Source organism: Manis pentadactyla, chromosome 4, assembly GCF_030020395.1.
Source record: "Manis pentadactyla isolate mManPen7 chromosome 4, mManPen7.hap1, whole genome shotgun sequence".
In the NCBI taxonomy this organism is placed as follows: domain Eukaryota; kingdom Metazoa; phylum Chordata; class Mammalia; order Pholidota; family Manidae; genus Manis; species Manis pentadactyla.
Window position 1 is genome coordinate 30,902,169 of NC_080022.1, and position 144,179 is coordinate 31,046,347.

Sequence of the window (144,179 nt, forward strand, 5' to 3'; positions counted from 1 at the left end):
AGGGAACTGGGAGTGTCTGTAGAACTGGAATATGACTAAATAAAGTTGCAAACAGATTAACTGTACGTAACTTCTGGGAAAAAAGAGTACAACACTCAGGGACTTCTTTTATTCATAACATATCTCAGCCCCTAGGACAGTACCTGAAACATAGTAGACTATCAATGTATACTTGTTAAACAAATGATGAATGTCAACACTGTCCTACAGTTCTCCTGCACGTATCTAGTAAGTATTCTTCCCAACCTCACTGTGAAACAACTCTAACAAAGTTTTTGCTCTGTCCTCCAATGGCCACCATTGCTTCTCCTCCCCCACCACACTGTCAGCTGATGACTTTATCTCATACTTCTTGGAGAAAAAGCACTCAGGCAGAGACCTAGGAATCTCCCACTCCAAATTTACACACCTACCCAAATGTGTACTCACATTCTCTAGCTTCCCTCCTATTAAAATAACAATGTATCTCTAATTTCTATCCTACACCAAACCTTTTCTTGTATTCTGAATGCTGTCTTCTCCTGCTGTCTCAAGGACTTGTGTCTTTCGGTGTTCCTCTCTCTCTTTTTTCTGCATCTTAATTTTTTCCCATTTTCCTGTATAATTTCTGCATGTATATAGTGTATGGTAGAATGTCCTTATTTTTAAGAATTTCTGCCACAATCACAACTTCACATCCCCTTATAGCACTCCCTATTTTTATGTTCCTCTTTCACAAAAAACTCAAATTCCTCCCTCTCTTTTTTTTAACTTTCTCATCTCAAGTTAGTTCTTTAACCTTCTGCAATTAGGCTTCCGTACAAGAGATGGAAGAAACTTCTCTAGTCAAGGTTATCAACAGTACCCATGATGTCACATTAGATGATCACCTTTCTGTCTTCATTATACCCAAATTCTTGTTAGCAGCTCACACAGCTGACTCTTCTCTTCCTGCCTCTTCTTTCTTTTGTCTTCAGAAATATCCCATTCTCCCAGTGAAAGAAGAATCTGATTCCAACAAGTGGAGGAATATCCCCTCCACCTCTTTAGTTGCTCCTTCTCAACATTCTTTGCTGGCTAGATCCTGCTTTTACATGTCAGTGTTGGAATGATCATGGATCCTCCTCCTTTTTTCTGTTTGAAGTCACAAACTGTTGGCTCATCATCCAAACCAAGCTCACAGGTGGGTATTATATGGCCTGCAGGGGAATTGTTCAAAAACCTGGATTTCTAATTTCTTTTGGAGAATTAGAAGATCCAACAAAATGGGATCTGTGTTCTCACACAGCAACAGTTTGCTGGAGCTGGGTACCTACTGCCTGGGTCATTTCTTAATCAGTTCACTATTTTCAAATATTTGATATCCAGCTTGCTTTGCTCATTTAGGGTACCTACTTAAGGTGTGTAGGACTATGAATTTGTGACCCTTCACTTCAGTCACACTTTTCTCAAGTGATTTCATCCAGTCCCATTTAAATGCCTTCAGCTTTTAAAGTTTCCCTTTTTATTTTTTTTAACAAATATTGAGTGCCCATAGTATACCAGGAACTACTACCCCAGATACTAGGGATACAGGATTGAATAAAACATGTCACCCTACTTTCAAAGAACTTACCTTCTGTTATATATCAATTATATCTCAAAAAACAAAACGAAACAAAAAACTTCCCTTCTTGCAAGGGAGACACAAAATAGTCATAATGTAAAGCCAATTAATATGAAAAAAATGAAAGGAGAACAAGGGAGTAGAGAAGGCTATTTTAGATAAGGTCATCAGAGAATACCTTTCTGAGGTGATCCTTGAACTTGAATGAAATGCCAAAAAGGAAGGTTTCTTCAGAGAGAGGGAACAGTAGGTGGGACAGTCATGGTCATGTTTGTCTTGTTCAAGAATGGCAATGCCAATGTGGCTAGAGCCAAGTGAGTGAGATGAAGTGGTGGGGAAGTGAGTTTGGAGAGGTAGCAGAGGAGAATACAGGTAGGACTCTGTGGACTCTGATAAGGATGATGGGAAGCCAGTGGAATGTTTTGAGCAGGTGAGTGATGCCTTCTAAATTATGTTTTGAAAGTGACAGTGTGGCTATTATGTGGAGAACTGACTGCAGAAGGCTAAGACTAGAAATAGCTAGTCCACTGAAAAGGTTATTAAGTTGAAATCGGACATGTTAGGGGAAGGGTTTGTGTAGGTAGAGCCAGAGGAGATAAGAAAAGGTTAGATTTGACAATATATTTCAATCTAGAGGTTGGATTACACATGGAATTGAAAGAAAGAATGGAGTTAAACATAACTCCAAAGTCTTTGGCTTGAGCAACTGAATGAATAAAGTATCATTTACTGGGAGAGGAGCAATTTTGGACTTGTTTTGTGTGAGATGCCTGCTAGATAGCTAAAGGAGACAGGAGGCAGAGTCTAGATTTCAGGGCAGTGGTGATAGTTAGCAGATTCACTCTTATTATTTGTAGGATTGAGAGCAAGAACACAAATGGAGGTCTATATACCACATGTCTGAGTATTCAGAAGTTATAACCAAGCTAACAACACACTGCTAGATAAAACATGTTCTATCCTTGTACCTTGTTAAATACACCTTTGCAATAATATTTAAAAAGACATTATAAAGCTGTGATTTTTGTGACTGAATATTGGCAAAACATCAAAGACAACTGAATTTAATTATTATTGTACATGTCTAGCTGTTGTATGGATGGGCCGGGGATGTTTCAATAAATTGTAAAATACATACATAATTAATAAATAATTGCATATTTATTTCATACAATCGATTTTTCTTGCCTTAGCAAAATTACTAATTATATTGTTATAATAAAATTTTCAGATAGTTTGTGTCCATGGTAATAATGAGCTAAAAAGGATTAAAAATAAAATGTAATTGTATTCAAAGTATACAAAATTTAAATATATTTTGATAAAAAGTTAAAATGTAAACTGTCAAAAATTGTTTCCCAGAGCCAAGAACAGAGAGTCAAAATAAAAAATGAGGAGATAGGAATATGCTTGAACATGACAGAACTTCCAAAAAGATCTAATGAAGCAGTTAAACAATTTACTGGATAAAGAGTTCAAATTAATGAATACAGAAATGTTCACCAGACTTGAAAGAAGAGTGTATGAACTCAGTGAGAAGCTCTACAGAGAGAAAATTTGAAACAGAACTAGAGATGAAGAATACAATAAATTAAATGAAGAATACACTAAAGAGAATCAATAGCATATCAGAGGATGCAGAACAGATAGTCAATTTGGAAGACAGAATAATGGAAAACAAGCTGAACAGCAGAAAGGAAAAAGAATAAAAAGAAATGAGGATACATTAAGGGTGCTCTGGGACAATATCAAACGTCCAATACTTGAATTATAGGAGTCCCAGAAGGAGAAGAGAGAGAAAAAGGAGTAGAAAACTTATTTGAATAAGTAATAGCTGAAAACTTCCCTAACCTAGGGAAGGAAACAGAAACCCAGATCCAGGAAGCAGAGATAGCCCCAAACAAGACAAACCCAAGGAGGTTCACAGCAACAGACATCATAATTAAAATGTCAAAAGGTCATAGACAAAAAGAGAATCTTAAAAGCAGTGAGAGAAAACAATGAGTTGCCTACAAGGTACCTACCCCATAAAGCTATCAGCTGATTTTTCAGCAGTAACTCTTCAGACCAGAAGGGAGTAGCATGATATATTCAAAATGCTGAAAGAGAAAAAAACCTCCAAGCAAGAATACTCTACCCAGTAAGGTTATCATTCAGAATGGAAGGGGAGATACTTCATGGATAAACATAAGTTAAAAAAGTTCACCACCACCAAACTGTCCTTACAAGAAATGTTAAAGGATTTTTAAGAGGGTAAGAAAAGGTCCTAACTAGAGGCAAGAAAAATATGAAAGTGAAAATTTCACTGGTAAAAGCAAACATATGCCAGAGGTGGTAGATCACTCATGTAAAAGCTAGTATAAAGATCAAAAAGGCAAAAGTAGTTTACTCAATTACATCTAAAAATTGGTAAAGGGAATCACTGAAAAGTATAATAGAAGGCAGCATATACATAAAATGTGGAGGAGGGGGAGTAAAAAATGTAGTGTTAGAATGCATTTAGATTTAAGTGACAATCAACTTACCATAGATTGCTGTATTTGTAGGATGTCATATAAGAATCCCATGGAAAACACAAGCCAAAAACATACAGTGGATACACAAAAAATAAAGGGAAGGGAATCCAAACATAACACTAAAGAAAGTCATTATGCATGATTGGAGAGCAAGAGAGGAAGAAAGGATCAGAGAAGAACAAAAACAACCAGGAAACATTTAACAAAATGTCAATAACTATATACCTATCAATAATTACTTTAAATGTAAATGGACTAAATCAAAAGACAAGGGGTAACTGAATGGATTAGCAAAACAAGACCCATCTATTTGCTGCTTAGAACAGACATACAGACTTAAACTGAAAGGTTGAAAAAAGACATTCCATGCAAATAGTACTGAAAAAATGCTGGAGCAGCAATACTTACATCAGACAAAATAGACTTTAAAGCAAAGACTGCAACAAGAGACAAAGACATTATATAATGTCTTTATATATATATTTATATGTAAATATATAAAGAAAATATTAGTAGACAAAGGGAGAGATTTACAGAAGTACAATAGTAGTAGGGAACTTTAACACCCCCACTTACAGCAATGGATAGATCACCCAGACAGAACATCAATAAGGAAATGGCAGATTTGAATGACATATTCGGTCAAATGGAATTAATAGATATCTACAGAATGTTACATCTAAAACAGTAAAATACTCATTCTTTTCAAGTGCACATGGAACATTCTCTAGAGTAAATCACATGATAGGCCACAAAGCAAGTCTCAACAAATATAAGAAGACTGAAATCATATCAGGCATCTTTTCTGAACACAACAGTATGAAACTGGAAATCAAGTACAAGGAAAAAAAGGAAAAAGCACTAACGTGTGGAGGATATGTCTCCCCAGGCAAGGTAAAGAAAGGTAAAAACAAGTGGGACTATATCAAACCCAAGAGCTTCTGCACAGCAAAGGAAACCATCAACAAAATGAAAAAGCAACCTACTGTATGGAAGAATATATTTGTGAATAATAGATCCAGTAAGGTGCTAATACCCAAAATATATAAATAACTCACACAACTCAACATAAAAAAATGAATAATATGATTAAAAAATGGGCAGAGGACCTGAATAGACATTTTTCCAAAGAAGACATACAGCTGGCCAACAGGCACATGAAAAGATGCTCAACGTCACTGATCATCAGGGAAATGCAAATCAAAACTACAATGAGATATCACCTCACAACAGTCAAATGGCTACTACCTAAAAGATACAGGAGATAACAAGTATTGGCAAGGAAGTGAGAAAAAGGGGCCTTGTACACTACTGGTGGGATTGCAAATTGGTGCAGCCACTGTGGAAAGCAGTATGGAGGTTTCTCAAAAAAATGAAGGTAGAAATACCATATGACTCAGCAATTCCATCTCTGGAATCTACACAAAGAAAACAAAATAATTAATTCTAAAAGATGTATGCACCCCTATGTTTATTGCAGCATTACTTACGATAGCCAAGTATGGGAGCAACTGAAGTGTGTCTATAAATAGATGAATGGATAAAGAAGATTGGTACATATATACAATGGAATATTATTCACCCATGAAAAAATTGGTACATATATACAATGGAATATTATTCACCAATTTGCAACAACATAGATGGACCCAGAGGGTATTATGCTAAGTGAAATTAGTCAGAGAAAGAGGGATACCATATGGTTTCACTTATATGTGGAATCTGAAAAACAAAACAAACAAAACAGAAACAGACGCATGCACACAGGGAACAATGTTTAGTTTCTATGGGGTGGGAACAGGTGAAATAGGTGAAAGGGATAAAGAGGTACAAACTAAATATTATAAAATAATTGAGTCACAGGGATGAAAATACAGCATAGGAAATATAGCCCATAACATTGTAGTATCTTTGTATGGTGACAGGTGGTAACTACAGTTTTCATGGTAAGCATTTAGTAATGTATGTAATTGATGAATCACCAAGTGCAACTGAAACCAATATAATATTGTGTATAAGATATAATTCAATTAAAACTTTTAAAAATACTGGAAAAAATTTCCCATGATTAAAAAGAAAGTTATTTTTGTCTTAAAACTTTCAAATTGTCTATTAAAATGCAAAATAACAAAATACAAAAATATCAGAAATTTAAAACAAGTTGTATAAGTAATGCTGGAAATATAATTTTAATAGTTAAAAACAAAACTGTCTTATTAAATATTTTTATAAAAATGAAATTATTCCCAATGCATTTCAATTCATTTTTTATTGACACTGTAAGGGATCAGTCTCTCTTTTCACTCATGCTACATCTCGGCAGATACACATATGTATATGAAATTTAAGGGTTAAAAGAATCATTTAATATTGCAAAATTTTCTGCAGTCACCATGGGATTTTGTGCTAATTCATCAGTTATTTCTGAACCATGAAGTGGAACATGAGAAGAGACAATTTTTAAAAAGGAACATTCACTACTATTAGGAAACAAGGCTTGGTTATGCAAGAATAAATTGCTTTTGTGCTATGTGAGAGAGGATAAGACTAATTTGTGTTTTTCTCATACCTAAGTGCTTCTGCTGTTCTAATACTGTCAACACTTCAAAGCAGTCCTGTTAAGTGCCATCAACGAAAACCTTAAAGGCATTAGTATGCAGTTGCCTTTCAGCTTTTTTTATATTTGTAAAATACGCACAATGTAAACTTTACCATTTTAGTCATGTTTAAGTATATAGTGCGGGGTATTAAGTATATTTATATTGTGCAACCATCACCACCATCCATTTCCAGACCTTTTTTATCTTCCCAAATTGAAATTTTCTACCGATTAAACACTAACTCCCCATTCCTCCCACCCCTTACCCCTTGCAACTTGCAATTACTGCTCTAGTTTCTGTCTCTGATTCTAAGTACTCTAGGTACCTTGCATAGGCGGAATCATTTTGTCTCTGCAATTTACATAATTCACTTAGCATAATGTCTTCAAGGTTCATTTATAGTATAGCATATGTCAGAATTTCCTTCCTTTTTAAGGCTAAATAATATTCCATTGTATGTATATACCATGTTTGGTTTATTCATCCCTCAATGAACACTTGGGTTGTTTCCACCTTTTGGCAATTATGAATACTACTACTGTGAACATGAGTGTAAAAATACCTGTTCAAGTGCCTGCTCTCCATTCATTTGGTGCCTTTCAGTTTTGAGGACACAGAGCTAAAGATGTGGAGGAGCTGTTCCCTGAAGCCTGAGTAGTAGGTCGTACTTTGTGATGAGTGTTGGATCTCAAATGATAGAGGAACCCAAGTGTTCTTTAATATAGTAATATTGTGTGTGTGTGTGAGAGAGAGATAAAGAGAAAGAGGGAGGAGAGAAATTGAGAAAGAGAGATTTTTGCCATGGCAGGTCCCCTCTTAACCTGGGCTAAGGGTGGTTTTAATGGTCATAATATATAAACAGTATTAGACTGAGTATAGCAATGAGTGTAGATAGAAATTAAGTTAAAGGACTCTTCCCAGTGCATTTAGAAGTTAGAAAGAAAAGGGAGAAGAGTATGAGAAACCAAGGAGGAACACTAGGAGGGAGAACGTGGAGACTTGGAAACCAAGTGAAATCCGGTGTTGGGGAATGATCAGTAATGCCAAATATTGCCAAGAAACTGGATAGAGGACTGAGAATTCACCATCTGATACAACAAATTTGTGACATTAAAAAGAATACTTTCAATGAGGAGTGGAGATGAAAGCCTGACTGAAAAGGGTTCAAAAGAGAATGAGAAGAGAGTGGAAACGGGGTTTGGCCAGCTCTTTAGAGGACTTTTTTCTATAAAAGAGAGCAATGAAGTGGGATGGAAATGAGAGGAGGATGTAGTGGAGTCAAGGATGATTTCTTTTTTTTTTTTTGCTTAATAATAGGGCACAGAGAACTGTTGGCTCTGCATCTCCAGCCCTGCCCCCTCCAAAACTCCATGATCGTATATCCAAGTGCATATGTGGTATCTCCATTTGGATGTCTCATAGAAAATCAAACTTAACCTGTCCCAAACAGAACTCTTGGTTTCTCTCTTCCTCTATCCCCTATCTGTTCTTTCCTAAGCCTCTATTTTTCTCAGTGAGCATCATTGCAAACCATTTAAATCCAAAGCCATGTAGTCATTCCACATTCCTCCTTTTCCCTCACTCCTCTTAACCAATACATCAGCTTATTGATTCAACTTCCAAAATGTAGAATTAATCTATTCACTTTTACTATCTGGACTGCTGCAATAGCTTCTCTGCTTTCATTCTTGCCTCTCACCAGCTATTCTTCGTATGACAGCAAGAGTGTAAATCAGATGTTATCACACCACTATTTAATGCTTTTCATTGGTTACCTGTCCCATTTAAATTCCCAGTGCTCACCTTGAGCTGAAAGGTCCTATATGATCTGGCCCCTTTCTCCTTCTCCAACCTCATACCTACCATTTTCCTCTCTTGCACCATACTCCAGACACATTGACCTTCCCTCCCCTCCCTTTTTAAATCTAATTATTTGTATCGCAAAGATACAAAAAGTACAAAAAATTTTACAGGCAATCATGTGCCCACTACCCAGATCTTATAAATTAATATTTAGCTATACTTGTCCATTAAAATCTCTCTTGAATCTCTATTACCTATGTGCCTAGCATGTAACAGGTGCTCAGTGTACTTGGTATGCTTGATTGAAGGAGTATTTGCTTCACATTTTAAAAAGACAAAATATTACAGGTGCAACGAATGCGTCTTACACCTCCCTCCCTCTTTCCCCAGGGAACTGCCATTCTAAAGGTGATACATGCCATTTCTATACAGTCCCTTATTTTAGTATTTTTCCCACTTGAGCATTGGTTTTATGTTTTAAATAATTATAGTATGGAATAATATTTATCCTTTGCAATTTTCCTTTTGTCATGCTTTATGTTTCCTGTATTTACTATGTTGATATATGTAGTTTTAATTCACTCATTTACTGGCTGCATAATATTTCAGTGTGTGGATATATAATTTATCCACTCCTCTGCTGGTAGACATTTAATTGTTTCCAATATTTTATCATAATAAATAGTGCTGCAGTGACTATCAGCATCCTAGTGGTTAGGGGGTCAGATTCTGGAACAGATACCTGAGACTGAATTCTGAGCACCATTCTGTACTAGTTCTGTCACTTTGGGCAAGTTACTTAAGTTCTTTGTGCCTTTACTGAATTTGTAAAATGAGTTAAACCATAGTAACTTTTCATGGTATTGTTAGTAGGATTAAATTAGTTAATATATATAAAGAACTTAAAAAGGTGCCTGGCACATATTAAATCTTGATGAACAGTGACTATTATCATCATCATCATTATTATTAGGAATTGCTGAGTCACAGGACATGTGCATCCTCAATTTTATTACACATTTTTCGTCTAAGTGATATATTAATTTATATTTCTACCAGCAATATACAAGTTCCATTTTCCTAAATCTCAAAACATGGTACTAGTTTAAAATTTTTGCCAACCTAATGTGTATGAAATTATATCTTGCTTTAACTTTACTTTGATAGTTATAGTGAAGTTAAATACCCTTTCATGGGCTTATTGGCCATTCAGATTTCTTTTTTTTTTTGGTGAACTACCTCTTATATCTTTCATCTTTTTTATTGGATTGTTTTCCTTTTAATTTTGGTAACTTTTTGGATATTAATTTTTTGTTAGCTATATATATGGTAAATATCATCTAGTCCGGCTTGTCTTTGTGTCATCTTTTTAAACTTACGTTACTCCAGAATTAACAAATTTTAATGCCGTCAAATCTAATGATATTTCCTTATCCAAAGGTTTGTGCTTTTTGGATCTTAAGAAATTCTTCCCTATATTGATGTAACCAAGATATTTCATGTCTTCTGAAAAACACTTTGAGGTCTTTAATCCATCTGGGGTACATTTTTGGATATGGTTTGAGGTGGAAATCTAATTTTATTTTTTCCCTTTCTGGAAAAAATGTCTCAGCTCCATTATTGAAGAGTTCATCCTTTCCCTACGGACTTGTAATGCTCTCTCTGTTATAACCACGTTCCCATGGAGCTAGTCCTCATTTCGGCCTCACACCCTTTGCTGCTTATTTTCCTTCTACTGAGGATGCTTTCCTCTAGGCTCTTCTCAGGGCTACTTATCTTCTGTTCTTCAGATCACAGCTGAAACACCATCCCCCTCATATCTAGACTATGCCTACAGTTATGTCCGGCTTGGTGACCCCATGACTGCAGAGTCTTTCATGGCTGAGGTGAGCCTCTGGCCAGTTGCCAGGCTGTTGCCAGGGCGGCTGCTGGGGAGGCCTCCAACTGGAGTTCCACCCAGACTTTCAGTGACGGAATCTGTTGGGCGCCGGCGTCGCTAGGGAGCACGTCACCACGTGCGGCGGACCGGGGGCGGGGCTGGGATTGAGTCACGTGGCTTGGTTGCCTACGCGCTGCTGGGCCGTGGGAAGATGGCGGACGGAAAGGGAGACGCCGCCGCCGCCACCGGGGCCGGGGCTGAGGCTCCGGTGGGAGCCGGAGCCGGAGAGGGAACCGAGACTGAGTCCATGGCTCAGTGTCATCGCCCCGCATCTCCGGCGCCGGGAGCCCCGGGACTGCGACCGTGTCTGTGGCAGCTGGAGACAGAGCTGAGGGAGCAGGAGGTGTCGGAGGTCTCATCTTTGAACTACTGCCGGAGCTTTTGCCAGGTGAGGGGCTACTGGCTGGCTTAGGGCGGCGGGGCGGGGAGGCCGGGGAAGAGGCCTTGGATCCGTTGCCGCAGCCCGGGCTGGACTGAAAGGCGTCACCTCCGTGTCTCACCGACCCTCCGGGCCGGGAAGGCCCAGCTCGGAAGCTCCACCGCTGGCCCTCCTCCGTTAGTGCCCGACTTTGGCCACCGCCAGAGCGGGTTGCGATGGGCCAGACTGAGCCCGGAGGGCGTCAGCGGCTCCCGGGAAGGGCCGTGCCCTGTCGCTGTTGCTTGGCCCCTGGCCGTGTGGTTGGGAGCGCCATTGCCTCCTGAGGGATTGATTGCTCGTTCCTGCCAGGAGAACCTTTTTTTGAGTAGAGTGCAGATCTCCAAATTGGAAAGCCTGGGTTTTCCTGACTAATGCGGACATATGTGTTAGGGCCAGAGACTTCTCTTTGGAGTCAACGTCATCTGGACTCCTAAAAGGTATGACAGTTGGCTTTGAAAGGCGTCTAGGGTTTTCCGATTAGGGACTGCAGTGCCAGTTGGTTGATTAAAATTTCTTTTCCTCCTTTCTTTTCCTTTTTTTTAAATTAACGTTTAAACTGTTCTTACGCTTCTTCTGTATTCCTTTGAGGATTGCGCTACCAAGAATGAGGCTGGTGAACCGTTATGGGGTCTTTGAGTAGAAGAGATTGAGAAAGATGTAGAGTGTGGTCGCTCTTGGCAGTTGTATGACCATTTCGACCATACAGCATACAGTGGGTCCTAACCTATGATTACACATTTATTGGCATGTTTAGTTTAGTCTCCATGATCACTCCAATGTTTTTCTTTGTAAAAAAGACAGGTCATTATTATTTTTACCTCTGCTGTTTGTGGTATCGAGTTTCAGAGCCACCCCTCTGCTCTTTACCTGGTGTGTCTTAAGACAATGCAAAATAATTGTAGTATGTTGGTACTTGGACTCTTAATGAGCAGTTGAATGTGCTGAATAAATTGCGGTGCTCCAAAGTTATAATTTTGGGGGACAATTTGCTCTTTTGGCTCGGAAGAAAATAAAAAATTGACTTGCTGGATTGCTTTTCTCCCTCCTCTCTCCTCTGAGTCAGAAGTACCTCATATCTTTGAATGGAATTTTGTCCTTCGTAAATATTTTCCATACATTGTATCACTCAGTATTTATGTTTACTGCCTCCAGCATTTGCCTGCATTATTAAAGGTGTATTTGTTCTTTGCTTGTTCACTGGTAATTTGTACCTATTACACACATTTATGCTATAAACTTTTACTGACTTTTACACAGGATGGTGCCGGGCACTTTACCAAGTGTTGAGGAAACATGAATTAGACAGCACTTACCCTTGATGAGCTTACATTTGGGAGGGGGTGGTAGAAATAACAGTATTTCCAATATAGTTTTGGTAATGATGGAGAAGGAGGTGTTATAGAGACAGTGGTAAGGGGAGAGTTCTCATGGGACATCCTAATGGGAATGACAATTAACTTGTAAAAATAAATTAAAAGATTAACTATAGATTGTAATACATACTTAAGAAGAAGTAACTGGGAGAGGCCACTTTGGATTGGGTAGTTAGGGAAGGCCTTATGGCTAGAAAGGTGAAAGTGAGTCCTATGAATGTTGGGGGGCATTTCAGCGCCAAAGGTAGAGATGAAAAGGAAAACAATGCTTCCTGGAAGAGAAAACTAATTGGGCAAGGAGTAGTGAGGAGGAGGGCAGTAGAACTGGGTTTTGAGTAAGCCTTCTAAACTTGAGGGTTGTCTAACCAGAAAGATAACGAGTGGATGCAATCACTCAAATTGAAGCTTGTTTGAGGAGACCAAATATATATTCTGGTTTAGACCTAGTGCATGCATTGTCCTGAATCTTGGTGACACCGTGAGATGTGAGGGCACAGAAGAATTTTAAAAAGAAAGTATTTTTGTAATTTGTCTTTTCTATGAAGTTTGTCCCCATCTCCGGCCCTCCCCCACCAAATCTTGCCCCAAACATTTTTGTTCTAATAAATGAAACAAGAAAAGCTGTTTCTGTGATGGTATATTATAATAGAAAGCACATTGGATTGGGAGTTAGTTGGGTGCTAATTGTGACTCTGCCTCTTAGTAGCTACCTTGGGCAGACTGTGTGAAATTATATTTTGTATTCTGACCATAGCTCCTTATACTGCTTTATAAAAACAGTAGAATAGAAAGTTTATATACAACTCTTCATAATAGTCACATTTTGTCACATTTTTTTTTCTAGTAGCCCAGATAGAATCAACTTAGGGGTGCTCACCAGATACAGAAAAAAAATTTTTAAGTTTACAATGAGGCAGGAACAATTTCACCATCCCAATTTGTTTGAATAACACCATCCCAATTTGGTTTCACATTTGCAAGGCAGAATAAGATTTATTCATCCATTGAGTGTGGGCACGCACCTGACATTGCACTGCATGCTAGAGATAGGAACCTGCCCTCTAGGAGCACATGATGTGTACAGATAGGTAGTGGCATCATAAAGGCCTGAACTGTGTTTTCTGGGATGCTTGACTGCCACAGAAGTGTTTTCATCAGGTATTTAGTTTAAAAATGTCCTAGAGGCTTAGGTTGTACCAAGTAGTTCCCTTCTGCAACAGGTGGGACCATATTCTCTCCATGTCTTACAGTACTTAAAAGAAATTGCTTGATCCTTGGAATTTCACCAAATCAAGAAACAAACATATGAAAGGAAAGAGAAGCTTGTCTCATTCTGGGCATATTTTCAGTTTTCAGAAGTTTATGAAGATGATAAAAATGAAACTTCAGAAGTAATAGTTACTAAGGAAATGATACTTAGAACAGGTTGTATTCAGTATTAAGTGAAAATTTGTACTCTGTGATTATGGGATGTGTTTTTTTTTTAAAACTTTCCCTCAGTTCCTTTTCTGAAAACATTGTCTGCCAGACAGTGTGGATAAGATTAACTCCAGAAAACAGTCTTTCTTTTGCTGAAAAAATTGATGATAAACTATTAATTTTTTGCTAAATTTTGGGAACCATGATTTGTAAAGTTTTACAACTGTTAGTTCTGTTTGTAACACACATTTTGAAGACTTTTTAAGTAGACTTCATTAACAAACTTGAAATTACTAGGTGAATGATTATACTTTGAGACTACCAGGCAAAGTAATTTTATGGGTAAACCTCATTTATAGGAGACACTTTTAGGTTCTACACTAACAGTGACATTGTAGACTTTAAAGTATTAAAATGAGTAAGTACTGTATATATTTCAGTTTTTACTGGTTTAATGATTGAGTCCAAATGGTCTAAGTCAGATAGGCATACTGCCTTTAGCATTTAACCCAGCTGTGTGACCTTGGGCATGTTATTTCTTAAGCCTTAGTTTTCTCATTTGCAAATGTAATAATCGTAGTTACTGCTCTCTTTGTAAATACATCGTTGTGGACTAAATAGACAATTTCTGAAAAAAACAGTGCCCCCAAAATTGTCTGTTATCCTCATTTCTTAGCCTTGCAATAAAAAATTTCATAGCCTTGCCTCAGCTTACTTTTCAGCTCTTACCCCTGCCAGTCCCATCACCCCAATCCTACACTTCCTTATTCAGGGATTCTTTACTTGGAGTCTATGGGCCAAAGTGTGATCTGTTACTCCTATGATTAAAATTTTACCTGTGAATTTCCAAGTGCATTTCTTGTGAAAGGTGATCTTAATTTTCATTTGATTTTTCAAGATACAAGACACATATTAGGCTGTAAGTAAATATTTACCAACTAGTTTCCAAAAAGATAGAATCACTACTTGAACAAGATCTCAAGTCAAGCATTCTTAAGTCTTTCCCTTTCACGGTGCTATTCTATTCTCCTCTCTCATTTTCTGTGTAGCAAATTTTCCTTCTTTAGGGCCCAGTGCAAATGTCACCTCCTTTGTGAATCTTTCTCTGATTTCACTAGATAGATGTCCTCTTAGTTAAATTGTGTTCTTTTGACACTTTGTAAATACCTGCGGTTTTAACTCCTGTTTTTCTTGCTGTCACTGTTTGAGTTCAGGCTTCCCTACTGTCCTTTCGCAGTAACCTTTTCCCTAATCTCCTTTGCCTTCTGGCTTGCTTTATCTAGGGTCCATTTTGTGTTCTTCCTAAATTATAAATACATCCTGTCAGTTACTTTATTCCCTAAAATTCTTCAGTGGTTTCTTGCCCCAAAGGCAAGATAAAATTGACTTAATAGCCAGGCATACAAAGCCTTTTATAATCTGATGCCTCTAGCACCCCAGGCCTCACTTATCCAGTTTCTCTCTTTTTTTTTTTGGTCCACCTTCACTACAGTCCATCTCTTAGTCTGCCTGATTAACCCCAAGGTCCTCCCTTCCCTATTTGTCTATTCATCCTTTGACCTGGTTAAAAATATTAAGTCTTTCAGAAGTGCTTTCTAATTTCAGCAGACAGAATGAGGTGATTCTTTCACTTGGTATACTCCAGTTGCATCTTGTACTGGATGGTGCCTGGATATTTGTTTCCATGTTTGTTTCTTGTATTGACTTGTATGCCAATGAGAAGGGGTCTTGTTTAGCCTCTTTTGTATACTTGGTACCTAGTGATTAATACAGTGAATGGGACACAAAACTAATTTGTTGAATGAATTACATTGTAGGGGCTTCATGATATATATACTCAAGAGATGAATATTTCAAAAGGAACACTTTTGTAAATGTAAAATCTAGTATGTTAAAAAGCAATTTACCATAAGAAATTACAAAGGAACAGGTTTGGAGATTTTGGTCATTTCTTGGAAACATCAACTTAGCTTACATTCGTATAATAGTGTACACATTTATGTGCGTGGAATGAGGGGTAGTGTTGATGAAGGGAGAAAATGGGAGGTAGTATAGTATTGAGGAAGAGTTAGCAGTTTGAAGATGTTGCAGTGGGGAGGATCAGTTGGAGGCTGTGAAGACTCTTGAGTTTTACCTCTTTCATTTATTTTAACTAATTTTTAATGCATTAGCTTTTCTTGTGCTGCCTTCTCTTGGGAGATGTCTAAATAGAAACTGGATGACAGGGAGTTATAATAGCAAAAGCTAGTTTTCCAGTGCATGTGGTCAAAACATATTATAAATATAGCTGTGAGGCATTGGGAACTTTGGGTGCTGTCATTTACTCTTGTACAACTTAATCTTGTGTGTATTGTGGCTTCTAGTGATTTCTGTGTCTACCTGTGGATCATGCTTTTCTTGCCAATGTTAATAAAAAATATAAATAGAATGTACCACTTATTTCAAGACTGCAGAGGCATCGATAAACTAAAATGTGCTTTGTTTTCATTCAGTTTAGATACCTTTCTCCTCTCCCAGAGGCCTTCCTTAACTATCTTACCTAAAACAGCAGTTTCCCATCTTCTTCCAATTCCTTACTACTGCTTAATATTTCTTTAAATCACTGACTACTATTTGATATGTCCATTTGTCTTCTCCCCACCTGGAGTGTAAGCGGCATGAGGGTGTTGACTCTTGTTTACCAAGTGCCTAGAGCAGTCCCTGGCACATAATGAGTACTCAATCAATATTTGATCTTTTATCCCCACCTTTCCTTAAATCCCTGACTAGGCATCTTAAGGGTAACAAGGAACTCTTACCTGTCTGTATCAAGAAATAGAGACCTTTTTTGTCAACCAGTTTATACTGCTTCCCAGCAGAGATCAGGTCTTATAGTTCTTTGTGTCTTGATTACCTAAGAGTAGAACCTCTTTTTAATTATACATTTTCGAAGAATTTTCCATGGTTACTTATATTCTGCAAATATTTAATGACTTTCAACAAGGTTTGCTTAGCATTGAAGCATTTATTTTGGATATGATTGACACCATATTGGAAAACCCAAACGTAGATTAAGGGATTGAGCAAGAAGGTATTAAATATAGATCCCTAAAACTTTCATTGCTGACATAAAGCCTACATAAAAACTATTAAGTGAAAATTAAGAGACTCTTTAATTTACTAAGCATCTTTTGTGCCAAACTCTTGGGTAGGTGGTGGTGCTTTTATTTTACAGATAGAAAGTTGAGACTCAGGGAAATGAAGTAACTTTCCCAGGGTCACACAGTTAGCAAACTGTGGCAAAGTCTTAGACTCCAGAGCCCATGCTCTTTTTTCTATATTAGAATTTCCTGAACTGTTTGTGCACAAGATATATATATATAGTACTCGTGTGAGAACTATAGTGCTTACTATAAAAGTACTTCTTATACTTTACTTACTATAGTAAGTACTTTTTGAAATAAGGATCCTTTGTTCATATAAGTTGGGATAAATGTTTTCAGTGTGTCATTTATATGTTAAGATACATTGTGAATCTCCTAGACAGACAGTTAAGTGTTGTGCAGCATTTCCATACTTAGCAGGTCCAAAGCATAACGTTTTGCCATGTTCTAAAGCAGATATTAGACCCCACATCATATGCTTTTCTTTCATTGTAATAAAACAAAACACTACAGTGAAGAGTTCTTGTTTATGTTTGCTTAGCATTGGAGCATTTATTTTGGCTATGAATGACACCATACTGGAAAACCCAAAAGTAGATTAAGGGATTGAGTAAGATGGTATTAAATATAGATCCTTAAAACTTTCATTGCTGACATAAAGCTAACATAAAAACCATTAGGTGAAAATTAAGAGACTATTTAATTTATTAAGCATCTTTTATGTATTAAGCACTGATTTTTGACTCTCTAGTTTCAGCCTAAAACATGACTGTGAGCTTTTTAGCAAAAAAATCTCTCCAAAGTTTTTGAAGGTTTTAAATTATACTTACTGTCCTATACGAAAAATACTTCAATGTATTGTAATTTTTTGGAAGTTGAAAATGAATTATATTTCAGACATATCTTGAGTTCAAGCTTATTTACCTAGGTTTACCTAGATCTTCAACATAGCTGGCCTGGGGACTACTAATGTATTGTGTACTCCTCCTCACTTTTGTTTTGTGTCTGAGTTCTCTAATGTGGTTTTTGAGTGTGTTTCTTGTCCTTTTTTTGGGGAGTGTAATTGCAGTTAACAGTCTTGATTTCATAGTTTTTTTATTCCCAAGGAAGTAACCTGAGTGTGTTACATTAGCTAGCACAGTAATGACTTATAAATATGGGCATTTAATATGAATTATTACCAGATGTGATAGAATGAATCGAACTATATGATGCATGGTTGTATAAAACAGGAATATTTTTATGTGTGATTTCATTTTCTTTAATTCGCTTTCTTCATATACATATATGTGTTTTACATATATAAGTATCTTAAGGCAGTGAAACTAAGTGTATATATTTTTTTGTTTGTTTTGACTCCAAACTAATACATGTTCACTCTGAAAGTTTAAGATTAAATGCATAAAGCAGAAAGTGAAAGTACCATGTAATCTCACTGTTAATAACTTGGTATATTATTCTGAGTTTTGGGAAAAAAATGTGTGTGTATATATAAATATTAAAATGCTTAATTGTCCAAGCAATTCATGAATACACTGTAATTATAAAAAATTAGAATAATGTAAAAGAAGAGCGAGCAAAGATGAAAAATGTTACACACCCCCTTATCCACAATACTGTTTTTTTCTAGGTTAATAGTTTGGGAATATAGGCTGTAGAATTTTTCTTTATGATATGTACATATACATGTATTATTTTTAGAAAAATAGTGTCAAGCTTATATACTAAAATTTGCTTATTTCACTTAATATATCATAAACATCTTTTCATGTGGAATACATGCATTTACTACATTAAAAAGTAACTGCATAGTATTCTGTTAAAAACTGCATTGATTTAAAATTATGCAGGTAGCAAAACCTTGAACACTCTTAACTAAAAAAAAATTTCCAACTATAAAAAGCAATGCTGAAGGCAAAATATATAATGCTACAGAAAGCTTTAAGGGAAAAGTGAAAGTCCCCTTCTACCCTCAGTCCCTCCAGTCACTCCGCAGAGAAGTTACACAGTCTCTTGTGTATTCTTTAAAACTCAAATACACACTCTTCTGCAGTTTACATTTTAATTTAATATATTGAGGACAATTTCTATATCACTGCATGTTGAACATATACCATAATTAAAACATTTGTGTTCTTTTTTTGTTATCATAAATAATGTTTCAATGAACATCCTTAAACATTAAGCATTGGTTATTTGTGTCTATAGCATACATTCCTGAAATTGAAATTACTGGATTTAAAGAGGATGTTTATTTAAAATTTTGATGGCTACTGGCCTATAAAAAGTTGCATATGTATTTCTACCAACAGTGTTTTTGAGTTCCTTTCACCATATCCTTGCCAACTCTGCTGTTATTAAACTTTTTAATATTTGCCATTCTGATAGAGACAAATTACTATCATACCATTATGTTAAATTGCATTTTAACAAAATGTGCATATTTTTTCATGTGTCTTAGATATTTTCATTATTCTCCTGTAAAGTTGTCTTTACCTTCTTTTTACAAACCACCTGTATTTTAAAATGTTATTAGTTGAAAGTCATTAAAATTTGATCTTGTGTAATCATCAAGGATGACCATGTCATCTTAAGATTCCATGCTTCTTGAGGTTCTAAGTAACCATAGTTAGTTGCAGTCTAATCTGTAGACACTGGAATGTATGATACATTTAGTGATTGTTGCTGAGAGAGACTTGTCAGTGTGTTAATTTCCAACAAACTTTTACTGATCTTTTATGTATCAATGCTGTAAGACTCTGGGAATACTAAGTCATAGCTGCATAACTGCAAAGATCCCATTGCTTTCTATTAGCTAACTTTTTCTTACATTGTTATCTTTATATGTTTCAAATAAAGTGCCGCTGATGGGTATACAACCTTGGGCCAAATCAGTTTATTTGGGGCCACAAATTGATGCTTAAGTGAGATGTTTTTTAAGGTTTGCTTCTCCTCCAAAATTGTATAATTCTATTGAAAAACGCCTGCTAAGGACTATTATCTAAGTCGTCTGCAAACATTTGTCTTGTGCATTTTAATTGGAATAAACATTGAATGTTTTATTTATGCAGTACTGATATGTAAATTATAAGCAAACAAAAATATAAACAGAAAGAGATTTTTGAAAACCCTTTAAAGTAAAAGTATTAATATTATTTTTCTGCCCCATAATGGGTTATCATTTACCTCTCTAGGGTAAATCCCCATCCCAGTGGAAACCATTCTACTAATTTGAACTGAAATTATTTGTTTACATTAATTATTATGCTTACTATCCTTACCTGGCTTTTTCCTTCATAGTGAAATCTTGATTTCAGTGTTTAAAGCACTTGGTAAATGAAAATGTTAAATCTAGAGCAAATGATTTCATAAAGTTCTAACAGTAAATGTGGATAAAATACCACATTTGGCAAGTCTTATGTTTTATTGCCTTATGAAATGGACAATACAAAGTAGATTTGAAGTTAGATTTCACTTTAAATCCTCATTCTGACATTTTTGTGACCTTAAACCTTGCCTTGGATCTATATTTTTGTCTATTAAATTGAGGGCAACAAAAAGCTATCCCATAGGTGGTTGTGACAATCAGATGAGACAGTGTAACACTGCTTTTAACACAGCTTTTGTAGCCAACCCAGTGTGTCGATTTCTTTATTTCCTTTCTATCCTGAACACTGTTTTAAAGAAGTATTTCGTGTAGCAGCTCTCCTCCATTTTCCTGCTAATGTACAGCACATTGAAAGAAAAAAGGTTTCCTAGATGTTTATAGACATTTGCTAGCATAGTTTCAGATTTAGAGAGGCTCTGATGAGCTTTAAAGACCGAAGTATAAATTTACAGTGAATTTTATTACACTGAAGCAGTATGGATACCCTTTGGGGTTTATAGTGGATATAATGGATTTGACCTGTTGCAACCAATAGATCATTCTATATAACATTTTTTTATTCATTTGGCTATTGGCTTTAACTTGGTTTATTGTTTGGCATTTAAATTATGAATTGCATTTTATTGAAATATGCATCTATCAGAAGCAGTTTGAATTTGTAACATATTGGAGTTGAGTCCCTTAGTAAGAGGTGGCCCTATTTTCATAAAATTGCAGAATCTTTTGTTTGGGGGAAGAACTTCAGAGGTTATCTAGGCCATTCTCCTTCCAGTGTAAACTTTTAAGGGGGAGACTCCTTCTCAGTCTAGGATATTAGTTGAGGAGCAGATAGGCAATAACATTAATAAAGTTCTGAGCTTTAACATTTCTATTTACCACCAATGAAATTCATGACTAGTGTATCATTGTAATCTGATGTGAGCACCCTTCTAAAAAATATGATCTCAGCATTTCCTTTCAAAAATTCCCTCAAGTGCAGTGTGTGCAGCCTGCTGTTTTCCTCTGCAGGGTTGAAAAAAGCAATGAGGATTTGGAATCAAATCTGCTTTTTAGTTGAACTTGTTTTAGTATGTTTCACTCTAATAGAAGATACATATCTGAAAAACTTTCTTAATCAAACTTCAAAAATAAGCTAGCAGATCTTTTAATAATAGTTCAAAGCATCAAAAGCAAGTAACTACAGAGTGGCTGCTGTATGCCACTCAGTATGCTAGGTTCTGGTCTACAGTGATGAAGAAAAACATATGTGGTTCTTGCCTTCTGTGAGTTTGTTGTCTAGTGAAGAACATAAACAGGTTTTCCTATTACATTTGCTTATTGATACAGTAGAGCAGTAGTCAGGGTTTGATGATCATGTGTGTTTATTCACCTTCCAACTAGTTTGACCTTAGATAAGAGGAGCATAAGTAAAACAATTTCTGTTTTTTAACTACTGCATAATAGTTTTGAGGTCTCATGTAAATGGTTTTGAATTTTTCCATTGGCATAGATTATAAAGAAATGATTTCCCATGTCACTTTTCTATAATCAATTTCATTGGTGTTTATTGCCAAACAAAAATTTGAAGCAAGTGTGTGATTAGGAAGGGAAGAACCTACTAATTTAAGGGAGTCCAGGGATGCCAGGAATCATCTTAGACTGGTTGCAGGCTTTTATAAGACATTAGGTTTGGAAATGCCATGTTCTACAGCCATAAAACATTTGAGCATAGGAGATTATTACAAAAAATCAGAAATTTTTGTTTATGTATGTAAGGCATATATACCAAACTGTTCCTAGGGGTTGTTTGGGGGTCAGGTGTTGGAGTGGAATTAAATGGAATACAGGTGTGATCTTTCACTTCTTTATTGCATACAAATTATAAAGTAGTGGGATGATGTGTGAATATTACTAATGTATTTGAGTATTTTTTCAAATGAAATTTTAACAAGCAGAAAGGTAGTGCTATATGTACTGCTTTGAAAGGATATCTAAAATCTGTTGTTAAAAAAACTGTTAACCTATTCTATAAAGCATGAGGTATAGAAAAAGTTTGAAAGACTTGTTATTAAAGTTATTGTATGTTGCCTTTCAGTGAAAAATTGGTGGGACATTTGCCTTATGTTGCTTGTGTTTTTATACAGTTTGTTACTTACATGTTACCCTTGTAAATTAATTTTCATTTCATCAGCTCTTGCTTCAGTACCTCCTTTGTTTCTGCCCTGTTAGATCCTCTGATTCCTGGCCGTAGTGTCTTTTTCTTGTTTTACTCCCTTGTTTTGGGTGTGGGGGATACTCTTCTCAGAGGTCCTGCCTCTCTATTTTTTTTTTTTAATGCCTATCTTGTTATCTTTGTCCAGAGAGGATTCACATTTTCTTTCTCTTTTTTTCTTTTGTTATCATTAATATACAATCACATGAGCAACACTGGTTACTAGATTCCCCCCATTCTCAAGCCCCCACTACAAACCCCATTACAGTCACTGTCCATCAGCATAATAAGATGCTATTGAGTCACTATTTGTCTTCTCTGTGCTATACTGCCTTCCCCGTGCTCTCTCACCTACGTTATGTGTGCTAATCGTAATGCCCCTTATTCCCCTTATCCCTCCCTTCCCACCCATCCTCCCCAGTCCCTTTCCCTTTGACAACTGTTAGTCCCTTCTTGGGTTCTGTGAGTCTGCTGCTGTTTTGTTCCTTCAGTTTTTGCTTTGTTCTTCTGCTCCACAGATGAGTGAAATCATTTGGTACTTGTCTTTCTCTGCCTGGCTTATTTCACTGAGCATAATACCCTCTAGCTCCATCCATGTTGTTGCAAATGGTAGGATTTATTTTCTTCTTATGGCTGAATAATATTCCGTTGTGTATATGTACCACATCTTCTTTATCCATTCATCTACTGATGGACACTTAGGTTTCTTCCATTTCTTGGCTATTGTAAATAGTGCTGCGATAAACATAGGGGTGCATATGTCTTTTTGAAACTGGAATCCTGCATTCTTAGGGTAAATTCCTAAGAGTGTAATTCCTGGGTCAAATAGTATTTCTATTTTGAGTTTTTTGAGGAACCTCCATACTGCTTTCCACAATGGTTGAACTAGTTTACATTCCCACCAGCAGTGTAGGAGGGTTCCCCTTTCTCCACATCCTCGCCAGCATTTGTTGTAGGAACTCTTTTCTATGTTGGCCATCCTAACTCGTGTGAGGTGATATCTCATTGTGGTTTTAATATGCATTTCCCTGATAATTAGTGATATGGAGCATCTTTTCACGTGCCTGTTGGCCATCTGAACTTCTTCTTTCTGTTTAGCTCCTCTGCCCATTTTTTAATTGGGTTATTTGCTTTTTGGGTGTTGAGGTGTGTGAGTTCTTTATATATTTTGGATGCTAACCCCTTGTTGGATATGTCATTTACAAATATATTCTCCCATACTGTAGGATGCCTTTTTGTTCTGCTGATGATGTCCTTTGCTGTACAGAAGCTCTTTAGCATGATGTAGTCCCATTTGTTCATTTTTTATTTTGTTCCCCTTGCCCGAGGAGATGCATTCAGAAAAAAGTTCTTCATGTTTATATTCAAGAGATTTTTGTCTTTGTTTTCTTCTATGAGTTTTATGGTTTTTTGACTCACATTCAGGTCTTTGATCCATTTTAAGTTTACTTTTGTGTATGGGGTTAGACAATAATCCAGTTTCATTCTCTTACATGTAGCTGTCCAATTTTGCCAACACCAGCTGTTGAAGAGGCTGTCATTTCCCCATTGTATATCCATGGCTCCTTTATCATATATTAATTGATCATACATGGTTAGGTTTATATCTGGGCTCTCTCTAGTCTGTTCCATTGGTCTATGGATCTGTTCTTGTGCCAGTACCAAATTGTCCTAATTATTGTGGCTTTGTAGTAGAGCTTGAAGTTGGGGAGCATAATCCCCACTGCTTTATTCTTCCTTCTCAGGATTGCTTTGGCTATTTGAGGACTTTTGTGGTTCCATATGAATTTTAGAACTACTTTCTCTAGTTTGTTGAAGAATGCTGTTGGTATTTTGATAGGGATTGTATTGAATCTGTAGATTGCTTTAGGCAGGATGGCCACTTGGCAATATTAATTCTTCCTATCCATGAGCATGGGATGTGTTTCCATTTATTGGTATCTTCTTTCATTTCTCTCATGAGTGTCTTGTAGTTTTCACAGTATAGGTCTTTCACTTCCTTGGTTAAGTTTATTCCTAGGTATTTTATTCTTTTTGATGCAGTTGTGAATTGAATTGTTTTCCTGATTTCACTTTCTGCTAGTTCATCGTTAGTGTATAGGAATGCAACAGATTTCTGTGTTTTAATTTTGTATCCTGCAACTTTGCTGAGTTCAGGTATTAGTTCTAGTAGTTTTGTAGTGGATTCTTAAGGGTTTTTTTTATGTACAATATCATGTTATCTGCAAACAGGGACAGTTTAACTTCTTCCTTGCCAATCTGGATGCCTTTTATTTCTTTGTGTTGTCTGATTGCCGTGCCTAGAACCTCCAGTACTCTGTTGAATAAAAGTGGGGAGAGTGGGCATTCTTGTCTTGTTCCTGATCTTAAAGGAAAAGTTTTCAGCTTCTTGCTGTTAAGTATAATGTTGGCCGTTTTATCATATATGGCCTTTATTATGTTGAGGTACTTGCCCTTTATACCCGTTTTGTTGAGAGTTTTTATCATGAATGGCTGTTGAATTTTGTCGAATGCTTTTTCAGCATCTATTGGAGACGATAATGTGGTTTTTGTTCTTTTTGTTGATGTGGTGGATGATGTTGATGGATTTTCGAATGTTGTACCATCCTTGCATCCCTGGAATAAATCCTAGTTGATAATGATGGATGATCTTTTTGATGTATTTTTGAATTCGATTTGCTGATATTTTGTTGAGATTCTTGCATCTATGTTCATCAGGGATATTGGTCTGTAATTTTCTTTTTTTGTAGTGTCTTTGCCTGGTTTTGGTATTAGAGTGATGCTGGTCTCCTAGAATGAGTTTGGGAGTGAGTATTTCCTCCTCTTCTGCTTTTTAGAAAACTTTTTGGAGGATGGGTATTAGGTCTTCACTAAATGTTTGATAAAATTCATCAGTGAAACCATCTGGTCTAGGTGTTTTATTCTTAGGTAGTTTTTTGATTACCAATTCAATTTCCTTGCTGATAATGGGTCTATTCAGATTTTCTGTTTCTTCCTGGGGGTCTCACCTCTCTTTTGATTGTGTCAGGCAGGGTATGGGAATCTAGGTTGAAAATGAGTTTTGCCCAGAACTTTGAGGGGCATGTTAATTAAAAAAAAAAAGTATCTCTAATGTTCAAAGTAGTAAAAAGCATTGTAAAATGAACACAACCTATGAAATAAAGTTTGAAGCTACCTGAGTACCCTTTCACAGATACCATCTACCTCTCACCACTGCCCTGATTTTAGTATTTAATCATTCCCCTGCATCTCTTTACTTTGTGCATTTTAATACAGTGTGTAGTATTATTTTTTATGTTTTTCAGTTACCTAAATGGTGTACTGTATGTATCCTTCTGAAGGTCTTAAAATTCAGCTTGTTTCTAAGCTTCATATAGGCATGTATAGCTTTGGTATGTTTGTTCTGCGCTGGTGTGTAGTATTTTATTATTAAGAATGTCACAGTTCATTTATCCATTCTTTTATTGATGTAGAGGCATTTACATTAACTGCTGGGGTGGACATTTTTCAAGTATAACAATATATGGGTGCAAGAATTTCTTTAGGGTATGTGCTTACAGTGGAGTTGCTAGGTTCTTACATAGGCTTATCTTCAACTATAATAGACACTATTGAGTTATTCTCCAAAGTATTTGCAGCAGTTTATGCCAGTTATCAGTGTATGAAAGTTAACATTGCCCCACATTTATGCCAATACTCAGTGTACTCATTCTGGTGGGTAGACTATGTTATCTCATTGTGCATTTAATTTTTTTTTCATGTTTACTTGTGAGGAGTTGTTTATCTTTGTAGTTATATTGCTATTCATATTTCTTCTGTGAATTGCCTTTTCTTATTTTTTGCTCATTTTTCAGTTAGACATGAATGCTGTGTTGGTCAAATATTTTGAAATTATCTTTTGTCCAGTTTATCTTTTCACTTTTCATATTACCTTTAATGCACAGAAGTTGTACATTTTATTGCACTTAAAATTATAAATCTGACAATTGAAACTTAAAATTTATTTAAATTCAGTGTATGATTTTGTGCATTCTGTGGCCCATTTGTCTCTAAAAACATTTGTTGGAGGTATTAATTGACATACAATATACTGCTCATATTTAAATGTACAATTTGATAAGCTTTGACATATCTGTATACCCATGAAATTATCACCATAATCAATGAAATATGTCCACCATTCAAGAGACTTCTGAACCCATTGTATTTCTTCTTTTTTATCTTCTTCCCCTTCACATTCTTCAATCCTCATTCAACTTTTGATCTGCTTTCTGTCTCTATAGATAAGATGGCATTTTAAAGAATTTTATATATATAAAATTATATAGTCTCTGACTTTTTTCACTCAGTGTAATTATTGAGAAATTTATCCATGTTGTGTGTATTAATAGTTAATTCCTTTTATTGCTGAGTATTCATTGTTTGCTAGATCATGATTTGTTCATTCACCTATTGATAGACATTGGCTTGTTTCTAGTTTTTGGCTATTACAAGTAAAACTGCTATAACATTTGTGTATGAGTCTCTCTGAACAAATGCTTTCTCTTTCTCCTGGATAAATACTTAGGCTGGGTCACATGACAGATTTTTCAGTAGTTGTATCATTTTACATACCACCCACTGTGCTCTTAAAAATGGTTAAGATGGTAAATTTTGTCTGAGAGTTCTACTTTTCCATCCCCTCATCAGCACTTGGTGTGACCAGTCTTTTAATTTTAACCATTCTAAAATTAGTGGTAGCTCTTTGTGGTTCTAATTTGCATTTCCCTTATGACTTATGGTGAGTATCTTTCTGTGTGGTTATTTGCCATCCTTGTATCTTTTTTGGTGAAGCATCTTTCCAAATCTTTCACCCTTTTAAAAACACTGAATTGTCTTCTATTTGTTGAGCTTTGAGAAGGGTATGTGTGTTTATGGATCCTTCCTTTATCAACTGTATTCTTAATGTTGAGGCTTAGGTGACAAAGTATGGACAGAATGGGAGTGGTGATTTTTATAACTTCTCAGTTACACACATTCTGCCTCTGGTTCACTTGGGATTCTCTAGAGGGAACACCCTTGGCCATGACACATATTCCATTGTGATGATGTGAGCATGGGGAAAGCCTGAAGTGTTCTCTACCAACTTATGGGGAACAGGTTACAAGGATGAACCAAGGCAGAACACAGTAGGTGCCACACATTCTGGACAGAACTGTGGGTGAACTCATGTAAGATACCATCAAGAACTTGCAGGCAAAACTGGGTAAGTCATTGACAGGAAAGAAAAGTCATCCATTACTGGTGGGTACAAGAGAAATCAAGCCATGGTTAATTTCTAAAAAGTTGCTCCTTTCTGTAGCCACAGAGTTGATGAGATCAGGGGAAATAGAAACAAATATATTCTTTGAAAGATAGTCTCTTAGGCTGTGACTTGTCTTTTTATTCTCTTAACAGTGTCTTTTGAAGAACACAAGTTCTTAATTTGGGTAAAGTTCATTTTATCAACTTTTCTTTAATGGATTATGTTTTTCATGTTATGTCTAAGAAATCTGCCTAACTCAAGACCACAGAGTTTTTCCTGTGTTCTTCTATAAAAATTTTGCTGTATTCGGCTTTACATTTACATCTGTGATCCATTTTGAGTTAATTTTTACATATTATGTGAGGAATAGTTGAAAATTCTTTTAAAAAATACTAATATCTATTTCTGCATCACCTGATGAAAAGCCTTTTCTCTTTTAATTGAGAAATTGTCTTTGTACCTTGTTGAAAGTCAATTAGCCATATGTATGTGGGTCTTTTTCTGGATCTGTTCTGTTCCCTTGATTTATTTGTCTATGCTGAAGCCATTGCAATACTCTTGAGCTAATTTTTCAAACAAAATATAAAATCATGAAAGCTATATTGTAAATAGAGAGAGGATGTAGAATGGTGGTTGCCAGAGGCTGGAGAGGGGGATAAATGCGGAGTAACTCTTTAATGGGTTCAGTTTCACTTTTGCAAGATGAAAAGAGTTCTGTGGGTGGATGTTGGTGATGGTAGCAAACAATGTAAATATACTTACTGTCACAAAACTGTACTCTTTTTTAAGAAAATGTTTAAGATAATAAGTTTTCTTTTGTTTTTTTATCACAGTTTTTTTTAAAGCTATACTGCACAATGTCTAATGCAAAATGAGTATTCAGTCAGTTTCAGCTGATCGATTTAAAAAAATCAAGACCCAGAGAAGTTAGCTGGCAAATGATGGAGTAGAGGTTTGAATCCATAGCCAAAAGGCATGTTATTTCACTCTATTACACAGCTGCCTCACTCAGCACTGTAATTCTTCTCCCCAGTGTGTTAAAGCTTGGATCTTAAAATCTCCAGTCCTAAGAAGTATTCTGGATCAATAGTAATAATTACTTTTAGTAATAGTGGCTCACTAAAGCAGAAATGGGAGATATTTGAATTTATCCTCATCTCATTCCCTGGTCTTTCTGTTGCACGCTCTCCCACTTCTGTTTCTTAAAAATTGCTAATCTAAAGTCTCTAGGCATAATGTTAACTTTTTTTCTTGTGGGAAAGTATGCATAATATAAAATTTACCATTTTAACAATTTTTAAGTATACGGTTCAGGGGCACTGCATATATTCCATTGTTATGCAGCCATCACTACCGTTCATGTCCAGAGTGTTTTTCATCTTCCTAAACTGAAATATTTCCCATTCCTTCTTCTCCCCATTCTCTGGCAACCACTATTCTACTTTCTGTCTCTGTGAACATAACTGTGGTAACTTATATGAGGTTCCACATATGAGTGGGAATATACAGTATTTGTCTCTTTGTGATTTGCTTATTTCACTTAGTGTAATGGCTCTACAGTTCATTCAAGTTGTCATGTGTGTCAAATTTCCTTTCTTTTAAAGGCTGAATAATACTCCATTCTGTGTATGTAGTACAACTTGTTTATCCATCTATTGATGGATTCTTGTATTGCTTCTTCCTTTTTGCTGTAGTAATCAATGCTGCTGTGAACCTGGGTACAAATAACTCTTCAAGTCCCTGCTTTCAATTCTTTTGGGTATATATCCAGAAGTGGAATTACTGGGTCATATGGTAATTCTGTTTAATTTTTAGAGGAACCACTTACTATACCATTTTCCACAGTGGCTACACCATTTTACAATCCCATGAGCAATGCACAGGGGTTGTACATTTTCCTCATCCTTGTCAACACTTGTTATTTTCTGTGTTTGTTAGTAATAGCCATTCTAGTGGGTGCAGTGTCACATTGTGATTTTGATTTGCATTTCCTACTGGATCATGTGCTTTTCATGTGCTTCTTGGCCATTTGTGTATCTTCTTTGGAGAACAGTCTTTTCAAGTCCTTTGTCCATTTTTAGTTGGGTCATTTGGGTTTTTTTTAGTTGTTGAGTTTTAAGGCTTCTCTATATACTCTGGTTATTCTTTTAACATAATTTGCAAATATATTCTCTTGTTCTGTGGATTGCCTTTTTACCATATTGATAGTGTTTTTTGGTATACAAAAGTTTTACATTTTAACATAGTCCAGTTTACCTATTTTTACTTTTGTTACCTGTGCTTGGTATTGTATCCAAGAAGTCATTGCCAAATCCAATGTCATGAGGCATTCCCCCCATGTTTTCCTCTAAGAGTTTTATGATTTTAGCTCTTAGATATATTTTGAGTTGATTTTTGTGTCTGGTGTTAAGTGTCTAATTCGTTCTTTTACATGTAGATATCCAATTTTCCCAATACCATTGTTGAAAAGACTGTCCATTCGTCCACTGAATGGTCTTGGCACCGTTGTGGAAAATCATTTGACCATGTATTTGAGGGCTTATTTCTGAGCTTCTGATCCTATTGGGCTATATGTCTGCCTTATTGCCATTATACAATGTTTGATTACTATAGCTTTGTAATACATTGTGAAATCAGGAAATGAGAACTACAATTTTGTTCTTCTTTTTCAAGATTCTTTGACAATTGAGGTTCCCTAAATATTGCATACCAATTTAGGGTGGATTTTTCTATTTCTGCAAAAAAGGTCATTGGGACCTTGATAGGGATTGAATTGAATCTCATGTAGATTGTTTTAGATAGAATTAATGTCTTAACAATAGGAAGTCTTCTAGTCCATGAACATTTCCTTGTCTTTTTGTTTATTTTTGTCTTCTTTAATTTCTTTTAGCAAGGTTTTGTAGTTTCTGGTATGCAAGCCTTTCATTTCCTTGGTTAGGTTTATTCCTAACTATGTTTTCAATGCTATTGTAAGTGTATAGTTGACTCCCTTTTCAGATTGTTCATTGTTACTGTATAAAAACACAACTTTTTTTGTGTGTGTTGATTTTGTAACCTACAACCTTGCTGAATGTGTTTATTCGAATAGTTTTTTTTTTTGTGGAATCTTTAGCATTTTCTACATATAAAATCATGTCCAGAAAGAGAAATCAGGAAAACAATTCCATTCACAATTGCTTCAGAAAGAATAAAATACCTAGGAATAAACCTAACCAAGGAAGTGAAAGACCTATACACTGAAAACTACAAGACACTCTTAAGAGAAATTAAAGAGGACACTAACAAATAGAAACTCATCTCATGCTCTTGGCTAGGAAGAATTAATATCGTCAAAATGGCCATCCTGCCTATAGCAATCTACAGATTCAATGCAATGCCTATCAAAATACGAACAGCATTCTTCAACAAACTGAACAAATAGTTCTAAAGTTCATCTGGAACTACAAAAGACCCGGAATAGCCAAAGCAATCCTGAGAAGGAAGAATAAAGCAGGGGGGATCTCACTTCCCAACTTCAAGCTCTACTTACAAAGCCACAGTAATCAAGACAATTTGGTAGTGGCCCAAGAACAGACCCATAGACCAGTGGAACAGAGAGTCCAGATATTAACCCAAACATATATGGTCAATTAATATATGATAAAGGAGCCATGGACATACAATGGGGAAATGACAGCCTCTTCAGCAGCTGGTGTTGGCAAAACTGGACAGCTACATATAAGAGAATGAACCTGGATTATTGTCTAACCCCATACACAAAAGTAAACTCAAAATGGATCAAAGACCTGAATGTGAGTCATGAAACCATAAAACTCTTAGAAAAAAACATAGGCAAAAATTTCTTGGACATAAACATGAGTGACTTCTTTATAGACATATCTCCCCGGTCAAGGGAAACAAAAGCAAAAATGAACAAGTGGGACTACATCAAACTGAAAGGCTTCTGTACAGCAAAGGACACCATCAATAGAACAAAAAGGCATTCTACAGTATGGGAGAATATATTCATAAATGACAGATCTGATAAAGGGTTGACATCCAAAATATATAAAGAGCTCATACACCTCAACAAAAAAAAAGCAAATAATCCAATTAAAAAATGGTCAGAGGAGCTGAACAGACAGTTCTCCAAAGAAGAAATTCAGATGGCCAACAAACACATGAAGAGATGCTCCACATCACTAATCATCAGAGAAATGCAAATTAAAACCACAATGAGATATCACCTCACACCAGTAAGGATCGCCACCATCCTAAAGACAAACAACAACAAATGTTGGCGAGGATGTGGAGAAAGGGGAACCATTCTACACTGCTGGTGGGAATGTAAACTAGTTGTACCATTGTGGATAGCAGTATGGAGGTTCCTCTAAAAGCTCAAAATAGAAATATCATTTGACCCAGGAATCCCACTCCTAGGAATTTACCCTAAGAACGCAGCAGCCCAGTTTGAAAAAGACAAATGTACCCCTATGTTTATCACAGCACTATTCACAATAGCCAGGAAATGGAAGCAACCTGTGTGTCCATCAGTAGATGAATGGATAAAGAAGATGTGGTACATATACACAGTGGAATATTATTCATCCATAAGAAGAAAATTAATCCTACCATTTGCAACAACATGGATGGAGCTAGAGGGTATTATGCTCAGTGAAATAAGCCAGGTGGAGAAAGACAAGTATCAAATGATTTCACTCATCTGTGGAGTATAAGAACAAAGGAAAAACTGAAGGAGCAAAACACCAGAAGACTCACAGAACCCAAGAATGGACTAACAGTTACCCAGGGGAAAAGGACTGGGGAGAATGGGTGGGAAGGGAGGGATAAGGGGGGGTGAAAAGAAAGGAGGCATTATGATTAGCATGTGTAATGTGTGTGGGGGCACGGGGAGGGCTGCACAACACAGAGAAGACAAGTAGTGATTCTACAACATCTTACTACGCTGATGGACAATGACTGCAATGGGGCATTTGGGGGAACTTGGTGATGGGGGGAGTCTAGTAAACATAATGTTCCTCATGTAATTGTAGAGTAATGATACCAAAAAAAAAATCATGTTATCTGCCAACAGTAATACTTACGCTTTTTTTCCAGTTTGGATGCCTTTTACTTAATTTTCTTGCCTAATTGCTCCAGCTGGGACTTCCAGTACTGTGTTGAATAAAAGTGAAAGTTGACATCCTTCTCCCTGATCTTAAAGGGAAAGCTTTCAGTCTTTCACCATTGAATAGAATGTTAGGTATTGGTTTTTCATCTGTGGTCTCTGTTATGTTGAGGTAGATTTTTTTCTCTTCCTGGTTTGTTGGGTGTTTTTTTTTTTTATCATGAAAGGTTGTTGGACTTTTCAGATGCCCTTTCTGTATCAGTTGAGGTGATCATGGGTGGTTTTTTTCCCGTCATTCTGTTAATGTGGTGTATTACACTAACTGATTTTCATATGCTGCACCATCCTAGCATTCCAGGAATAAATCCCACTTGATCATGGTGTATAGTCTTTTTTAATATGTCATTGAATTCAATTTTTTAGTATTTGTTAATGATTTCTGTATTAGTGTTCCTAAGGGATATTGGTTTGAGGTTTTTACTTGTAGTCTCTGCCATTGGTTTCAGGGTAATGCTGGCTTCATAGAGTGAGTTAGGAAGTGTTTGCTACTCTTTGATTTTTTTTTGAAGATTGAAGTTAACTGTTGATGATATTCTAATTCAAGCTCTCTTCCTTACTGTATTGATAACTCACATGAAGCTAACCATACAAGGTAACCATATAAGATTATATCATAAATATATGAAAAAGTTTTATTCAACCACAATGGTAATAAAAGGATTGTAAGTTGAATAAGCAAAATGTTGTATTTCCTCTATTCAGCTGACCCTCCAAAAATTGTATTTAGATGATAATATGCAGTCATTGTGACAGCTCCTCAGTCTGTCATTATATTCACTAATAATAGGAATGTAAATTGAAACAGTTTCTGGAGCAAAATTAGGTGATATGAAATGCCTTAAAAATTAAGCATCCCTTGTGAAGAGAGAGGCCTTTTCTGTTCTGAGATTATCAAGAAACAGAATAAAAACTGGTACATATTTTTTTTTGGTGCTTCTCATATTTTATGTTTAAAATTTTAATCCATATAGAATTAATTTTGGTATAGTGAGGTTTGGATTTGAATTTGTATTTTTTCCAGATGGCACTCAGTTACCTTAAATCTACTTATTGATTGGCCCATCTTTTTCCCAGTGCTTTGATGTTTGGTTTTCATCTTTCAAAGGTAATTATTCTCAATAAAAAGGCTAAATCAGGAAGAAGAAAAAAGAAAAATTAAGCATCCTTTGACCCAGCAGTTCTGTCTTTAGGGTATGATCGTAAGAAAATTGTCACAGATACATGGAAAAAATTAGAGGGGTGCTCTAAATATATGTGTAACAGCATATGGTTAGAAACCATAATGTCTCGAAATAGAGAATTGGGTAATAAAATGTGGTGATAAATTATTCTAAATACATAATAAATAAATAAACACACATAAAGCAATACAGCTATAAAAATACTGATGTTGAATTTACAAAACAATGTGTAGTATGATCCCATTAAAGTCCTTCTATTTAGGCATTAAAACCCCTCAAAGTTAATATTATCTGTTAACAGTAGTCTATTTCTGGGTCGTAGTAGTGGGGATTATTGACATTTTTATTTTTACTCCATCTATCTCTATTTTAAAACAATAAATGATACTTTATGACACAACAGAAGATATTTTAAAAATTGAAAATGAAATAAAGCAAGAAAGCATAGTTAAATCCCATGACAGAATCAGTATCTAAAATCAATCTTGGTAGGCTTGGGATGATGGACTGGATCCAATGAAATTTAATCTGGATGGATGAATAGGTAGCTAGAGTAATAGGTAAGTTATATATCTGGTTTTAAAAAAACAACTATAACCAATATGAAAAGGTGAGGTGGGGCCAAATAGCAACATATGTAAAAGACTTGAGGTTTCAATTTACTGAAGCCACTTTCTCAATGTAAACAGCCAGCTGTTCTCTGCCCATTCCATTTCATCTCACACTCAGCTTAGTCTCTTCATGGGAAACCTCTGGTGCTTTCTCACTGACTCACGTTAAGTCTCATCACCACTTGCCCCTATCTCTTCTAGTCGTCTTTTTGACTTTTTTCAAGTTGATTTCTAATTGGAGGAGTCCTCCTGTTCTCTCACTTATGCATTTTCAAGCTTGACCCATATTTCAGAAATCCAGTTCAAGTGCTACTCTCTGCTGGAAGTCTGTCGTAGTGAAATCATATTTCACTGGAATTTATTTACTTCTGGGAATTTTACATATTGCAGAATTAAAACCAATAAGTTTTCTCATTTTATGTGCAAAATTTGAAATAATGCAAATCCTTCTCAATTAAAAGTGACAAAATCTCCTGTTGCTATAGGATGTGCAGCTTTAACATTAAATACCAGGTACCTTTAGTCATTTATTTGTGAACCACCAGCATTCTAAAGTTCAAGGTGTCAGTCATCACCATTTCCTTAGAAGCAGTCACTTTAAATGGAATTAGATGTTGTAAAACTCTTTAGGAGGAAGGCCAAGTGATGACCATGATACTAATTACTGAAAAATATCAAAGATAATGCTTAGGGGAAAAAAGCAAAACTTAAAAGCACACTTACAATAGCTGTAAAATTGTGCATTCTGGAAAACCACGAAGCAAAGTTATTAAGTATGAGCTCTACAGCCAGATGATGCTAGTCCACATCCTGAATCCAATACTTACCTATTGGGCAAATAACATTATCTCTTCGTGCCTTTGTTTTACCATTTTTTAAATGGGTTGATGATAAATCACCTAGCTCACATGATTGTTGTGAGGTGTGTTAGTAGCATGTAAAGCTTTTAGGAAAATGCTTAGCCCATACTATGTGCTCAAAAATATTACCTGTGGCTATTTCATTTGGAAAATTAGTCTTGAACCATTTGAGTTTTAAATTGTAATGCATCCCTCCATAAAACATGACCATCCTGAAGGAAATTTTTGATGAGTTTGAGAGTATAGTCAGGATGCTGCCACCCTCTTTGAAATCATAGTGAGGAATGTAGATAGAATCAGGATGAAGGGAGATGTTTTTTCACCACTGTAAATGCATTATTACATTAAAAGAAAATTAGGAAAGTTCAGGGAAATTCAAAGAGGTCAAAAAGTTGTTAATTCTACTACTATCCTAGTGCTAACCACATTAGCATTTTAGTTGCATTCCTTCTAACCTTTTTTTTTTCCTGTGCATTAATTTTTTTTCACGTACAAATATCATGATTATAACACACATGCAAAACTAGAGGGTGTTTATTCTAGGGAAGTAAACTATTGTAGCAGTACAAGTGAGGGATTTGGGGGGCTTGGTCTAAGTCACTGGCCACAGGAATCAAGCATAGGGACAGGAGACAAAGATATTTCTGAGGTTGAATCCACAAACTTTGGTGTGGTTTTAAAAATTGTTTTTATTTAGCTCTCCTCAGAAGAGGCATGGAACATAAGAGGAAGAGTATATTTGCTGGGGAAGGAGTCTGTTTTTGACTTGCTGAGTTTGTGATTTGAATAGGACATTCAGATAGAAATGTCTTACAGGCAGTTGAGGTATTACGTCAAGAAATTGAGAGGTAATCTGCATGGAATGTGAATGAGAGCTCCCCAGTAAGAATGTTTAAAATCATCAAAGATGGTGCCTAATTGGGCTAATTATATGTTGTTATATAAACCAATAATCTGGCCTCTCAGTATTCTTAGCTCTTTAAGGGCAGAAATAAAGTCTGCATCCCCAGTACCCTGTACAGTATTGCCACATAGTAGGCACTTGTGGAATAAACGAGTTTACTGAAACAGAAGAGGCCATTAATTTGGTTTCTGTGGAATGCCAGTGACCTTGAGGAGTCATCTTTATGATTTATTGCCCCTTTTTCAGTTTTATTGTCTAATATTTAAATTTGTCTAAAATTTTAATTTCTAAAGAAAAATAAGAGACCTCGATCTTTCTTTACTGCTTCTGATGGAATTTTGTTTATATGAGGTATTTAAAATGTTATTTGGCAATACAGAGAAGACAAGTAGTGATTCTACAGCATCTTACTATGCTGATGGACAGTGACTGTAATGGGGTTTGTGGGGGGACTTGGTGAAGGGGGGAGCCTAGTAAACATAATGTTCCTCATGTAATTGTAGATTAATGATACCAAAATAAAAAAAACCAGACAAACAAACAAACAAACAAAAAATGTTATTTGGATGGCTTTAATTCATTTGGCTTCATCTATTGGTTTTTTTATTAAAGTATCATTGATATACAATCTTATGTTGGTTTCAAATATACAACACACTAGTTCAACAGTTACCCATATTACTAAATCCTCGCCCTCTCTAGTGCAGTTACTATCTATCAACGTAGTAGATGTTACAGAATTATTAAATGTATTCCCCACACTGTACTACCATCCCCTTGACCATTTGTGATTGTGAATTATTGTGCCCCTTTATTCCCTTCACACTCCCCATCTCCAACCCCAACTCCTCCCTCTGGGTAACCACTAGTCCCTCTTTGGTGTTGATTAGTCTACTGCTATTTTGTTCCTTCTCATTTTGCTTTGTTTTTTTATACTTCACAAATAAGTGAAATCATATGGTATTTGTCTTTCTCCACCTGGCTTATTTCACTGAGCATAATACCCTCTAGATCCATCCACATTGTTGCAAATAGCAGGATTTCTTTTATTTTTATGGCTGAATAGTAATTCCATTGTGTATGTGTACTACATCTTTATCCATTCATCTGTTGATGGACAGTTAGGTTGCTTGCATATCTTAGCTGTTGTGAATAGTGCAGCAGTAAACAAAGGGGTGCATATATCTTTTCAAATCAGGGATCTTGTTTTCTTTGGGTAAATTCCTAGGCATGGATTTACTGGGTCATGTGGTATTTCTATATTTAGTTTTTTGAGGAACCTCTATATTGCTTTCCACAGTGGTTGTGCCAGTATACATTCCTACCAACAGTGTAGGAGGGTCCCCATTTCTCTGCATCCTCGCCAGCATTTGTTATTTCTTGTCTTTTGGATAGTGGCCATCCCAACTGGTGTGAGGTGATATCTTATTATAGTTTTAATTTGCATTTCCCTAATGGTTACCAATGTGGAGCATCTTTTCATGTGCCTGTTGGCCATTTGTATTTCTTCTTTGGAGAAGTGTCTGTTCGGGTCCTCCACCCATTTTTTAATTGGGTTATTTGTTTTTTGGGTGTTGAGGCAGGTGAGTTCTTACATATTTTGGGTGTTAACCCTTTATCAGGTGAGTTTTATGAATATATTCTCCCATACTGTGGCTTGCCTTTTTGTTCTGCTGATGGTGTCCTTTGCTGTACAGAAGCCTTTTAGTTTGATATAGTTCTACTTAGACATTTTTTATTCTATTTCCCTTGCCTGAGGGGATGTGTCCAAGAATTAATCTTGCATTTTTAAAAAAGGTGATAATGAAGGAGATTGTTCCAGGGCTATAAATGCCTAGAGTATGTCCATAGTGGCTGTGTTAACACGACCTTACTATTTAATTAGAGTCATACATGAGGGGGTAAGATTTAGGAATAGAAAAAGAATATAAATCAGTACATAGCAAACTGTAAATAAATACCTATGGGGTATTGAATCTTTGGAATCGTGAAACTTGTGGAAGTCTTAATAGAATGTCTGTGTCAGAAGATAGTAGATTGGTGGCCGGTGCATTTTAAGTGGGAAGGTAGACTGGAAAGACTCATCTGTATGCTGTCTGCCCTTCTCTTTGCATACTTTAGCCAGCAGTTGATTAATTTGCATGTGTGGTTTCAACTCTTCATGTTGTGTTGACTCATTCTGAAAGTTCCAGATTAGCCCCCATTTCTTTTCCCCTAGCAGCCAACACAGTATGCAGAGTCGGCTACCAATAGGTTATTTGTCAAAGTAATAAAATGGTGTATTTATTCAGTAAACATTTAATGAGACTTGAGAATGTCCTTTGCCAGTAGAGGTGGGTGAAGAAGTATGTGGCCTATAAAGATTGCTAACACATAATAATCTGACCTCAGGGAGCATACAATCTGGTACTGAATATAAATTTGTAAAGCTCTTTGGTTTTTAACTTATATGGACAGTAAGTAATTTGCTGACCTAAAACAGAATTTTTAATATAGATTTTAATAATTTCTTAAGAGCGATTATGTGAAGTCTTATTTATGTAACAAATAAGCACATATTCTGCATTCCTTCTCTCTACTCATTTAGATGGGGTAAGGATTGCTGTGGGGTCAGTTTTATGACCCTCTGTTATTACTCAATTTTTTCATATTAAAATTTGGATTTGATTATATCAGGACAAAATGCTCTTCTGAAAATATAAAGGGAACCCATTTCTCTAAAAGTGACTCTGATGAAGCAGCAAGATACTTAGCTTAATAAGCTTGATCATTCAGATATGCAAAGATCAGATAATCCAATGTGTTAGTTAAGAGAGCTTTTACTGTATATGGTGATGTATTTCCTCAGAAGGTTTTTTTTTTTTAAGTAGTCAAGACCATTAAGTTCTTAACTATCAGAACTGATAATAGTGACTGTTAGTTTGGAAACTGCAGGAAAAAAAAAAAGCCACAGAAAGTTCAGTGGAATCCTGCAGCGCTACCACAGCTATTTGTAGTTCCTTATGCAGGAAAATCAAAGTGAAGACAGAAAGTTAGGAATCTTTGAAAAGATTATTCTGGGGGTAATGTTTCAAATTATATGTAATTCATTCTAGATAAAGGTACTGTGTGAAAATAAGACTTTCCTATAAAAGTAGTACCAACAAAGAGTATTAGGAACTAGTACTAATACCTAGTCAGAATGTGTAGTCTTGGGGAAAAAACTTCTCTTCTGCATATGCATAACTCAGGTGTTAACCTAACCAGGTAGGTTAAGCATAAGCAAAATCTAATCAGTTGTTAGAAAAAGAGATATATTAATAGAAAAGAGAGCACTTCTGTGGAACCTTGAGAGTTCCCAAACAAGAATTAGGCACTGATTTCTCACTATCCAGAGAACTATAAGCCAGCTTTCCACCATTACTTGAATAAATTCTTAGTGTTGAATACATGTAATTGATCAGACTTTATTTTGGTTCCTTTTTTCTTTGATTTAGATTTCTTACTGACCAGATACCCTCTTAGATAATCGTAGTTAATGGGGAACAGGGTACCATGGACAGTAATATGACTGTCTTCCATTGTAAACAAGTAAACTCATTTAGCCTATATGTTAATTTTTTAAAATAAACTTCCATTAAATATAAAAATATAACATCAACTTTTTATAAATTCGTTAGTGTAAGTTAAGCCTAATCAATTCTTTGTGTGTAGGAAAAGATGGATTTTATAGAGCTATATAACTGAGGACCATACATAGGAATAAATCTCTTCTTATAGAAGGCAGGGATCATAATCTTATTCTTGTATACCGAGTGCTTGACACATGTTTGGTGTTCAACTTAATGTATTAACAAAACTTATTATTGAATTGCAGAAATGGTAAATCCAGACCTCTAGTAAGAACAGCTATAGGCATTTTATGTCTCTACTCTTAGATTTATTCTCATGTCAAAAGAGCAGTTCTGGCTTTTCTTTAACTCAATAGGAACAATTAATAGATGAAAATAGAACCCTTTAAACAAACCAGAGCCTAAAAGGCAAATAAGTAAAAGATGTATGCATCTTTTAGAAAAAGAGAAGGGAGGGTGCATTTGAGAACAAAGATAATCTGACTCGTTTTAATTTTTTAAAATAATTAAACTTTAATTTTATTTTTTAGACCTTATTGCAATATGCAAGCAACAAGAATGCATCAGAACATATTGTGTATCTTCTGGAGGTATATCGACTTGCCATCCAAAGCTTTGCCAGTGCACGCCCGTATTTAACTACTGAATGTGAAGATGTCCTCTTAGTGCTTGGCAGATTAGTACTGTAAGTTTAAGAACTTAAATCACTCTTAAAATTGAGTATTTTTGGTTGTAATGTTAGCCTGACTTTTCTTTACTACGGCATCATGTTATTCAAAACACTGTTGGAGTCAACCTTTAAATAAAACTTCCTTTGTTCTGAGCCTTCATACGAGGTCCCTAGGAGATAAAGTACAAGTGAAGCTCCAACCAAGGAACATAATCTTTAAGTGCCTCTAAAGTCTCTTTTCCTACTCAGGCTTAGAATTCAAGAATGATGCATTTTTCACCCCATCCGTATAGATAATTTCAGTTGACAGTATATTCTGGCAACTAGTTAGTGGTCTTCAAAGAACACTGTGGGGGAAACACTATGAAGTTCTGCAATTCAGTTGTATTATCTGAACTAAGAATAATTTTACTAGCAGAAATTGCCAGGGTGTGCAGTATAAGATTTCCACCCTGGGTCCATGATAATTTAGATGTTGTTTTAATATTTGTCTGTCTAGTAGCAGACAGGATTATGCCTTTAATGTAATTTTTATCTGTAAACCGAACACAACAGCTATTCAGTTTTTAGCTGGGGAAATCCCCTTGGTTCAGTTTACAAATTGTTTAATGAGATGACTTCCAGTCAGGGTGGTCCATTTCACTTTACTGTGGCCTTTCCTGTTTTCCTTCTTATTCTCCAAAGCCAAAAACCTCTAAACAGCGTACCTTTAGGGAACACAGACATCCCTGGTTTTATAATCCCATTATTCCTCTTCTTAAGTCCTCCTTTCTGTATTGTCTAGTATGCTAAGGGGTGAAGTTCCATTCTGCAAAATTTTAGAGAGGTATATGTTGATTGGTATTTTGAATTGGTCTTCATTCAAGTGTTAGGCATTTCCTTTTTTAAATTCTTGCTGTTACTACTTCTGGGTAATGGTTAGACTAGAAAGGAGAAACTTAACTTTTTTTTCTTGCTTGAATTGTTAGTGGTAAAGAAATAGCCTTGCTATTATTTCTGCTTCCTCTGCAAGTGACAGGAATCTTTGCAGATGGCAGTAACATATATTTATCACTTTATCAGTTAAATTGACATTAACATGAGCTTCTGTTTTTTTCTTCTGAAATCAAAATGGTTCCTGTATGGGTACCCTCCCCACACCCACTTGCAATATGATTTCTAAAGGGGTTATATTATTACTTTTTATTAAATGTAGTAAAGCAGCAATGTAATTATAAGGGCTCCTGGTTTTTCTTTCTTTTTTCCTTTTTTTTACTTTAAAAACATCTATTCATTTGTCAATTACAAGGTTAGATCAATTCACCTCACATAAGTACAGTTTATTTCTTTTTTTCTTATTTAAATTTGAAAAACCAATACAACAATGTTGAAGAAAGATTTGAAGAGTAAAAAACAAATTTAAGTCTAAATAAATGAAACATGCATATGCAATATCACTGTCATACTGTACTTGATTATGACTATAACCACCTCTATGTACTGACTTAGATACTTTTTTGTAGGAGTTGTTTTGAGTTACTGCTTTCAGTGTCTGAAAATGAATTGCCATGTGAAGTCTGGGTGCTCTTCCTTCAGTCTCTACAGGTGAGTTGATTTGTGCTCAAAAAAGGTTTCTGTATCCAAGACACCTAGTTAATTTCTCCCAGAACACTAAAAATTGGAAACTTAGAACATAGACCATTATGTATTGGCATTAAGTTCATGAAATGAGAAAGATGCCTTCCAGATGAAGGGAGTGTGTTAAAATTTGTTTTTTTCTTTCATTAGGTTTTGTTAGCCTTTATATAGCTTAGAAATCAACAAAAAAGTTTTCATTATTTAGAAACAAAGTTTTAGACAGAATAAAACTATTAAAGAATGTAAAACGGTATATGGTTGTTAAGATAGCAATGTTTGGATCATTCATAATTCACTTTTCTAATAATTGCCTTCTAACACTTCGGAGATTGTATCAAGCATTGTAAGTCTCTTAAATAGCCAAAATAGTCCTCATAGGTTCTGTTCATGCATTTTACTAACAGGAGAGCTACATTGGTTCTCTTATTGGCTTGATTTTCAGCTTTCTTAGTAGGTGAGCAGATCAGAAAGCAAGTTTTGAGAGAGTAGGGTAGGAGGAAAAGCAGTGCAGTGCCAGCAACAGGAAGCTAATTTGCCTGTTACTGATAGAGACAGAAAAACAACAAAGTAAGCAATAATAACTAGCATTCATTTATTATCACTTATTATGTGCTGAACACTGCTCTATATTACATTTTACATGTTTTGTGTGTTTCAATAAAATTAAAAACCTTAGAATGTAGGAATCATTTGAATCTCGGTACAAATGGGGAGACAGGCATAGAGAGGTTAATTAGCTTGCTTTAAATTATGCCCAGAGTTTGCTTTGTTAACTGCTTCCTCAAGGACACAGACTCCATGGTATGGATTTGTTTCATGTATGCACAAGTAAAGATTTGCAGATTAACAGACACCTCATTATCTGCAAATTTCTTTACTCTGGGATATATAGTCCAAAATGAAATGATACAATATTAATCATTTTTCTCTTTGGGGAGAAGAGGATTTTTTGTCATGTTCTTGGCCTGTTTTAATCCCTGTAATGTCCCAATTCCTCATATATTCATATAGCTGCAAAAATCATCTCTCATACATAGAACACAAATTATGGTCACTCTTATTTTTTGAGGCCTGCCGCATGACATTCTAAAAAGGCAAATCTACTAGTTCTTACTAAGGCTGTTACCAGTATTTATATTGGTATTCTTTGCAGAGAGAGTACTCTTCTTTTTCTTCACTGTTTTCTTAGAATGTATGCCTGAATAAAATACTTGCTTTTTTCTCTACCTGTGTAACTTTTTCCAGTATTTATTAGACAGGATATATTTTTGAATATGTGTTCAGTAAATGCAGTAGAGGTACAGGTAGATGTAAGACATGTTCCCTATTGAAATCTAAAAGGTAAAACCCCATAGTTCTCTTATTTTAGGTGATAAGTGGGCAAGGCAGCAGAAGGTTTTGAGGATACTTGGCAAAAGAGGAGTTTTCTCAAAGCAAGTCACAGGTTAGAACACTCTCCATCACAATTTACAGCCTATATGACCCTTCTAGACATTTCCCTCTGGACATTAAAAATATACCCTGAAATGGATTTTTTAATTAAAAAAAGAGATTTTATTTTTTGCAACTTTTTTTAATGTAATAATTTCATCATGGACATATGTCTAGGATTGTGTATATAGATCTGCCTTTTTGATTACTGCCTGGGATTCTGTTATGTGGTGGCACCAAATTATTTGGCCAAATCTCTGTGCTATTTATTGTAATAGTGCTAGAGTGACCATCTTGTGCTAGTGTACCTCCATTGTAGATTTCAAGATATGGGCTAAGATATTTTTACCTTAAAAAAGAAACAAATCTAAGTTCTAAAGTTATTTTTAAAATTTCACCATAGTTTTAAAAGGCCTTATTTAATGTTACTTTTTAAAAATAACTTTGCTGTAATAAAAACATGTTTACTGGTAACAAAAGATTACACCCATCATTCTTACCAGAATAAACTATTTTGAACAGATGGAAAAATAGAAAACTTTTTATTTTTAATCTAAACTGTGGCTTTTCATTTTAGTTGCTGTATATTCATTGGTGGGTGATAGTATTTTCTGCTAAAGTGTATTCATACAGGTAGGTCTGTTAGATATTACCAATATAGTAACCAGACACAGCAAATTCTTCAGTTTTCATATGGGATCTTCATCTTCACTGCAAAGTAAATGCCTGTCACCCTGAGTTAAGGAGAAAGAAGCCTGAGAACAGGTCAAACAATAAAGGATAAATTGCAGCATTAGTTAAATATTGCTATTAGTAAACTAGTAATTGGAAATAATCACTTTCTGGGTCATTTTTATGTCTTAAACCCTTACTCAGCATATTGGGGAAGGGAAGAGAGAGAGGTAAACACCTATCATTTTGATACAAAAATTAAGGGGAAAAAACGAACTTCATTTCTTAAATTTAACGCAAGTGAATTTAAGATTATATTCTTAGATCTGCAAACTTTTAAAACTTGTATTTTCAAAAGGAATATTGCTGTAAATGGAAGCTTGCATTCCTTGAGAATTTCAGCAGTTGGAAATAAAGGAAAACAAGGCTAAATTTTAGAATATGGGACTAACCAATAATTCCCACTAGTAATGGAGGACAGTGAGACATATACCTTAACCATTATGTGAGGTTAAATTCCTGACCTCTTTGCCCTCACCCTTTGTGTGTATAAGCATTTTAAAGAACAAACTCTTGCAATTATATTTTGTTTTCCAAGGAGATAGAATGAGTTAGTAACCTAGACTTTCCATAACATTTTATATAGAGCCACTTCTCATTTAAAAAGTCATTTGATAGAATTTAAATAATTTAAAAATACATAACAATTGGTGTCATTAAAGTAATATTTCTATTAGAAGGAATAGGTTGCCTATGTGAATACTCCAGGATCCTTTAAAAGAAAGCTGTCCAGTGAGTGGCCTTGAAATAATTAAATAATTAAGAGTGTAAATTGAATTGTGATAATCTTACCTAAGGGAAATTCAGAACACTTTAAAGGTATCCTTTACTTGGTGATAACTTCATTAAAACAAAAAAATGAAAAAAATTCTAAAAAACCAGCAACAGAATTTCACAAAGCTTTTGGGATAATTTTTCTTCTGCTTATTTGTTTCTAGGAAATTCAAGATACAGAATCTTCCATAGACATTCAGATACATTGAAAAGACAAAACCACTTTTTGTATTGCTTTTATTAGCCTGTTTTCTTGACATGTTATTTTTTTTTTTAGGAGTCACATGATGCATTATTGGAATTTGGGAATAATAACCTACAAATATTGGTTCATGTTACCAAGGAAGGGGTGTGGAAAAACCCAGTCCTTCTCAAAATTCTGTCTCAACAGCCAGTAGAAACAGAAGAAGGTAAGCCTTAAAACTACTGAGTATATTGAAGGAGGATTTAGTTCTAAGAGAATTAAAATTGATTTATGGATTAAATTTTTGTGAATTTCTCCTGTGTGTCTATACCCAGTCATTTTATTCTCCTTTGAATAGTAAAAATTCACCATTAACATTTAATGTTTTGACTAAGGATTCTCTGTGTTTTTAGGCTATGTTTTAAGTTCCTTTTGTACTTATTTTAAAAGGTTGCATTGAGTAACAGTGTTCACACAAAGTTCCTGAGATAGACATGAATAACCTGCTTCTAGTCTTTGGTACGTAGAAGAGCTTTGTTCATATTTTGTTCACTGGTTACTACAACTGAGGACCATGAAAAACTTTAATTTTAAACTTATAAAATACTGAAATTTTGTATTTTGTAGAGAAATGCAAAAAATAAAAATTGTTTATTTCCAAAACTGTCAGTTTTAAGACCAGAAGATTTATGGATTTGAGTTGACTTTCGTATTTTAGACACACACAAATATCACATTTGATATGGCCAACAATTGTGATTTCATTTGCTTCAAGTTAATGGAAAATTAAAAGGATCACATTTTGTTAAGTGTGTTTCTGAATTAAAAATGAGCTTCAGAACAGTTCTATTTATACTTTTGATATATGTTCGAGTCTTAAAAGAGGCCATTTGAATGTTGATGAATTTAAAGTATCCCTGTTAGTTTATTCATTCATCAGATTTGACAACCTACTGTATGTGTACTCTTTGGGTTTTTCTGTCTAGTGAGTGAGAAGATTTGTAATAAGGGTACTTGAATTTTTGTCTTTGTTCATTTCCTCTGATAATTCTACTGCTTATCAGCCCAAAAAATATGTATATATAAGAATAAGGAAAAGAGGTGTTAAATAGAAAGGTTGGTATGTATTGTCTTCTGTTGGGGTTCCCAATAAATGGTATCTCTTCCTAAATATAGACAGATGGAGGCTAAAATATTACCTTTATTATAGTAAAAGTTTAGTTAGAGGACAGAGTCAAATAGTTTCAAAAGGGTCCTAGAATTAGGCAGATTGCAGTCCAGGTAAGTCTTGGCTAGGGCAGAGAAGAGTGCCTGCTCTCTGTAGGCAGGCCCAAGACCAAGAAGGGTGGAGTTGCATTGAATGTCCCTAGTTTATTTTCCCCTAATGTGCTAATCAAATATATCACCCCACCTCAGATAACAGTACTTAGTTTCTTTCCACATAGAAAAAAAGCAAGAAATGGAGAGAAACACTGTTCATCTAACATCTCATGGTATCTTATTAAAGATTAATTAAGCACCCACTATCTGTAAGACTCTGAATGGGACACCTGCATATCTAAGGAATTTCTCTGAGCACCACAATATAAGTGGTAGGCAGCCTGCCTACTCTCAGTTGACCCTTACCAAATTTCAAGTCACAATATTAGAAAGCTTCCTTTATAGCTGCACTGTCCTGCAGCTTGGATATTAACATACCTGATTTGTTAAAATAGTCACTAAAAAGCAGTGACATCTCACTGCCTTCTCTTCAGTGATGTAATCAGAAGCATAAATGTGTATTTTTAAACCTCCAAGGAACTCAGTAAATACTTTTTAGTTTAGTTTTTGAATAAAAATATCTGTATTATTTTTATTTTCCTGCCTTGAATTTTATGTCCCCTGCTACCACCCAAAAATAAACCCAGTTTATTACTGAAGTGTATATGTAATAAGTACCAGTTGTTGACACTTCTGCCTAGCACAACCAGCAGGAAGATCAGTGGGTTCCCTCAATCCAGATTCTGGCCCAGGTACCAAAGGCCTCGCCATTCCAGGTCACCCCATAGAAGTGGGGATGGTGAGACCAAGCCCAGCCAAAACCCTGCTGTTGGTTCCTGGCTCAAGCCCTAGTGCCCATAAAACTGCCCCTACTTAAAGTGGCATTGGTGGCAGCCCCTGGGACCCAGGCAGCCCACAGCCCTAGATACCTTACCCCCACAGTGGGGAAACCCCACCGCCACCATAATGGAATGATTCCAGTTCCAACTAAGAGGACACCCAGAGATACAATCTGTTATCTGCCAGTTTTTCCAACTGATCTGTACCCTACCTAGCACCCTCCTTTCTCCTTTCTTATAATTTATGATACCAAAACAATTAGACTCAGGAGGGCTGAAGCAACAGCCTTTTCCTTTTTTTTCTTTCTCCTCTACTAAGAGTTGAAAGGATCCATCCTTATTTGTTCAGAGGCAACAACTCTCTCCCCTAAATCAGGCCAGATGGTTCCTCCTTCTGGTTGTTTTTCTTTTCCACCCCAGTTTATTTTTTGTTTCTCTTTTACCCCCTATCTCTGAAGCAATTCTTGAATTGTCATGTGCTACCTGAGCCTTCAGCAAAAACAAAAACAGGCTTTCCTGTTAAAAAAGAAAGAAAAAAGCTGTTTTTAAATGGATCTTAAATGTTACCATTTTTTAGATTATGAAATATACAAGAGGTAAACTGTCATGTTTTCAACTTACTTTTAAATGGTTCAGATAAAGAAATACTGCAAAGCATACTCAACAGTTGAGTTGAAGGAGAGGATTTATAAGTTTTTTTGTATTAAAATGTTTGAAGAATACAGAAAGGATCACGATTGGGAGTAAGACTTCTCAATGTACATTTTATTATATCATTTTAAATACTGAAGTGTATGGATGGATTTTCTTTTTAAAAGTAAAGATTGATTTTAACATTAAATGGTTTTTAAAATACAAAATTGATATGTATGTTAAAAGTTGAAATGGTGGTTTAACTGTGGTTGTAATGTATATATTGAGTAAAATGGTTTAATCTCAGAAATAATAGCTATAGAGTGCCTGTTATGTGATGGGTGCTGTATTAGTGCTTTCTGTATCTCATTTAATAATGCAGGTGAAAAGATTACATATGCCAGGGGCCACCATGGTAGTTAAAATTGTGTGGAGGCAAAATTTGAGGTTTTGACTGAGGAGTGACAACCACTCATTTACTAAATAATTAAACATCTCTAATATGCAGGCATTGTGCTTAGAGCTGTAGGGAATACAGAAGTTAACAACATGTATTTGTTCACAAATTGCTGATACTCTAATAAGGGATTTATCAGAGACAATAACAATAACTAGTATTGAGCATTTACTCTGTGCCTGGCCCTGTCTGAATTATCTGCATTACTGTTATTTCATTTATGATTCTTTCATCTCTGTGAGATAGATATTACTAACCTTTTTACAGATGAAGAAACTTGAGGCTCATAGAAGTCATTTAATTTGTCCAAGGGTCTCACAGCTAGTGAGATTCAGCCTCAGATTGGTGATTCCAGAACCTGAGCTCTTAACCTTTGTATGCTGTATCCTTTATTATTGTACTTAAACAGAAAGCTAAGTGTGGTGAAAGAAGCAAGATGTTACGGGAATTTAGAAGGGAGTGGTTGTGTAAACAGTGTGCCTCTTTTCAGGTGTGAGATTTGTGAAAATGCTTACAATGTGATAGGCTAGATAAATGGAGCAGAATTTCAAGTTAAGCAGAATAAGAAACGGATGGCAGATGTGGCAAGAAATAGTATAGAGGAATTAGATGGGAGAGAGTTTTTAAAAAGAACTGCTAGGACACAATAAGTTGTTTTCCTTGGGGAAAGGAATTGGCAAAGAAGGGTAATGTGACAATTTATTTCTGTGTGATTGAGAAAATACCATTACTGAAAAGAGAAATAACAGACGAGGAGCTTTTTGAGTGGGAGATATGACTGTGAGTTCATTTTGTGGAATTTAATGCCTGGAAAAATCCAAGTGAAAGTGATCTCTTTAAAACCCCCACCAACATCACCACCACCACCCACACACACCACATATACCCTCACCAAGGTCCTGCCAGAGTTAATCCAGCCCTTTTTAAAGTGCCAAAGGAAATAGGCTCCTTCCGCCCATAAGCAGTAGGAGTATAAATTGACAGTCCGTGGAGATAAATTTCAAATTTGGATCAATTTCAAAGTGGATCAAAATTCAACTCCTGGAATTTTTTCTACAGATACAGCATATGTGAAATGGACTGTGTACACTGCTGTACATTGTAGCGTTATTGTCAGTTGCCAAAGATTGGAAACAACTTGCAAGTGTTTATGTAGGGGGGATTGGTTAAATGAGTTACAGTACATCCACACAGTGGAATACTATTCAGTTGTTTAAAATATTGAGGTAGCTTATCTAAATGCACAGTGATGATGAAATGAACTATATGACATATTAAATGAGAAAAGAAATACGCTTTCTGTATGCAGAATATTCTGGAAGAATAAACAAGCTTGGAAACCATTATTGTTTCTTGGGGAGGGAGACTGGGAGTCATGGTAGAAGGGAGACAGCTTTTAACTATACTTCTTTTGGTGTGGCTTTTGAACTTTGTGTCTTGCGTATATGCTATTCTCTATTAAAGAATTTAAAAAACTCTATAGTTGATCATTGATATGTAATTAAGATTGGATCAGTGGTTGATCTCCCTTCCCCTAGTTGTTTATTTTTAATATAATGATTTCTACTCCACATGTGGCTTGTAGGCCAGCAGCAAGAGTACCACCTGGGCTCTTGTTAGAGAAACAAAACCTCAGGTGCCATCCCAGACCTACTGAAATAGAATCTGCATTTTAATAAGATTCCCCAGGTGATCAAAAGGCACTTTCAAGTTTGATAAACACTATTTTAGATAGACACGTAAATTAAAAATTGTTTACTCACCCTCATCTTTACATCCAATATTCCCATCTCTATTTTTAAATTAATAGCATGAAATGATGCCACACACTTGTTCAGTACTACTTGTAAATTGAGGGCTTATCTAGAATACTGTACAAGTCAGTCAGTGCTTGGGTGCTTAACACTCAGTACTACTCAAAGCAGCATTTTCCAAAGTGTGTACTGAACCAGGAACATGTATTTTACATTGTACTAATATGTGTAAAAGGGTTCTCTGGTCAAATCAGTTTGGGAAACATTGGGTTGAATAAAAGTGAACAGTTTTCTTTATTGCAGGACTGTTCAGAGATTTGACCAAGGAATCCTTTTTTTTTCTAGGACTATCTCTCAGGTCTTTTGGTCGGTGGAACACACTTTGAGAAATTCCTGGTTTAGAGGAAAGCGCACCACTGGCTTTGGAATCCTTGGCAAGTTACCTAATTTCTCTGAATATTAATTTTCCTAACCTTAAACTGGGGATAATAATACTTGCCTTGGTGGTGGTGTGAGGAATAAATGAGAGGTATATAAAAACAGCTTAAAGCTTGGAACCTTGTAAGTGTTCAAGTGATAGTTGTTAATATTACATAGGTACTTGCTTCTTTTTCTTGCACATGTGCTTTTAGTTCATGTCACCCTTCCTTAATGTCTTTGCCAGAAGGTAAGGGAGGAGGTGGTCAAATAATTTCGATGAAATGTTTGGTTATATCAAAAAGGTTGTTCAAAATGAAACTAGTAGAATGTGGGAATCAGTAGCAAAATTAATTTATTTTGCTCTCTTCTCTGTTAGATGTGTATTGAGATGAGAATAAACTTCCCAAGTTATAACAACTGAATTTTTATTCATTAAAAACAAACCAACAATGAAAGATATTAAACTTTCATCTTGACAACCATGAGATGTTATGTGGTATGTTATCAGACTGTTTTATTTTTCCCTTTTTTCCAGTCAATAAATTGATTGCACAAGAAGGACCTTCCTTTCTGCAAATGCGAATAAAACATTTGTTGAAATCTAACTGCATCCCCCAGGCTACTGCTTTGTCAAAATTATGTGCAGAATCTAAAGAAATTTCAAATGTGTCATCTTTTCAGCAAGCCTATATCACATGCTTATGTTCCATTCTCCCTAATGAAGATGCTATTCAGGAGGTGAGTAAAGCAAATAACTGCTGTTGTCATTCACATTTACTATGAATTTAATAGGTTTTGATAAATGTTGCATGACGGGATGAAAACCAAGACTTATTTTTTTTCAGGCTACTGGAAAGTGCCATTTTAATTGTGTATTTTAAACTATTCAACTGATTGAATATAAAGTTATGTCTTGTAGGTAGATTTGAAAGTAGGTAATTAAAGAATATGCAGATGGGGTGTTAATGTGTTTGGGTGATGGTTTGCTTTGAAATCTTTAAGTGTGGAAGTTGTTTTTTTTTCTTAAAGTAATAATTTCTCTATGGGAAATGTAGAAATTATTAATATGGGTGCCAGGGGATAAACTTTGGCTTAAGTCATTTTACACATTTAACTTTGTAAGGAGAGAAATGTGGGACTTTAGAACCATGAATCCATTTTGAACGATCATTAGGTGGACAAACTGGATACCATGGAAAATTATGCGTTTTTTTTTTTTAACTATTTCATCAGATTGCATCCTTTTTTTTTTTCTTTCTTTTTACTTGAATCATTGTTTTCTTTAGAAAAGTTGGAATTCATTCTTATTTTTGATATATAGAGAAAAATGAAGAATTCCTAGGCTGTGTTCCATCATCTACTTTAATTCTCTTACCTGCCTTTCAGACCTGACATACAGATTCTCATTTTACCTCTGCACTGAACGTTTTTATTAAATGTAGGAATCCCAAGAATGGTTCTGTGCTGTAGTAATTCTTAAACTTTAATGACAATTTCAATCATAAGTATCCTATTCTACAAATGGAATTGTCCAGTCTTTCCACCTCACTCCTTTTCATATACAGAATCCATCAGGACCAATAATCTATTGATACTGTTACTTTTTACTCTCCCTCATTCTCATGTACTCACTTCCCTCCTTACTTTGTTTTACATAGTGACTGTTACTATCACTCTCTTGTATACACCCTTAATTCCTCTGCTGGTCCCTCCTTTAATTGTACTTATGTGACTAACCAGTATCCTGATTATCCCTAAATCTCCACCTACTCTCTATCTTTACCTGCACCAGCAGGGCCAAACTTGGGTGGAGAAAAACCTGCTAGTTGACTCCACTTTAAATCAGTTACACTGTATTTCTTTAGTCTATTCACTGTCGCACTCTATGATAGATTGTTATTTCATACTTTTTCCTTTCTCTTCAAACTTATACTGTAATACCTCTGCACCATCTCTCTTTTCATTGATGGACTTTCTAACTTTTCTCTGAGGAAATTGAGGCAGTTGGAAGAGAATTTCCATAAGCTCCTTCTGTGACATCTGTTGACCTACCTGTATCTTTGCGTATATGCCCTCTCTGCTGTTACTAAGGATAAACTGTCCTTGCTCTAGCTAAGGCCAGTCCCCTTGACTTCTGTATCAGACTCCATCTCCTCTTGCCCCCTCAAGGATAATGCTACAGCAGTTCTTTTCTGTATTGCATTATCAATTTCCCCTCTGCTGTAACCATCCCATCAGCATTTATGCTGTTTTTTCTTCCATCTTTAAAAAAGATATCTTTAGATTCCACTTCCCACTCCAGCTACCACCCCATTTCTCTCTTGGCCTTTCAGTATCGTTTCTTGAATGAATTGTCTGAATTTACTGTTCTACATTTTTCTGTTGAACACATTTCTAATATGGCATTCACCCCTGCCAGTCCACCACACCACTAAATTCCATGATGATTTCTTAGTTTTCATCTTACTAAATCTGACTTCTTAACTTTTGTCTTTTCAACTTTTAACAGTTTTCTTCCCACTTGACTTCTTGGGTATCTTACTTTCTTGGTTTTCTGTCTACCTGACTGGTTGGTCTTTCTCATTTTTACCTTGCTATTTCTCCTCTTGTCTCTGATGAGTAAATGTTGCTAGAACTCTGTCCTTGCGTGTCCTCTTTTGTATCTACACTTACTCCTTTGGTGATCTCTCATCTAAACTCGTGGCTTTAAATACCAACTATGGTTTGAATCCTCTCTTCTGAGCTCCAAACTCATATATCCAGCTGCCTGATCACTCTCTTTACTTTTATGACTAATAGCATCTCAAACTTAACACATTCATAATTGATATTCAGACCTTTGTTTTTATGAGCTTTCTTCTGAATAAAGTCCGTTGCCTTCCAACTATATTCTCAGTGTTAGAGGTAAGGGGGCAATGAATAATCACCTATTTTTCAAGTCCTTACTATGTGTTAAGCGCTATGCTAAATGCTTTATATATATTGTCACATTTAATCCTTACAACATCTCATAGGTAGCTCTGATTTATTGGTGAGGAAACTGGGACTCAGATTAAGGAATATGTTCATGGTTACAAAACTTGCAGAGTTTAAGCTGAAATTCAAACCTGAGTTTGGCATACTACCCCTAATATTAAAGATATAAGATAATAAATGTTATCCTAGGTGGCATATATCCAAAGGTTTATATTTTGAATGCTGTCTTAGTCATTGGGGATACAAAAATGAATCCGGAAACCTCTGAACTGCTTTTACTTCTGCCCTCTACATATTTTTTCTTTCCAAAAGTAGCCAGAATAATCTCTTTAAAATTTAAGTCAGGCCGTGTCACTCCCTTCATCAGAACCTTTCAATAGCTTTCCATCTTCCTCAGAATAAATCCAGAAGTCTTTATTCTATGTGCCATGGCCCCTGGCTACTTCTCTAACCATCTCCGACCCGTATCTTGTGCAACTTAACGCTCACTGCTCTCCAGTCACCTTGTCTTTGCTGTTTTTTGAACAAGCCAAACATATTCCTGCTTTAGAGCTTTTTACTTGTTATTCCCTCTGCATGGAATGCCCTTCCATGAGATAGTTTGTATGGCTCATTCCCTTAAATCATTCACAGTGCTTCTCAGTATTGCCATGTCAGAGAGGCTTGCTTCAGTCTCATCTAAAATAGTACCATATTGCCCTACTCTGTCCTACTTTTCTTCAGTAAACATCTGCTGTCATTATTTGGAGTATATACAAACCCATCTAAAATGGCCCCTCTCGCTCTCTGTCTCCTTACCTACCAGTTTTTCTTTAGAGTACATATTACCACTTCACTAGACATTATTCTTTATTTCCTCCCACTAGATTGAAAACTTTATAAGGACAGGGACAAAGCTTTATTCATCCTTATGTCCCTATATTCTAGAAGAACACTTAGTAACGTAGGCACTCACAAGGGACTAACTAAAAACCAGTATGTTTGTTCATTTGCAGTGCTGGGAAGGATAAGGAGATGGGAGACTACTCACCTCTAACAGCAGTTGTAATATTTTGTGTTTGGTAAACTTAATCAGAGTTAAGATGTATAGTAGTGGTTACTTTCAGCACCTGATTTATGCCAAAACAATTCAGAAGAAGCAAAAATGCTAGATCTTGGATTGATTCCCTTTCATCCTTTTAACAATAACAACCTTTCCTTTCATTTCTCAGCCTTTGTTTATTTAAGACTTACTTCATTTCTAAAACATTGTATTAGGCATAGGCAATGTTGTATGGCCTAGTTTGGTTGGCAGAAACAGTTATAGAAAGATAACTGCTGAGCTATCTGATACCGGCCCTGAATTTAGTGGAAGTGTAGAGATACAGAATGTCTTTGTATATTGGCATATAAGGCTCTATAAAAACTGATCCTTGAGTTGAACCTTGAGATAATGGTGGGGTTTAGATAGGAAGAAAGAATGGTTTTAGGATAACAGATTGTAGTAGTAAAGGCACAGAAATGAATGTGTACTTTGTGGGGATGCACTAGAGAACACCTTCCCTGGGGCAGAGAGTGGGTACTGAGGTCTTGTGAGAAGTAAGACCTGTTGGGTGAGGAGAAGGAGGGCTTTGGAAACTCCAGTGCATTAGAGCTTAATGTGATATGGTAGAAATTAGGGAAGTTTTGAAGGTAGATTGTAAAATGACTGAAACTGTCTCAGAAAGCTTATAAAAAGAGTATTTGTTAGGTTTAGGAAAAGAGATTGGAGTTACCAAGAGAAAAAAGGACAGTTCTTGCTGATAGGACAGAAATGGAGGATAAGGTGCAGAGATGCCTTGGAGACTGTAAAGCCTGGGAGACTGTAAGAATAGTAATGCTGTGCTGCTGAGTAGAATGGCATAGGAGGGTTGGAGAACAGGGAGGATATGGGAAGATAATCAGCTCTGTTTTGTACATGATCTTTCCTGGTTTATTAACAAGGCCAAGAAAACAGGATTTCTTTCTGAAGTTATGCAGTTAATTCCTTTCAACAAATTTGTTGAGTTTGCAAGCAACTGGGTTATAGGAAGTGTGATTTCTCTACAAGGGTTGGCAAACTATAGCCTGTAGACCAAATCTCCTCAATTATCTGTTTTTTGTAAATAAAGTTTTACTGAACATAGTCACACCTATTTATTTATTGACTGTTGTTCTGCTCTACAGTGGCAGAGTTGAGTGGCTCTAACAGAGACCACCTGACCCTCAAAACTGAGAATATTTTCTATTTGGCTGTGCAAAAATATTTAGCATACAACATAAAATTATTTTAAAAGGAACAGTGGTGCCATCATAATTATCTCTTACTTTCATTAGGGATGCTTTCGTTTGCAAGTGACAACAGAATTAAAGAGAATTTTAACATTTGCTTTGGAAAAGTACCAGTGAATCACTAGATGCTCATTAATTGGAGTTTTAAATCAGCATATGTTCTAAGGTAGCAAAGTTATACAGGCATTTGCTATCTACATCAGCTGAGTTCAGGGGAAGAGTCAAATTAACTTGAGCAACAGCTGGGAATGAAAGTATTTGTGTGTTGGCACCTGTGGGTATCACAGTAATGGGTGTGTAATGGGAAACCTCTGCTGGGGGACATTTAGCCAGACACATGCAATTAAGAATAATTGGAAAGCCAAAATTAGGAACCCCAGATTCAGAACTCAGTGGAATCCTTGAGTTCTGGGTTGTAAAATTTATTTAGAATTGAATGAGATGATATTAGTATTAATTTTGCATATGAAAGAATTTTAATGAAAGTTAACAGACTTGGCTGTAGCCTACTGTCCCAAGTGGATGTTTCCTATATTGTTTTCATTATTGAGAAAGGAAATCTTTGCAGAGATCAAGTTTTCCACATACAATTTGAAGAATAATGATGTTTTAAAATGAGGCACTTCTGTTATTATGAAGAACCAAGAAATCTGTTAACCAGAGTTCTTGGCACAGTTAAGTTTTCAATCTTGATCCCTGAATGAATTACATCTTCATTGTCTAATGTAATTAATAATATCTGATGTAGATACAGTAGAAGAGGCTTATTTTCTTGATGGGGAAAGCAAAAGACAAACAGGACCCAATTTACTCACCAGACTTATACTGTTGGGAATTAAAACAGTCGCTAGGTATAAATGATAAACAGAGCACATACATTTAAACAGGACCCACTGGGAATTCGTTTGGGAATAGAATGAAAAGTAAACAAGAGAACAGAAATTCCAGGTGTAGCTTAAATAATACTCAAAATTAAGATGGATCCTGAACAAGGGACAATAACAAAGTGCATAATTAAATTTAAAATTAAAATCTGAACAATTTTACTTTATTTTTATGATCATATGGGTAATGAAATGTACAGTCAAAAAATATGCTAAAGGTAGAAAGGCTGTATGAAGAAATGAGGATTTGCCTATTTAAATATTTTGTCTCTTAAAGCAGAGTTCTTTCAAGTAGCTTTGAACAGACATTGTCCCAGGACTTTGTATCTTGAATTCACTTCTAGTCTTGCTTTCATGGGATATGTGTGGGTATATGGTGGATGCATGATTACACTGGAGCGGTCATGAGAGTTAGAATCTAAAGAAATTTCAAATGTGTCATCTTTTCAGCAAGCCTATATCAGGAGGAGATTTCAAGAAATCACAATATTTAAGGCTTCTATCAGATATAAATATTCATAGGATTTAATAAGAAGCATCAATGATCATTTATTTCTCTTAAGAAACATATAGGTGGCCACTTCATAGCATAGTACTAGTCTCTGACATTAACTGTAGTTTAATAAAAGAACCCTGATTTTAGAAGCACAGCGTTTTTTCCAGGTGGTGTATCTAACAGGGATAATTTTCCCAAAAGTGGACCAATAATCTTGTGAAATGTAGGCTTGCCAGTTGTAACTCCCACCTTTCTCCTACTCAAGAATGCAAGAGGAATCTTACATTAACCTGGTTCCTTTCTGGGGAAGAAAAAAAAAAAAACACTTGCCAAGTTCAATTTTTAAAATATATTATTAGAAACAAATTATTTGTATTATACCTCAGAAATGATCAGGAAAATACCAAGTTGAAAACCACTATTCCAGAGAAAGGTAAATGACAAAGTATTTCAATAATGGCACTGGCCAGAATACTGCTTTACCTTGGAAGCCTAAGATAAAAGTAACTTGGGCAAATACACTGCCTCTACTCACCTTCTTATGCCAGTTGGCATTAGTGTTTAATTGGCTGACTTTTATGAAAACCTTCTAATTGTATCTGTTCTTATTCCCACAGTTCATTGTCTTCAATGACCATTCTCTTTTTTTTGTTGTTTATTTTTAAAATATAGATATTTTGAGACAATTTTAGATTTACACACTATTAAAAGAAATAATACAGACATGCCTTATAGTCATTTAACATATATTCACTGAGGACACAAAGATGAACAAGACACAAGGGAGAGGAACAGCAAACAACATCATACAATGTGAAACTTACAATGAGAGGTCTGAACTGGAAATTAAGAGTTTCAAATTGTCAGCAGTTGAAACCAGAGAGTGGGTGAAACAAAACTTTTTCAGAACTCTGGAAATTAAGTAATGGTATACCACAATCCAAGGAGGTTTTTTCAAGAAAAACGGGTGAATCTCAGTAAGAACAGTGAGTGTGGTGTCATTTAACTTGCCCTACTTCCCATCTCATTCTCCCCAACTTTATTTTCTTGAATGGTTGGCTATCTATTTTCAAAAGGCATTTGCTATGTTTTACCGAGGATTTCTGAGTACTTTGCCACAGGAGAATCTTCAGGCAATATTCTTGTCAAGTGCAACTCTTTATTTTTGTTCCTTATTCAGTACTAGGGCTTGCAGGAAGGTATGTGGACATTATACATGAAGTTCATAGGGTATGGTGGTAGGTTTTCATCATTGCCACCACCCCAGTTCCCAGCACTGGCCACTTCAGACCTTTATCTTAAAAGTTTTGATACTGGTAAGTTCAAATATCACTGATAGTGCTTATGCTTGATTTATATTTTTGTATCACTAAGTTCATCAGATTTTTGTTATAAAGTAGATTTTGATAAGGGAAAGGTCTGAGGAACTGGTTAGGATTTGGAAGAGGCTTAAGGTAAGAACATAGCGTGGACTGGATGATTCTGAATAATCTTAGATAATAAACTTAAATGCTTCTAAGTTCTTGCTGGTTCCCCTCATGGTCCATTCATTTCAGTTAAGTAAATGTTTATTGACTACTCTTAGAAATAAAACAATCTAAGAAACTCTTAGAAAAAAAACTTTTTTTTTTATCTTCAGAGAGTACACAGTTGTGAAAAACCAAAGGTGTACAGTTTCCTTTCTATTCAGACATAATGTATTGTCATTTCTACTGTTAAAAATATCTCAAAAAGCATGAGTAGTTAAGAGTATTGACTTTAGAATCAGACTGTCAGCGGTAGATCCCGGAACTCTTACTACCTATATAACCATCGTCAAGATTCTTAACCTCTCTGTGCCTCATGGTTTTTTTTTTTTGGCATTTTCTTCTTTTGTCTTCTTTTTTTTTTTTTTTGGTATTATTAATATACAATTACATGAGCAACATTATGGATACCCCCCATTATCAAGTCTCCACCACATACTGCATTACAGTCACTGTCCATCAGCATAGTAAGATGCTGTAGAATCACTACTTGTCTTCTCTGTGTTGTACTGCCTTCCCCATGTCCCCCCCTACATTATGTGTGCTAATCATAATGCCCTTTTTCCCCCCCTTATCCCTCTCTTCCCCACCCATCCTCCCCAGTGCCTTTCCCTTTCATAACTGTTAGTCCATTCTTGGGTTCTGTGAGTCTGCTGCTGTTTTGTTCCTTCAGTTTTTCTTGGTTCTCATACTCCACATATGAGTGAAATCATTTGGTACTTGTCTTTCTATGCCTGGCTTATTTCACTGAGCATAATACCCTCTAGCTCCATCCTTGTTGTTGCAAATGGTAGGATTTGTTTTCTTCTTATGGCTGAATAATATTTCATTGTGTATATGTACCACATCTTTATCCGTTCATCTACTGATGGACACTTAGGTTGCTTCCATTTCTTGGCTATTGTAAATAGTGCTGTGATAAACATAGGGGTGCATCTGTCTTTTTCAAACTGGGCCGCTGTATTCTTAGGGTAAATTCCTAGAAGTGGAATTCCTGGGTCAAATGGTATTTCTATTTTGAGCTTTTAGAGGAACCTCCATACTACTATCCACAATGGTGCAACTAGTTTACATTCCCACCAGCAGTGTAGGAGGGTTTCCCTTTCTCCACATCCTCGCCAACATTTGTTGTTGTTTGTCTTTTGGATGGTGGTGATCCTTACTGGTGTGAGGTGATATCTCATTGTGGTTTTAATTTGCATTTCTCTGATGACTAGCGATGTGGAGCATCTCTGCATGTACCTGTTGGCCATCTGACTTTCTTCTTTGGAGAACTGTCTGTTCAACTCCTCTGACCATTTTTTAATTGGATTATTTGCTTTTTGTTTGTTGAGGTGCATGAGCTCTATATATTTTGGATGTCAGCCCTTTATCAGATCTGTCATTTATGAATATATTCTCCCATACTGTAGGATGCCTTTTTGTTATATTGATGGTGTCCTTTGCTGTACAGAAGCTTTTCAGTTTGATGTAGTCCCACTTGTTCATTTTTGCTTTTGTTTCCCTTGCCCGGGGAGATATGTTCTTAAAGAAGTTGCTCATGTTCTTGTCCAAGAGATTTTTGCCTATGTTTTTTTCTAAGAGTTTTATGGTTTCATGACTCACATTCAGGTCTTTGATCCATTTTGAGTTTACTTTTGTGTATTGGGTTAGACAATTATCCAGTTTCGTTCTCTTACATGTAGCTGTACAGTTTTGCCAACACCAGCTGTTGAAGAGGCTGTCATTTCCCCCATTGTATATCCATGGCTCCTCTATTGTATATTAATTGACCATATATGTTTGGGTTAATATCTGGACTCTCTGTTCCACTGGTCTATGGGTCTGTTCTTGTGCCACTACCAAATTGTCTTGATTACTGTGGCTTTGTAAGTAGAGCTTGAAGTTGGGAAGCGAGATCCCCCCTGCTTTATTCTTCCTTCTCAGGATTGCTTTGGCTATTTGGGGTCTTTTATGGTTCCATATGAACTTCAGAACTATTTGTTCCAGTTTGTTGAAGAATGCTGTCGGTGATTTGATAGGGATTGCATTGAATCTATAGATTGCTTTAGGCAGGATGGCCATTTTGACGATATTATTCTTCCTAGCCAAGAGCATGGGGTGAGTTTCCATTTGTTAGTGTCCTCTTTACTTTCTCTTGAGTGTCTTGTAGTTTTCAGGGTAGAGGTCCTTCACTTCCTTGGTTAGGTTTATTCCTAGGTATTTTATTCTTTTTGATGCAATTGTGAATGAATTGTTTTCCTGATTTCTCTTTCTGCTAGTTCATTGTGTGTATAGGAATGCAACAGATTTCTGTTTATTAATTTTGTATCCTGCAATTTTGCTGAATCTAGATATTAGTTCTAATAGTTTTGGAGTGGAGTCTTTAGGGTTTTTTATGTACAATATCATGTCATCTGCAAACAGGAACGGTTTAACTTCTTCCTTACCAATCTGGATGCCTTTTATTTCTTTGTTTTGTCTGATTGCTATGGCTAAGACCTCCAGTACTCTGTTGAATAAAAGTGGGGAGAGTGGGCATCCTTGTCTTGTTCCCGATCTTAGGGGAAAATCTTTTAGCTTCTTGCTGTTAAGTATGATGTTGGCTGTGGGTTTGTCATATTTGGCCTTTATTATGTCGAGGTACTTGCCCTCTATACCCATTTTGTTGAGAGTTTTTATCATGAATGGCTGTTGAATTTTGTCAAATGCTTTTTCAGCATCTATGGAGATGATCATGTGGTTTTTGTCCTTCTTTTTGTTGATGCGGTGGATGATGTTGATGGATTTTCGAATGTTGTACCATCGTTACATCCCTGGGATGAATCCCTTTTGATCATGGTATATGATCCTCTTGATATATTTTTAAATTTGGTTTGCTAATTCTGCCTTATGTTTTGTAATCCATAAAAGGAGTAGTATGCTGCCTGTGTTGTAGGGTTGTTGTGAAGGTGTAATAATTTAGTTTGTGTAAAGTTGTAGAGCAGTGCTTGGCATATAGCTATGCTGCATAAGAGAAATACTGTCATCGTCATCATTACTTTTCCACTGCCTTTATTTCTTTACATCTCCTTATTGCTCTGCCTCTACAGTCTGCATACCCTTTCCTGTCTGTATTGTGGGCTAATGAAAACTCAAGTCACAACAGAACATTAGGGTAATAGAAAGAGTTTACAACCTATTTGCAGTAGTCATCTGTTGAATCCCTGCTGTGCAGTTAGTATGGATATAGACAAAATACTGGAATAAAACTTCTTGTTAACATTGGTTATTGAGTTTTAAGATCTAAAGATAGTTTTTATTTTCTATATTTTTAAAATTTTCCACTATAAAAGTTTTTATAATTAGAAATTAAATAGAAGTAAATCAAACTAAAAACAAAAATGATTTCAAGTCATCCTTTTACCACACAACAGCAAAATCCTCTGATTACCCCTTAAAATTCAGAAGGATAAAGAAAAGGAAAAAAACCCCTCAAAGCATATATCCCAAGTCCTCCAGTCCCCCACTATCATTTTATTAGTCTGTATGTTACCTTTATAGAAATCAGGAAAAAGTACCATGCTCTACTATGCCCCCTTCACAAAATTGCCTTTCAAAGGTCTCCATTCTGAGAGGAAAAAGCCCAGTGGTAATCAGAGCTTGGCAGGGTGACTGATTTCAGCCCTGGCAAACCTCCTTAACCGGTTGTCTTTATGTAGTGTGAAACTGCACAACTCTATGACATGGCTTTAATCAGTGTGCAACTGAGCTCTCTCCTAAGTCTCTCATCTTATTTAATTAAACCTTTCCTTCACTGAGTGCCAGCTAAGTGGTAAATATCATTTTTTAATTTAAATTAAGGTATCACTGATATACAATCTTATAAAGGTTTCACATGAAAAACCTTGTGGTTACTACATTCACCCATATCAAGTCCCCCCCAACACCCCATTGCAGTCACTGTCCATCAGCGTAGTAAGATGTTATAGAGTCATTACTTGTCTTCTCCGTGCTATGCTGCCTTCCCTGTGACCTACCTATATTGTGTGTGCTAATTATAATGCCCGTTAATCCCCTTCTCTCTCCTTCCCCAACCCTTTGGTAACCACTAGTCCCTTCTTGGGGTCTGTGTCGGCTGCTGTTCTGTTCCTTCAGTTTTGCTTTGTTGTTAAACTCCACAAATGAGTGAAATCATAGTAAATATCATTTTTTAAAATTAAAGTGTCATTGATATATACTCTTATGAAAGTTTCACATGAAAAACATTGTGGTTACTACATTCACCCATATCAAGTCCCCCCCAACACCCCATTGCAGTCACTGTCCATCAGTGTAGTAAGGTGACCCCCCGACACACACACCATGTGTGCCAATCATAATACCCCTCAATTCCCTTTTCCCTCCCTCCCCACCCACCCTTCCCCACCCCTCCCCTTTGGTAACTGCTATCCCTTCTTGGAGTCTGTGAGTTTGCTGCTGTTTTGTTCCTTTAGTTTTGCTTCATTGTTATACTCTACAAATGATGGAAATCATTTGGTACGTAAATACCATTCTTAACAGTTACATCAGGTAATCTTTTTCTTCCTCATATGCCATAATTATTCTCACATTTATTAGTTTGCTCATTCTGTCATTTTTTGGGAGGCCATCCCCCATTTAGATGCTCTTGTTCCCCCAAGAACTGTTTTCCTTGAAGCCGCCTTTGCTTACTCCAGTACACATTATTCTTCCGGTCTTCAGTCTGTCCCACTTACTTACCCTATTCTTTTGTAGCCATTAAGTTACTTACCTTGTTATCTTTCATTCCAACAAATATTTACTGATGTTCCCCCCTGTGCCTGGTAATGTTGTAGGCACTGAAGATATTACAGTAGTGAATGAAACAAACTTTTGCCCTTAAAGAACATAAATTCTAGAAGGGGAAGATGGATAGTAAGCAGACTTAATTACTTGATGCATGTGTCTTACTTGTCTTACTAGCTATAGAATGTAAACCCCAGGGATAAGGAATTATATTTAAGAACAGAAAATTTATTTCAGTACCTATCCAGATATTTCCTAGATACTCACTGAAATTCTCAAAAACTTGTCAGTGACTTTCATTTTAATTTGCTTCAGCTGAAAAGTATTTTGTGGCGTATATTTGGGCTTTAGACTGGTCTTAAACTATTGCAAAAGGTTGGAGTGTAACCATATTTATATTATTAATGAAGTGTTAAAATTGTGTCATTTTGATTTGCCTGGATCTATTTGTTTACTTTTTTTTCTTTATCATAGCTCTTTTTTACTTTGTATTCAAGAAAATACAGGAATTTGGGGCAAAATACTGAGGTTCCCTTTCAACTAAAAATGTTGGGTGGTTATTTGTCATGCAAAGATTCTGAAGCAGGCACTAATGGGCGAAAGTATGAAATAAGATGTGATACAGGCTTTTGAGGGTCAGGATCTATATGGAGGGGCTGACTGAAGAAACTCTGGCTTCAGATTATTTGTAAAAGCCGTCAGTTTTTTAAAATTAGTTAAATGAAAGTGGGAAATAAATGTAGAAGGATAACCCTGTGTGGTTAGCCTAGATAAGTGAGGATGAGGCAAATGAGTTCTTGAATTGGAAGGTTATACAAAAAACCACCATAAACTAGTCATGCTTTTCAATAGAAACCTTGATGGAAATAAAACTGAAGCTAATGGATAATAAAAATGTGTGTAAGGTACCTTTTATGTTAGGTGTTAGGGACCTTTTTAGTGAGAAACTTCATTATCAGGCACATAGCTGTGTTCTAAAATGTCAGATAAACAATACTAAGCATGAACTAAAAATGTCAGTATTAAAGTTGACTAGAAAATCTATAACATTTGGAGAAAGTTTAGGTTAAGTTTTACGGTTTGGCAAGGTGACTGATTTCAACCTGCACAGACTTCCCTAGCGGGTTGTCTTTATGAGTGTGAAACTGTACAACTCATTGACATGGCCTTAGTCAGGTAGGTAGAGATTAGGCCCGTACAGGAGCATAGTTACTGGCATTCCCCAGGGCAGATTCAGAAGGCATGGAGATGCTGGAAGAATAGAGGTGTGTCCCCTCCCAGAATGCCCCAGGTTTGATGCTCACACTGCCACTGTGCTGCCCTGAGCTGTATCGAAGTAATTTGTTTCTTCTCCTCCTGACCACGCTCACTCTTTACCATTTGGGTAATGTGTTTTCTTCCCTTCTGGAATAATTTTCTTATTTCATTTTACCCTTCCCCATGGCTTATTCCTGTTTAACTCTCACCCTAGTTGTGATTTCAACCAGGAAGTTGTTCTTGATCCCCTAAATTCAGGTTAGATTTTTTTTTGTTATCGAAGGTATTTGAAAAATACTCTATGTATGTCCCATTGTAGCATTAACATACATTGTAGTGCTTCCTTCAGCAGCACATGCACTAAAATTGGAACAATACAGAGAAGATAAGCATGGCCCCTGCACAAGGATGACATGCAAATTTGTGAAGCATTCCTTATTTTTAGAATATAACCAGTGACTCTAACATCTTCCTGTGTTGACAGATAGTAACTGCACTAGTAGGGGTGAGGATTTAATAATATGGCTAACTGTTGAACCACTGTGTTGTGTACTTGAAACCAATATTAGATTGTGTATCAACTATACTTAAGTAAAAAGGAATGTCCAGTCACATTACACATTTGAAACTAATATGTTATATGTCAGTTATACCTCAATAAAAAATATACTTCAAAAAAAAAAGAAAACATACATTGTAATTGTTAGTAATTGCCTGCTTCCTCAGTTATTATCTGTGACTAGACTGTCAGTTCCAGGAGAGCAAAAAAATCAGGTTGGTTTTTTTACTAAATATCAGTACTTAGCACAGTACAGGTATATATAGTAAATAGCACTGTTTTGACAAGACAAATACATTCTAACATGGCTCTTTTCCTTCTTAAGGGATTTTGGTCACAGAGGATTTTGGATCTCATTTATAAGATTGTGTTCTTGTCCTCAGGAGTTCATAGTCTAGTTTGGAGAGCCAAAGTAGAAGCCCATTAAAAAAAGTAGAATGATAAAAGGTAAAGGCCATTATGTGAAACTAGTTCAAAAGCTGAGCCAAAGTAAAATAAAAAATAGTCCAACTAAAAATGCTGGCAAGATCTTGTGAATTCAGAGCAGGTAAGATATCATTAGATGCTAGAGTAGTCTATGAAGGAAGACTTGATAATGAAAAAAGAATTTTGATTGGATGTTCAAGGTAAGAATTGGCTGTGCAGGCGAGAGGAGGAGGAACTGTTTGGACCTGTTATACACTAACAATGTGCACTATAGAGTATTTGTAATAAATGGAAATAATGCAACTATATGCCTTATAAACTATTAATTCAGATTTTTCATGTCATTTCCTCCTCTCCCATCATTTTAAGTTAGTGAATTTTTACTTGAAATGTGTATTTCTAATTTACTTCACTTTTGTCCCTTTTTTCTTAATATTTTGGTTCCAAAAGATGAAAGCCTATTTATCTCTCTGAAATGTGTCCTTTTAAAATTTGAGGACTTCCCTGTAGGAAAAAAAATGACAGGAGATTAGTTTTCCATTTTGTTGACTGTTACTTTTGATTATTTGCCACAGTTGACTTGAGACAAGAAATAGTCTCTTCTTAGGCTTATTTTTTATTTGTGAAGTAGAAATAATTCTGCCTGCCCTGCCAATCTTGCAGATTGATCTTGCTGATAAAATGAGATAATATAACAAAAGTTAATTGAAAAGGATAAAAAGTGTTCTAGAAATGCAAGTTATATGTTTTTTCCATTCTAATTTATGTTTGGTATAGAGAGTTTCTTGTGCTATTTTTCAGCATGGAGGTGTTATATTGCTGTTACCTTGCAAAACTGTATTTTAGAATTCTTGGTTTTAGATAGCTTTAATGAGGCATGGATGGTTTGCTCTGGATCCCATAGAATTCTCCTTTTGGTGCTTCAGTCATTGCAATTTTAAGTGGCCTTGTGGTGGGCATTTCCTTTCTGGATGACCCTTCTGATTCATTCAGCTATGGATGAGGACATGGGGGTTTAGGGCATCAATCAAATTCCATCTTAATAATGTATGATAAGGTTTTGTTTTTGTTGTGTTATTTCCTTGAAAGCTGGGTTTAACTTTAATTATGTTTTGGGCTTTAACTACTTAACTTGGTCTCCCAGTACTTATTAGATATAAATTTACATCGAGTGATCTTTCACCTGAGAGTGATCTTTTGAAATGCTATCTAATATTCTGAAGTTTCACTTTCTTTTTTGTTTTCCTCTTTTAAAAATTTGCGTATTTTATGAGAACAATTTTTAACAGCACTTTTAAAGTGCTCCCTATTTGCCAATCCCTTTTAAAACATGTATTTTTTGAAGACTTAACTGTAACTTTATTAGGCACACATAATTACTTCTTAAAAAATTGATACATAATTGACATATAACATATTAGCTTCAGGTGTACACCATAATATTTAATATTTGTATATTCTGTGAGATGATGACCACAGTAAGTCTGCTTAACATCTGTCACCATACAGTTACAAATTTTTTTTCTTGTAATGAGAACTTTTAAGATTTACTCTCTTAGCAGCTTTCAGATATGCAATATGGTATTACTAACTATAGTCGCCTTGCTGTTCTGAAACAGTATTATGATAAAGGAGGCAAGAATGTACAATGGGAAAAAGACATAAATGGTGTGGGAAAAACTGGACAGCTACCTGCAAAAGAATGAAACTGGATCACTATCTTACACCAGACACACACAAAAAAACTCAAAATGGATTAAAGACCTAAATATAAGACCTGAAGCCATAAAACTACTAGAAGAAAACATAGGCACTAAACTCTTGAACACCAACATGAGAAATTTTTTTCTGGACATGTCTCCCCAAGCAAAGGAAGCAAAAACAAAAACAACAGTTGGGACTATATCAAACTAAAAAGCTTCTTTACAGCAAAGGAAACCATCAACAAAACAAAAAGACATTTTTATGGGAGAATGTATTTGCAAAACAATATATCTGATAAGGGGCTAATACCCAAAATATATAAAGAATTCATTCAACTCTATACCAAAAATAATGATGATAATCTGATTTAAAAAATGGGTGGAGGACCTGAATAGGTATTTTTCCAAAGAAGACAAACAGATGGCCAACAGACACATGAAAAGATGCTCATCATCAGGGAGATGCAAATCAAAACTACAATGAGATTATCACCACTGCACCAGTCAGAATGGCTACCATCCAAAAGATATAGGAAATAACAAGTGTTGGCAAGGATGTGGAGAAAAGAAAACCCTCATACACTGCTAATGGGATTGGTGCAGCCACTATGGCAAGCATTATGAAGGTTTCTCAAAAAACTAAAAATAGAAATACCATATGACTCAACAATTCCACTTCTGAGAATCTACCCAAAGAAAACAAAATCATTAAATCAAAAAGATACATGGATCCCTTTTTATTATTTAACAAATAATGTTTATTAAAGCATTATTTACACTAGCCAAGATATGGAAGCAATTGAAGTGTGTCCATTAATAGGTGAATGATAAACAAGATTGGTACATATATAGAATGGAATATTGTTCAGCCATAAAAAAGAAATCTACCATTTGCAGCAGTATGGATGAATCTAGAAGGTATTATACCAAGTGAAATAAGTCAGAAAGAGAGGAATGCCATATGGTTTCACGTATATGTGGAATCTGAAAAATAAACAAATAGCGAGGAGGGTGGGCAAAATAGATGAAGGGAATAAAGAGTTACAAACTTCAAACTATAAAATATTTAGTCATAGGGGTATACATATAGCATAGGGAATACAGCTTGTAATGCACTATCTTTGTATGGTAACGGTAACTATACGGTGAGCATTTAATAATATATGTAGTTGATGAATCACTGAGTTTTTCATCTGAAATTAATATTGTGAATAAACCATATTTCAAATAAAAATGATTTTTGAAAAGTTCAACCAAAAACAACACCTTGTTATTAATTCTTAAAATAATTCTATGAGAGAGCTTCTGTTTTTTTCCATTTTACAGATGAAGAAAGCAAGGCATGAATTACTGAGAAGTTACGTGACTTATCCAGGGTCACACATCTATTAATAAACAGCTAGGAAGAGAATATACACAATCTTATCTTAGAATAACTGCTTTTAACAACTACATTGTACTGTTTGTTGTGTCATCACATTGTCTTTGAAAAGATTAGAAAACACAGAATTGAATAAGGTTCATTTTGTAAACATTAGCCTTTTACCCTGATTAAACTTGATTCATTTTTTCCATTCATCAGCACCTATTTACTAAACGTTTTCTATGTTCCAGACACTGCTTTGCAGTAAGTGCTGTTTTGAACAGGATGTATATAGCCCCTGACCTCATGGATTTTATATTCTAGCAGAGGACACAAATGCTAATAATAAGTTCAACTAATGAATGAATTTGCAGTTGTGATAAATGCTACAAAGGAGGAATTTGAGAGTAGTTTTTGATGGGTATTGATAACATGGTCTTAGAAGTTAGTGAAGGATTCTATGAGAATATGGCATTTGAACTAAGCTTTGAAAGACTTTCTGTTTCTGCCTGAGGGTATAACTAAAAGTGGAGACTTAGAACCACCTATTAGAACTGCATAGCACCTGGAAGAGATAAACTTAACTCTGTATATATCTCATTGGCTTGATACACCTCATTGGTCCTGAAATTATTATTGTTTTTTATATGTGCTACCCAGTGCAATTGACCTTTATAAGGGTGACACAATCATGAAATAGACTGTTCTTCATATTCTATTAAGACAGGGAAGTTATAAAATAGAGAGTGAGGAAGGATCTCCAGAAGTCTTATTCTCCTGTTTTACCAGTATACAAAAAGAGCCCCAGAAAATTCTGATTTGCCCAGAGGTGGTCGTGGTTGGCTTTTTTTTTTAAGTTTCTTATAAATAGTGTAAATGAAAAAGATGTATTTCTAAGGTACTTTGGTTATTTGAAAAAGTCACTTATTGAAAAGAGTTTTTTCCTTAATTATATGAGAAAATGTTATGTTAATACAGCATTCGTATTTAAAGCCGTTTTGCAACTAGCCTCCTTCAGCCTTACTGGCAGTAAGGGTAAGCCTTGTGTTTTTCTCTCTGTAACTAGAGTGACTTGAATAAAATTGAAAAAGAAAAAAACAGGAAAAAAAAAGATGGTACTTTAGAAGTTTATAACCAGAAACTATTCTGCATAATTTGACTCTATATGATAGCAGTATTCATGAGAAATGTCTTTTTTTTTTTAACTGTACAAAAATGTTACCTGTGTTTGGAATGTGGTGGAACTTCCTTAGAGCATCTGTTCTATGTTTAATATTTACTTATAAGAAATATGCATCCCAGAAGACCCAGCCATTAGTTAATAGAAGAAAATTACATCCCTCTAATTCTTGACTTACCAATTATCAAAGAAAACATTATAAAGAAGCTTCATATTGTGTAACAGAGTTTACAGGAAAGCCATTTTCTTTTTGACTGAGTCATCTCATTTTTGATAGATTGCAAAGGTCGACTGCAAGGAAGTACTAGACATCATATGTAATCTGGAATCCGAGGGTCAGGATAACACGGCATTTGTTCTTTGTACAACTTACCTTACCCAGCAGCTCCAAACTGCAAGTGTATATTGTTCTTGGTAAGTATATTTAGTTTTTATTCCCTTTGTTAGTACATAGTATAGCATTAGGGTTTATATAAAACATGGGTTTGTTTCAAATTTAAAGTCTATGCAAGTTAAATAATGACATGTGAATTAAATCCTTTCAAGCCAATGCATTAAATTAAAAATATTATTGGTTTAATTTTTCTAGAAAACTCCAAAATAGAGGGTAAAAAGTTTGATCTCCTCTTGATCATCCTGTAGAGGGTTGTCTGTTAACACCAATATATATGTCTTCTTTAAAGATAAAATTACAGCAATATGAAACAAATTGGTCTTAGATTGTTTTCCTTTATATTTATTTTACCTCCTGGTAGTCACTTTCCCCCACTTACTTGGAAACCCACCAATTATCTAGATTTCTAGGTCAAACTTGCACTAGAGAAGAAATCCATTTGAATAGTAATCTCCTTTGCAACTGCATTATTCTGTAGCAGAATTGCATTATTTTGGTTTTTACTCAATTTATATCTTGTTTGCCTACAAAGTACTTAGTTGCTAAAAAGTAGAAACTGTGTAACCCATGGTTCTTTTCAGTTCTAACTATTGAATCTCTTTAGGCCAAAGGGACAAACCTGATAAATAGGAAACCTCTAAAATGTAAGATTCTGTCTATAAGTATCAGATTAATGGTATGCATAATACTATAGGAGATTAGAGAAAGGTGCTCATTGAACACCAGTGTTTAAGAAAGCTCTGAGGAAGAAGGTAATATTTGAGCTTTAATTCAAAGAATGGGTTGGGTTTGCATAATCTGGATAAGAGGAGACTGGAATTTAGAACCTAACCTAAGGATAGCTTGAAGTTGTAAATCAGCATTCTGTTTTATGGAAAACCTAGTAAAACTGTTCATATACTTTAGCCTTCATTGATCTCCCTCTGTAGCATCTGTATTTGTATAGTATTATTGTTAGTATTTTGTATGTTATATTTCTTTTTGTTTACTGTTTTATATAGAAATAATAGTAAAATTTTACATTGAGTATTGATATAGAAAAATATATGGAAAAATTAATTTACATAGAAACATTACTTCACACTTTGTTAAAAGTAAGCTTCTATCAAGCAATTCAGTGCTGCTTCCATGTAAATTGCCTCACCCAATAGTCATCATAATCACTGTACAGATGAGGCAGTGGAGGATAGAGGGATCAGAGAAGTTTTGTGATTGCCTAAAGTCTCAAGGCTAAAGTGGTAGAACTGAAATTCAATTCCAGGGTTTTTGACTCTTAATCCAGTGCTTTTCTTCTGTGTGGTTGTTTTCTTGGCACAGGGCCAGAATTCAAATACCACTCCTCTGCCAAGTCCACTATGCCAGAGTTAACATTTCCTATGAGACAGGAGATGGTGGAATGAGTACTTAAATATATTTTGTAATAATCACTGTGGGCATCTTGTTAGGAAATCAAAAAGGGGTGATATAAATAAGAATTACTAAGTAGCAGTGAGGTTTTTTATCATTATATCAAGTAGAAGAGCTTCCCCCCCATGCATTACAGATTAGATATTTTAGCCTCAGTAACACAGATTGTATTTACTTGAGAAACAAACCCCAGTTTTTCTTGTTACAGTAAACTTCGTTGCCTGTAATGAAAAAATATCTCTTAGTTATACTAGGTTTTCAACATGCAAAGAATACATTAAATCATATATGGGATGTGCTATAGATTATAAAGTGTTTTTAAAATGATAGTTACACAGTGCTTTTAATATTCCTATACAACTTCCCTTTTACAGTGATCCATAATTTTTTTTTCTTCCCTTCTTCACTCAGCCACCATTAGCCCTTCCAAGGATATTAGTGGCTCTAGGATTAATGCTGCTCCCCTGCAGCTGGAAGGGATTAACAGGGACAGGGATTTTCCCCTTGTTGGCTTCCCAAGAAGGTGTAATTGAATAAAGTAAATAAAAACAAATTACTTCACATTTTGTTAAAAGGAAGCTTCTACCAAGCAATTCAAAGAGAAGTAGAATCTAAAATTTTAGAGTTTAGAACCGTTTTTTTTGGAAGTGGGCTATTGGAGTTAGAATAGCCATAACATAAAACAGTGAATTTTACTAAAGAAAATGACTCTCAGAAATCTTGTTCAAATAGGATAGATTCTTTTTGTTTACTGTTTTATATAGAAATAATAGTAAAATTTTACATTGAGTATTGATATAGATTGTTGGGGAGTTCCTAAGTTGAAGGTAGTTGGCTATATAGAATATTGGTCTAGAGATGATTTTTTAAAATTAAGTGCTAATTCTGATAAAGGTATTTATAAAAATAACAATAAAGTTGGGAATATGATAATAAAAACAGTTACTTACTTTTAAACACATATACTAGAATTTCTTATTTGGAAATGTCATTCTTGAATGTGGTCACCATTGAAGGTATTTGGAATGTAAACTATGTGACTATCACCCAAAAGTCTTTATTCCTCTAGATGTTTCCTTTGGAGACATTTAAGTCACAGTAAAATGTATCTTATTACTTTATAGCAGTCACTATATTATTGGTATCAGAAGGTATATCACTTAGCTTATTCATTAATTTGGCCCCAGAAGATTTTTGGCTATCTGCAAAAAGCAAAGAAGTGATGGAGTAATGAGTTCCTATAGATGTCAGGCAATGGTAATATAATTAGAGTAGCCATGCAAGTGGAAAGATAACCATTTTGAATGGGGCAGTATACAAGTAGGTGTATATAATTACCAGTGTTACCTTAAAAATTAAAATTATACAATTGAACTTTAAACTTCCACATCAAGCTTTCAGTGAGTATTTGATAGGTTAACCTTTGCATCCTGTAATGGCTCTGATATATTTTGTGTGTTGTACATTTGTGTTTCTTCAGGTGTAATTTCATATCTGTTCTCTCCTAACTAGACTGTGATATAGCAAGGTCAACATATGTGTTGTCTAATTCACAGTTGAGTCCTCAGCACCTGGCAAAGATGAGATACCATATGTTTTATTTAACTGAATTTTGTTGGGGGAAAAAATGAGGTCGTGAGAATCAACTACTACACTTGCAGGAGCCTTCTTTAGGAGGTGGTCATTCTTTAATTCCATGAAGTTTTCTTTGCCTCATTTCTAAAAGCCTAAATTCTAGATCTCAGCATGACATGTTAACTGATCCTCATGGGCCTCCTGCTCTGTAGAAACATAGTGTACTTTAAAGTTCTTATGTGGTAGCTAGATCTCTGGCAAAATGTGTTTCCTGCTGTTAATAAAACTATTTTTCTATTAATTTTTGTGAATTCATATATAATTGGTTAACTTGAGGTAGGCAGTGAGCAAATTTGAGGGTGCAGTAAATCATTAACATTGGAAACATCCATATGAATAGAATCATTTTCAATATATTCTTTAATGTTTGTTCATTAAAAAAAATCACATCATTGAGGTGTGGTAACTGATTTGTCCTAGTGCAAGTATGATCTAGCAGGCTCTAAGTTACTATTTATTGGTGGTTTCATTTTCCCATTGTACAGATTTGAGTGGTGATTAAAGTGACATTTTGGTATTCTCACAAGTAATATACATACTGGTTGTTGTGGTTTCATTCAGCACATTTAAGTTTGGGTGGGTGATAGTAGTTTTAAATCATTGAGTTGTAACTGTGCAAATACGTAAGTAAATATAAAATACATGATAAAATGCCCGTTTTTGATCATGGCTATTTGGAGTTAAAAAAATTAGAGCTTGGAATATTTAATTGGGTATAAATCAAGCCCTAAACATTCTGATTTATTTTTTTTTAATTACTTAGGGAACCTTAATTTTTTTTATCATTTTACCAGATATACCTAACTTTAAACTTACAGCTCATTGATGTATTTTAGGTGGTTCATCTCCTTTACCCTTTTATCTTCAGAATCAGGTTTTAATGGCTTTGGTAATTTGTTATTCTCAAGTAAGTTAGATCTCACATACATGTATATGATAGTTTTTAAAAATCTCTGAGCATATGTAATTCTTCATTTCCTTTGTTATTCAGAATTTTTCACTGTTCTCAAAAGTTTTTATTACTAAGATGTTTGCACCTGAATGAAGCAATCTTATGAGTTTAAAAAAATGAACACTTGTTCCAATTACTTGTCTGGCTTGTAGCTATTTTTGAAGCTGAGCTATCTCACTTTTTACTTGCTTTGGTTAAGAAAGCAACACTTAGCCACCAGGGACAACTAAAGGAATTTTAAGTTAATTTTGTTACAGCTCAAATTTGCCATCATTAAATGTAAGCTTTAATCATATATCTTTTGAGAAATACTCATTCCAGTCTTTGAAGCAAGTTTTAGTCCTCTAAGAATTTCACGAGAATTCCACTTACCTCTTTAAAAAAAGTATAAGAAAATAAACTCTATTAAATATGTTTATTTTCAATCTATTATAAAAGAGGTATATTCATTCCTTAAGCTTTGGATTTGTATCCAGATTCCTGGAATAGTCTGTGTTAATAGTAATAATAGAATATTAGCATTCTAAAACTGGCTTGTGAAATAATATGTTGGGTTTTTTTTTTAATGAAAAAAATAGAGTATCCATTGAGCTTGTACAGAAAAGAGCCACATTATTTTAAGTGATAACATTCTCTTCAGTTTTGCTAAATAATTTTCCTTGCATTCACATTTGACAGTCACATTGGTGTTTATATCCTGGGCATTTTCAAGTTTCTAGTGCTTTTTCTTGAGAGTTTTCTCCAAACCTATTCAATCAATGCTTTCAAGTAAATTACTCCTTTCAAGCTTGTCTTTGTTTCCATCATGAATATTTGTGGGGTTTTTAGCCATTTCCAAGAGTGCCATTTTACTAATTTACTAGCAATATTTAAACATTCCAAAATACAGGTAGCATCATGACTTTTAGAGCTGTAAAGGGCCCATGAGATAAGTGTGGAGAAGTACACCATTTGGGTATTTGTTAACTGTATACATTTTGTTAGCAGTATAGTAATGTCTTATGATTCCTGCCTACTACGTTAGGGTTTGATTAGTCAATAAAATTACTAATGTAGTGGGTAAAACCTTTTGGGATAAGATGGTATCAAAAGAAGTCTTCTAAATCATCAGCATAAAGGAAGTAGCCTTTTGTTGTTTTTATCTTCCTTTAGACACAACAAAGAAGAGGTAGAATTTTCAGGACGGAGTCTTAAAAACTTTACCAGTTTGGAAGGAAGAAATAAGGAATATAGACAGCTTTTTCTTTTAGTTTTCTTTGCTGTTAACTTATTTTCATAAGCCAAAAAAATGGGATGGAGAGGTGGACAGCAAATACCAGTTGCTTTAAATGTTTTATCTTAATCCTTCTTTTTATAGGGAATTGACTCTCTTTTGGAGTAAACTGCAAAGAAGAATTGACCCTTCTTTAGACACTTTTTTGGAACGATGTCGTCAGTTTGGTGTCATAGCTAAAACACAGCAGCATTTATTTTGCCTGATTAGAGTTATACAAACTGAAGTGAGTAATTTATGCTTTTTATGCTTAATTGTCCTAGAGGGGAGAAATGAGTGGGGAGATAACTTCTCAGGCAAAACTACTTTTTTAATTAAAGAAAAATGAGAAACAATGGGGTTTAATAAGAGTATGGAATTGGACATATCTAGCTGTTTCTGCAGATTGACTTCCTAGGAATCCAGTTTTCTTAATGGGAAATAGTAACTTGAAGTGACAAGCCACTGGAGAAAGGAGAAAAGTATGTTTCTTGGCTGTCACCTCAGTGACCCTGTATCTACTTTTACTAGAACAATGTTCTATATTTCATATAGGCGTGTTTGCAAATTAACATAATTATAAATGAAGAAGGTATAATTCTATTTTTACCTGCTGAAGATGGAGTGAAAGCATTTTTTAGGTTTTAGAGTAATAGAATAGTTCCAGAATCAACTGTCCATAAATCAAAAAATTTTTTAATGCTAGCAAAATTTTAAATTTTAGGAAATGAGTATTTCCTAAAATGAAAATGCCATTATAAAACCTTATTTTTTGAGCTCAGCACTGTAGATATATGCTAAGAATGCCAGCCTAGAGATTTGGGATGAATCTTATGCTGTGCTCTATTTTTGTTCTGTTTTGTTTTTAATATATACTCATAACTGAGTTCTCCATATACCCATATCTATATTGGACCATGGATATGTTTTATGGGTTACTTCTTTGACAATATCCAAGGATTGTTCATACTGAAGTCAAGGCACAGTTGTATCTTTGATATTCCCTTCCTTCTTTAATGTAATCTTCAATATCTTCTACTTTATTTTTCTCCAGTGAAGATAGGAAAAAAGTAAAACAGTTATCAAAAGCGAATTCATGGTCAGATAGGTCAGGTGATAATTATTTCTAATCATTGTGAATCAAGTTATGTCTCTTGTCACAGAACATGTTCAAATAATTATAGTATTTACCTTGCTTAAAGAAATTACTGTTACCGCTTGCCTTTTAAAAAGTTTTGTTTTTTAATCTTTAAAGGAAGTATTTATTTTCTATTACTGGGTAACAAATTACCACAAATTTAACACTTAAAACCACAACTGTTTATTAGCTCACAGTTTTATATGGCAGAAGTCATCCAACACAGTGTGGCAGTGTTTGCTGCCCAGAGTATAAGGCTGAAACTGAGGTGTTGCACTGGGCTGAGTTCTTATCTGGAGGCTCTGTGGAAAGTCTTCTAAGCTTATTCTTACTGTTAACAGAATTCACTTCCTTTCAGGTGTAGGACTAAAGTTCTCATTTTCTTGCTGGCTGTCAGCCATAGTCTGTTTTCAGCTCCTGGAAGCCTCCCGCATTCCATCCCTCCATTTTCAAGCTGGTTTAGGCACAAGGACTCCACCTCCTTCAAATCTGACCTTCTCCATCTGTGACTTGCAGACCTATATTTAAAGGGCTGGAGTGATTAGGTCAGACCCACCTAGGTGGACTGTTATCTTAAGATCAACTGATTTGGGGCCTTAATTACATTTGCAAAGTCCTTTTTGCCATATAACATTAACATAATCACAGTAATGATACCATATTCACAGGTTCTGCTTACATTCACTCAAGAGAAGATACAAAAGTGAGGATTAACGGGGGTCATTGTAGAATTCTGCTTACCACAAAGAACCACAGAAAATGGGAAAGCTTCTAGAAGACTAAGGAAAGTGGGTTTTTTTTCTGATACAGACCAAGGAATTTGTGTCCAGATAGATAACCAGAACTCTTTTCTCTTTAATCCTAGTCTAGGCTACTTTCCACCATAATCCTTATTTGAGCTATTTGTTTTGAAGGGTAGAAAAGATATGGACTGGTAGGTAGAAGAACGAGTGTAGAATTCCTTTCAAATTGGTTGATTCACCTGTAGGTTTTTAAAAAAGGGAGGTGATCTAACCTGTATCAGTTAGGATCTAGTTCTACTTTGAGTGATAGATAGCCCACAATTGCAGCAGTGTAAAGAAGATGGAAACTTCTCTCTCACTCATATAGGTAGACAGGCCAGAGTTGCTTTAGTGGCTCCACACAGCAGAAACCCAGGTTCCTTTGCTATCAACACATAGCTTCCACCTTGTGTTCAAAACCTAACTGTTCTGATCCCAGCTTTAACGTCTCCGTTCCAGTAAGGAGAGGGGTGGGGAGCAAACCACACTATAGCACACCTTTTCCCCACTCCCTCCAGTATACACCCACACATACATGTGGCTTGGTCTAGCTGCAGGGGAGGCTAGAATTAGTCATTATTCTGGGTGACTTTATAACCAGATAAAAATCAGTTCTGTTTTTGTAAAAGGAGAGGGGGAAAGGGTATTAGGGACAGCTGTTAACCAATCACAAGCCCTTGGGAAAGAAAGGGTTAGTGATGCTGATGTGGTCATTAGGTCTCTTGCAGAAGGCAACAAACAGTGTGTAATGGAGAGGGCCTTGTAGTAATAGTACATCTTTATTTTTCTGGGATTCTGTTCTCTATATAAATAGCTTAAAGCAGATAATCACTTAAAGTTACTAAACTTTCGTCCTGTGACTTGAGAAAGTCATAAGTGGAAGGGAATGACTTCAGAGAAGCCAGGGTCTCTCTCAACACTATAAAAAAATAGTATGATAGAATGAATGTAGATGTGGTTGTATTTTGAAGTGAAAGGTATAAGAAGAGGGGTCATTGTGAATCCAGTTTATTTGATCATGGGGCCTTTTTTCATGGAACATATGGTACTATCATTTTGCAATACATGGCTTTATCTAGTTTAATCCCCTCCCTTTAGTAATAAGCTGAAAATCAGAGATGTGTGACTTGTAAGGATCATACACCTAATTCTCAGCAGATTTAGGACTACACTGTGGGTGTCTAGACAAATTGCATAATGTGATATAAGATTACCATTTTTATAAGTCAGAGCACAGAGGACTTGGGGAGCCAGGTAAGTTTTAAAATAATTTACAGGTTCCCAACAAGTTGTTATTAACTCCTTTTGGAAGACTCCCAAGATAAACAGCAAAGAATGTCCATTCTTTTTTAAACATCCTAATCTGTTTGAAATGGTAAAATCTGTGAAATCACTAGGAACACCTAAAAAAAAGAACTAGAAATACCAGTGTACATTTTGAACAGATATACCAAGACATTACTTGTTAAAGGAGTGGTGTAAATTAGAGTTTAGGGTATGGGATGTGGAGCTGAATTTTGAAGAAATGGATGGACATGAACAAATTGGTGGGTTTTAAACCAGGAAGCTTGAAAGAACAAAGAGTGACTTGAAATATTGTATCAAGGGCACATTATATGTAGCCAAGTCAGTTGAGCTTTGGAGTTAACATAGGCTGTAAAATGTCTAAGAACTCAGGTTCTGGACACAGATTGCTTTAAGTTTAAATCCTTTCTCTTCTGCTTACTAGCTGGTGACATTGGGCAGTAGTCTTCTGAGTCTTAGTTTCTTCATCTGTAAAATGAGGATAATATATACTAACAGTTTATTTAGAACAGTGCCTAGGATGTAGTAAGGGTTCTGTAAATTGATGGCAATTATTTCTTTCTGTTCTTAGCATTTAGAATGGTGTCCAATACAGAATAACTGCTTAGCAAATTGATTACTGATTTGAATAGTGGAATTTATCCTCATTTTCCATGGTATTCTGTTGAACGTTTTACTATGTGCCAACATTGTAGTGATCTGATTTCATTATTATATTTCATTTTATAACAGCATCAGGAGGAAAATCTTACACTGTCACTGCAATTGCCATTTTACAGATTAGGAAACTGAGGCTTAGAGGAGTTAAGAACTTTTCACTGTAGTGAAGCTAGGGTTCAAAGGCATACTCTTAAGTACTGCATTTTAAGCCACTCTGCCACATAATCCCACTGCTTTACTCATATTATTTTCACATTCCATTTCAACCTCTCACATAAGACATCTTGTATGCACTAGCCTTTTGTCACATATGACCAGATATTTTTCCTGATTTTTGACTAGTTTTTGAGTCTCTGCTGCTATAGAGAGATTTTCTGATTTTTTGTTGTTTTTCCACAAGAAGCTGAGGTTCAGTATACCTGTAACTATCAAGTCCTAATTCTTTTAGGAAATGGGGAGAATCATTTATTAAGCCTTGAGGTTTTGAAAATATCCAAGTGTTTCATGACACATGAAAGTTCTTAACTTGCATTCAGTCTTAGGTTCACTTTTATACATGTGTTTCTACTCACACTCATTTAGTCCTTGTCCTTCCTACCCAGCTAAGACAGTTCCTTTTCAAATCCTTCAGTGGCCTTATTTATCTCAAATTCCTTTGAATTCAAGAGCCTTTATTATTCATACATTTGACACATAGGTAAATTCCTTGAGTGTTAGTTAGGGACTGCTTGAATATACGATGCCATATAAAGTTGGATACATTATGAATATTGTTGTTCATGATTGTAGCATCTAATCCAGTCCTTTGCATGCGACAAGAAGGATCTAAATGTAACTTGCAGGAAGAAAAATTTAAGATAAATTTAAGAACTCTAGAAGTTTTGAGAAGTGTGTATATACCAGTGAAAGTTATGTAATGTTTCTGTAATGAAGAAAATGACTTTCCTCCCCTGTTTTTCTTACAGGCACAAGATGCAGGTCTTGGGGTGTCAGTTCTACTATGCGTCAGAGCTCTTCAACTCAGATCAAGTGAAGATGAAGAAATGAAGACATCAGTTTGTAAAACAATTGCTTGTCTTCTACCAGAAGATTTAGAAGTTAGAAGAGCCTGTCAGCTTACAGAATTCTTAATTGAACCCAGTTTGGATGGATTTAATAGGTTGGAAGAATTGTATTTGCAACCAGATCAAAAATTTGATGAAGAAAATGCACCAGTTCCAAATTCTCTCCGATGTGAGCTTCTACTAGCTTTAAAAGCCCACTGGCCTTTTGATCCTGAATTTTGGGACTGGAAAACTTTAAAACGACACTGCCACCAACTCCTAGGACAAGAAGCCTCAGATTCTGATGATGATCTAAGTGGCTATGAAATGTCTATTAATGACACAGATGTTTTAGAGTCATTTCTCAGTGACTATGAGGAAGGTAAAGAAGATAAACAATATAGGAGAAGAGATATGACAGATCAGCATAAGGAGAAGAGAGACAAAAAACCCACTGGTTCTTCAGAAAGATATCAGAGGTGGCTTCAGTATAAATTTTTCTGTTTGTTATGTAAGCGGGAATGTATAGAGGCCAGGATTCTTCATCATTCTAAGATGCATATGGAAGATGGAATTTATACCTGTCCAGTTTGTATTAAAAAATTCAAGAGAAAAGAAATATTTGTTCCTCATGTGATGGAACATGTTAAAATGCCACCAAGCAGAAGGGATCGCTCTAGAAAGAAATTACTGTTGAAAGGCTCTCAAAAGGGAATTTGTCCCAAGAGTCCCTCTGCAACCCTGGAGCAAAATCAGTCATTGAATGAACAAGCCAAAGGAGAGTCTCATGAATATGTCACATTCAGCAAATTAGAAGATTGCCATCTGCAAGACAGAGATTTGTACCCATGTCCTGGCACAGACTGTTCCCGTGTGTTTAAGCAGTTTAAATACTTAAGTGTGCATCTTAAAGCTGAACACCAAAATAATGATGAAAATGCCAAGCACTACTTAGATATGAAAAACAGAAGAGAGAAGTGTACTTACTGTCGACGACATTTCATGTCTGCTTTTCACTTGCGGGAACATGAACAAGTACACTGTGGTCCTCAACCATACATGTGTGTTTCTATTGATTGCTATGCAAGATTTGGATCGGTGAATGAACTACTTAATCATAAACAAAAACATGATGATCTACGTTATAAATGTGAATTAAATGGCTGTAATATTGTTTTCAGTGACTTGGGACAGCTTTACCACCATGAAGCACAACACTTTAGGGATGCATCTTACACATGTAACTTTGTTGGCTGTAAAAAGTTCTATTATTCCAAAATTGAGTATCAGAATCACCTCTCAGTGCATAATGTTGAAAGTTCAAATGGAGATGTGAAAAAATCAGTGAAACTTGAGGAGCCTGAAGCAGGTGAAAAGCAAGATTGTATTGAGCAGCCCCATCTACTTGACCAAACTAATAAATCACATTTACCTGAGGATCTTCTTTTCTGTGCAGGATCAGCTAGTTCTCAGATAGAAACTGCAGAAAATCTGAAAGAAAACAGTGACAGCAATTCCAGTGAACAGTTAAGTCATAGCTCTTCAGCCTCCATGAATGAGGAGTTAATTGACACATTGGATCACTCTGAAACCATGCAGGATATATTACTATCTCATGAGAAAGTCTTTGTGCCCTCTAGCCTAAAAGAAAAACGTTCCAATGTGGCAGTTTGTTTTGATGGGACTAAGTTCACCTGTGGTTTTGATGGCTGTGGTTCCACCTACAAAAATGCAAGAGGGATGCAAAAACATCTACGGAAGGTTCACCCTTACCATTTCAAACCCAAAAAGATAAAGACAAAAGATCTCTTTCCCTGTTTGGGTAATGAACATAATCAAACTACTGAAAAGTTTGATGTAGAACCTAAACCCAGCTCAGATACAAATAGTGACTCCCCAGATGAAAGTCCAGATCACAATATTCATACTAAATGTAAACGAGAACATCAAGGTTATTCCTCAGGAGCCTCCTTTTGTGCTTCTAAAAGGCCATGTACAGAGGATACTATGTTGGAGCTTCTGTTACGCTTGAAACATTTAAGCTTGAAAAATTCAATAACACATGGCTCTTTCTCAGGGTCATTGCAAGGGTACCCATCCAGTGGTGCTAAGTCTCTTTCATCTACCATCTCAGACCTTAATTTTCAGAATCAAGATGAAAATATGCCAAGTCAGTACCTTGCACAGTTGGCAGCTAAGCCTTTTTTCTGTGAGCTTCAAGGATGCAAATACGAATTTGTGACCAGAGAGGCTTTGTTAATGCATTATCTTAAAAAACATAATTATTCAAAAGAAAAAGTCCTTCAGTTAACCATGTTTCAGCATCGGTATTCTCCATTTCAGTGTCATATTTGCCAAAGGTCATTTACAAGAAAAACACACCTTAGGATTCATTACAAAAATAAACATCAAATTGGCAGTGACAGAGTAACTCACAAACTATTAGATAATGAAAAATGTGACCATGAAGGCCCATGCTCAGTAGACAGGTTGAAAGGTGATTGTTCTGCAGAACTTGGTGGAGATCCCACCAGTAACTCAGAGAAGCCACACTGTCACTCTAAAAAGGATGAATGCAGTTCAGAAACAGATTTGGAGTCATCTTGTGAGGAAACGGAAAGTAAAATATCTGATATTTCATCACCAATTGGCAGCCATAGAGAAGAGCGAGAAGGAAGAGAGGGGAGAGGCAGCAGGAGAACTGTTGCTAAAGGAAATCTCTGCTATATTTTGAATAAATACCACAAACCATTCCATTGTATCCATAAAACTTGTAACTCCTCCTTCACCAATCTAAAAGGCTTGATTCGCCATTACAGAACTGTACATCAGTACAACAAAGAACAGTTATGTTTAGAGAAGGACAAAGCAAGAACCAAAAGGGAACTTGTCAAATGTAAAAAGATTTTTGCTTGCAAATACAAGGAATGTAACAAACGTTTCCTGTGTTCCAAAGCTCTTGCTAAGCACTGTAGTGACTCTCATAACCTAGACCCTATTGAAGAGCCTAAAGTGCTTTCTGAAGCTGAATCTGCAGCAAGGTTTTCCTGTAACCAGCCTCAGTGCCCTGCTGTTTTTTATACATTCGGCAAATTGAAGCACCACTTGATGGAACAGCATAATATTGAAGGAGAAATACATTCAGATTATGAAATTCATTGTGATCTTAATGGCTGTGGCCAGATATTCACCCATCGCAGTAATTATTCTCAACATGTATATTACCGGCATAAAGACTATTATGATGATCTGTTTAGGAGCCAGAAAGTGGCAAATGAAAGGCTACTAAGGAGTGAGAAGGTGTGTCCAAGTCACACTCAGGGGCATGAACATCAAACTACCAGAAGATCATTTAATGCTAAGGCAAAAAAATGTGGCTTAATCAAAGAAAAGAAGGCTCCAATTAGTTTTAAAACAAGAGCTGAAGCCCTCCATATGTGTGTGGAGCATTCTGAGCACACACAGTACCCCTGCATGGTCCAAGGATGCTTATCTGTGGTGAAGCTGGAAAGCAGCATAGTGAGGCATTACAAACGCACCCATCAGATGAGTAGTGCCTATTTAGAGCAACAGATGGAAAATCTTGTGGTTTGTGTTAAGTACGGTACCAAAATTAAGGAGGAGCCCCCTTCTGATGTAGAGCCCTACATAAAGAAAGAAGAAGATACAAGCTGTGAATCAGAGCACACAAAGCATGGCCATTCCCCAGGTGACAGTAGCGTGCCTGTCCAGAGCACTGATTGCCTTCATCCAGGTGAAAGGGATGGAGATCAGAAAGGATGTATCGAAAGCCAGCCAGTATTTGATGCAGGTACTCTGCTCTACAGAGGAACTTTGAAATGTAACCATAGTTCAGAAACCACTTCTTTGGAACAATGTAATATAGTTCAGCCTCCTCCTTGTAAAATAGAAAATTCCATACCTAATTCTGATGGGATTGAAAGTGGGACTTACTTCACAAGTTTCCAGCTTCCTTTACCAAGGATCAAAGACTCCGAAACTGGGCAGCAAAGTTCAGGGCAAGAAAACACTGTAAAAAATTTAACCCATGTCCCAAAAGAGAATTTTAGGAAGCATCCACAGCCCAGGTCATTTGATTTGAAGACTTACAAACCTATGGGATTTGAATCTTCATTTCTGAAATTTATTCAGGAAAGTGAAGAGAAAGAAGATGATTTTGATGATTGGGAACCTTCAGAGCACTTAACATTAAGTCATTCTTCACAACCCAGTAATGACTTAGGGGGTATTACAGCAAGTACTATGGTGAATGACAATGACCCTGAAGTTGACATACCTCATTCTTCCAGTGACTCTGCAATTCATGAAAACCTGACTGCAATCCCACCTTTAATAGTAGCTGAGACGACAACAGTTCCTTCTTTGGAAAACCTGAGGGTCGTATTGGACAAAGCATTAACAGACTGTGGAGAGCTTGCCTTAAAACAGCTTCATTACCTTCGGCCAGTGGTTGTCCTTGAAAGATCTAAGTTTTCCACACCAATTTTGGACTTGTTTCCAACAAAAAAGACAGATGAGCTTTGTGTAGGAAGTTCCTAAATAGCAGTTTTGTTTTTGAAACAGACTGGCTCCAACACTGCAACATGGGGACAATTGCCAATTCGAACAAAGGCTGAGAACCAGCCATACTGTTGTTTAGGGTAGAATAGGCTGTGTATTTACATGAATGTATAATATCTATGTCAGCAGTATTGGCTGAGTCCATTAGCTCTCCAGTTGGTTTATTGATTGGGTTTTTTTGTTTATTAAAAAAAGAAATGGAACTTTACTCTTGTTTGGTGCTAATTAATACATCAAAATATATTGGGGCTTCCTTTTTCAAATTAAGTGTGCATGATTGTATATGGAAAAAATACTAAGATCCCAGGGTGGGAGGGTTAGGGAAAGGGATATGGAGTTCTTACTTGACTTGAATGTGCACCTGAGGGTGCTTTGTGTAATATATTGTACACTACAGCATCTTATATTTTTTGAGTTGAGTTTCAATAAATTACAATTTTTCACCCATTTCTTGTTTACTCATAATGAGTTTTCATGCCACACGTAAACTGGAATTATATTGGTATTTTCTGGAGCGTGCACTTATATTTTACCCCAGTAGTTTTTTTTGTTTCTTGTTAACCACACCATTTAGATCAAGCTTCTTTTTGAATGACTACTGTTTTTAAATTTTTTGTGGAAAGAAAAATTTGAGATTGAATAATTACCTCTGAGAGTCAAGATAACTCCTAGAAGAGGATGTCCAGGAGTTGTCTAGGTAGAAAGGAGAGGGTGTGGCAAACAGCATGAAGGGCATGGCAAATTGAGAAGCATGAAGTCATGTTTCCAAGGAACTACAAGGACTTTGAAAGGTTGGTAGTAACGGGACCACTGGGGTGGATGAGATTACTGTAGAGATTGGCAAGAACCAAACCATGAACAGGAAGTAGTTTGGACTTCAGTACACAGGCAGCCTTCAAAGAATTTTGAGCAAAATGACATAATTTATAGATCACTTGGAGTGAGTGTGATTTGAGAGGCTGAGGATAAAAATAGTAGTTGATCAGACTCAGTAATTGAGGCCATCTTGGTGTGAGAGTCTGTACTGATTACCAAAGCAGTTGAGACATTTTGATGATGAAATTGAGAAATTTTAAAAGGGATTGTTGGGCTTTGGAGAATGAAGAAAATGTTTTGAGGAAAACTTAAAGATTCTGTAGTGATGTAGTCAGTTGAAGTGGGACTACAGAAGGAAGAAGGGTTTGTTGGACAAGGATGAAAAGCCAAGGTGAGTTCGGTCTTAGGCTGTGTTGAGTTTCAGGGATTCTGGGATGGCTACAGCTAATGCTAAGGAAAGCAGTGTGGTTGTACAAATACAGCAACTTTATTCTCTGTTCCTTGTGAGGTTCTCATCCACTTTCACTAGCTAACACCCCTAACACTTCTAACATCCCTTCCTTAAGCCTGTGGTCAGGATTTTTTTTTTTTAATTTCTATTACATTAACGGCCTCTTGCACCTCATCCATTCTTTTTTTTTTTTTTTTGGCATCATTAATCTACAATTGTATGAGGAACATTATGTTTAATAGGTTCTCCCCTTCACCACGTACCCCCCACAACCCCCATTAGATTCACTGTCCATCAGCGTAGTAAGATGCTGTAGAATCACTACTTGTCTTCTCTGTGTTGCACAGCCCTCCCCGTGCCTCCTCCCACATTATACATGTTAATCGTAATGCCCCCTTCCCCTCCACCCCCTTATCCCTTGCCACACATCCTTCCCAGTCCCTTTCCCTTTCGTAACTGTTAGTCCATTCTTGGGTTCTGTGATTCTGCTGCTGTTTTGTTCCTTCAGTTTTTTCTTTGTTCTTATACTCCACATATGAGTGAAATCATTTGGTACTTGTCCTTCTCCACCTGGCTTATTTCACTGAGCATAGTACCCTCTAGCTCCATCCATGTTGTTGCAAATGGTAGGATTTGTTTTCTTCTTATGGCTGAATAATATTCCATTGTGTAAATGTACCACATCTTCATTCATCTATGGATGGACACTTAGGTTGCTTCCATTTCTTGGCTATTGTAAATAGTGCTGTGATAAACATAGGGGTGCATCTGTCTTTTTCAAACTGGGCTGCTGCATTCTTAGGGTAAATTCCTAGGAGTGGAATTCCTGGGTCAAATGGTAAGTCTATTTTGAGCATTTTGAGGAAACTCCATACTGCTTTCCACAATGGTTGAACTAGTTTACATTCCCACCAGCAGTGTAGGAGGGTTCCCCTTTCTCCACAACCTCACCAACATTTGTTGTTGTTTGTCTTTTGGATGGTGGTGATCCTTACTGGTGTGAGGTGATATCTCATTGTGGTTTTAATTTGCATTTCTTTGATGACTAGTGATGTGGAGCATCTTTTCATGTGTCTGTTGGCCATCTGAATTTCTTCTTTGGAGAAGTGTCTGTTCAGCTCCTCTGCCCATTTTTTAATTGGATTATTTACTTTTTGTTTGTTGAGGTGTGTGAGCTCTTTATATATTTTGGATGTCAACCCTTTATTGGATCTGTCATTTATGAATATATTCTCCCATACTGTAGGATGCCTTTTTGTCCTATTGGTGGTGTCCTTTGCTGTAGAGAAGCTTTTTCAGTTTGATGTAGTCCCACTTGTTCATTTTTGCTTTTGTTTCCCTTGACCGGGGAGAGATGTTCATGAAGAAGTCGCTCATGTTTATGTCCAAGAGATTTTTGCCCATTTTTTTTCCCAAGAGTTTTATGGTTTCATGACTTACATTCAAGTCTTTGATCCATTTCAAATTTGCTTTTGTATGTGGGGTTAGACAATGATCCAGTTTCATTCTCTTACATGTAGCTGTCCAGTTTTGCCAACACGAACTGTTGAAGAGGCTGTCATTTCCCTGTTGTATGTCCATGGCTCCTTTATCATTTATTACTTGACCATATAAGTTTGGGTTAATGTTTGAAGTCTCTATTCTGTTCCACTGGTCTGTGGGTCTGTTCTTGTGCCAGTACGAAATTGTCTTGATTACTGTGGCTTTGTAATAGAGCTTGAAGTTGGGGAGCAGGATCCCCCACACTTTATTCTTCCTTCTCAGGATTGCTTTGGCTATTCAGAGTGTTTGGTGGTTCCATATGAATTTTTGAATTATTTGTTCCAGTTCATTGAAGAATGCTGTCAGTAATTTGATAGGGATTGCATTGAATCTGTAGATTGCTTTCGGCAGGATGGCCATTTTGACAATATTAATTCTTCCTAGCCAAGAGCATGGGATGAGTTTCCATTTGTTAGTGTCCTCTTTAATTTCTCATAAGAGTGTCTTGTAATTTTTAGTGTATAGGCCTTTCACTTCATTGGTTAGGTTTATTCCTAGGTATTTTATTATTTTTGATGCGATTGTGAATGGAACTGTTTTCCTGATTTGTCTTTCTGTTAGTTCATTGTTAGTGTATAGGAAAGCCACATATTTCTGTGTATTAATTTTGTATCCTGCAACTTTGCTGAATTCAGATATTCTAGTAGTTTTGGAGTGAAGTCTTTAGGGTTTTTTATGTACAAATATTATGTCATCTGCAAATAGTGACAGTTTGACTTCTGCTTTACCAATCTGGATTCCTTGTATTTCTTTGTTTTGTCTAATTGCCATGGTTAGGACCTCCAGTACTATGTTAAATAACAGTGGGGATAGTGGGTATCCCTGCTTGTTCCTAATCTTAGGGGAAAAGCTTTCAGCTTCTTGCTGTTCAGTATGATGTTGGCTGTGGGTTTATCATATATGGCCTTTTTTATGTCGAGGTACTTGCCCTCTATACCCATTTTGTTGAGAGTTTTTATCATGAATGGCTGTTGAATTTTGTCAAATGCTTTTTCAGCATCTGTGGAGATGATCATGTGATTTTTATCCTTTTTGTTGATGTTGATGGATTTTCTAATGTTGTACCATCCTTGCATCCCTGGGATGAATCCCACTTGGTTATGGTGTATGATCCTCTTGATGTATTTTTGAATTCGGTTTGCTAATATTTTGTTGAGTATTTTTGCATCTATGTTCATCAGGAATATTGGTCTGTAATTTTCTTTTTTGGTGGGGTCTCTGCCTGGTTCTGGTGTTAGGGTGATACTGGCTTCATAGAATGAGTTTGGGAGTATTCCCTCCTCTTCTATTTTTTGGAAAACTTAAGGAGAATGGGTATTATGTCTTCTCTGTATGTCTGATAAAATTTTGAGGTAAATCCATCTGGCCTGGGGGTTTTGCTCTTGGGTAGTTTTTTGATTACCACTTCAGTTTCATTTCTGGTAACCAGTCTGTTTAGATTTTGTTTCTTCCTTGGTCAGTCTTGGCAGGTTGTATTTTTCTAGGGAGTTGTCAGTTTCTTCTAGGTTTTCCTGCTTGTTAGCATATAGGTTTTCATAGTATTCTCTAATAATTCTTTGTATTTCTGTGGGGTCCATCATGATTTTTCCTTTCTCGTTTCTGATTCTGTTGATGTGTGTTGATTCTCTTTTTCTCTTAATAAGTCTGGCTAGAGGCTTACCTATTTTGTTTATTTTTTCAAAGAACCAGCTCTTGGTTTCATTGATTTTTTTCTTATGTTTTGTTCTTCTCAATTTTATTTATTTCTTCTCTGATCTTTATTATGTCCCTCCTTCTGCTAACTTTAGGCCTCATTTGTTCTTTGTTTTCCAGTTTCAATATCTGTGACTTTAGACTATTTGGGATTGTTCTTCCTTCTTTAAATATGCCTGGATTGCTATATACTTTCCTCTTTAAAACTGCTTTCACTGCATCCCACAGAAGTTGGGGCTTTGTGTTGTTGTTGTCATTTGTTTCCATATATTGCTTGATCTCTATTTTAATTTGGTTGTTGATCTATTGATTATTTTAGGAGTATGTTGTTAAGCCTCCATGTGTTTGTGAGCCTTTTCACTTTCTTTGTACAATTTATTTCTAGTTTTATACCTTTGTGGTGTGAGAAGTTGGTTGGTAGAATTTCAATCTTTTTTAATTTACTGAGACTCTTTTTGTGGTCTAGTATGTGGTCTATTCTGGAGAATGTTCCATGTGCACTTGAGAAGAATGTGTATCTTGCTGCTTTTGGGTGTAGAGTTTTATAGATGTCTATTAGGTCCATCTGTTCTAGTGTGTTGTTCAGTGCCTCTGTGTCCTTACTTGTTTTCTGTCTGGTGGATCTGACCTTTGGAGTGAGTGGTGTGTTGAAGTCTCCTATAATGAATGCATTGCATTCTATTTCCTCCTTTAATTCTATTAGTATTTGTTTCACATATGTTGGTGCTCCTGTATTGGGTGCATATATGTTTATAATGGTTATATCCTCTTGTTGGACCGAGCCCTTTATCATTATGTAATGTCCTTCTTTATCTCTTGTTACTTTCTTTGTTTTGAAATCTATTTTGTCTGATACTAGTATTGCAACACCTGCTTTTTTCTCCTTGTTGTTTGCATGAAATATCTTTTTCCGTCCCTTGGCTTTTAGTCTGTGTGTGTCTTTGGGTTTGAGTTGAGTCTCTTGTAAGCAGCATATAGATGGGTCTTGCTTTTTTATCCATTCTGTTACTCTCTATCTTTTGATTGGTGCATTCAGTCCATTTACATTTAGGGTGATTATTGAAAGATATGTACTTATTGCAATTGTAGGCTTTAGATTCGTGGTTACCAAAGTTTCAAGGGTAGCATCTTTACTATCTAATCATCTAACTTAACTCGCTTATTAAGGTATTATAAACACAGTCTGATGATTCTTTATTTCTCTCCCTTCTTAGTCTTCTTCCTCCATTCTTTATATGTTATGTGTTTTAATCTGTACTCTTCTGTGTTTCCTTTGACTGCTTTTGTGAGTAGTTGATTTTATTTTTTGCCTTTAGTTAGTATTTGGTTGGTCTGCATTCTTTGGTATGATTTTATTTTCTCTGGTGACATCTATTTAGCCTTAGGCGTGCTTCCATCTAGAGCAGTCCCTTTAAAGTATCCTGTAGAGGTGGTTTGTGGGAGGCAAATTCCCTCAACTTTTGCTTGTCTGGGAATTGTTTAATCCCTCCTTCATATTTAAATGATGATTGTGCTAGATACAGTATTCTTGGTTCAAGGCCCTTCTGTTTCATTACATTAAATATATCATGTCATTCTCTTCTGGCCTGTAAGGTTTCTGTTGAGAAGTCTGATGATAGTCTGATGGATTTTCCTTTGTAGGTGACCTTTTTTTCTCTCTGGCTGCCTTTAATACTCTGTCTTTGTCTTTGATCTTTGCCATTTTAATTATTATATGTCTTGGTGTTGTCCTCCTTGGGTCCCTTGTGTTGGGAGATCTGTGGGCTTCCGTGTTTTGAGAGACTATTTCCTCCCCCAGTTTGGGGAAGATTTCAGCAATTATTTCTTCAAAGATGCTTTCTATCCCTTTTTCTCTCTCTTCTTCTGGTACCCCTATAATGTGGATATTGTTCCGTTTGGATTGGTCACACAGTTCTCTTAATATTCTCTCATTCCTGGAGATCCTTTTATCTCTTCATCAGCTTCTCTGCATTCCTGTTCTCTGATTTCTATTCCATTAATGGCTTCTTGCAGCTCATCCATTCTACTTTTAAGTCCTTCCAGAGATTGTTTTATTTCTGTATTTTCCCTCCCAACTTTATCCGTTAGCTCTTGGATTTTTCTCTGTAGCTCCATCAGCATGGTTATGACCTTTATTTTGAATTCTTTTTCAGGAAGATTGGTTAAATCTCTCTCCCCAGGTTCCCTCTCAGCGGATGTCCGTGTGATTCTGGTCTTGATCAAATTCTTCTGCCTTTTCATGTCAATTGAGGTAGTCATGGGCAGTTGGTGCATGTGTTAGCTTTGAGAACCAAGTCCCTTCCCACTTGCTTGTCGCCTTCCTCTTCTGTGAGAATGGTGACCCCTAGCAGCTTGTGCTGGGCAGCTGTATGCCGATGGGGTCTCTGAGTCTGGCCTGTGTGGCTGCAGGGGAGGCTCTGCGGGGCTGCTGTGGGCATGGCCGGTGTCAGACTTCTGCTCTGCTATGGCGGGGCCGCACTGGAGGGGGAATGGGCAGGAAGCTGTTTATAGCTGTGAAGGGCCTCAGAGCTGTGCTGCCGCCCAGGGGGTTACGGCGTCTGGAGTTCCCCTGGATTCCTAGCTGCTGCGCTGAGTGCACCAGGATGCTTCCGTCCAGCTGTGAGTCTCCTGACCCTTTAAGACTGTCAGAAAGCACTCACTTTTCTTTTGTCCCAGGGGTGCTGGCTGTGGGAACCCACTCACAGGTTTTACTGTCCCATTTCCCTAGTATCCACACCACGCACTGTGTGTCTATGCTCCTGGTGCGGATGACTAGGGCTGGGTATTTAGCAATCCTGGGATCCCACTCCCCTCCCGCTCCAACTCCTGTCCTCCCGCTAGGGAGCTGGGGTGGGGGGCGCGTTCGGGTCCCTCCAGGCCTCAGCTTGTATCTTACCCCCTTCGTGAGGCGCTGGGTTCTCACAGGTGCAGATGTAGCCTGGCTGTTGTACTGAATCTTCTGGTCTCTCCTTTAGGAATAGTTGTATTTTTTGTATTTTCCAAAATATATATGGTTTTGGGAGGATATTTCTGCTGCCTTACTCACGCTGCCATCTTGGCTCCTCCCTCTGTGATCAGGCTTTTAAGACCTCTGACCCTTAACCCGTATACATTGTTACCTTGTTCTGTGAGCAATTCAGGAATTTGTTTCTGCCTCTGCTTTATCTTTAGAGTCCAAATCACCCCCAGCCCAAGTAATTTCTTGGTTCAGATCCCCGTAGGTAAAGCTCAGTAAGAATCTGTGGAAAGAAAATGGCAGAAAGTGGAACATCTTAGAGACTGAAGTCTCTACTGACTCCTTGGGATCTTGAGCTAGTTTATTCTGTGGGTTTCAATTCCTTCATTATAAAGTGAGGAGGTTGGGTGATCATCTTGAAAGTTTCATTTCTGTGATGAGAGCATGAGGAATGAATGGTGCCTTCATTTTTTAAATTCCTCAGAGATTTTTAGCCCAGAGCAAGAGAAAGCTGCTGATTTACATAAGATTGAATTACAGTCCATTCAACCCCTCTAAACTCCTACCCTCTGGAAGAGCCAAATGAGTCCATTTATTATGGAACCAAAGTCTGATTTTTCAGAACCTAGTTGAATGTTTACTTCACATACAAGCCTAAATAGTAGGTCCTAGGAATCAACTATTCCAGTTGGAGCAGCTTACTTTATTTGATCTTTATTGAAGGCAGTGTTTTATGTTAAAAGCATGTATGATTATGTAATACAGAACATCAAAGGGCTGTTTTTGTAGCTTTTAGTACTTTGATTTTTACTTGATGTCTCTTTGGGGTTTGTCCCAATGCTGGCACAGCCCTGGAAATATTGACTTAAAGCCTTTTTCAATTCAAGAATGCACTTAAAATGATGGGCAGAAAATGACAATGCCAGATACTCAGTTTTGCCTTTTACCTAGAATTCTCTTCAATGTTTGCCCATGTTTATGAGTACATGTATGAAAGAGGATGGGGAAGAAGGTTTTTGATTAGTCTTGCTAGGGATTCCATCTCCAACCTATCCTCTCTCAGTCCCACGTTGCCTACTTCTGAGATGCACTGCCAAGGACAGAGTCATCGGAGGACAGTCATTAACCAAACAGCTAAGTACACACATATTTAAGGGCAGTTTCAAATGCTTTGGGAGGTAATAATACCAAAGCAAATTTCTCAAGGCATCTCCCACAGGAGCTTTAGTGTGAGTGGGGTATCTGGAGCATTGCTAATGTGTGGCTGTGGGCCAGCAGCGTGGGCATTACCTAGGAGCTTGTTAGAAATGTAGACTGGCAGGCCCCACTCCAGACCTTCTGGGCCAAAATTTGCACTTAGGAAGATCTCCAGATGATTCATAGGCACAGAAAACTTGTATAAGTGGCTTATAACACAAAGTGGCAAGTGCTATGATAATTCAGCATAATTAAACTTTTTTTTTGGCACTTTACAAAAATTACATGATTGGATTTTCATAACTCCACAAAGTAGGTAGTGTCATTATCCTTTGACAGATAAAAAAAAAAAGTGTCTTGCCTAGCTAATAAAAGCTGTGAAGAGATGGAGCCTAGTTTCTAATCTCTTATGATTGGAAGAGTATCAGGGAAGGAAACAATGTGAAGAAAGGGATGGAAAGTTGCAGATGGCATTTAAAGTACCCAAAACATCACAGTTCTATAATTATTAACTATTGTTTGTGAAAGTGAATAGCGGGAAAGTTTGAAGTGTAAGTAAAAGCAACTTATGCAGATCCACCTCCAGTCATGTATCTAGTATTGACATTTCCCCACTTAAGGAAAGAGAAGGAAAACTGGTGCATACTGTTAATGACAGTAACCCATGAAAAAGTCCGTCCTTCTTACTGAAAGCAACTTTTAAAAGTCAGAAAAGTTACTCAATCCCCACTCCTCCCCGCTTCCACCTCCCATAGTAGACTAATGCCTCCTGGCTTTATACTAGTGATTCCGGGGCAAAACCTTCTATCATGTAAAGCTAAGTCTAGAAAGACTGGCCCACTCTTAGCTGCTTGGCCTACATCTGTAGGGTATTCTGTGACAGACTGCATTTGGTCTGACCCACTTTGAGAAAGGTGATCACAAGGGTTGTCAGGAGATCTAAAAACCTTTCAAGCTGTATTTTGCAGGTTTTAGCCTGGAAAAGAAGACAGGAGGCACTGGAAAGCTATAGCCAAATATTTACCAAGCACGTATTAGCTCCTGAGGACAAGAGTGCTGAACATGACTTGGTCAGTTGCCTGCATCATGGAGGTAAGAGTCTAGTAAGGAAAGTAGACATTAAACAAACAACTACAAATAATTAAACAAAAGTGCTGCAAAGCAGCTCTGTGATGGAAACCAAAAAAGAGGAAAGGAAAACTTCTTGAGGAAACAGTGATTAAACTGAAACCTGGATTATCAATAGGGAGTTAGCCAGAGAGGACAATCCAGTTACGTACAAAGGCAGCCTTTGCAGTGTGTTAGTGACATTGACAAGTCTGCTATAGCTTGACTTAAGAGGAGAAAGGGAAAGGGAGAGAAGGTTGGATAGTTAAGAGGGGACTAGGTATTTTAGTGCCTTGTAACCATTTTCTAGATTTTGGATTTTGTTTGAAAAGCAATGAAGAACCTTGAAAGTAGGTGTTGCATTAAGTCCTAAGTTGTAATGTGGAAGTCAGAAGCTCCTAATAGGACATGATGTGGACGACTACTGAGTGGAAGTGACTGAGTGATGACTAGCTGGTTGAATGGATGGGTGGGTGACACTGAGGTGGGGCCTTCAGTGGTAATTCATCATTGGAGGTGTTCAGGTGTCTAACGGGAGTCAAACAATAAATGAGTTTTTCAGACTGAATTCTCTATAAGGCACCTTATGCTATTGAGAACAAGCACTTTATACTATTATTTTACAATACCTTGTATTTTGTCATAAATGGAGCTACAAATAATAGTTGCCCTTATCTCTATGTATAGCATGGTTCTTTTATACAAATTATTGAATTCTCATTACAGCTTTGCAAGATAGAAATTACTCCCGCTTTACAAATGAAGATATTGAGCCTCAGGTAAATTGCCCAAGGTAACAAAGTTAGTGAATAGTACAGCCAAAATTTGAGTCCAGATCCATTGTGCTCCCAAAGGCCTATCCTCTCAACAGCTAGTTTCAAGTACACAAATAGGGTAATAGGCACTTGATGAATGAACAGTTAGAATTCCTCTAGGAGACTTTGCATTTACTGAAAAATAGTTTAATGCTATGTGCCAAACACTAGGAATATGTTAGTCAACAAAATGGACATGGTCCCTGTCTTCCTTGGGTTTGTGATAGGGAAGACAGATGTTACATCCAAAATTGCTCAAATAACTAATTATATCAAGTGCCATGTAATGGTGATCTAATCTAGTGTGGGGAGTTCTTAGGTAATGATTCAGTTGTCACAACCCTATCTTTCTCCAAAGTTTCTGGTTACTATTCTTTTTTAATGGTTTCTGACCTATTTTTAACCTGTTACAGTCCAATTCTAAGTCTCATGTGAATAATTTATATTTCTTGCTAGAAAGGATTCTGGGTACAGTCAGTCACTAACAGAGTATGAGTTTAACATCAATAGCAGTCACTCCTAAATCAGTATGTCATTTCACCCTGACCAGCATTCTAAATTCCACTTTTCTGGATGTCTGATTCTTCAAGCAATTTGCCATACTTCCCCTTCCTGCAAGAACCAAACAGTATTCCTTCTCCGCCAGTCTTCCCTATTACTGTTCTGTCTCCCAGTCAACCAGAATGAACAAATTGGAATAGCATCAGACAATATTTTTCTAAAAACTTTGTCATAACTGACTTGTCTTCCTTATCATGCCCCTTTCCTCTTCTTATTGCAAACCCTCTTTTGGATTCCTGCTTCGTAATTGATCTCAATGTAGATTATATGCCAGTATGCAAACTTTTTTCATTTAAGATTTTTGAGAACAGACCATACATTTTTTATTTTCATACTTCCTTGCCAGTAGATAGGCACTAGTCAGTAACTAAAGGATCTGCAAAAGTTATAAATAGGTTGTGGTGCAACATGCTATTTAAAAAGTGCTTAGAAAATAATACAATTTTGTTCCTAATATAAGCCTTGTGAAGGAGGTAGAATCCTCATCTGTAAACAGATGAGCAAAATGAGGCTTAAATAGGTTACAATAAAACCTTCCCAAAGATCACAGTTTGTAACCAATAGTAACCTATGAAAAAAAAGAATGCTACAAAATGATCCAGTAAGAACCTCCCTCCACATTTACCAAATAAATTCTTCACTCTTTAGAAAATCCCTCTTTAGGTCTTATTCCCGCAATCTCCACCTGACCTGTGCTCATTTTCATTTGTCATGGAAAATAATTGCTGTCCATTCAATGGATTGTTGGAAAAGTTCTGTATCAGTACTGTCCAGGAGGGTAACCACTAGCCACATGTGACTATTTAACTTTAATTAAATGTAAAATTCAGTCCCTCAGCCACACTACCCACATTTTAAGTGACTGCTGGCAACCATGTTGAACAGAGCAGATATAGAACATCTCCATCATTCCAGAAAGTTCTACTGGATGGTGCTGTGCTAGAGATAGGACTTACCAAAGATCAGAGAAAGCAGTATGACTGAACTGAAAAAAAGAAACCAGTGCCTGGTTGGTTTTGAATGAGAAAGTTCACCGGGTGAGTGGGAAGCAAGCTGTCCTGGGGATTTTCTTTTTGCTTTTGTTGGGAATAGGAGTATTTGCCTTATGGAAACGAAGTGTTCAGTCAATTCAGGTTATCCTCTTTTGTTACAGAGAAATTTAAATAGTTTTGAGATTTGATTAGTTCTCCCGTATTGCTGACGCCCAGTTTTAAGACTGCAGATGAGCAAGGGAGAACCTTTGTTATCCTTAAAAACTAAGTTATCCTTAAAAAATTCCACCAATTAGGTTCTGAGCATAAAAATGCTCTTTCTCCCAGTGGTCTTTGGCTTGTCTTATAATGAAGTAGATCAAACAAGTTCATAAGCTCGGAAGGTAGCCTGGTTCCCAAATTTATTTGACCACGTACTCCTCCTCAAGTGTTACTTCCGTGCCAGACACCACATGGGCTACCATCTGTAGCCTCAGCACCACCAGAGCACCTGAAATCTCAGGGCTGGCCTTTCTCTTCTTCCTGTGCTGTTGCTCTGCAACTGACCAGGAGGCATGTGCATTCACTTAGTCATCACAACATCTTTATTATTTCCTTGTTTTAACAAAGCAGGGCTCCACAAACACACAGGGGCTCTTTTAGAGAATAGGAATATAATTGAGATTATGAAAACACTTAGGATTTTATGTATTTCTGTTTAACCAATAATAGCTATATTCACAATATAGTCAAAATGCTTAGAGAATTATCAACGATTCCATGAGCTATGAAGAGAGGTTATTTTCATATGACAAACAGAGGTGCACTGTGGTTCAGTGGAAATACAAGGAGGTAGAATTTGGTTTACTTGGTAAAATGCTGAGAGAAGTTACTACCAGATCGTTTTGTAGAGTTCACATACTGTCCTATGTCATTGCTATTGAGGAATCAGTTGTCTTCATTCTCTTAACCTCTCCCAAACCCTGCATGGTAGGCAGGGCAGGTATTCCCACCTCCATTTTATAGGTGAGGGAATATGGTTATCACCTAACCAAGTTGACACAGATGGTAAAAGCTAGTAAAGCTGAGATTTGACCCAGTTTCTAGGACTCTAAATTCAGTTCTTCTCCAAAATCTCAATTAATATAATCCAACTGACCTAAATCCCTAAGAGGGATATGTGTGTATACATATTCACACACATGCATGTCAATTAACTAATAGGAGAATATAAGACAAAAACCGAACTCTTTATCTGTGATTCTGCCTTCCACCCTTGTTTGGTTAATGTTTAACTCAATCAGAAAGATGAATCTGCAGCCCTCTGGACACTTCAGCCAAGAAAATGAGGGTAGTATAACAGTGGTTAACAGCACGGGCTCTGGAGCCAGACTGGAGCTTACCTTGAGGTTCCACCACTTGCTGTGTGACCTGAGAGCAATTACTTAGCCTCTAAACCCCAGTTTCTTTATCTGTAAGATGGGTTTGCTAATAGTGGCTCCCTCAGGGTTGCTGTGAGGATTAGAGATGTTCTATGTATAAAGCTTAGCACATAGTAAGTACTCAATAAGCAGTACTAGTTGTTAAAATAAGGAAAAAAGAGGATTGTTTTTTTTTATTACCCTGGCAGAAATCTGTTCTAGTACTTTGAAAAAATGTTTTCCATGTTTTTCTACCATGACCTGGAAATCCAGTGTTTCGGACTGCTGTGTCCTGAGAGAACATACGTAGAAGTCAGAATTCCTGAATTCCAGTTCTAACTCTACCATTTCCAAGTATATGACCTTGAACAGCCAGCAGGGTCCAAACTATAAGGGATCTAAATGGTTATCCGGTTCTGTTTTTTCTACAAAAATAGATCATGCATAGGCAAAGAAACTCCTAGCAGAGAGCCCTACATGTGGCAGTCTTTCAGTAAATGGTATCTATTATTATAATCTTCATTAATTAAATGCAAATAGTAATCCTGACCTGCTACTACTCCCATTTTGTGGTGATCAAAAGACAAAATAGGTGTGGACATGTTAAACAGAGGGCTTGGCATAAGAATGATGTATTTCTGTAACTATTAGTAGCTTTTGTTTTGCATCTATAGTAAATTAAAGCATTTCACATGAATAAACAAGTAATGTTCAACTTCCGTTGTTTTATTTTAGAAAATAATCTTCTTTGTAATCACACTTTACAAACTTTACAAGAATGGCTCAGAATCTTTCAGATTTTGCTGGCCAACCCAGAAGTGAGTGGTCTTCCAGTTCAAGACAATAATTTCTTCCTGTCGTTGGGTCTGCAAGAGAGAATTTGGAAAACACTTCAGACAATAGAAAACAAAGTGAAGGACCTGGAGGGGATGATCATTTCCCAAAAACTTGCCCTGAAGAGGGACTGCTCCTTTAAGCCCTACTGCAGCTGCTCAGACTGCTAGAGTCCCTCGCCCACATCAGGGTTTACTTCCACATCTGAAATGTGATGGACTCCAATCTTTACCAGAAAAGCAGTTTCCCTCCATGTGCAGTGGTGTATCAATAAAGACCGAGCACTATACGGAAATTACCCTGCAAGGACTGACCCTCTATTCAGTAGGGCCTGCCTCTTACCTGTCTTTTTGGTAGGGTAATGTGGGCGATAGTAGTAGGCAAAAATGTCTCTGCGATTATGGTGCCCACTCGGCAGACTGCAAACCACAAGCATCCTTAGAGAAACAGCTGAATAGGAACCCACGGCAGAAGTAAAACAAGGGAGAGGGGCCAGGGCTGTGGCCTTGAGCTCCATGCCCAAGAGGCTGGGTTGGATATAATAAAATCAGCAAGAAAGTGCTGTGTAAAGTCTATGCTGTGGCCTGTCCTTTGGCCTAAAGGTACATATGCAGCCCAGGAGTCTCCCTGCAATAATTACCCAGTGGTGGGCAAGGGTGGAGGTGAACATAAAGGAGACTTTAATTTTATCCATCTTTTATTAATACACTCTGTGCTAAGCATCATGATAATCTTAAGAATCTGTCTCGAGTGCTTCAGGAGCACTCTAACCGCCTGGATGAGTAATTTCAGAACAAGGAATTATAGTACAGTGGTGTCATATCTTGAACTCAGTGAATTTGCCTTATGTGAATTCCAGCTTGGCAGGGAGCGAAGAAGGGAAAGAGGCATCTATCTGCCATTCTACTCAAAAGTGAGCACCTGATGAAAAAGGTGGCCTACTGGGGAGGTGGTGGTAGATGGTCACCTCAGTGGGTCTCAGAGTCCTCAAGCCTGATAGTGTGTGCATATTCACTGCAATCAGTGTGACTACAGTCATTGAAACACTTTGGAACTGACACCTAAATGAAATATTTTGTTTGGTGTGCAGTTTATTCTCATGCTGGAGAAAAACTGGCTACTCTGGTCAACAGGAGACAGTATAGCATTCTCCCAAGTGGCATCTTTCTAAGGGACTTCCAAGGGTAACTCTGATCATAAGTTTTGTTCAGTGCACTGACATTAAAACAACCCCTGCATAAGATGAAATTTTACTGCACAGTGTGCTCAGTGCAAAAACAGGCTGGTGAATACAGGGTGGAGCAGGAAAGACTTTGCAGAAGTGACACTGAGTTTTGTCCCTTGGTAGACAGAATCGGTGGGATCATCATAGAGCCATTTAAAGGAAGACGGTGGCTTGCCTAGAGAATAAAGACAGTCACAGGGTGGCCAAACACTGGCTATTTTCAAAACTACAATGAAGGATTTTGGCTTCAGGGTAAGACACACTAACCTCATCCTCAAATCAGCTTTAATTTCATATGTGGTGAACAGAACAGATGGGCGTTATCAACAATGTGTATTATCAAAAGTGTAGGTGAGAAGTTTTCAACTGGCTGAATCTTTAAAGTCAATGTCTCAATTTTTTGTGCTGTCTAAATTTCAATGTGTTCCTGCATAGTTCAAGTCTTGGTTACCGTTCTGAGGTAAATCAAAGGAAAGTGTCAGAAGGGCCTAGAAGAGTAGACTGATGTCAAAAGCCTTAAAGGTTGTACTATATTGTTGGAAAAGGACCATTGTAGGTTTTTAAACTGGCAACACAGATTTGGTAGTGTGTGTGGGAAACCTAGGATAGAATGGGCTTAAATGCAAAAGATAAGACAGGCTGGCTTCTCCTGTTAGCGTGCACGGAGTGGCAGAAACTGATGTGGTCACCTTAGTCCTGGCTCTCAGCTCCCCAGAAAGGATGTGTGATTCACACTACAGTCGTAAGAGTTTGATACCAAGTATTCATTCTCAGTATTCTTGAGATCGGAGTACTTATGTCCAGGGCATCAATTAAGGGATCTTGGATGCTTGGCAAGCAGAGAATCAAGGCAAGATAGGGAAAGGGTTTGAGAGCTATTTTATCATTTGTGTTAGATGGGGTAGATGAACTACTCCAAACCCGTGTTCACCACTATAGGGAGGAGAATCCTTATCGTCCAAATTCAGTCTCTTTCCTTTGGCAAAACCCTTACAATAGCCTATTTTTAGGCTTCCATTTCAGTCTCCACACAACAGCCTCTTTGTTAACACTATCTTTCTGCAAAGGGGAACAAGTGATTATTCACTTCCCATAATTCACTTCTCCCTGCACCGTTACCACCCTAGTCCAAGCCCCCATCATTTCTCACCTGGATTCTTGAAATGACCTCCTAACTGGATGCTTTGCTTCCATCTGTGTCCCCATTCAATCTATTCTCTATAGAGTAACCAGAGGTCATGCTACATGTCTGCTCAAAAACCTCCAAATGGCTTATTATTTTACTCTGAGTAAAAGCCAAGTTCTTAACTAAAGGATTGTACATTATGGCATGATATGTATTCCCCCTCCTTCTTATCTCTCCACTCTTTCCACACCCTTTTACTATTCTTCAAATATGCTAAGTATTGTCTGACTCCAGAGCATGTGGGGTCTGCTATTCCCCCATACATAGCACACTTTTCCAAGATACCTACAAGACTTCTTCTCTTACTTTCTTTGGGTCTGTGTCAAACATCTGATAATCCAAGGGATCTTCCTTGACCATCTTATATAAAGTGGTGCCCCTCATACCAACATGCTGTGTCCCCCTACCTCTTTTTCTTCATAGCCCCTATCACCACCACATTTACTTTTACATATTTGCTTATTATCAACCCCTTCCTCCATCTACCCCAGCTCACAAAGCTACAGGAGAGAAAGCAGCTTGGTTTGGTTCACTGCTCTATCCCCAGCACCTAGAACAGTGTTCGGTACTTTGCAGACACTCACTATTTGTTGAATGAGTGAATTCCAATCTCAACTTTTAGAAGGCTCATACACATCCTTTAGAAGATAAGGATTCTCCTCCCTAAAGTGGTAAACACTGGTGTAGATTCCCGTTCCTCTAGTTCTTCAGACACATGGTGACAGAATGACAGTATAACGTGATTCTTCCAAGTAGGAGGGAGCTAGTAGCTTATTGGGCACTTATTCAGAGCCAGATACATTGCTAAGAACTTTACATGATTTTTCTCATTTGCCCCTTGCAATAGAGGGAAGTACTATTCCTCTTGTTTTACTGATGAGGAATTGATGCACAGAGAGGTTAGGTAATTTGCTAATCTGTGGCGCAGCTGTGACAGGCCCTCAAGCAGCCTGACTCTAAGTTTAGGTAGCAGGAATTTCTGAGGCTTTCGGATTAACTGCAGCAGTCTGGATGGACCCAGACAGGTGAAGACAAGACTGATGAGGGCATTCCAATGATACCTCAAGGAGAGAATTTTGAAAGTGTTCTTTCCCTCATATTTTTAAGTCGATAACAGTTTTCACCATAAATTTAAACAGTTGCACTGGATGCAAATTCTGGCAAACTGTAAATAATGACAATTTAAGATAAAACTGTCAAATCACTTTTTACAGTGTATCTGGGAAAATCTACATAACAATTGAATGACCATGGTCATCCATTTAAAATCACACAAATGAGTTTTTTAATATTAAGTAATTCTTCATTGTCCTTTTATTATCTCAAACATATTTATGTTCTATTCCCCCATAAAATGTTATCTAAAATAATACCTTCTATGTGTAAAAACCTTTTATCGACCATTTCCTGGTGATAAAAGTATGTACATGTTAAAGTTAAATTTTTAAAAAATTGTATGGCTCTGTGTACTAGAATTCTTCTGAATTCAGGAATCATTACAATTATCTTTAATATATATGGTTCAAAATGACATAATTACAAATTTTGATGATACATAAACTACTGGAAATGCATCTCCCAGAGATGGATGGGGCTTTCCCACAAATTCATGTATCTGAATGACTATTTCTTACTGGTAGATTAATGGCATTCAACTTTATTTTCATTTGTTTTCATAGATACAGTGCTGAGAAATTACATTTTTAGCTGTGAATGCTGGTAGTTTTGTAATAGGAATGTCAATTCTTTGGTTTCCTTCTGAGTTACATGCCAGTAATCTAGTATGTGTTCCTTCAACAGCTAACAGTTCAATTAGGTCCACCACAAATTTGTTGAAAGCAAAGAACTGGAAACAATCTGATTTGCAAAATAATTTGTTTTCCTGTCATTAGAGTCCTCTTTTTCAAGTGACTTTTAATTATACTGATTACTCTCACTTAGAGGCATTTAAGAAGACTTGGGAAATTCGAGATATTGTTAATTTCAACACATTTTTAGCGTTACAAGATCACTGTAATTTAAATATATTTTAGTTGCAGCTGCAGATTTAGCTCAATTTATTGTAGGTAATAATTATGTAATTAGCAAAGCCGATCTCTTTGTCAAGCCAATTAACCAAATCAGACTTATCTTCAGTCAGAAAATTTTTCACTTTTCAAGTCAAATAAACATGTTAACAGGCGTCCCTGTGACCACATTTCACTTCTAAATTCCTAGGTAGACGTGGCACTGAGTTTTGGCATCAGTCTGTCCCTAGATAAAATAAGCCCCTTTCTTCGGATAACCCACGCTATCCTTGCCTTGCTCCAGGTCATTTTCTTAAGCAAAATGCCGCCTCTGGCTTCACTTGGAATGGAAGAGATGTTTAAATGAAAATCTCACTACTGCCCTCCCTGTAACATGTCTGAATTCAGAACGTCCCAATACGGGCCAAAGTATTGTACTTAACAATGCCTAGCCTCGCTCTTAACTATCCCTTTTGTCTTAAGGTAACCCAGGGATGAACATAGCAGTCTTAACAGCACTAGTTTAGAGGAATGATTTCTAGAGCCTGGAAAGCCGGCTCCTCTCGCGTTCTCCCCAGCTTCCTCAGGGCGGTGGTGGCAGCCCACTCTGCGTCAGTTCCAGCTTAGTCCCGACTACCAGTGGGGCTTTGAGACAGGGACCATGGGTTTAGACTTGAGTGGGCTGAGGGCCTCTGGAAAAAAACAAAGCAAGATAATCCATTGTGAGATTTGCTTTGGCCTACTGGAGGGCCCAGCTTATTTTTTTAACTACCCGGGTGCTGCTTTTCTTTCTCCTGCCCTAAACAAATTATTTGTTGCAACTTGGGCAATGTAGCAAGCAAGCCCAAAACAACATTGTAAAGACAGGAAGGCTTCCATCTTAAAACCCAATTAGTTAAAAAGTAAGTTTCTTAACAAACAGTAAGTCAGCCCACCTTGGGAGCAAAGCAGGCAGTCTTGAGTGACATGCTCCCAGACCAGGGAGCTGCTGTCCTGGGAGGAAGTGAGAGCAGTAAAATTCTTGTAAATAACCAGGAAGACTAATAAGAAACTTAGTGTTTCTTCAAAGGGTAAACATTTTAGGACTACTTAGCAGGTGTACATCCCTAGCCCTTTGTCTCTCAACAGCCTATAAATCCCCTAGACAATGCACCTCCCCGGGGCTCTCTTGTCCCCTTTCTGGCCTGAGCCAGGAGCTCTGTCCTCTCGCTCTCTCTCCAAACAAAAGCCTCTGCCTTGCTCTCCTACCTTGAGTATTGGCGAGGTTCATTCTTCGACTCCGTGAACAAGAACCCTGGCATCAGCTTGTCCCGGCCGGGGAACGTGTGGCACAGGCCGCAGCCCAGCCGGGAAAGCCCCGGGCGAAGGGATACCACTGCCACTAGAAGGCTAAACAGCGCAGAGCTCTGCGGCTCCGCGGGGCCCAGACAGGAGGCCGGAACCCTCGGAAGGAACCCGGCGCGCAGGAGAAGGGGAAGACTGTTGGTGAAACGCTGTTCTGCAGAACAAAGTCGAGCGTCGGAGGCGGGGCTGGCGGAGGCCGGAACTCGGGATCTGGGCTCGGGCCGGAAGTGAAGAAGGCGAGACTTGTGCTTTTCCGGTCGGAATCGGGCTCGCTACGGAGCGTCGCCGAGTGGGAGAGTGTGTAACACTGCCGGCTGCGTGGAGGCGGTGGGATGGCGGGTGGTGCTAGTGCTTGGGTGCTCGGAAGGGACAGATATTGCTGTGACACTGCGGGGACGCTCTGAGGGGACTGGTGTCGGTGCGGCACCAGTGCACGCCGAAGGGGCCGGCGGCACCAGGTGGCCATGGGGATGTGGGCGTCGCTGGACGCGATGTGGGAGATGCCCGCCGAGAAGAGTATCTTCGGAGCGGTGCTGCTCTTCTCCTGGACAGTGTATCTTTGGGAGACCTTCCTAGCGCAGCGGCAGGTGAGCTTAGACAGGGCCCACCTGACCCCGACACCCACCTGACCCCGACACCCGCCTAATCCTAGGCCAAACCTTGGTGTCGACCTGAGTTCTTGGATAAATACCGAGGCCACAGCCCCAGCCTCGACCCTACGGGCCGCTACTGAGTTCCCTAACTTGGCTCGATGGCGGGCATGGCCTCGAGGAGATCTGGTGCCGCAGGGAGGTTTTACGCAGCGTTATCATGGAACCCAGGATGATTACGGCCTGGCGAAAGGGAAGACAGGGGTGCCGCCTGTCAGGCGTGCCCTACAGCTTCCTTAAGGATCCTCGGGCCCAGACTTACCTCCTACATCTTTGGCGGTGATCCATAAGCCTTCAAAAGGGAGATGCTAAAAATTTTAGAGTCACAACTTACCCATGACATTTATGTAATTGTATCAGCCACAGTGTTAGGAAACCATTTTATGAAAATAAAGATTTCCCAATCCTTCCTGATCTCTTTTTCTTAAAAAAAAAAATTTATTGTTTTTATCCAAAGAGCAGTATTTTCTTGTTTTTCTTAAAAGTATCTTTATTAATTATATTTAAACAGTTATAACAGTAAAACAGAAAGTGAAAGTTCTTTACAGTTGCCTGGAGGTAATTGTAACAGCTTGATGGATTAGAGAGCTGAACTTTTAAAAGAAATTTAAATTTAATTGATCGCTTTTTTGCAGTCTCTTACGGATGGTTTGCTTTCCCTACACTCTTCTATGTTGCCATTGAATTATGTTAGCCATGATGGTTATGAAAACCTTTTTCCTCTTCAACTGCTGGAACTCATTTTCTTGAGCATTACAGTCTTTTTCCTCATCAAATGAATCTTTTTAAATTGTAATTGAGACACAGTATTCTGTTGGTTTCCGGTATACAACATAGCAATTTGACAATTATATACATCAGGAAATGTTTACCAGGGTAAGTGTAGTTACCATTTGTCATACAAAATTATTACAATATTATTAACTGTATTTCCTATGCTGTACTTTTCATCTCTGTAACTTATTTACTTATAACTGGAAGCTTGTACCTCTTTATTCCCTTTATTCTCTTTGTCACCTACTTTGCCCATACCTCCAAGCCGCTCCCCTATGGCAACCACCAGTGTTTTCCTCTGTATGTATGACTCTTCTGTTTTATTTGTTCATTTTATTTATTTTTTCTGCATATAAATGAAATCATTTGGTATTTGTTTCTCTGACTTATTTCAGTTAGCATAATACACTTTAGGTCCAGTGGCAAATTTCATTCTATTTTTATGGTTGAGTAATACTCCATTGCATATATGTACCACATCTTCTTTAACCATTCATGTATTGATTAACACTTAGGTTTCTTCCATATGTTGGCTATTGTAAATAATGCCATTCCACATGAATTTTTTTTTCACATGAATTTTTAAATTGAAACTTAAAATTTTTTCTGTATCTGTTAATATCTTGGTTATATTTTGATAACCTTTTAGTTCAGGTTATTCAAAGAGCTGTTAAAGTGTATAGCACTAGGTTCTCTGACTTATCTCCTTGGATAGCTTCATTAGTACAGAATCTTCTATACTTAGAGAAGATCCTTTGTGTAAAGGAAATACACAGTATGTAGTATCTAAATTGGGGGTGGGGTATTGAACATCTATCTATCTTTAAGTCTAGTTATAGTAATTACTTTTCGGTAGTGTCTTTACTCAGTTACGCTTTAATGCCTTTTGTTGAGGGTTAAGGTGCATAATATTTAGAGAAGCCATTTGTTATAAAACCATTGTAGAAGATGTTGTCTATTATATTTAGTATCTGTCCTCTATTATGTCCTATGGGCTGAAATTACCTTTTATAATTTTGTATAATGACAAAGTTTGTCTTTCTTGAAGATCTGATATGTTTCTATCTGTCATTCCTCAAATTTTCCTTAATTTGGCTTTTAGGATCAAATCTAATAGCATTGTAATATCCGTTAGTGCTTATACTTAGCATATTTGATTCCTTCTTGACACAAATTTGTTTTCTGTGTTATAGAATCTTTGTTATACCTGGAATGAGGGATACCCTTTGTGATGTTATAATTTTGGTTTACACGTCCAACTGAGGTGTGATGACAACCCTGATTTTAATTTTACTTAGTCAGCTAGCCTCAGATTCTCTTGTTTTGCTTTTACTTAACTGGATCAATTGTTTTAGTAGTCAGTGTACTTGGTCAAATGCAACATTTGTGTATGTGTAAAGCAAATTAAGTAGCCTTAAATAACAGGTTAATTCTGTAAACTATTCAATGTTTGATTGTAAATGACTATAGTAATAAATAATGAGTTGTTTTGACTGCTTCATTCAAGTGTTTTCTTCAAAAATATTTCAGAGACGGATCTATAAAACAACAACTCATGTACCACTGGAGTTAGGACAGATCATGGATTCAGAAACATTTGAAAAATCTCGACTGTATCAGCTGGATAAAAGTAATTTCAGCTTCTGGTCAGGACTCTATTCAGAGATTGAAGGCACTGTGAGTAATTTACTTCTTGGAGAGACAATCTGTCAAATTGATACTTTGTAATGTTTGTTTTCATTTTGAATTTTTGTGACTGCAAAGGTACCACTTCTACAAGTCCTAGAATGCTTTCCTAACCATTGTTTTTGGTAGTAATGGGTACGGAGCAAAAGAGGCAGAAATGTGCCCGTTTAGCCAGTTGAAAATGATAGAATATGGCAACTGTGACCAGGTGTGAAAAAGGACCTTATGTTGTAAGTTTTTCTTGTGACAGTCCTACTTGTCTTCTGCCTCTCTTAACCCTCTAACCTGTCCTTCACCTTGCAGCTAAAGGAATCCTGAAGCATAATTCCAGTCATAATATTCTACAGAAAATCTGTTACTGGCTCACTATTTCCTTCCAGGTGAAGTCCAGATTTCTTGGCATGGGTTTATGAGGTCCTTTTTGACCTCACCATTGCTTATTTGAGCCTCATCTTTTTTTTCTTTCCCCCAAATTTTTTATCCTTCTTCATTGTCCGTCTCATACCCAGCTTGGTGTTCTATGACTCCGAGTCTTTCACATGCTGGCATCTCTGTCTGGCTGCGCTTCCCCTCCCTCTTCAACTCCATTCTCTCATTGGTGGCTGATGATCTCTACTCTTCCATTAGGATCTGGCAGAGACATTCTTTTTTTCTTTCTTTTTTTAAAAATTGAATTATCATTGATAGACAATCTTATATTGGTTTCAGATGTACAACACAGTGATTCAGCAGCTACCCACATTATTAAATTCTTACCCCCTCTAATGTAGTTACTATCTATCAATATAGAAAGATGTTACAGAATCATTGTATTCTTCATGCTGTACTACCATACTCATGACCTACTTATATTGTGATTGTGAATTATTGTAGCCCTTTAACCCCCTCCTTGCCCCTCTCCCGTCCCAACTCCTATCCTCCCTCTTGGTAACCACTAGTCAATTCTCAGTGTTTGCAAGTCTACTGCTGTTTTGTTCCTTCTGTTTTGCTTTGTTTTTATGATCCACAAATAAGTATTTGTTTTTCTCCACCTGGCTTATTTCACTGAGCATAATACCCTCTAGATCCATCCATGTTGTTGCAAATGGCAGAATTTCTTTTCTTTTTATGGCCGAATAATATTCTGTTGTGTAAATGTACCATATCTTTATTCATTCTGTTGATCTTTATTCATATCTGTTGATGGACACTTAGGTTGCTTTCATATCTTGGCTATTGCAAATAGTGCAGCGATAAACATAGGGGTGCATATATCTTTTTGAATCAGGGATCTTGTTTTCTTTGGGTAAATTCTTAGAAGTGGAATTACTGGATTGAATGGTATTTCCATTTTTAGTTTTTCGAGGAACCTCCATATTGCTTTCTATAGCAATTGCACCAATTTACATTCCCACCAAGAGTGTAGGAGGGTTCCCGTTTCTCCACATCTTTGCCAGCATTTGCTCTTTCTTGTCTTTTGAATAGTGACCCTTCTAACTGGTGTGAGGTGATACCTCACTGTGGTTTTAATCTGCATTTCCCTGATGATTAGTGATGTGTCTGTTGGCCATTTGCTTTTCGTCTTTGGAAAAATGTTATGTTCAGGTCCTCTGCCCATTTGTTAATTGGGCTATTTGTTTTTTGGGTGTTGAGGCATAGAGACATTCTTCTAAGAAACCATTTGAAACTTCTTTGTCTCTCAAGTCTGGATGGGATAGCAACCTATCTTTCTTCCTATCAGAGTCGTTACCATATTGCGTTGAATTTACCTGCTTCATTGACAAACTGGTAGTTCCTTAAAGAAAGGGTACTTTAAGGTCTTGTTCATCATTTTATACCTAGTGCCTGGTATATAATAAGCACATAATTCATATTTATTGAATAAAACAATGAGTGACAGATAATTTTTACTTAGCAATACAGGACCAATCTTACCTGCATTCTAAAAGACAAGAGGCTGTATAGTATAGTGTATAGTATAGAGGAGTGTTTCTCAGTCTTTTTTTCATTTTTCATGATCTCCCCTGACCTCTGACCCTGCACCTTTTTAGACACTTTTGTCCTAATCTCCCCTCCATGAAATTTTAATACTGCTGATGTATTTATTCTATTTCTGTTTCTATACTGTAGGTATGTATATTTGTGCTCTGTTCATAAAATGAATAGATTTTTTTTCCACCTCCAAAAATCAATTCTTGGTTTTCCAACCCCCAAAACAATTGAAAGCACATGGTGTTGTTAAGAGCAGACTCTGAACTCAGGTAGCTTGAGTTTGACTCAGCTTTGCCATACCAGCTGTGTGACTTCAAGTAAGTCACTGAATATTTTGGTGCCTCAGTTTTCTCATCTGTTAAAATTGTTTGGTCATAATGCCTCATTCATAGTGTTGAGAGGATTAAATGAGTTAATATATTTAAAATGTCTAGAACAGTATGTGATCCACTGTAAGGGCTCTGTAAGTGTTGGCTATTATTATTTTTATCATCATGATCATGATTATCGTTACTGTTTCTCCCGAATTCTTGGATCCCCCAGTACCAACCACTAAGAGAAAGATGACTAACCTGAAAATAAATGAGATTGGCTAACATAATTTTTTAATCAATTAAAGAGAAGAAACCCATCCATTTGTGCTTTGTTAAATGCTGTCAAAATTGTCTAGCTAGTCACAAAACTGTCCTTCACAAATATGGAAAAATAAGATTAGTGTGGTTAGAACCAAGTTATTAGACATTTCTCCCATTTCCTCAAGATGGTGGAAAATCCCAAAGCTTCTGAAAGAGTTAAATCTTGGTATTTTAGAAAAATTAATAAATGATCCAAAAAAATAAAATTGCTTTGGCTTTTGGAGTACACATGATTGCTAGTAATTAATCTTTTCAATATTGATTTTGTATATTTTTGCTACTCCAAGCCTGCTTTAGTTACTGAGATACCAAAGATTAACATTAAAACTTGATGCCTTCCAGCCAAGCCAGGAAAGGTAGCATTATTGTGGATTATACTTGGCTTTGGCTAATTTATCTGAAGGATTTCTTCTGCTAGGGCCAGGGCCCAAGTAGGAAATCAACCCTCAGAGTAAGGTTGGAGTAGAGGTAGTGAGTTTAGACACTCTCCTCTTTCCTCATTGATGGTTAATTCTTTGAAGGCTTTTGACCTACCCCCTCAGGGCCATGATAAAAGGACAAGAAATACCTTTTTAGTCTCCTTGGTTGTCACTAGTCAGCAGTTCCAGGAAAGGTGGGCAGTAGCTTGGTTGTTGCAGTTGGTGATCACAGGAATGGCTGAGTTTGCTCTAGGAGATGAGAGAGGTGGGTAGAACACAGCTACTGAATGAGAGCTTTGTAATGAGCTATGGCTCAAACTAGAAGCAGTACTGATAGGCTAAAGCTGGGATTAGGAATAGGCTTCATCATAATTGTATAGGTAGTGATTTTCACTTCATATATTGTTTTTATATTTGTCACTTTGATGTATACAACAGTGCCCTGAGGTTGAACACATAGGCATTATTATTTCCTTTTCGTGGATGAGAAAGTAAAGGCTCCAAGAAATTAAATGACTTGTCCATTTAATGGCCAGGTGACACTAATAAATGGGCGAGCTGGGGTTCAAACTGTGCTCTTCCAAGTCTTTAAAATTATATTTAAGGAACTATTCTTGAAACTCCAGGTACTACATCATGAATGTGATAAATTTATCTTTGGGGAATTAACAGCTTTATTTACCATCGGGTAGAAAGCATTTTGTGTTACTTTGAAATCCTGTTCTGTTTGAAAACAGGTACATTAATTCCTGTTTTGTGTTCATGAAAATTAATAGGCTTGTATGTTTTGGTCACAAAGAATAAGTGCAAAGATTGATTAGGCTTTTTTTGTGTGTGTCAGTACATTTTTGTTTGGTGTTTTATTTTTTTAATTGTTTTTTATACTGAGGTATATACAATAAAATGCCCAAATATTTTGTGTACAGCTTAATGAATTTTGACATATGTATATACTCATGTCACCATCGTCTGGCCTTGGTACTTTCTACCCGAGGGAACGTAAGCAGAGGCTGTGTGTAATGAATTGCAGGTGCTGCTGTTCACACAAATGTGACAGGACCCAGAGAGAAAATGTCCAGGCTCTCTGCGACAGACTTCCCTGATATCTCAGAGTTGAATAGAGTTCTGTTAAGAAATGGAATGGCTGAGGAGTGGAGGAGGGCAGTGTAGAAAATTCAAATTGTTGCTTCTCCAATTTCTCAGTGTTTCTGAGTGAGCAGTTTAGCCTTTCTGAACCTCATTTTCCTCCTCCTTAAGATGAGAAGTACAGAAGCTTTTCAGCTTGATATAGTCCCACTTGTTCATTTTTGCTTTTGTTTCCCTTGACTGGGGAGATATGTTCATGAAGAAGTTGTTCATGTTTATGTCCAAGAGATTTTTGCCTATGTTTTTTTCTAAGAGTTTTATGGTTTCATGACTCACATTCAGATCTGTGATCCATTTTGAATTTACTTTTGTGTATAGGGTTAGACAATGATCCAGTTTCATTCTCTTACATGTACCTGTCCAGTTTTGCCAACACCAGCTGTTGAAGAGGCTGTCATTTCCCCATTGTATATCCATGGCTCCTCTATTGTATATTAATTGACCATATATGTTTGGGTTAATATCTGGACTCTCTATCCTGTTCCACTGGTCTGTGGCTCTGTTCTTGTGCCACTACCAAATTGTCTTGATTACTGTGGCTTTGTAGTAGAGTTTGAAGTTGGGAAGCAAGATCCCCCCTGCTTTATTCTTCCTTCTCAGGATTACTTTGGCTATTCGGGGTCTTTTGTGGTTCCATATGAATTTTAAAACTATTTGTTCCAGTTCGTTGAAGAATGCTGTTGGTATTTTGATAGGGATTGCATTGAATCTGTAGATTGCTTTAGGCAGGATGGCCGTTTTGACAATATTAATTCTTCCTAGCCAAAGCATGGGATGAGTTTCCATTTGTTAGTGTCCTCTTTAATTTCTCTTAAGAGTTTCTTGTAGTTTTCAGGGTATAGGTCTTTCACTTCCTTAGTTAGGTTTATTCCTAGGTATTTTATTTTTGATGCAATTGTGAATGGAATTGTTTTCCTGATTTCTCTTTCTGCTAGTTCATCATTAGTGTATAGGAAAGCCACAGATTTCTGTGTATTAATTTTGTATCCTGCAACTTTGCTGAATTCAGATATTTGTTCTAGTAGTTTTGGAGTGGAATCTTTAGGGTTTTTTATGTACAATATCATGTCATCCGCAAATAGTGACAGTTTGACTTCTTCTTTACCCATCTGGATGCCCTGTATTTCTTTTTTTTGTCTGATTGCCATGACCCCATCATGTCATCCGCAAATAGTGACAGTTTGACTTCTTCTTTACCAATCTGGATGCCCTGTATTTCTTTGTTTTGTCTGATTGCCGTGGCTAAGGCCTCCAGTACTATGTTGAATAACAGCGGGGATAGTGGGCATCCCTGTCTTGTTCCCGATCTTAGAGGAAAGGCTTTCAGTTTCTCGCTGTTAAGTATGATGTTGGCTGTGTGTTTGTCATATATGGCCTTTATGATGTTGAGGTACTGGCCCTCTATATATCCATTTTGTTGAGAGTTTTTATCATGAATGGATGTTGAATTTTGTCGAATGCTTTTTCAGCCTCTATGGAGATGATCATGTGGTTTTTGTCCTTCTTTTTGTTGATGTGGTGGATGATGTTGATGGATTTTCGAATGTTGTACCATCCTTGCATCCCTGGGATGAATCCCACTTGGTTATGGTGTATGATCTTCTTGATGTATTTTTGAATTCGATTTGCTAATATTTTGTTGAGTATTTTTGCATCTACATTCATCAGGGATATTGGTCTGTAATTTTCTTTTTTGGTGGGGTCTTTGCCTGGTTTTGGTATTAGAGTGATGCTGGCTTCATAGAATGAGTTTGGAAGTATTCCTTTCTCTTGTATTTTTTGGAAAACTCTAAGGAGAATGAGTATTATGTCTTCTCTATATGTATGATAAAATTCAGCGGTAAATCCATATGGCCCCGGGGTTTTGTTCTTGGGTATTTTTTTGATTACCGATTCAATTTCATTGCTGGTAACTGGTCTGTGTAGATTTTCTGTTTCTTCCTTGGTCAGTCTTAAAAGGTTGTATTTTTCTAGGAAGTCGTCCATTTCATCTAGGTTTTCCAGCTTGTTAGCACATAGATTCTCATAGTATTTGTTAATAATTCTTTGTATTTCTGTGGTGTCCATTATGATTTTTCCTTTCTCGTTTCTGATTCTGTTTATGTGTGTAGATTCTCTTTTTCTCTTAATAAGTCTGGCTAGGGGCTTATCTATTTTGTTTATTTTCTCAAAGAACCAGCTCTTGGTTTCATTGATTTTTTTTCTATTGTTTTGTTCTTCTCAATTTCACTTATTTCTTCTGTGTTCTTTAATATGTCCCTCCTTCTGCTGACTTTGGGCCTCATTGTTCTTCTTTTTCCAATCTCAATAATTGTGACTTTAGACTATTCGTTTGAGATTGTTCTTCCTTCTTTAAATAGGCCTGCATTGCTATATACTTTCCTCTTAGAACTGCCTTCGCTGCATCCCACAGAAGTTGGGGCTTTGTGCTGTTGTTGTCATTTGTCTCCATATATTGCTTGATGTCTATTTTAATTTGGTCATTGATCCATTGATTATTTAGGTGTATGTTGTTAAGCCTCCATTTTTGTGAGTCTTTTTGTTTTCTTTGTACAATTTATTTCTAGTTTTACACCTTTGTGGTCTGAGAAGTTGGTTCATAGAATTTCAATCTTTCTGAATTTACTGAGGCTCTTTTTGTGGCCTAATATGTGGTCTTTTCTGGAAAATGTTCCATGTGCACTTGAGAAGAATGTGTATCCTGCTGCTTTTGGGTGTAGAGTTCTGTAGATGTCTGTTAGGTCCATCTGTTCTAGTGTGTTGCTCAGTGCCTCTGTGTCCTTACTTATTTATTTTCTGTCTGGTGGATCTATCCTTTGGAGTGAGTGGTATGTTGAAGTCTCCTAGAATGAATGCAGTGCATTCTGTTTCCTCCTTTAATTCTGTACTTGTTTCACATATGTTGGTGCTCCTGTATTGGGTGCATATATATTTATAATGGTTATATCCTCTTGTTGGACTGCCCCCTTTATCATTATGTAATGTCCTTCTTTATCTCTTGTTACTTTCCTTGTTTTGAAGTCTGTTTTGTCTGATACAAGTACTGCAACACCTGCTTTTTTCTCCCTATTGTTTGCATGAAATATCTTTTTCCATCCCTTGACTGTTAGTCTGTGTGTGTCTTTAGGTTTGAGGTGACTCTTGTAAGCAGCATGTAGATGGGTCTTGCTTTTTTATCGATTCTATTACTCTGTGTCTTTTGATTGGTGCGTTCAGTCCATTTACATTTAGGGTGATTATTGAAAGATATGTACTTATTGCCATTGTAGGCTTTAGATTCGTGGTTACCAAAGGTTCAAGGGTAGCTTCTTTACTGTCTAATCGTCTAACTTAATTCATTTATTAAGCTATTATAAACACAGTCTGATGATTCTTTATTTCTCTCCCTTCTTATTCCTCCTCCTCCATTCTTCTTCTTTTTTTTCTTTTATTGAAGGGTAGTTGACACACAGTATTACATTACATTAGTTCAGGTGTACAACACAGTGATTCAACATTTATATACATGATAATTCTAGGTACCAGCTATCACCCTACCAAGCTGTTACAATATCTTGACTATATTCCTTATGCTATACATTACATCCTGGTTACTTATTTATTTTACAATTGGAAGTGTGTATATATATATATATATATATATATATATATATATATATTGTGTGTGTGTGTGAGGGCATCTCTCATATTTATTGATCAAATGGTTGTTAACAACAATAAAATTCTGCATAGGGGAGTCAATGCTCAATGCACAATCATTAATCCACCCCAAGCCTAATTTTCGTCAGTCTCCAATCTTCTGAAGCATAACGAACAAGTTCTTACATGGAGAACAAATTCTTACATAGTGAACAAGTTACATGGTGAACATTACAAGGGCAGTCATCACAGAAGCTTTCGGTTTTGCTTGAAACAGTCAGTTCAAATATGAATACTCATTTGATTTTTATACTTGATTTATATGTGGATACCACATTTCTCTCTTTATTATTATTATTTTTAATAAAATGCTGAAGTTGTAGGTAGATACAAGATAAAGGTAGAAAACATAGTTTAGTGTTGTAAGAGAGCAAATGTAGATGATCAGGTGTGTGCCTGTGGACTATGTGTTAATCCAAGCTAGATAAGGGCCATAAAACATCCACGTATGCAGAAGATTTCTCTCAGAACGGGGGGGGGGGAGGTTCTAAGCCTCACCTCTATTGATTCCCCTTTTTCTCACCTGATGGCCCCCCTGCGACTGTGCCTGTCTTAGGTTGTTCCTCCCTTGAGGAATCTTACCCGTCTCTGGCTAACCAGTCATCTTCCGGGGCCTACATCCTCCTCCATTCTTTATATGTTAGGTGTTTTATTGTGTGTTCCTTTTGTGTTTCCTTTGACTGCTTTTGTGCATAGTTAATTTTATTTTTTGCCTTTAGTTAGTATTTGATTGGTCTGAGTTCTTTGGTGTGATTTTATTTTCTCTAGTGACATCTATTTAGCCTTAGGCGTGCTTCCATCTAGAGCAGTCCCTTTAAAATATCCTATAGAGGTGGTTTGTGGGAGGCAAATTCCCTCAACTTTTGCTTGTCTGGGAATTGTTTAATCCCTTCTTCATATTTAAATGATAATCATGCTGGATACAGTATTCTTGGTTCAAGACCCTTCTGTTTCATTACATTAAATATATCATGCCATTTTCTTCTGGCCTGTAAGGTTTCTGTTGAGAAGTCTGATGATAGTCTGATGGATTTTCCTTTGTAGATGACCTTTTTTCTCTCTGGCTGCCTTTAATACTCTGTCTTTGTCTTTGATCTTTGCCATTTTAATTATTATATGTCTTGGTGTTGTCCTCCTTGGGTCCCTTGTGTTGGGAGATCTGTGGGCTTCCATGGTCTGAGAGACTATTTCCTTCCCCAGATTGGGGAAGTTTTCAGCAATTATTTCTTCAATTACACTTTCTATCCCTTTCTCTCTCTCTCTTCTTCTTCTTCTGTTACCCCTGTAATGTGAATATTGTTCCATTTGGATTGGTCATACAGTTCTCTTAATATTCTTTCATTCCTAGAGATCCTTTTATCTCTCTCTGCCTCAGCTTCTCTGTATTACTGTTCTCTGATTTCTGTTTCATTAATGGCCTCTTGTACCTCATCCAGTCTACTCTTAAGTCCTTCCAGAGATTGTTTTATTTCTGTATTTTCCCTCCCAACTTTATCCGTTAGCTCTTGCATATATCTCTGCAGGTCCATCAGCATGGTTATGACCTTTATTTTGAATTCTTTTTCAAGAAGACTGGTTAAATCAATCTCCCTGGGCTCTCTCTCAGGGGTTGTCTGGGTGATTCTGGACTGGACCAAGTTCTTCTGCCTTTTCGTGGCGATAGAGGTTGTCTTAGGCAGTTAGCACGTGTATTAGCTGGGAGAACAAAGTCCCTTCCTGCTTGCTGGTCACCTTGCCCTTCTCTGCTGCCTGTGCCAGGTACCTGCACACTGGGAACAGGCTCCAGTTTAATTTCCTGAGCCACCGTGGGTGGGGTAGCCCAGAGCCCTGTGGGTAGAGGCAGCTGCGCCAGGTGTGCTCTCCTGCAAGAATGGCACCCCTTCGTGCCTTGCCCTGGCTTCCTCTGCCTGCACCGGGCAGCTGCTCGCCGGTGGCAGCTTTTGGATCTGACCCTGGCAACTGCGCACTGGGAGGAGGCTTTGGGCAGCTGCTGTGGGCGTGGCTGCTCCCAGGCTGCTGTGCCGGGGCCGTACGGGAGGGGGAATGAATGGCAGGCTGTTTATCGCTGTAAGGGGCTTCAGAGCTGCATTGCCACCCCAGGGGTTAGGGCGCCTGAAGTTCCCCGGGATTCCCAGCTGCTAGGCTGAGTGTGCCAGGATGATTCCGTCCAGCTGTGAAGCCCCTGTCCCTTTAAGACTTTCAAAAAGCAGTTGCTTTTCTTTTGTTCCAGGGGAGCCGACTGCGGGGACCCGCTCGCAGGTTTTACTGTTCCATTTCCCTAGTATCCAGCACACCATGCACTGTGTGTCTGTGCTTCTGGTGCGGATGATCAGGGCTGGGTATTGAGCAGTCCTGGGCTTCCACTCCTTTCCCGCTCCAACTCCTGTCCTCTCACCGGGGAGCTGGGGTGGGGTGAGCATTCGCTACTGTCAGGCTGTGTCTTGTATCTTACCCCCTTCGTGAGGTGCTGAGTTCTCGCAGATGTAGATGTAGCCTGGCTGTTGTACTGTATCCTCTGGTCTCTCTGTTAGGTGTAGTTTTATTTTTTGTATTTTCAAAAATATATATGGTTTTGGGAGGAGATTTCCGCTGCCCTACTCACACCACCATCTTCCCCAAAAAATCTGGTCTTTCTTTTCTTTAGAGATAGTTATTTTGTCCTTTTTCATTATGAAATGCTGTCATGATAGTTTCTAGTACTGTTCTGATGTAACCAAAATATGCCATATTTTTACAGCTTATTCTTCTCTTTGGAGGAATTCCTTATCTCTGGAGACTGTCTGGACGATTCTGTGGCTGTGCTAGTTTTGGACCAGAATATGAGGTATGTGATTCATTAGCATGTATTTGTTAGTCTTTCTTTTTGCCTGGGCAACTTTATTGTAAAGTTAATTTAGATTTGCTTTTCTGTGTGTAAAGTCCTTGGCCACTCACACTGTGTTAATGTAGCAAACTCCAGAATTTCAATGCCTGATCACATAATAGCCCATTATGAATTTTTTTGGCCAGTGGGTGACATTCTTCTGTGTGGTAAGCCAGGGAACCCAGTCTATTTTCATTTTATGGCTCTGCCATTCCCTGAGTGTCCCGGAGTTCTAGGGAAGATGGAATGAGAGGGCAGAGAAAGTACACCCCCTTCTTAACTTCCTTTGCTCTGAAATGATACCTGTCCTTTGTGCATTCACATTTTGTTGGTGAGCCAGTCATTTAGGCAGCTGCTTGTCAGAAGTAACTCTGTGCAGTGAAAAGGGAAGCATGACATTTGTTGAATGCTGTAACTCCGGGGAAAAGAAAACCCGGGGCAAATTACCTCTAAAACCAAAATCAGTCAAAAGGAGAAATAAAGTTTAAAACCCATTTATTGCTTACAAATTGCAGTCCGGGGCTGTTTCTCTTTCCTGCTCCAGCAAAAGCAAGCAAGACCTCCCCCCAACCTCTCGGGTTCAGGGTTCAGATAAGCCCTTGGGTTGCCCAGGTAATTACCCATTGATATTGAGATGAACTACTTTTCTCCACCCCCTAGGAAAGCCTGTTGATATGTAGATGCACTAAAGCCAGGCGAGATATTCTGGAAATATTACAATTTTACCCACAAACCCACACTAAGTAAGCAGATGCTCTGTGTCACACATACTTATCAGGTTCTTCAAATAAAGGCAGAGTGTATCTTCCTAGAATCCCTATTGAGCTTCCAGAATTAACTACCCCGTCTTTCAGGAATTCTGGTTATTGGGCAAAACCTCAAACCTGAGACTCCCCACGTGTAATGAATGCTGGGATGCTGCTTCCTGACATTTTTTGGAAATTGCCAAGTTTCTTTCCTCTTTCCTGATTGTTTATTTGAAATGATGGATCTCTTCTACATGAAGTGCCTTGAGCTTTAATTCACCCCATGCTGTGTCCCTTTTCTGTATACCTATGTTTAAAGTATCAAACTCTTCTAAGACCTCTTCTTCCTGTGATATCTCTGTATCTTCACAGACTCTTGCTCCTGACCTTCCTTGTGTGGTATTTCATTGTATATTCTGTGCATTGTTAAATATAAATGGCTCTTTATTAAGGTCTTATCTTAAATGTCACTTTCTCAAGAGAAACTTTCCCTGACCACTCCATCCAAAATAGCATCCTTCTGCTACTCTTTATTGAAACAGGTCACCTTATTTTATTTTCTTTTTAAAGGCACTCACAGGTATCTGCAGTTATCTTGTTTATTTGTTTACTTCTTATCTATTTTCCCTGACAAGAATTTTAAGCTCTAAGGGGAAGGAGACCTTATATATTTTTTTCACTGCTGTGTCACCATTGTGTAGAACAGTGCCAGTCACAGGGTAAGTTCTCCATAAATGTTTGTTTTGAATGACTGAACACAATCTATATACATATGCATATAAAAAAATATTTCTTACCTCAATGGGACATATTTTATGTAACATTCTGAGACATTATTTTTGCATTTAACAATGTTTTAGAGATCTCTTTATGTCCATTTATATAGCTCTTTGTTTTCTTTAATGGCTGCATGGAACTAGTAGACAGTCCTTGCTTTGCACAGTTCTTGTATGCACAAATTTCATTTACTATGGTCTAGTTAAATAACTCCAGTCCTTCAGCAACACAGTTCAAATTTCAGTTATCACAATATATTGTGTGCATAATTGCAGAAAATACAAACTTCGCTGCCAGCTCTTCAGTCCACAAATCATTGTACAAGTAAGACACTCATAGTGATTAGTGGCCAATAACATCACTTTTTTTCAGAGTCCTTTGGTGATTGGTCACTACACTTCTACTATTAGTTATTCAAATTGTGCAGTTATATTGCCTCCTGGCCTCCCAGCTATAAAATCTAAATGATGGTTTTTTTTAATGAATTATTGAAAGAGGTAATTGCTCAAAAGTTGAAAGTGTACTGAAACTAAATCTAACATACATGGAGTTATAGGAGAAAGCAGCTGACTGTGGGAATGCTGACACAGCCACCACTAGAGAGACTCTAGGTAGACAGCCAGAGGAACTTAGCAAAGGCAACCTTATTAAAATAGAGGGAAGTAGTTGTGACAGAAAGGATGACCATGTCCCAGAGGTAGTATTACTGGCAAAAGTGCTCACATTAGAGGATCTCTCGAAGATATTTCATGTCACTGAAAGCTCAAAGGGTGAAATGTTGGAAGCTAATCCAACCTTTGAAAGGAATATGACCATTCAGCATGGCAGAGAAAAATGCCCTGTCCATATCAGAGGTTACATAATGAGAAGGCAAGTATTTGTTCCAACTACTCCTGAGGTTTTTTTACAAAGAAATAAAACAGAAATTCTCAATGTTTCTTATGTTTTAAATTACATGTACTAAATAAATATCAGCTTTATTATTTTTTCCATATCCCTATACCAGGAGAGTCTTTAGTGTATTAACTACAAAATTTAGGAGAGAACAATCATAATTTTTTATATTGATTACAAGATTGCTCTACCCATTTGGAGTTTGTACAGTCATTTTTACAGCACTGCACTGCGATGTGAAGTGAGGACTGCTCACATTCATCACAGGCAGGTGTCGTGTATTTAGTTACTCATCTACTGATGTAGATCGTTCCAAACTTTCCTTATTACAAATAATACACATCCTTCACCTAAATCTTTATGCATATGTATAAAGGTTAATGGAATTAACTGGGTCAAAGGCTATGTGTAGTTAAAATTTTTAATACATGCTGCCAAATTGCTCCTAAAACAGTTTTTCTGGTTTATATTATTTCATAGCTTATGAAGCACTAGAATACCCTTTCTCTGGATCCTTACTAATACTTATTATACATGGGCTTTTTATTTTTGCCAGTCAGATGGGGAAAAAATATTATTGTGCTGCTATTTCATATAACTTAATATTAAGTGGAAAAATTAAGTTATAAAGCAATATAAGTAAATAAAAGTGTATGAATATCCATAGAGATTTTTTTAATGTAACTAGAGCTGACCTAGTGATGACCATTTAGATTGGTTCAGTTTTTGTTAATTACATACAGTGGTGCCCATCCTTGTACATTTATCTTTGTGTACATAATTCCACATCTACAAAAAGTCGGAAATAGTACAAACCAGAATGCCAAAAGTGATTTTCTCTGGAGAGAATTTTTTGGCAATTTTTATTTCCTTATTTTTGCCTATCTCTTAAGAAAATTCAACAATGAGCATGTGTACTTCTTATATGATTAAAACCAATTTCTGCATTAAAGAAAGAGGAAGAAATTAGGTGAACCTAGAAGAAAACAGTTTATCCTAGGCATAGACAATATGTCTTTTGGTAGGACTTTCTGCTTTTCCCAAACAACCAATACAATCAGTATCTTTATTTTTTGACAATGAGGTATGGTCCAGACCATCTCAGCAAGTAATGGATTTAATGACTCAGAATGTTGCCACATGATGAATGTGAGATGGAATGAGCAGGTTTATCTCAGACAGGGAATGAATCATCCATTCAGGATGTGTTAGTGTAGATCACTTCCCCAAGTGATTGTAGGACTTTAGAATGTTGTGTGTCCTGGAGCCTTGAGGTGTTCACTGAAAGGGCTGGAGCCCAAATCTTCTTGTCTTTGAGAAGCTATGAGTTAAAACTCCTTGTCCTCACTGTCTAGTAGACCTTATTTCTAGGATAGATTCTATTTTCTGAATTAGAATTAGAGACCTTCTGAGGAAAGCTCCTGCAGATTGCATACTCTCTGGTTTCCCCAATGTGACTTTACTGTCACACCTCCTTTTTTCAGCTAGAATATTTTCCTTAATCACCTTTCTAAACTTGAGTTCAGAGTTGTCAGTTAGGAGTAGAAGAGTCTTATAGAAGAGTAGTTGGAAGTAGCATTTTGAGGTCAGATTGTAAAAATTTTTTTAAATATAATGAGTTTGAAGTCTTTAATATTAGAGAGCCTTTAAAAGATTTTTAATTAGGGAAGTGTGGTTTCAGATTAATCTGATATACATGTAGGATGAATTGGAATAGGAGTGACATAGTAAGTGGGGGGCCACTTAAAAGGCTGTTTTAGTGATTCAGGCAAAATAATTTAAAATCTTGGAATATAAGTGTTTTAAGGAGAGAATAAGCCATTTGGATGGGAAAATAGGCAGACATACTGTTCATCTTATTTAAGCAATTAAAATGGTTTGTTGACAGAATTATTCATTTTCTAGTGCTATTTAAACATAAGTAAGATATTAAGAAGGAATCAAGTTATTTTAAATTAATTCAAGGTTCCAGAAATAGATCATTTACACATTAGTGTGCAGAAGGAATTTGAATTTATCATTTATGTTGATAAGCTAGTGAGAATAGGGGTTTCAAATACTACAGATGAGCAGATGTCTAGATTTTCAAAAGGTAAAAATCATAGATTCTGCACAGAATGTTTAACTTGATATTAATACCTTATCTAAATTCCACATTAAATTATTAAAGTAGAGATTCATGAACTTTAAAACAAAAAGGATAGAGCTCAGTTATAATCCCAGAGCAGCTTGTGAGGTGTGCATGATAAAACATTTTGTAGTTAATCTGAAACAATCAAGAGAATAGTTAGAAAAATTCTGAGTAAGTGAAATAATGAGTGTCAACTTTTAATGTCAGATATTAAAATGTATCTGAAATTTTAATATAAGCCTAACTATATGTAAGATGTTGGTGTATGATAAAGGTGACATTTCAGATCAGTGAGGAAAGTATAGTTTATAAACTTTCTTAGGATAACTGAGAAAAAATAAGCTCCTGTTTTATATCCTACAAGAAAATAAACACTTAGATGAATGGAATATTTAAATATAAACAGAGAAACCTTGAAAGTACAATTGACTCTTGAACAACACAGGTTTGAACTGCAAGGGTCCACTTATATGCAGATTTTTAATATATACAATACAATACTGTAAATGTATTTTCCTTATGATTTTGTTAATAACATTCTTTCTGTAACTTACTTTATTGTAAGAAAACAGTATATACTACATATAACATACAAAATTTGTGTTAATTGACCGAATATGTTACTGGTAAGGCTTCTGGTCAACAATAGGCTATTAAGTTCTTGGGGAGTCAAAAGTCATATGCAGACTGTCAGCTGTTGGGGAACGGAGTCTGTGCCCCAACCCCTGCACCATTCATGGGTCATCTGTACTTACTGCTCTTTTCCCCTCCCGCACACTCTGTACTAAGTAGCCCTTGTCCTCCACTATCCTAGGAAAATGTTTGTAAACAAAATGAGGCAGTTCTTGGCTTTTCCTCTCCTAGGACCCATTGTAAAGGCAAAGTAATTCTTGGGAGTATTTTCTTTATTGGACCTTTGACTTTTTGTGAAAACTTGGACACATACTGCCCATCTGCTCTGGCCCAGCTTTTCTGATGCCCTATTATAAGTTTCTCTGCCTGGTTCCAGCCAGGCCTGTCATCTGTCATATTCCACTTACAGGATGCCCTTTTCTCCCTGCATTCATTTGCAGGCTGTATGGAATTCCTCCTTGTCTCTTCTCTCCCATCTCCCCAATTTATCTTTTTTCAGCATGGCATCCCAAGTCTTTTCAACTTGATGCTTTCCTTGAATTCACCAACATGTTTCGCTGTTTTTTAGTTCTTTTAACTGTTTGTCTACATGACTTGAGGTAGCTTTCTTATAGTGCCCGTGCAATAAAAGGGGAATTGTTCTATTGCCTCCTTCTCTCACAAGTAAACTCTTTGAGTGTGGAGATGCTGCTTCAGACCTTGTATTTCCCATTGAATCAAACACATTGCTTTGAGATACAGTAAGTACTCAGCAATATGTGTCGACTTGTTCACTAATAATCCATTTGATGAATGAGTTAATATTACACCATAAAACTGCGATTATGTTTTTTTGTGTTTAGATTACTCAGTCCTTGGTGTTTTTGCTGTTGGCTACACTTTTCAGTGCATTGACTGGTTTACCATGGAGTCTTTATAATACTTTTGTGATAGAAGAGAAACATGGTTTCAATCAACAGGTAAAATTAAGATTGCAGATGTTCTCTTTTAACATGTGGAGGAGGCCTTTTGTGCTTTCTTCCTCTGCTGGTAATAACTGAAACATAATTTGCTATTTTAGAGCATGAATTAATTGAGGGAAAAGGAACTGCAGATATGGTAAAGATCGTGGTTTAAAGTCATGCCATAAACTCTTCTCACACTAATGTCTACTGTTTTTCAGCTAATATCATTCAAATGAATTTATTTTAAACTGTAAAATGCAAGACATTTACTTACTGTCTTAGGTCACCTAGGGTCATATAATATAGACCCTCTGCCTTCTCATTTTAAAAATTGCTTTAGTAATGTATCCTTTGTACTCTCTATTTTAAAAGCAGTTTCTCAGTTTCTTGTGATGATCTTTTCTTTTCTCAGACTTTCGGGTTCTTCATGAAAGATGCCGTCAAGAAATTTATTGTGACTCAGTGCATTTTATTGCCTGTGTCTTCGCTTCTACTTTACATTATTAAAATTGGGGGTGACTATTTTTTTATTTATGCCTGGCTGTTTACATTAGTTGTTTCTCTGGTGAGTAAAATCTTCGTTTCATTTTCTTTTACAGAAGTTCCTTGATGAGATAATTGTGATTTAAACATCATTAGCATGTAAACAGTTCTGAAGAAGCAGATGAAATATAAATAGATGGTCCTATAAATTCCCCTCTTGGTTTCTGCTTTTCAGCATAGAAATAGGAGAGTTGACTCTGACCATACATTAACTTTTTCTTTTGCTGACTCTTAAAGGTCCTTGCAGCTCATTGTTAGTTACCTTTAATGATCCAGTTGTCAGGCAGTTTGGAGCTGTGCATTTGTGAGTTGCCACCAGAGTAGATGACTAAGTTTGATAATTTAATGACTCTTGACTGAGCTCTAGTGCCTAAAAATCATAGATGTTTTGAAGAGAGAATGGATTTAAGATGGTCAAGGAAAAGAAAGCATAAACTTACTTTGCTGCCTTCCTTCCCCTGCCTTTCCCTCCTCCCTTCTTTACCCTTTCTTCTCTTTCCTCCTTTCTTCCCTCCTTTCTTTTCTCCCCCACTGTCATCTCTCCTTCCCTCTCTCCTTTTTCCTCTGACCTCCCTACCCCCTCTTTTACCCTCTCTCACATCTTCTTTTCCCCTTCTTTTTCCCAGATTCTAAACTGCTTCACACCACATACATGTCTACACAACGTGGTCTATTCACAGTCCCCAGAAAATATCATTCAGTTCTTCAGCTCCACTGGTGATGAGGTTTACTTTATTCTGAATTACGATGCTCATTGCTTCACTTCCCACTAGTGGAATCAAGATCAGAAAATGGATGCTAGTTGCATCTACACATACATATTTGTTGTATGGCAAATTGAAGTGAAACAAAAGAGAGCAAAGAACAAAATTCTTAAAGTGCTGTTTTAATTAAAGTGTACATTTGTGAACTGCAGGTAATTAATTTTAGCAGACCAACCAAATGACAGCATACAGTCACGCTTTAGTAACTCTGTTTTAACAAAGACTTCAGGTCTATCATGATTACTCTGAAAGGCAAAATTCCAAGTTACATTGTGCTTATGAAGTGTCAGAAATCCCCAAGATAGTTTTGAACAGACAATTTGAGTTTTCATTTATTACTACCTAGAGACTACTTGTTTTGATTCAGCTTATCAAATGATATTGAAACTTGCTATCTGGTTCTACTTGGGGCTGGGAATATCAGGGCAAATAACACAAGGCCTTTGTTCTCAAGGCTGAGATCACATAGTTGTTTTAATATAATTGCATCTGTATAACGAGTAGTTTTTCTGTAAGATGTCATAAGTTGTTCTGACATTTACTTTTCAGGTGCTTGTCACAATCTATGCTGATTATATTGCCCCTTTATTTGACAAATTCACACCTCTGCCTGAGGGAAAGCTTAAACAAGATATTGAAATAATGGCAAAGAGTATTGACTTTCCTTTGACTAAGGTATATGTTGTTGAAGGTAAGGGCACCTGGAGGTAAGAAGTTTTTACCTGAGTGGTTTCTTTTATTTGAGTATTTATTTGTTCTTAAAACTTGAGTAAAACAACAAATCAGATTTTTAAAAAAATTGTTATGTAAAGGCTAGGATTTTACATTTTGACTTTTTGAGAATTATAGGAATTGGTGACATAGTCAAGGGATAGAAATTGGTGGCCTGATGCCAAAGTCTACTGTTCCCTGCAGCTGTGTTTGGTTGGCTTTACAGCATTGTTTTTAATTTTTGACCAAGGTCTTTATCACTCCCTGTTGTCTGATGTATATTAGATTGGTTTATTCACATCTGTTACCTGCCTACTTCTTTAGGTTGGACTTCTGCATAGTCAGATTCCATTTAGCACTAGTTTGGGGGCCCATAAACAAACCAGTGTTATTGGCTTTGTTTCCTCCAGAAAACTTTCCACTGTTCTGGGGTTGCTGACTTCACATACAGATTACCAAAAACTGTAGTACAATTGGATACTTCAGATTAGTTATTCTCTGCTTTTTTTGATGATTGCTTTTGAGAGTTAAGCCATCTATCTGTAAGCTTATGTAAGACCACTAAAGTCTCAAGGAAGCCTGCAAAAGTGTAGAATTAAACTGTTGTGTGGTACCAAGTCTTTCAGAATCTATAAATTAAAATCCATGTGAGTGAGTGAGACTGGTTCTGCCCCTGCCAGCTGTGGGATCTTGGACAAATCCCTTCACCCCTCTAGGTTTCAGTTTTTCTTCCTCTAAACCACAGTTTGTCAGATGTTTTCTATAAAGGCTAGTCAGTAAATATTTTAGGCTTTGCAGACCACCTGATGTGTCTATTCCACTTATTCAGCTCTGCTCTTATTTATAGTACAACAGTAGTCATAGACAATACATAAATGAGCATGGTTGTGTTCTAATAAAACTTTATTTATAAAAACAAGTGACAGGTTATCTTTGGCCTATAGTTTCCCCATCCCTCCTCTAAACTAAAAAAATCACCAGTGAAAAGCAGTTATATTGGGTGAAGGAGTAGAGTTTGAGAAGTAATTGCAGGGTCAGGGGAGAACAGAAATGGTCGCAGCTGAAAAGAATGAATTAACAGCAGTGAGAAGAGTATAGAAATCTCCAGTAGCTTCTGAGGTTATATAGCCCAATTAAAGGCACAGTTAGGACATTTCTATGCAGAAATGGTAGAATAAGCCAGTTCATACTACTTGTTTAGCCTCTGAAATCACTAAATTAACTATTTTATTCAATTTTAGTTAATATTAAGCTAGTAGCACACTAATAAGTACAGTAGAACAATTTCTGAGGGGCTTTTACTGAAGGGGCAGCCTAAGTTGCTGATCACTTAATAGATAACATGAAATGACAGCTAATTGATAAGATGTGTGATATATACCATCAGTGTCATGTGATTTAAGATGAAATAGGGAAGGCTTTATGGACAATTACAACATGAGCTGGGATTTATGGAAGATCAAGATTTGTCCTTTTTGTGCTGGGATATAAGCAGACTCTGAATATAATCAGACAAGGTAAAGTGAAACTGGTCATCCTCACCAACAATTGCCCAGCCTTGAGGAAATCTGAAATAGAGTACTATGCTATTTTGACCCAAACTGGTGTCCATCACCACAGTGACAGTACTATATTGAATTGGGCACAGTGTACAGGAAATACTACAGACTATGCACACTGGCTATTACTGATCCAGTTAATTCTGGTATCACTGAAGCATGCAGGAATAGATAGATGAAAAGAAAATCATGCTAAATTTTTTCCTTAAGGAAACTGGCTAAAGTTAAAAAAAAAAAAAAGATTTGAGCAGGTGGGAGTGTAGCATTTCAGTGGTCAGACTGTGGAGTTAGTAGGCTTGGGTTTGAATTCTAGCTCTATCACAAATTACCTGTGTAACTTTGGGCAATTTACCATTGCTAAACAGAATTTTACTCATCTGTAATGTATATTTCGTGGTTGTTAATAATGGTAATAATTTTCAAAAATCATTTGAATGAATGAATATTGTTATTAACAGTAACAACACACATGATGGATTTGTAAGTTAATAGGGATATTACAGTGAAAAGCCAAGATTCCGGCTCTCAAAAAACCTCAGATAGCAAGTGCTGTGCAGAGAATTGAAACAAGTGTGATGTGATGATAAATGTCCGAGTAGACTGTGTCTTCAGACAAGATCTTTCTGAACAAATAGATTTAAGCTGAGACCTGAAGGAAGGAGCCATCCATACTGAGATCAATGGGAAGACCTTCCAGAGCTTTTATCATCAAGAAATAGACAAAAATCCAGTGTGGCTGCAACATAGTAGGAAGAGTGCTATGACATGAAATCTGAGACATAGGCAAGAGTCAGACCATTGTAGGCCTCTGTAAATCAGGGTAAGGAGCTTGCATTTATTTTAAGTTCAGGGGAAAAAGCCATTGAAGATTTTAGGCAGGAAGGCCACATGATCTGGTTTGTATTTTTAAAATATTTGGGTTGCTCTGTGTAGAATAGATTGTAGAGGGATGCAAGAGTAGAAGCAGGGAGAACCTTTAAGAGATTGCTGCAGTAGTCCAGGGAGGAGATAGTGGTGGCTTAGACCAGGGCAGTAGTGATTTATGGAGAGAACTGGATGCATTGGGAATATGTTTTAGAGGTAGAGTTGATGGAATTTGCTAATAGGTTACATGTCAAGGAATAAGGGGGAAACAGAGACATCAAGGATAATGATGTAGATTTTGGCCTGAGCAGTTAGATAAATGGTAATTTACTGAGATGGGGAAAACTGAGAGAAGAGCACGTTAGTCAGGAATTAAGTTCTGTTGAATGTGTTACATTTTGAGATAACCATTGAATATTGTATCAGAATTCTGCAAACAGTAGTTCCACACAAGCAATGGAAACCAATTGTGGCTGATTTAGACAGAAAAATTTCTGACTGAAACAATATTTGATAGTTCACAAAGTCACCAGGAGAGTTAAGTTTATCAGGTTTGGAAAATGGGCTGTTCCATAGGGAGATTAGGAAATGAGAACACCCGCGAGGACACTGCTGTTCCCTCCTGCTGCTGAATTCACTAGTTTGCACCCCTAACATCCATGCTGCTGGCACCTGCAGAATGAATTCCTCACTGCCCTGCTTCTTTGCATGATTAGCTGACTGTTCAGTCCCCAGTGGGTGCATATGACTGACTGAGCCAGGGCATGGGGCTAGCTGACAGGAGTGCTGGAGAAGCAAATATCTTGGCTTTTTAGGTTTCTCAAATGAGAGGCAGTCTCTTATTAGACTTACATGGTGTGAAATTCTCTAAACTTTGGAAGGAGATTCCAACATTGGGCAGGGAAAAAAACACAAACCAGTATATAAACAAATATGCACTAGACATCCATGTGGAGATGTATTGGTGTCAACTAGGCAGCTGTTCTAGGGATTTCTAAGGAGACGTTGGAGCCTGAAATACTGATATGAAAGTAGTTGGCACATAGATGATGTTTATGCCATGGATGAGGGTGCTTAGAGAAGAGAAGGGACGCTCAGGTCAGAGTCAGCAGGGAAGGAAGAGCTAGCAAAGGAAGCTTCAGGGGAGACCAATGAGGTAGGAAGAAAGCCAGGAGGAAGTCATATTTCTTTGGAGGCAGGAGAAGAACAAGTGTTTCAAGGAGGGAGTGCTCAGCTGTGTCAAATGCTGCTGAGAGGTTGATTAATATAAGACATCATAAACAAAAGATGAAAACATAGATGGCAGTGCCTTACATTTAAATAAAATATTTTGGTTTTCAGAGTTCTCATATATATTACTTCATGTATATCATTAATCCACTCAGTAAACAAACATGCAAAAGCTTATGGTCTAGGACAGGGACTCTTAAAAGTAAGTATTAGAATTCCCTGGAGAGTTTGTTAACAGATTCCTGGGCTCCATTCCCAGAGATTCTAATTTCTAACAACTTCCCCTTGGTGATATTGTGTAGGTATTCCTTGGGCCACACTTTGAGATACTTGGACCAATGTAAGATATTACAGCATTAATTTTCTTTTATTTATATGCATACAGTCTGCCTGTTTCCTAACTTAAGGCAATCTAAGAAATATATAAAAATTAATCTAAAAGTTAGAGAAGATAGAACTGAGGTAGAAGCGTTAAGACCTCAGAATGGTACATGGCTCTCCAGATCCTAATGTCTTATATTACTGACAAAATTGAGCCATGTATTTATTTGGCTTTTAACTTCTGGGCACCAAACCAAAAAGTGAACGAATGAATGAATGAATGAATAAGCTATCTACTATTTATCAAAGCTTTATTTTAAACATTCTGCCAAACATACAGTTATATATAGAACATGCTGTATTCTAAATATACTACCAAACATACTTCACACTAGAAGTATGATGGATACAAAATTCACATTTTCTGAGACCTCTCAAATTCTCAAGAGAAACAAGTGTTTTATCATTTCTTTTAAAAAGGAAAGTATATAAGTAGTAGTAGTTTATATGGATTAGGCAGTTACTAATTGATTAATTTAAAATTACTTATGTAATCTTTAATCCAGGCCAATAAAGTAGATATTAGTATCATAAACAGGAAAATGAAATGTGAAGAAATTAAGAAAATTTCTTCAATGTATGCAGCCAATACATGGCAGAGCCAAGATTTGAATCCAAAGTCCATTCTTAACCACTAAATTCACTGCACATTGTAGAATATGTAGGAAATAAAGAAAAATATAAAGAAGAAAAAAAAATCTACCATCATTCAGCTGTTAGCCACTGTTAAAAATTTAAGTTTTCTTTTTTGCAGTCTTTTTAAAAATAGCTTTAATTTTTTTTCTGATTACAGAACTAATATGCTTACTTTAAAAGCTTTCGAAAAGAGAAAAGTACAAAGGAAGGAACAAAAATCCATTGTTCTAGAAGCCAGTGATAAACACTTGATGTATTTCTTAATAAGCTTGTGTTTACATCTACATTTACATTTTTTTTTCTTGACAATAATGGAATCTTATGTCCGTGAGGTTTTATATCCATTGCAGTATATTGGTGAGCTTTTTCCTATCTTGTTAAAATTCTTCAAAAGTACAATTTTTTCCTGGCTGCTTAAAATTCCATTTTCCAGCTTTACCATAATTTAATCATTCTGCTACTGTTGGCTATTACTGACTGTTATAAAGCTGCACTGAGCATAGATAGTCGTTGGCAAGAAGCAGGGGAACAGCTACTCTCCATGGCCAGTGCTGACTTATGTTGATACTGTTTTCTTCAGGTGTTAAGCAATTTGAAATGTTAATGTCATTTCCAGTAATTCAGTTTCTAGGATTCTCTCCAGAAGACCCCAAACTTTTTAATTATTTTCCATGCTTTGAACTGTCTTTTCCTTAGGATCTAAACGCTCTTCCCACAGCAATGCTTATTTTTATGGCTTCTTCAAGAATAAACGAATAGTTTTGTTTGACACTCTACTAGAAGAGTATTCAGTACTAAACAGAGACACCCGGGAGGAGTCTGGCATGGGACCCCGCAATGATGGAGAAGGGGATAATGAAGAAGTAAAAGCTAAAGTTAAAGTGAGTTATTTTTTTCCTAAGAGACCCTGGCTTAGTTTTTATAAACAGTTTCTGTGACAACTCAAAATAACATCAATTTCTATGTAGTGAGTGTTGAATTCAGGGAGACTATCAAATGAGAGCCCCATGGTGTCTTTATCATTCTCATATTTGGGAGAGATTATTAATCTTATTACATGCTGACTACCTTGCAAGTTTTTATAGAATGTACATATTAAAATTGGAATCATAAAATAAATTCTTATAATTATAAGCTGTCTTTAAAACAAGAACTTTATTTATATTCCTGATGTGTTTATGACTGAAGAATTCCCACAGGCAGGTTAAAGTGGAGATAAACATGTAATTTTTAGCTTCACTGAGACTTAGTAAAAGGCTTTGCCACTGGAGAAACTCGAATTTGAATCCTGGTTCTGTCATTTGGTAGCTATATGTCCTTGGAGACACTATGTAATTCGGGCCGTTTTCTTTTGTTTGTTTAACAAATATTTATAAAATGCATCATCTGTGCTGAGATACTTTGGCACTAGGAATACAAAAATAAGAGGCAAACCTTGCTGTGAAGGAGGTTATTGTCTAACGGGGAGAGAGTCATATAATCCACAGTACAATATGATAACTGCTTCAGTGAAGCTAGATATGTTGGATGCAGTGAAAGCACAAAAGAAGACATTTCTTAAATTTAACCTAAGAGTCTGTGAAAGTTTTTTCTGAATCCTTTCCTGGGGGAGGTCAACTGATGCTGATTAGCAAAATCTGAAGTACCAAGACTAAATGAGGAAAGAACAAAAGGAAAAACACAAATTAAATCAGAAACAGTCACAGTATTTGATGTGTGATGGAATGTGCCATTGGCTTTGTTGTCATTCAGTGAGATTTCTAGGTCTTATAATTCTGGGCAAGCAATTTAAACTCTCGAATTCTTTGATTGCTTCACTAAAAGATAATACCAGCAGGGCTTCCACCTTGGCAGTATTGACACCCAACAATTTTTGTTGACGAAGGGTATCTTGTGCACTGTAGGATGTGTAGCAGCATCCCTGGCCTTTCCCCACTAGATGCCAGGATCAAACCCACCCTGATCTTGCAACTGAGATAACCAGAAATGTCTCCATACACTACTAGATATGCCCAGGTGGGAGTGGGGACAGGGGCTCTCTTAGTTGAGAAACACTGGGTTAAAGATGCCTACCTTTTAGGGTCAGGAAGATTAAATGAAATAATATATGTGAAATACCTCGTACTCCATTTAATACATTCTAAATACTAGAAAAGTATATCATTCGAGCATCTGTTTTGACCCTATAAAGATGGTCTGATAAAGTGCCTAGCCTGTTACAAATATGTAGATGGAACAAAATTCTGTGAAAGGATTTAATAACATCGGGAGAGGGTTAACTCCTTTGATTATATTTATTCTTGATGTAGGTAGGGTTATCCCACAAATTAGGGTATTGGAATAAAAGTCACTTTGGAGAATACTATGAAAACCTATATGCTAACAAGCTGGGAAACCTAGGAGAAATGGACAACTTCCTAGAAAAATACAACCTTCCAAGATTGACCCAGGAAGAAACAGAAAATCTAAACAGACCAATTACCAGCAACGACATTGAAGCGGTAATCAAAAAACTACCAAAGAACAAAACCCCCGGGCCAGATGGATTTACCTCGGAATTTTATCAGACATACAGGGAAGACATAATACCCATTCTCCTTAAAGTTTTCCAAAAAATAGAGGAGGAGGGGATACTCCCAAACTCATTCTATGAAGCTAACATCACCCTAATACCAAAACCAGGCAAAGACCCCACCAAAAAGAAAACTACAGACCAATATCCCTGATGAACGTAGATGCAAAAATACTCAACAAAATATTAGCAAACCGAATTCAAAAATACATCAAAAGGATCATACACCATGACCAAGTGGGATTCATCCCAGGGATGCAAGGATGGTACAACATTCGAAAGTCCATCAACATCATCCACCACATCAACAAAAAGAAAGACAAAAACCACATGATCATCTCCATAGATGCTGAAAAAGCATTTGACAAGGTTCAACATCCATTCATGTTAAAAACTCTCAGCAAAATGGGAATAGAGGGCAAGTACCTCAACATAATAAAGGCCATCTATGATAAACCCACAGCCAACATTATATTGAACAGTGAGAAGCTGAAAGCATTTCCTCTGAGATCGGGAACTAGACAGGGATGCCCACTCTCTCCACTGTTATTTAACATAGTACTGGAGGTCCTAGCCACAGCAATCAGACAAAACAAAGAAATACAAGGAATCCAGATTGGTAAAGAAGAAGTTATACTGTCACTATTTGAAGATGACATGATATTGTACATAAAAAACCCTAAAGACTCCACCCCAAAACTACTAGAACTGATATTGGAATACAGCAAAGTTGCAGGATACAAAATCAACACACAAATCTGTGGCTTTCCTATATACTAACAATGAACCAACAGAAAGAGAAATCAGGAAAACAACTCCATTCACAGTTGCATCAAAAAAAATAAAATACCTAGGAATAAACCTAACCAAAGAAGTGAAAGACTTATACTCTGAAAACTACAGGTCACTCTTAAGAGAAATTAAAGGGGACACTAACAGATGGAAACTCATCCCATGCTCATGGCTAGGAAGAATTAATATCGTCAAAATGGCCATCCTGCCCAAAGCAATATACAGATTTGATGCAATCCCTATGAAACTACCAGCAACATTCTTCAATGAACTGGAACAAATAATTCAAAAATTCTAAAGGAAACACCAAAGACCTCGAATAGCCAAAGCAATCCTGAGAAAGAAGAATAAAGTAGGGGGGATCTCACTCCCCAACTTCAAACTCTACTGTAAAGCCATAGTAATCAAGACAATTTGGTACTGGCACAAGAGCAGAGCCACAGACCAATGGAACAGACTAGAGAATCCAGACATTAACCCAGACATATATGGTCAATTAATATTTGATAAAGGAGCCATGGACATACAATGGCGAAATGACAGTCTCTTCAACAGGTGGTGCTGGCAAAACTGGACAGCTACATGTAGGAGAATGAAACTGGACCATTGTCTAACCCCATATACAAAAGTAAACTCAAAATGGATCAAAGACCTGAATGTAAGTCATGAAACCATTAAACTCTTGGAAGAAAACATAGGCAAAAACCTCTTAGACATAAACATGAGTGACCTCTTCTTGAACATATCTCCCCGGGCAAGGAAAACAACAGCAAAAATGAGTAAGTGGGACTATATTAAGCTGAAAAGCTTCTGTACAGCAAAAGACACCATCAATAGAACAAAAAGGATCCCTACAGTATGGGAGAATATATTTGAAAATGACACATCCGATAAAGACTTGACGTCCAGAATATATAAAGAGCTCACACGCCTCAACAAACAAAAAACAAATAACCCAATTAAAAAATGGGCAGAGGAACTGAACAGACAGTTCTCCAAAAAAGAAATGCAGATGGCCAACAGACACATGAAAAGATGCTCCACATCGCTAATTATCAGAGAAATGCAAATTAAAACTACAATGAGGTATCACCTCACACCATTAAGGATGGCTGCCATCCAAAAGACAAACAACAACAAATGTTGGCGAGGCTGTGGAGAAAGGGGAACCCTCCTACACTGCTGGTGGGAATGTAAGTTAGTTCAACCATTGTGGAAAGCAGTATGGAGGTACATCAAAATGCTCAAAACAGACTTACCATTTGACCCAGGAATCCCACTCCTAGGAATTTACCCTAAGAATGCAGCAATCAAGTTTGAGAAAGACAGATGCACCCCTATGTTTATTGCAGCACTATTTACAATAGCCAAGAATTGGAAGCAACCTAGATGTCCATCGATAGATGAATGGATAAAGAAGATGTGGTACATATACACAATGGAATACTACTCAGCCATAAGAAAAGGGCAAATCCAATCATTTGCAGCAACATGGATGGAGCTGGAGGGTATTATGCTCAGTGAAACAAGCCAAGCGGAGAAAGAGAAATACCAAATGATTTCACTTATCTGTGGAATATAAGAACAAAGGAAAAACTGAAGGAACAAAACAGCAGCAGAATCACAGAACTCAAGAATGGACTAACAGGTACCAAAGGGAAAGGGACTGGGGAGGATGGGTGGGTAGGGAGGGATAAGGGGGGGAGAAGTAGGGGGGTATTAAGATTAACATGCATGGGGGGGTAGGAGAAAAGGGAGGGCTGTACAACACAGAGAAGGCAAGTAGTGATTCTATAACATTTTGCTATGCTGATGGACAGTGACTGTAAAGGGGTTTATAGGGGAGACCTGGTATAGGGGAGAGCCTAGTAAACATAATATTCGTCATGTAAGTGTAGATTAGTGATACCAAAAACAAAGCAAAAAAAAAAAAAGAAAAAAAGGGCAGTTCCTGTGTGGTAACCTCCAATGAGTTCTACACAAGGGTATAAAGGGCATATATGAGTGTAGGCAAAGGGTCTGTTTGCATCTATACAGAAGATCAAAGCCTAATTGGGCTATCCCGAAAATGAACTAAGATACAATATGAAAGAGAACTTCCAACATCAGCACTCTCTGGAAGACTCATGCCAGAAGATGATCATCAAAAAACCCCAACAAAGATCCACGCACTGCTACAGCTGTAGATGCACTCATCCCACCAGCTCCTGGACTTGCCATGGGAATGAAGGAGATATCTAAGCTGGCCTGTGCATACAGTAAAACAACAAATTTGACTGGATCTATACTGTTGGAACTCAACCAAGAATTAGGAGAAGTGCAAATTGTAGCGCTCCAAAATCTTACAACTACAGACTATTTACTGTTAAAAGAACATAAGGGATGTGAACATGCCCCAGGAATGGGTTGTTTTAATTTGTCTGATTTCTCTCAGACTGTTCAAGTTCAGTTGGACAATATCCACCATATCATAGATAAGTTTTCACAAATGCCTAAGGTGCCTAACTGGTTTTCTTGGTTTCACTGGAGATGGCTGGTAATTACAGATATGCTTTGGTTATGTAACTATACTCCTATTATGTTAATGTGTGTGCGCAATTTAAGTAGTAGCTTAAAACCTATACATGCTGAAGTTACTCTACGAGAAGATATGTCAAAGAAATAATCAATCTTCCCATGTTTTCTTCCGCCTGCTACTTCTATAGCTTTTCTTCTTCCTTCCTAATTACAACCCTTAAATAGAATTCGTGCCTCGTATCAAATTTACCGAGTATCATGATTCTTCCAAGTGGTAAAGATACCTCAAGACAAATGCTGGGCATAGAAGCCACAGGGCATAAATATGCAAAGAAGTAAAAAGCTAACCTTTTCAAACAATAAGGCTTCCCTCTCACTTACCAACTTCACATTTCCCTGTATGGCCCCGGAAGATGACTGGTTAGCCAGAGACGGGTAAGATTCCTCAAGGGAGGAACAACCTAAGACAGGCACAGTCGCAGGGGGGCCATCAGGTGAGAAATTGGGGATCAACAGAGGTGAGGCTTAGAACCTCACCCCCCTTGTTCTGAGAGAAATCTTCTGCATACGTGGGTGTTTTATTGCCCTTGTCTAGCTTGGATTAACACATAGTCTACAGGCACACACCTGATCATCTACATTTGCTCTCTTACAACACTAAACTATGTTTTCTACCTATACCTTGTATCTACCTACCACTTCAGCATTTTATTAAAAATAATAATAATAAAGAGAGAAATGTGGTATCCACATATAAATCAAGTATAAAAACTAAATGAGTATTCATATTTGAACTGACTGTTTATAGTTCATAATGCATGAGCAAAACCAAAAGTTTCTGTGATGACTGCCCTTGTACTGTTCACTATGTAACTTATTCATTATGTAAGAATTTGTTCTACAAGTAAGAACTTGTTTGTTATGCCTCAGAAGATTGGAGACTGACGAAAATTAGGCTCGGGGTGGATTAATGATTGTACATTGAGCATTGACTCCCCTATATAGAATTTTATTGTCGTTAACAACCATTTGATCAAGAAATATGAGAGATGCCCTCACAAAAAAAAAAAAAAAAAAAAAAAAGGACAGACTTCCAATGGTAAAATAAATAAGTAACCGGGATGTAATGTATAGCATAAGGAATATAGTCAAGATATTGTAACAGCTTGGTAGGGTGATAGCTGGAACCTAGAATTATGTATATAAATGTTTTATCACTGTGTTGTACACTTGAAACTAATGTAATGTAATACTGTGCGTCAACTACCCTTCAATAAAAAATAATTATTTAAAAAAAAAAAAAGTCACTTTGGTTTGACCAAAAGTCACAGGATTTTAAGCTAGGAAAAGATATCAGGTCACTGCATAGATAGGAAAACTGAAGTCCATAAAGGGCCACCCAGTAACACTGGGGAGTCATGCAAGGTCAGCTAGTCAATCAGCTTAAGAGGAATCCACATCCAAGTGGATTGCACTGTAGCCAAACGTAGATGTTCAGTAGTGGTCCACTGATTTCAAGCAATGTAATGAGATTACTGACCTTTAATATCTATGAGAACATTATTTTTTGGCTTAAGTCTTAAAGTAGATTTGGTAGTCCTCTGAAGTGTATTGAATGGAGTTCAAGTTATTCTGCTGGCTTCTTGAAGAGCCTGCTTTATTTTGTTGTTAACTACTAATATTTTAGCATCTATATGTAAGTTACATGACAAAGATACATTAGATGTAGTCCTACCCTAAGAACCTCTAGTAGAGAGACTAGATAATGTTTACAAATAGCCCACAGCTTAAGCCAGAGTGTGGTAAATATCATGAGTGGCTGAAATTTGTGTGGCTTTTAGAAATTAAGAAATTAATGCAGATTTTAACATAGGATAGAGCAAAGATTGGAGGCCGGGAGACTTCTAGGGGCCTCGTGCATCAAGATAACCAAGATAAGCATGAAATACTGAGGACCTACCTTGGAATGAGAGGTCAGAATAAGTGCAAGAGTCACAATAAAGATCATTTAACGGACTTGGTGATTGCTCTTATGGGGAGTGCAGGAGAAAGTCAAAGGTTGACTCAACACTCATTAACTCTATTGCTTTCCAGTATGTGTACTAGTGAGATGATTTTAGGTAGTATATCAATATCTGAAATTTGAATAATTATATAATTATTAATGTGTATTAGGAAAAAGATAAAACTAGAGTATCATGACTTCATGAATATTGTTATTTAGGATAAGTTTTAAAAAGTGAATTTATCTAAAGCAAGAGATTAATAATAGAGAGTACACAGATGTAGCAGATGTTAAGGAAACAATGATTTATTTGCATCTGCTGCTGAACACCTACTATGTACAGTGCAGTGGAGGATGCAAAGATGGTTTTGAATCTGGATGATGTAGAAAAGACAAAGCATTTCATTTTTAGCAGAAGTTTAAAGAAGAAAACTGAAGTTACTGGCAATCCTTACGTTTTGCTGAATGTCTCCATACTGGCTACTAACACTTTAAAAAATGACTAGGAAATCTACTCTGGAATTTTACTCTTCAGAAGACAAAATAATAATTGGAACAGCCTGTCTCAAAAGCAGTTTAAGGAAAAGGAAGATTAAAACTATAGATAAGCCCCCCCTTTTGTAGAAGAAAACAAGTATTTCTCCAGCAAGTGCTAGGGTTATGTGGAAGTCTTCCCAGTTGGTAAGTGTAATAGGAAGGGTACAGGCTCCAGAGATGTGGGTTTGGGTTTTACCCACTACTAATTAGTAAGATGATCTTAAGCAAGACATTTTTTAAATTAAGGTATCATTGACATACCTTAATATCTTATGAAGGTTTCACATGAGCAACATTCTCCCTATTATCAAGTCCCCACCACATACCCCATTACAGTCACTGTCCATCAGCATAGTAAGATGCTGTAGAGTCACTATTTGTCTTCTCTGTGCTATACTTCCTTACCCCTGCACCCCCATTTTATGTAAGCTAATCATAATACCCCTTAATCCCCTTTTCCCTCCCTTACCACCCACTCTCCACAGCCCTTTTCCCTTTGGTAACCACTAGTCCATTCTTGGGTTCTGTGAGTCTGCTGCTGTTTTGTTCCTTCAGTGTTTGCTTTGTTATACTCCACAAATGAGTGAAATTATTCGGTACTTGTCTTTCTCCACCTGGCTTATTTCACTGAGCATAATACTCTCTAGTGTCATCCATGTTGTTGCAAATGGTAGGATTTGTTTTCTTCTTATGGCTGAATAATATTTCATTGTGTATATGTACTACATCTTCTTTATCCATTCATCTACTGATGGACACTTAGGTTGCTTCCATTTCTTAGCTTTGTGAATAGTGCTGCGATAAACATAGGGGTGCATCTGTCTTTTTTCAAACTGGGCTGCTTGCTGTATTCTTTCGGTAAATTCCTAGAAGTGGAATTCCTGGGTCAAATGGTATTTCTATTTTGAGCTTTTTGAGGAACCTCCATATTGTTTTCCACCGTGGCTGAACTAATTTACATTCCCACCAACAGTGTAGGAGGGTTCCCCTTTCTCCGTATCCTCACCAGCATTTGTTATTTGTCTTTTGGATGTTGATCATCCTTACATATGTGAGGTGATACCTCATTGTGGTTTTCATTTGCATTTCCCTGATGATTAGCGATGTGGCGCATCTTTTTGTGTGCCTGTTGGCCATCTGAATTTCTTCTTTGGAGAAGTGTCTGTTCAGATCCTCTGCCCATTTTTTAATCAGGTTATTGGCTTTTTGGGTGTTGAAGCATGTAAGCTCTTTATATTTTTTGGATGTTAACCCCTTATCAGATATGTCATTTACAAATATATTTTCCCATACCGTAGGATGCCTTTTTGTTCTACTGATGGTGTCCTTTGCTATAGAGAAGCTTTTTAGTTTGATGTAGTCCCATTTGTTCATTTTTGCTTTTGTTCCCCTTTAAACAAGACATTTTTATTTCTCAGCTTCCTTGTCTTCATCTTTAAAATGAAGATAATACTACCCATCCTGCCCAGCTTGTGTTTTGAGGATCAAATGAGTCAGTGTATGCATTTATAAAAAGGAAGGTGCTATAGAGAAGTAAAAGATATGTGTATTTATTTCTGTTCTTTTATGTGGAATTAGTGTGGAAAGAAAGGAAAATCCAGTTTTGTCCAAGACTCTATACAAATAAGGAAGTCTCCTTTTGGGGGAAATTTAAGCTCTTTTCATTTTATATCTTTGAATGTGACTCCATGCAGTTCCAAGTAGCTTCCTAAATGCAGACAGCAAACCAAGAGATGAGAGTCTATGCCATCTAATAGAGAACTGGTTGTTTTATAAAATAATTCATTGTTCATATTGGGAAACAGGTAACTAGTAAAAACAGAAACCTAAGGACCATATTGCTTTATATAGAATGAGGCTAATGATAGCTGCCTTCTAGTAGTTAAGATTAATGAACCATAGTTCAATATCTAATATATACAATGTCTGGTACATAGGCCATTAGTGAGTGGGACTATTATGATTATTATTAAACAGCCATACTTTTGCTTATTACTAAAGTAATAGAAAAATTAGAAAACATGGATAATCCAACTAACCATAAACATTTTCTATATGTATTTCTTGTCTTTCTAAACTATCATTTTTTTCTGTCATTCTCTTCTTGTTCAATATATGGAATGTTTCCAGTTTTTTGCTCTTAAAAAATACTCTGTCAGTGAATATCTTTGTATGTAAGTCTTCAGTCGCACCTCCTAATTTCCCCCTTAGAACAGATGTCTATTAAATTAGTGCTTTAATTTGATACTCTTTCTTCAATGGCCGTGCCCCGAGGGTATAGGTACATTTGTGTGTGTGTGTGTGTGTGTGTGTGTGTGTGTGTGTGTGTGTGTGTTTCTCAGTCATTTAAGGAACTAGGTTAGTTTTCTCATTCTTTTTTTTCTCTACCACATGTACTCTGACTTAAATTTCAACATTTAAAAGGAAAAGAGATAATAAATATAAATACTATTTTGCAAATCTTTTTACTCTGTCACTCTTTCTCATGCATCTACCCAGCCATGCCAAAAATGGTCATTGTTCTTAAAAATTAGAAATTGGTGAAGGAGGGAAAAAGTGGTAGAATATCTAGATTCAAATAAATATTGCTGCTTTTGTCCCTGTTAGGATGCATTTTCTTAAACTGTATAAAACAGAATCAGTTCCATGTTCACCTACTGTTTTTATACTTTACCCTTTTAAGTAGCTGGAGTTTATTTCAAAACCTTTAGCCTTCACTTTCTAGGATACTGTATGTTCTCCAGTTGTTTGTTGCAAGTTACTATGTGTATCCAATAGATGATGTTTGTTTATTATTTTTTTCAGATCTTTATATATTTATTGATATATATATTTTTGCTTGGTGTTTAAATTACTGGGAGAAGTATGCTACCCTCTATTATGATAGATTTGTTAGGTTTTCTTTGCAAATCTGACAATTTTGAATTAATATATTCTGAGGAAATAGTATTAGATACATACAAATTTAGAATTAATATATCCTCCTGATAAACTGAACATTTTATCATTCTGTTGTGACCTTTAATAATGCGTTTGCCTTTAAGTTGATTTCATCTGAGCTAAACCAGCTTTCTTTTGGTTATATGTCATCCTTCTATTTCTTAAAAAATTTTGAGATAAAATTCACCATTTCAATTAGGCTTGGGGTGGATTAATGATTGTGCATTGAGTATTGACCCCCCTATACAGAAATTTATTGTTGTTAACAACTATTTGATCAATAAATATGAGAGATGCCCTCACAAAAATATACATATATATATATATATATATATATATATATATATATATATATATATAAATACACTTCCAATTGTAAAATAAATAAGTAACCGGGATGTAATGTATAGCATAAGGAATATAGTCAAAATATTGTAACAACTTGGTATGGTGATAGCTGGTACCTAGAATTATCATGTATATAAATGTTGAATCACTGTGTTGTACACCTGAAACTAATGTAATGTAATACTGTTGTCAACTACCCTTCAATAAAAAAAAAAAAAAAATTCACCATTTCAACATTTTAAAGTGTATAATTCAGTGGATTTTAGTATATTCATAATGTGCAACCATCACCACCATCTCATTCATCTTTTTACTTTTAATCTTGCCATCCTCATGCTTTAGATGGCTTGTA

General features: G+C 36.7%; 3 protein-coding genes and 1 non-coding gene across 5 annotated transcripts in view; all 4 read left to right on the plus strand.

Moving 5' to 3' along the window:
- The first annotated feature begins 10,567 nt into the window (after nt 1–10,567).
- Nucleotides 10,568–85,544, plus strand: RLF (RLF zinc finger). The gene is made up of 8 exons (XM_036876493.2): nt 10,568–10,831; nt 40,524–40,678; nt 42,166–42,247; nt 45,495–45,627; nt 51,300–51,502; nt 70,465–70,601; nt 75,933–76,074; nt 80,678–85,544. Exons 1-8 carry the CDS (start codon nt 10,595–10,597, stop codon nt 85,313–85,315), a joined length of 5,727 nt encoding a protein of 1,908 aa, XP_036732388.1. The 5' UTR covers nt 10,568–10,594; the 3' UTR covers nt 85,316–85,544.
- LOC118907720 (U6 spliceosomal RNA) lies at nt 65,293–65,399 on the plus strand. The gene has a single exon (XR_005022927.2). It is a non-coding gene; the product is annotated as a U6 spliceosomal RNA (small nuclear RNA).
- Nucleotides 85,545–92,212: 6,668 nt separating the features above from the next.
- Nucleotides 92,213–99,914, plus strand: TMCO2 (transmembrane and coiled-coil domains 2). Its single transcript, XM_036876503.2, is given in 5 exon segments — nt 92,213–92,456; nt 95,824–95,876; nt 97,499–97,606; nt 99,601–99,652; nt 99,655–99,914. Coding segments are annotated over 5 exon segments (717 nt in total).
- Nucleotides 99,915–105,460: 5,546 nt separating this feature from the next.
- Nucleotides 105,461–144,179, plus strand: part of ZMPSTE24 (zinc metallopeptidase STE24) — a 74,844-nt gene continuing 36,125 nt past the window's right edge. The window contains exons 1-7 of one of the 2 annotated variants that reach the window (XM_057500067.1): nt 105,461–106,047; nt 108,415–108,561; nt 119,178–119,264; nt 125,327–125,443; nt 125,841–125,993; nt 127,285–127,426; nt 132,813–132,997. In XM_057500067.1, the coding sequence (XP_057356050.1) occupies nt 105,925–106,047; nt 108,415–108,561; nt 119,178–119,264; nt 125,327–125,443; nt 125,841–125,993; nt 127,285–127,426; nt 132,813–132,997 (954 nt within the window). In that variant the 5' untranslated portion in view covers nt 105,461–105,924. The remainder of the gene's footprint in view (nt 106,048–108,414; nt 108,562–119,177; nt 119,265–125,326; nt 125,444–125,840; nt 125,994–127,284; nt 127,427–132,812; nt 132,998–144,179) is intronic. The other variant, XM_057500066.1, reaches the window with a different exon arrangement.

What these genes read in the sequence shown, in the direction of transcription:
- RLF (XM_036876493.2), top strand. Translation starts at nt 10,595, where the DNA reads ATGGCGGACGGAAAGGGAGACGCCGCCGCCGCCACCGGGGCCGGGGCT. An exon ending in ACTGCCGGAGCTTTTGCCAG is followed by an intron (nt 10,832 to 40,523) that starts GTGAGGGGCTAC and finishes TTTATTTTTTAG; the next exon opens with ACCTTATTGCAATATGCAAG. An exon ending in TCTTCCTTCAGTCTCTACAG is followed by an intron (nt 42,248 to 45,494) that starts GTGAGTTGATTT and finishes TTTTTTTTTTAG; the next exon opens with GAGTCACATGATGCATTATT.